This window comes from Gorilla gorilla, chromosome 9 (assembly GCF_029281585.2).
Source record: "Gorilla gorilla gorilla isolate KB3781 chromosome 9, NHGRI_mGorGor1-v2.1_pri, whole genome shotgun sequence".
Lineage (NCBI taxonomy): Eukaryota > Metazoa > Chordata > Mammalia > Primates > Hominidae > Gorilla > Gorilla gorilla.
Genome location: NC_073233.2, coordinates 113,306,274 through 113,450,452, shown reverse-complemented (window position 1 = coordinate 113,450,452; position 144,179 = coordinate 113,306,274). Strand labels below are relative to the sequence as shown.

Below are 144,179 nucleotides of genomic sequence, written 5' to 3'. Positions count from 1 at the left end.
CCATTTTAACTTTGCACCAGCAATATACATATAAACATTTCAATTTTGCCACATTTGCACCTATGATTGTCATTGTGTTTTTCAAATTATAGCCATCCTACTGTGTATAAAATAATATAAAACCATGTTGATTTGCATTTCCTAATGACTAACAATCTGTGTAATATTTCCTGTGTTTATCTGTCATTTATATTTGAAGAAATATACATTCTGACACTGTGCCCATTAAAAAATTGAATTTGTATTTTATTATTAAGACAGTTTTTATATATTCTAGATAAAAGCCACTTATAAGATATATATCTGCAAATATTTTCTCCTATTCTGTGGGTTGTCTTTTGAATTTTTTGTTGCTATTATTAGCAGCAATTTTTTTTTTTTTTTGAGACGGAGTCTTGCTCTGTCACCCACGCTGGAGTGCAGTGGCACAGTCTCGGCTCACTGCAGGCTCCGCCTCTCAGGTTCATGCCATTCTCCTGCCTCAGCCTCCCAAGTAGCTGGGACTACAGGCACCCGCCGCTACACCTGGCTAATTTTTTTTTTTTTTTTTTGGTATTTTTAATAGAGACGGGGTTTCACCATATTAGCCAGGATGGTCTTGATCTCCTGACCTCGTGGTCCACCTGCCTCAGCCTCCCAAAGTGCTGGGATTACAGGCGTGAGCCAACACACCCAGCTGCAAAATGTTTTAAATTTGATAAACTTACATTTATCTATTTCTTCCTGAGTTTTTAAATTATAACTAGGAAACCATTAACTAACATAAGGTCATGAAGATGAAATCCTGTGTTCTTCTAAGAGTTTTGTAATTTTAATGGCTACATTTAGACGTATTATCCATTTTGAGTTGATTCTTGTATATGGTTTGAGGTTGAAGTCCAACTTTATTCTTTTCATGTAGACATACAATTACCTTAATTCTTCATATATAGATTCTTTTTGTTCTTTGACTGTATTCATAATAACAGATTTAAAATATTTGTCCAATATGTATAGGAGCTGAGTTCCCTCAGGAACAGTTTTTATGGACTCTTTCGTTCCCCTATTAGGGATTATACTTTCCTCTTCACGTACCTTACAATTTTGCTAAAACCTGGAAATTTTAGATAAGTTAATGTGGCAACTCTTGAAATTAGAAATGAGATTGTCTCCTCATTTTGTTTTCTGTTTGTTTGGTGAATTTTCTGGGCTAATTCTGTAACATTAGAATTAATTATGTTCGGTTAGCTTAGTGGTCAACTAATGATTGGTCAGAGATTTCTTGAATGTCTTGAACCAGCGGGTCTTCCTTCTGTCCTTTGTCAGTCAGCTTGAAATTGTCTGAGAACACAGTATTAACACTCAGACAGTTTAAAACTCTGCCTTGGCCTTTTCTCTCACTTGCATAGGATTTCCAGGTCAGACAATGGAGAGAGGCTGGAGTGCATTTTGGATTTTTCCGGGCCTGCACAAAGCCCTGCACATGTGCACAATCTGCTAAGTCCCCAGAAATATGTCAGAACTTTGCAAAGCCCCCATGGTTACCACATTCCTCAAATCTTCCTTTTAGGGGCTCTCTTATTGCTCCGACTGGTATCATAGTCTCAGTCAGCTGCAATATTACATAGTTGCTGCTGATTTTTTTCAAATACATGCCTGGTGATAGGGCTTTTTTTTTTTTTTTTTTTTTTTTTTTTGGTGGTACAAAGTGAGTCAGGCCAGATAAAAACAACACCCTGTGAATGGGCCTTTCTCAGGGACCAGAAATTGGTATGAAATACTGACAACGCTCTGGGATGGGACTTTCTGAAGACCTCCTCATGCAGACTATTCCTTCCTTTAGCTGCAAGGCTGCAGTTGTTCACAACTACTGCAATTGTTAGACTACTGTCTTTCCAAGTTACCACAGGCCTGGAAGAGGAAGATAGGAGTACATCAAATTAATACTACTACCAAGGCCAGGCATGGTGGCTCATTCCTGTAATCCCAGCATTTTGGGATACCGAGGTGAAAGGGTCACTTGAACCCAGGAGCTTGAGACCAGCCCAGGCAACATAGTGAGACCCCATCCCAACAACAGCAACAACAAAAAGACCTAGGCATGGTGGCATGTGCCTATGGTCCCAGCTACTTGAGAGGCTGAGTTGGTGGGATTGCTTGAGCCGGGAGGTTGAGGTTGCAGTGAACCATGGTCACACCACTACACTACAATCAAGGTGACAGATGGAGACCCTGCCTCAAAAAGAAAAATAAATAAACTACTACCAATCCTGCTCTTTTCACTCAGGTTTAGCACAGTTTTTTGTTTTGTTTAGTTCAGTTTTGTTTTTGAATAAATGATCTTCAGAGGGCAGCCAGCCTTTGGTTAATTTCTATGGTTCTGAAAATGTTATTTCTAGCAATATTTGCCAAATGTTTTCCTTGCTTTTACAGAGGACGAGTTTAACAGAAGTCTTCACTTCACCATTCCAGAAGTGTCCTTCACTCTAGTTTCTTTTTACTTTTTACTTATTATCATATTGTGACTAATTAAATATTTTGTTGCATGCCATTTCCACATTCATTTGCTAATTTTAAATACTTTCTGGCTTTCATTTAGCAGACCTTCTTGCAATTACAATATATTTTAGACTAATGTAATTCGGTAATTTTACTTTTTCTCAGACAATTCAGTAATGTTACAATATTTTAGTGCCATTTCACCTTATGCGTTTTGTGTCATTTTTACTTTGTACTTAAATTTTCTATGTAGAACATTGTCTTTATAGTCATTTATCCTTTAAATTTACCCACATGTTACCATTGCTTTTGTATTATATTTCTTTTTGTGTTTCTATCCTTCCATTTGGGATTATTTTTCTTCTGCCCAGAGTATTACCCTGAGTATTTTTGTAGTTTCGGTCTATTGGTGGTAAATTTTCCCAGTTTTTAAAATGTGAACAAGGAAACCTCTACTTTTTAATTTCTATTTTGGGTATGTTCACTGGGCAGACAAGTCTAGATTCATAAGGGTTTATATTGTTGCTGTTTTCAGTTTTTTTTTTTTTTTTTTTTTTGAGACGGAGTCTTGCTTTGTCGCCCAGGCTGGAGTGCAGTGGCGCGATATCGGCTCACTGCAAGCTCCGCCTCCTGGGTTCATGCCATTCTCCTGCCTCAGCCTCCCGAGTAGCTGGGACTACAGGCGCCCACTACCACGCCCGGCTAACTTTTTGTATTTTTAGTAGAGACGGGGTTTCACCGTGTTAGCCAGGATGGTCTTGATCTCCTGACCTCGTGATCCACCCGCCTCGGCCTCCCAAAGTGCTGGGATTACAGGCGTGAGCCACCGCGCCCGGCCTGTTTTCAGTTTTTTAATGATGCCATTCAATCATCTTCTGGATTCTATCATTTCATTGAGAAATAAGTTTCATTCTTATTGTTTCTCCTTTGAAGATCACATGTCCATTTGTTCTAGATACTTTTCAGATTTTCTCTTTGTCTTTGGTTTTCAGAAGGTTGAAGATGTGTATAGGTGTGATTTTCTTTCTATTTATTCTCCTTTGAATTTGTAGAATCTTAATAACACTTGAAAATGATACTTCAATTTCATTCTCCTGCCCTTTGCTTGTGGGACTTCAATTAAATCTATGTCAGACTTTTCCTAAATCTCATATTTTTTACACTCTTTTCTATATTATCTATCTTCCCCCAACCTCTAGCCTTAAGTCTAGATATTTTCTGTTATTTGCCAACTTAATTACTTCATCTTGTGTTTATTGTTCTGTTAAAACTATCTACAGAAACATCAATTTCAGTTATTGAATTTCATAGTTCTATAATTTTGAATTGAGTATATTTAAGTAGATTCCATTTCTGAGTTTAAATTCTTCATTCTGTTATGCATTTCCTTGAATGAATTTATAAAAATTTGTTAAATATCTGTTCCTAGATACAGAAAAATCTTTCATTCCCCTGTGATATTGTTTGGATGTGAGTTCTCTCCAAATCTCATGTGGAATATAATTTCCAGTGTTAGAGTTGAGGCCTGGTGGGAGGTGTTTGGATTATGGGGGTTTATTTCTCATGAATGGCTTAGTCCATCCCCTTGGTGATGAGTGAGTTCATTCTTGGGAGATCTGGTTGTTGTAAAGTGTGGCATCCTGGCCCACCCCCATCTCTCTTGCCTCTGCTCTGCCATGGGAAATGCCTGGTCCCCTTTAGCCTTTCTCCATGATTGTAAGCTTCCTGAGGCCTCCCCAGAAGCAGATGCTGGTACTATGCTTCTGGTGCAGCCTGCAAAACCATGAGCCACTTTAAAGCTCTTTTCTTATAAATTACCCAGTCTCTGGCATTTCTTGGCAGCAATGCAAGAATTGCTTAATACACTCTGCATGTTAATTTATATTTTATAGCTTTTCTCTCAAATATTTTCAGTCATTTGGTCTTCTAGTAGGCTTGGTAATTTTTTAAAATTAAATTCCAGCCATTTGGTATGAAAATACAGAGTTATTTTACTTTTATTTTAGTCCCATTGATGTTATATTCATTTAAAGCATATTTATATTTTTATTTTACTTTATTTTTTGAAAGTCAATTAATGAAGGGCCAGATTACATTAATACGTACTTCTATTGAGGTTATTCATTTCAGTTTTTGTGAGAGTTGGTCTTTTTAAATTGTGTGTTTTCTGCTGTTTATAGACCTTCTTGGGTTCCAGTGGAAAGACTGGGGTTTTCCTAAGACCTTGGCTAGTTTGAACTGCACTTTTTCGCCTCAGCACCATGCAACTGCCTAATGCTCTGCACAACTTCTCGGTTTCTTAGAAACCCTCCTACTTTATTTTCTCCTCAGCTTTGGGCTTCTTGGCTAAGACTCAGCAGTGACAATTTCCTTGATGAAGTTTTGGCTCACCTCTTTATGTACTTTTCTCTTTGTGATACTTTTCTTTTTTTTCTTTTTTTTTTTTGAGATGTAGTCTTGCTCTGTCGCCCAGGCTGGAGTGCAGTGGCGCGATCTCGGCTCACTGCAAGCTCCGCCTCCCAGGTTCACACCATGGCCTCTGGAGTAGCTGGGACTACAGGCGCCCGCCACCACGCCCAGCTAATTGTTTTGTATTTTTAGTAGAGACGGGATTTCACCGCATTAGCCAGGATGGTCTGGATCTCCTGACCTCGTGATCCGCCCGCCTCGGCCTCCCAAAGTGCTGGGATTACAGGCGTGAGCCACCGCGCTGGCCCAACAAACTGTTCTATATAAAGTACAATTCTCTCCAGCGCAGGGAATAGAATTAGAGTGCCATGTTGAATCCATTTTAAGAATGTTATAAGAGGCTATGAAATTAGAAGAAAGCTAAACTCTAAATAGTCTTTGAAGAATATTTTAGGTTAATAAATAAATTGGATAGAGTAAATTTTCCATACAGGAAGACTGTCCTGTTTAAAAGGTGCAATTAAAAAATACAAAGTTTTTTGAGTGAAGAGGGCTAATGGGTAGCACTGTCTAGATGAAGAGTTTGTATTGGTCAGTCACAAAGCTAGTCTCTACTAGAAATAAACTTCTATCAAAGATCCTTTAAAAAGGCCAGGTGTGGTGGCTCATGTCTGTAATCCCAGCGCTTTGGGAGACCAAGGCGGGAGGATTGCTTTAGTCCATGAGTTCGACAACAGAGTAGGCAACATGAGGAAACCCCATTTACAAAAAAATACCCAGGTGTGGTAGCTTTTACTTGTAGTCCCAGCTACTTGGGAGGCTAAGGTGGGAGCCTGGGCGACAGAGTAAGACCCTGTCTCAAAAACAAACAATCCCAAAAAGAAAGACTTTTAAATAATGTATTGTACTGTAGAAACCAAGGGAGAACTTTCCCCTTGGCCCTCTGAAGATTCTGATTCTCTGAAAATGAAATTGAAAAAGACAGATTAATAAGAGAAAAGGCACATAAATTTATTTAATGTGTATACATGAAAGCCTTCAGGATGAAGACCCAAAGATACAGGGAAAATTGCCCACTTTTATAATTATATTCAACAAAGTATGGACAGTTGTGTTGAAATATGACTGGACAAAAAGAGTATGATTTAATGTTAATAGACTAATAAATTGAGTCTGTTTAGATTCTTCTCAGCTTCTCTGAGCATGCATTACTTTCATATATGGGGAAGAACCCTCTCTGGACTGAGGGTTTTATGACCTGCAGTCAAACAGGTAGGTCAGATAATTTCTTTATGGCCAGTTTTTACACAGAAAGGCAGGGGAAAAGTTATATTTTTAGGTTTTATGTTGGCTTTGGGAAAAGAGGTACTGGTTTCTACAACTCTCTCTGGGGAAGAGGGATTCTAGTTTGGAGGGCTAGCTTTGGGGGTCAATGGGACTGAGAGATGGGAGGACAGAAGATGAGAGAAAACTTTTATTTCTAAGGCTGCTTTGGAGGACTTCATTTTGGGGCATTGTTTTTGAACCCTAATAGTATTTATGTTTGGGGATTTTTTTATACTTTCCTACCAGACTGTAAGATCTTATAATAGAATAATGTTTTTCCTCCTATCCTTCTCTTCAGGTAGTAGAGATTCACAGAAAGTTTTGGGAAGGAAAGAAATATGTTAAAAATCAGTATTTTGAAAATATTGTATTGAGGGTGACCAGAGGTAGAACAGAAATCCATGCAGACTGAAAGTGGCAAGTCTCACTAGGAAGCTCTGTAGCACAGTGGGAAAAAAGATGAAGGCATGAAAGAACATGGTGGAATAACTGACATAACTCAGTAGACATACTGCAGAAAACTTTAAAAAGAGGGACATGATTCCCAGTCTATCAACCGGTAGAATACTGATTTCATTTGCAGAAACTGGCAAGGAGCATTCCCTCAGCATGTGATATTTCGCATCACAGTGTTATGAATTTTTCACCTTCATATCATTTATTATAACTTATAATCACATTTTCACTGTAATCTAATATCCACCCCCTACAGGATAATTTCAGAGACGTCTGCATCTTTCATTGAAACCCCTGTGTTCCCATAGTGAAACTGCCTTTGCAAAAATTATAACAGTGAGAAAATGTTAACAGTGAAAGAGATCTGACCAAACCAACTCCATCTAGCCTTTAATCTCCAAACTGCCCATGTTCATTCCCGGGCATAGGCCACGCTAACTCTATGAGGAGTTTACTTTACAGTTTAACTTTGAAACAAACAAGATAACTGCCTTTCCTGAAACAAACTCTTTCCTGGCATAGGAACAAGACCACCTTTGTAAAACTAACAAATTAGCAACCAGATTAGAAATCATGGTTTAGGAGTCATACAGCTAGATGCCTCAAGATTCCCAACCTCCTCAATTGCTCTATGGGTAATATTACTATTGCAAAACCTAAAATTGGTGTTTGGGATATTTTTAAGACCCCGTATTCTGATAATCTGGCTCAACTAGTTCTGCGATCCCACCCAGGAACAGCAAGAAGCAAGACAGCAAGAAGACCCGCTTCAACCCTCTATGATTTCATCTCAGACCTGACCAATCAGCACACTCCATTCCCTAGCCTGCTGTCCACCAACTAGTTATCTTTAAAAAACTCTAGCCTCTGAATTTTCAGGGAGGGTGATTTAAGTAGGAATAACTCTGGTCTCCTGTTTAGCCGTCTCTATATGGATTAGATACTCTCTGTATTGCAATTCCCTTGACTTGATCAATTGGCTTTATCTGAGCAGCAGACAAAGATGAACCTGCTGGGTGGTTACAATAGCATTGAAGTCATTGACACATCTTTGCATCATTATTACCTGATGGCATTTTGTTAATTGCTATGTTAAATGTTGGTATCTCCCCCAACTAGACTATAAGTTTGTAAATGCTTAGAGCTGATTGTCTAAATCCTATCTGAATGACAAATCTTTCCTTTAAAGATAAAAAATCTTATTTTATCTTTGATGTAATCTATTCTGCTAGAATTGGGCTAAAATGAACCTTATAAAGGACAGAAATAAATGAATAATTTATTATCATTCCCATACAAAAATATAGCTATTCCTGAAGCTTCTCAACTTTTAACTTAAAACCAAAATGACAAACACTTAGAAATGTTAGCTTTAGTAAATTTGCCAAGAGTGCCCTGAGATCCTAATTATAGCTAATATTCACTCCCATCATCCAATTTGTTTTCTGCTGCAGCTAACCTAAATGTAATCTCCTGAGTGTCTGCAATTTGGATCCCCTTTCCACTGAATTATAAAGGTCAAAGAACTGGATTTTTAAGATATGATAAAAGCCCATCTGAAACTGATTTAAGCAATGCAGAAATGCATTATCTTGTGAGGAAATGGGTAGAGGTCAGGCAGGTTCCCCTTCTACCATATCAGGGGTCAATCATCCTGTATGTGTGTTTAGGAAAAACAAACTATTTTATTCTTTATACACACAACACTTCTGACACCAAATGTGTGGGAGTTTTCCCCACACCAAACAATTCTCCAATTCTCTTTAAACAATAAGCAGTGTTACACAGTTCAATTAAATTCTGATACTATTTACTGAGAGCTATTTTAGACTTCACAGGTTAAGGGCTCAATTGTACAATACTGACACCCCCACCTCCCCATTTCAGATGCCAATCACAAGTCCAGGTTGTCACCTGTATTTCTATCCAATTAGCTATAAACTGGGGGTTTACATAACCCCCACCTTGCGTTTGATCATTTGTAAGAACTGCTCATAGATCTCAGGAAAACAATTTACTTCTTATATTACCAGTTTATTATAAAAGGATAGAACTCATAAACAGTCAAACAGAAGAGATGCATAGGGCAAGGTAGTTGGGAAGAGGCTGAGAGCTTCCATTCACTTTGAGTGCCCCCCATGCCCAGCACCTCTGTGCATTCACCAACCTGGAAGTTCTCAGAATCCTGTCCTTTTGTGTTATTATGGAGGCTTAATTACATGGACATGATTGACTATATCATTGGTTGTTGGTGATTAATCTGTAGCTCCTCTACATTCCCCAGAGGCTGGGGAGTCGGAAGGAAAATTCTAACCCTCTAGTCACATGGTTGGTTCCCTTGGTGATGAGCAGTCTCCATCCTGTGTTTATCTAGGGCTTTCCAAAACTCATCTCATTTACATAAACTCAGGTAAACATTTTATGAATAACAAAAGACACTCCTCTTACATTTATCACCCCCATAATTTAGGATATTCCGAGGAGTTTAGGAGCTTTGGCCAGGAAGGAGTAAAAGAATCAAATATATATTTCCCATTATAAATCACAGTATCACAACATACTGTGATACTTTAGTTGTTCTCAGCAATTGCAGATGTCACATCTGCATAGAATAATACCCAAAGTACAAGGCAGACTTGTCTCTTTAACTCTTTATTAGGAGTGAGGGATTCTTCTTAGCACTCCCCCTTTAGATTTGTCCTGATGTTTCATTGGTCCGAATCACATACCCAACCTTAAACAATTACTGCTGTAGGAGACTAAAAATACGCCACCCAATGTAGGGCTGTAGGAAACCCAAATATGCCACCCCAAAATATGTCACTTTGGCATAAAGATCATTTCGAGCTGATTATTTTGAGAAACTGCAGACATAGGAGAAACTGTAAGAGAGTAGAAGTTACCTCATTAGGAAAATGTACATCTATTAAAAAAAAATTTGTAAGGGTGTCTCAGGTCTCTGTACCAGGAAGAAAAGGATGACTCTAAACCACTAGAGACTTCTATCAATGAAGCAGGCACCAAACCTTGCTCTTGTTTACTTCTCCTGATCACTTTCCCATTAGTGTGCTTCCTCACACACTTCTTTCTGTTTCAGTTGAAGACTGTATTTCAGCCTGAACTATTTCTTCGAGATTTAGTCATTTCTCTGAGTATCTCCCAATTATATAGGAGGCATACATCTTATTAAGCTTCTGTTTGTTTTTCTCTTGTTAATTTATGTATTGCTACAAGGGTCAGTCCTACCAAGAAACTGTGAAAGGCAGAGGGAAGATTAGTTTTTCCTCTACTACACTGCAAAATGGAGTGGAATCTCTGTAACTGTCCTAGGCTCATCATGATCCACTGTCTGTTGTTCTCAATGGAATCCTTTCCTCCTTAATCATGTGGAAAAAAAATCAAATAACAGAATAAAATCTAGACACTTTTAGAAAGAAGGGAAAACATGGGTTTGTGGTAGCTATCTAACAGGGTGAACTTTAGAAATTCTCTGAAGTTTTTGCTCAAAAGAAACAATTTTATTTGGGGAATAAATCTTAACCTATTTTGTGGCAAGAAAATGCGTTTTTTTAAATGTTTTATTATTATTATTTTTTTGGAGACAGAGTCTTTCTCTGTTGCCCAGGCTGGAGTGCAGTGGCGTGATCTCGGCTCACTGCAAGCTCTTCCTCCCGGGTTCACACCATTCTCCTGCCTCAGCCTCCCGAGTCGCTGGGACTACAGGCGTCTGCCACCACACCTGGCTAATTTTTTGTAGGTATTTTTTAGTAGAGATGGGGTTTCACTGTGTTAGCCAGAATGGTCTCGATCTCTTGACCTCATGATCCGCTAGCCTTGGCCTCCCAAAGTGCTGGGATTACAGGCATGAGCCACCATGCCCAGCCAAATGAGGTTTATTTTTTATGTATATTAGGTGTATTAAGATTTTATATGATAAAATTAAGAAACAATAAAAATCATCAAAATTCCCTTAAGAATAACATTTATTCCAAATGCTAGTTACACATATAATAAACTCAGAATCATGTTAGAGTATCACATGGAATTCTGGGGTATCCTCTAAAAGAATGAATTTTGCACCCATGAATCATAATGTCATCTGCTGACAGTTGTACGAATGTTGCTGAAGGTTTGAAGAATTCAGGTTTATTATTGACTAAATGGTTTTCAGGTTTGTTTATCAATAGTATTGTAGGGAAGTTTAAGTTTTTCTCTGAAGGTTTGATAACTTGAGTTTATAACACAGACTGATAATAGAGAGATTAAAAGGAACATAAGGTAAACAAGTTTATTAACATGCACATGTGTGCCTGGGAGTCATACAAAATATAAAAACTCAAAAAAAGGGGGCCAGAGTGTTGATGCTTTCACACCATCTTAAGGTTAGTGTAAATAGTAGGGTTTGGAGCATGGCAAAAGAGGTTATCGGGACAAGACAGTGAGAAATAAAAATCAAAAACTAAGCCTCTCCAGCCAACTGAATGGACCCCTCACTTGTTCAAGGGGATCCCAGAAAAACTTTCGAAACTGGGTCCCTGGCCATGATGGGATGAGAGGTTTGACATGCCTCAATATGCCCCTTATTAACCTTTAACCAAATTTCTTTCTTAAGGAGTAAACAGAAGAAACCAGCTCTGGAAACAAGTAACAGATGACTCATTCCTTCGTTGCCTTGAGCCAATCATCTGAGGCCACAACTGGACTCCTCCTCTGGTTTGTTGTCCAGACATAGCAGCTGACCAACATTCCTTCCTGATAACAGACCATCAACCTGGGAGTGGTTCTGGCCAGTCTATGGAGGATGCGCAGTAAGGGTTTTCATGTCCTTTGTTCCACCTTTTGATATTAGAGACTCCATCCTCGAATCATGCTAACACCACCATTTTTTGAACATGCCACCCATGAAGGGGCATGAAGCGCCATTGTGCATACACATGTTTCGCCTTTAGTAAATATTCATGACTCCTATGGCTTATTAAATACATACCTTCAGCCACCTACCCTGCTAAGCATAAATTTCTGTTTCCTTCAACCATTCCTTAAGTGCTTGCTTTCAACAGCGCCAAAGGCGATGTACGCCTCCCAGCCTGTCAGAGTGGCCACCTTACAGACTTCAATGCTTTATGAAAAATAACGCTCTCCTTTCCAAATTTATGAACCTTGCAATTCTTCAATTGACAAAAGGTTAGTAGAAGTAGAGAAGAGGAAGAAAAGCATGGAGCAAAGGTGCTCTTTTTATGCAGATGAAATTTCACAGGTAGCCGCTTTCAGAAAGAAACCCTATCCTGTGGCAAACGTTTCTCTGTCAGAACTTTAAAGATGTCAAACCCTCTTTTAGTCTTTCCTAGATTCGGACAAGAGGGGAGAGCCTCAGAGAAAGCCTGGCTGTTTATTTATTTATTTTATTTTATTTTATTTTTTTGACAGAGTCTCGCTCTGTCACCCAGGCTGGAGTGCAGTGGTGCAATCTCGGCTTACTGCAAGCTCCGCCTCCCGGGTTCACGCCATTCTCCTGCCCCAGCCTCCCAAGTAGCTGGGACTACAGGCGCCCACCACCACGCCCGGCTAATTTTTTGTATTTTCAGTAGAGACGGGTTTTCATGGTGTTAGCCAGGATGGTCTTGATCTCCGGACCTTGTGATCCGCCCGCCTCAGCCGCCCAAGGTGCTGGGATTGCAGGCGTGAGCCACCGTGCCCAGCCTGTTTATTTCATTCATGCATATTTTCTCTACAGATGCAACTCTCCTCCATGTAAGGTAACTTTACAGGGCTATTCTTGTCTGTAGCCTCTCTGAGTAGCCATCTGAAAATATGGCAAAAAGTATATTTTAAGGTAAAATATTTTAAATTTCCTTTAATGTTATTTTTCCCTGGGAAAATGATAGAAATTACACTGAAATGCAAATATATGTTTTGAAAATTAAGATAATCCATTTAAAATCACACACAAAGGAAAAAGTTTCAAATGTTACAGACATAATTACCTATTATCTATCTATTATCTGTCTGCCATCTATCTATAATTGTATCTATATATCAATCTCATAACCATAGCCACCAGCTGCAGTGTTTTTAGAATCCAAGTCCAATATTTGTCTTTTCCACCCAATCTTTTCCCTCAATTCTTCTCTGGCATTGAGTTTTATAGAGAAAATAATGTTCTTAGATTTCGGAAGCTAAGTACAGAGAGGCTTGGTAAACACTAGTTGACAAAAAAAAAAAAAAAAATGCAATTATCCCTCAACAGCCCTTCCATTCAGCAAACCCTATCCCCTGAGTATTTAACAGGCACTTGTGAAACTAAGCTAACCCAACCAATGCCATCTTGCTTCTAACTTCCAAGCTGTCCTTGTCCATTCCTGGGCATAGGCTGAAATAACGTTGGGAGGAACTTAGTTAATAGTTTAACTTTGAAACAAAGATGATAACAGTCTTTTCCCAAAACAAACCCTCTCCTTGCCTGGAGGCTAGATTGCCTTTGCAGGACTAACAAATTAGCCACAAGATTCGAAATTACGGTTTAGGAGCCATGCAGCTAGATCAAGGTCACAAGATTCTAAAATCTCCCCAATTCCTTCTATGGATAACATCACTATTGTAAAATCTAAGATTGGTGCTTGAGATGGTTTTCATACCCTGCATTTGATGGATCAGCTGGCACCACCCAGATCAATAAAGTGACTCATCTGGTCTTGTGACCCCCACCCAGGAACTGACTCCGTGGAAGAGGAAAGTTTTGATTCTCTATAATTTAATCTCTCACCCAACCAATCAACAGTCCCTACTTCCTGAACCTCTGTTCACCAAATTATTATTTAAAATCCCAGTCCTCATCCAGGGGGGCTGATTTGAGTAATAATAGAACTCCAGTCTCCCATACAGCTGGCTCTGAGTCAATGAAACTCTTCATTGCAATTCCCTGTCTTGATAAATCACTTCTCTCTAGGCAGCAGGCAAAGATAACCTATTGCTTGGTTACACTTGGATCTTTGGGATCTACTTGCTATCTCCTTTCTTTTTATTAACATACAGTTTTTATCTTTATCGAAATCTCTTCCTATTTTTAGATAAGATAGGCTCAGTAAAAAACAGAAAGATCTTGGCATTAAGTGACACGATGAACATCTACTCTTTTTATTAGAATCAGGTAGCAAGTAGGTTCTTTGGTGGACATAGAAGATGATATTTCAGTCTTCCTAATTTCTTTAAAACTCAGCACCAGTTTTGGTGGTGGGAATGGTCCCAGGCTGATGAGATATGAAGGAAATTTTCTTGTACACTCCCTGAGAAATTTTGAATTAACTTGTGGTGTCTGGTCTTACTATATGGCTTAGATAGAATCTGTATCTGAAAACAATGTAAATTTTTTACCATTTATGGATAAGCAAATCTTCATTTTAGGGAACTTCAATTTCTGCATTTTATCTCTTGCCGTGGTGAGGGTGATAGCAGTGTGTGATAGTGGTGATGGCAGTGGGGCTGGGGGGTTCTTACAGACAGATATGGAAGATAGCTAAGATGGTAAATGTCTAAGTATTGAGTCCATGGTCACTAGAAGTTTCAAGGGGTAACACAGTCACCATAAATTCCAAGGGATAACATGGTCCCCACTGTTGACCAAGTCTGAACAGCTAGATGAGAAAGATGATGACTGGTATAAAGTCTGACAATTTTTTACGAGGTGATTAGCTAATCTGAACTTCTGGTAAGGGAAGAAGTATCAGTTTAGGCACTAACTGCTTGATTAGGCTGATAAAGTAGAATCAGAACATTTTGTGGCAGCTGATCATTCTTCATCATTAATGAGAAAAACTCATTTGCCACTGTATGAGAAAAGGGTGTGGACATTCTTATGTTTGAGAGCCCTGACCACCATCAGCCCAATCACATCCACAGAGGGCCTGCTGGGGCTCAAAAAATCATACCTGAAATTATGACTCTTGGGCATTCTTTGAACTGAAGGATATTGGAAGGGCCTCAGAAGCAACGTATCCTTCAAAACTTCTCCTGCTCTTCTTTCTTTTGCTCTTCCTCTTCCCTCAATGCAAACCATATAAACTGGAATACCTCTATCCCAAGGCAAGTCTTAATCCTAGAAATATTACTGTAACCTTCCCCCACCTTTCCGTGTAGGAGCTGGCCATAAAGGAATTCTCTGACCTTCCTCGTCTAGTGGTAGGACATAAGATCCTCAGTCCAGAAGATCTACTGCCCTATATCTAGGAAGAAGTGATGCCACAGAGACAGACCAAGAAAGAATCAACACAGACAGGTCTTGCTATATTTCCTCACTCAGTCTCTTACCATGAAATAATGCTTTTTTAATCCAGTCACATTTTTACATGGCTGCCCATTTTTCATCAAATTTAAGCATAAAAGTAGACAGTTTTTCCTGAGTCTTTGGGTCTTCATTTCTGAATACTCCCACATAACATAAAACTTTCATTCAATAAATGTCTTCTGCTTTTTTCTTCTTAACCCATCTTCTGTTATTGGAGTGTCAGCCATGACCTTTATGATGAGTGAAGAAAAGTATTATACCTTTTCTGCCCCTACGGACCAAACGGGAGTCAGTATGGAAGGGAGAAGAGAAAATTGCAAGTTACATCTGCTGAGGGAATAGAGGAATTCTGAAGCAAGGCACAAAATATGTGCATGTAAATTTAAAAATAAATATTTTTATTTCAAGCCAGCGTCCAAAATCTATTGAAATAAAATTTAACAGAAAGGAATTTAAACAATAATACTATTTATTGAGTCTATAATGTATAGCATTGAATTAAGAAACCTGTAACACTTTCTGTAATATGTCTTTGACTAAATAGTAGCTACAAGTCATTGAGAACTTACTGACAGACATTATGCCATGTGATTGACATATATGATTTAATTCAAGTTTAAACAATCATAAGATATAAAGGCTTTCATTATCTCCATTTTACATGTATAACAACTGAGGCTCAGATGGGTTAAGAACTTTGTCTGAGATCACCAAGAGTTGTAGCTAGAATTCTTATCAACATCTAACTCCAGAGCTGACACATGTAACTAGTTTGCTATACTGCTTAAGTAGTTTAAGGAAATAATAATGTTAAAATCGAGTTAGATTTGTTTCCCCCAAACACATGAACTATTTTCTCCTTCAATTTCCATGCAAATTCTCTAATAAGCTCCTAAATATCTACATTTACACGAATTTCAGATTCAAATGTAATGCAGTGGTCATGCTACTTGACAGCAATCTTGCCAATTAAGCAGCAGTCCTAATTGGAAGAATTTTGTACTGTGCATACACATTCGCTGTGTTCTCAGTGAGCTTGCAGCTGCTGGCATAGACATCATTAGAATCTAGGAAAACAACTATTTCCAAGTGAACATCAACATAATGCAAAACATGATAAGTCAGGAAGTGAATAAATTTGAATAAAAGCTAGCAAATGGGAAAACAGACTGTAATAAGACAAAGTGGAATGTTTTCTGAGGTCCAATGTCAAAGTTGCTCATGAAAAAGAGGAAGTTAGATATTTAACAGAAATGAATAACGAGAAATTTTGTTTCACATTTTATATAACAGAAATTACAAATATGTTGCCTATTTTACTTTGGTCTTATTTCATTTCAGGGGTGTTTGTGTGTGTATAGTTTAGTACTTAGATGACAGAATACTCTCTCGTATGTTTCATGGCTTTTTCTAACTTCTCTCAGATAATATATCACTTGATGGGCATTGTACATGAACTTTTATTTTTCTCAAAGCAACACTATCACAGTTCTTCCCTGGATGACAAGGTTGTTCGTTTTATAACCTGAGATGAGTAGAGAAGAAAATATATATTGAAAACTTTTTTTTTTATTTAGTGTGTCCATTTAAAGCTTAACTGTTTCCCCTTCTCCCTATTTCTTGATTTTTTTTTTTTTTTTTTTTGCTGTGGAAACTAGGCAGGCACTAAATGATATTTAATAGAGTTTTTATTCATAACTAATATCCATTTATAATACATTATTTTTGCTGATATTTATTCCAGCAAAGATAACAAGCTGCAGCACTCTTTTTCTCCCTATTCTGCTTCCTACATCCCTCCCTTAGAGTGATTAATCTAAGAAAATGCTGTCATGTTTCCTGTGATTGGTGGTGAAGATGCACTTCCTACTGCTTCATTTATTGCAGATTGTAAATATCCCCATTCATTTTTTCACTTCATTCCCTCTAAACATTTATTCCCAGCCCACACCACGGAGACCTGTTTTGATCTACACCTCTGTTTCCTCCTGGCTTTCTTCCAACTTTAACACAGCATTTTTTTTTCTAATTACCTTGCTTTCTCTCTCTTCTATTGTTAGTTAAAATATCTTGAAGAGCAGTGGGAATTCACTGCCTCCACTTCCTCAGCTCTAGTTCCTGTCTCCTGCGGTCTGATTTCTCCACTGAAACTTGCAGGTGAAGCTGCTCTTGTAAAGCTCAACAATGGCCTCCATCCAATAAAAATGTTTCAATAATTGCAGGTTTCCCTGACACATTACACTCTATTGAACACCCTTTATTTATTGACATTTTTCACTCCCTAGCCATCAACATTCCTACGCTCTACTGTTTGTTCTCACACATGGTCAGTGGTATACACTGGCCATGTGTTCTCTGTCTTGCTAGGATTCTCTAACTCTTTTCACTCTGCAATTATGTTTGCTCCTGTGTTTCTATCCTTAATATATTTTTCTGTCTACATATTCCCTTTGTGCAGTCTAATTTATTCTCATGTTTTATATACCTAACATGCTTGAAAAAATATAATGATGTCACATACCCATAGTATCATCATGCTGTCAGCCATACCACACAAATTAAGCTCTTATTATGTGAAGAAGTTATACATGGCACCAAGAAATTTCATATTTTGACTCTTATTATTTGTTGGACACAATATTAGTCTCTTTAAATCTTTACTGTAGCCCTCTGAGAAAGGGTTGATAATTCCTAATGTTATAAATAAAGAAACCCAATCTCAGAGAACACAAGTAAATTTTTAGATAGTATCACTGGTTATTGCAAAGACAAGATTGAGAATGAAATTGTTCTGACTGCAAAATTCATAATCTTTTCATTATACAATTTTTATCTTTCTAGGCTTTATGATCAGAGGGCATACATTCTTGCTGAGTAGCTATAGCATATAAGGACTTGGTATTCAAAGGCTTCTGTGAGGTATAAGCTACCCCTTCACTGATCTCTACACAATCATGTTCATGCCAACCTTCAAATCTTTCTTTGCCTGAGAAATGGTGAATAATTATTCAAAGGTTATCAAATTTTAAGTCAGCTCACGTGTTCATCTGCCATAAAGCCTTCTCTAGCTCTTTCTACTATTATTGAGTACTTGCTCCCAATTCTGAATTCTTATAAGCATCTTCTTTCAGCCCAAATTCTAGAATGTCTATTTTTGGTGCTCTTCCATTTCTTGCTTTTTTGGAGGGGAGAGTAGAATTTTCATAAAATTAGAAACCTGTAGAAGCTTGTGATGGTTAAAGACTTTGTCTTTGACACTATATCTAGAAAAGGGCAAGCAAAGAACTATCACTCAATAAATATATTGTTAATTTTATTAAATTTAAAATTGAACTAAATTGCTTTGTGACCTCTTTTAATTCTGGAAGATGAAAGAAAAGCTTAGTAATGTAAAACTAATGCTGATGTGCAAGGGAAAGCAACAAATGATTGATTATGCAAGTCTGTAAGAGGAAGTGTTTTTGCAGCTATTCCTAGCTCAGTAAATCAAAAATAGCTTGCCAGATGTGACTCTCAGTTTTCCATAAAATTTATGATTTTCTATATACATTTAAAAAGCAAAGAAAGAACTTTATAGATGGTAAAAACCTCCAAAAATTAGACCAGCCATTTTTCTTTATTTCCTTCTTTCTTTTCTTCCTTCTTTACTATCTATCTTTATATTTGTGTAAAACAAACTTGAGTTTGGACATTTAACTAAGTTGGGCAACTTTTCAATTGCTGAACAAACAGACTTCAATATTGCAAGGATTTGCAGTGCTGATTCAATAACAATAAAGAGTTGAACTTGGTGAATTTGGAGGTCCCTTTCAATTCCATGGTCCTATAATTTTGTTAATGCAGTTTTAGGGTGCAGAGAACAGCACCTGAGAGTGTTGGCATGCTGAATGCTTTGAATTAAAAGAAATCAGAAGGCCATAAATGCTGCCTCAGAAACAAAAACTTCCTAAACTTTTATTGTTTCCTTCCCACCCAAGAGCAGGAAGGAATGCTCTCTGGATATATATATCTCTGGATATATATATATATATATGTGTGTGTGTGTGTGTGTGTGTGTGTGTGTGTGTGTGTGTATGTATGTGTGTGTATATATATGTGTGTGTGTGTATGTATGTGTGTATATATATGTGTGTATATATATACACACACACATACATATATATACACACACATATATATATCTCCACATACACAGATATAATTTATATAATTTTTTTTTGAGACAAGGTCTTCCTCTGCCACTCAGGCTGGACTGCAATGGTGTAATCACAGCTCATTGCAGCCTTGACCTACCAGGCTCAAGTGATCCTCCTGCATCAGCCTCTTAAGTACCTGGAACTACAGGTGCGTGCCACCATGACTGGCTTTTTTCTTTTTTTTTGTAGAGACAGGATCTCACTATGTTGCCCAGGATGGTCTCAAACTCCGAGGCACAAGTGATCCTCCCTTCTCGGCCTTCCAAAGTGCTAGATTACAGGCATGAGCTACCATGCCCAGCCTGGATTTTTTTTTTTTATCTGACGAAAATGCCTCATTTGTAAAATAAATGTAATTGTCTGGAGACCCCCATCATAGGAATCTTATGAAATAAGTAGGAAAGATGAACTACTACAGAAAATAAACTAAAAGCTGTCAGCAATTGCAAACAGACTTTTCATCTGTTCTTCTAAGGGCAATTCTGATTATCTGGGAGTCTTTATTTGCATAAAAACACAAACTTTCTTCACAGTGAAGTCTACCCCTCACCTTCCCACCACCTGCCCTAGGGTGAAGAAGAAATTTGTTTCTGGCCATTCTTCTTTGGGCTTATTCATTTTATCTGAAAATTATTTACTACCCCTAAAATTACTGACAGACCCCCATTTCACTCTAAGATGGAAGAGGGGATTTAAGCCTCAACCATCTGGCCTTGGTTTGAGTCTCATATTTGCAGGACTCCATGTCCATATATATGTAAATACATTTATATGACTTTTTCTCCTATTCATCTGTCTATTGTAAGTCATTCTAGTGAAACTTCAGAAAGAGTCAATGGGGCTGGACCTGGTGGCTCACACCTATAATCCCAGCACTTTGGGAGGCTAAGGCAGGTGGGTCACTTGAGCACAGGAGTTTGAAAAAAATAGCCAGGCATGAAGATAAGTTATTATACTTCCAGCTACTCAGGAGGCTGAGGTGGGAGAATCACCTGAACCCAGGAGGTCAAAACTGCAGTGATCCATGACTGTGACAATCCATTCTAGCCTGGGCAATGGGGTGAGACCCTGTCTCAAAAAAACAAAAACAAACAAACAACAATCAAAAAAAGAGAGTGAATGGGAAGCTTTTCCTCTGCACCTACATTTTTAATCACCACATGCTAAATATTCCATAAAACCTAAATTCCAATTTGAACTTGATGGCTCTCAGTATTAGCAAGCTTTACTTTGCAGCTTATCTGTATTTTCAACATCCATATATTAATTAATTTTTATTTAGTCCCTCAGGTAATAGTTTCTTCTCCTCTACAGTGCCTTCTGCCCGGACGAAACTGTTTTGCTTCTGCCACAGGATTATGCACCTTCAAAATAATATTATAAGATGAGAATCACCCATAAAAGTATTTTAGTTCTTTACATTACCTTAAAATCTACTCACCTGAGTCATCATTTTAAGTACAGTCAATTTGCTTATGTTCTGATATATTCTCTTCAGCTATATTTTAGTACAATGAGTTTCAAAACTGTGATGTTTGCAGCATTCATCTAGGGCATTGGTAAAAAGACAGGTTCTTAGGCAATCCAAAATATTTCTAGCCAATAGCTCTTAGGAAGAGTTGAAATGCCTAAATTTTCATTAAGGACCCTGTGTAATTATGATGCTGGTGATAGTATTGTCTCTGGAGCAAACTTTGAAAAATTTTGATCCTCACCATTTATACAGCAGTATTGTGGTTTCCATTTCTAAATTCACGGTGACAATCTTTCCTACAGGTATCCAATGATTCATAAAACCTGAATCTCTCATTTCAGAAAAATAATCTATGGGCTGTTAATTTATACCAAACTATAAGCTATTTTAGGAAATGTTGCATTTTTAAAAGATCACCTGGAAAGCATTATTTTTAAGAATTGTCAGTATCAGTGAATTGTTGTGGTAATTTTCTTGGAAGAGGGATACCTGATATTCCTCAATCAATTCAAGTCACAATGTATGGTTAATACTGAGGTTTAGTTCAGGATTTCACTTGTTGAAGGAATATTTCAGGGCGAAGACTGCGGGGCAAAGCAATCTCTTTTTGATACATAATTGGTGCCAGTATATTTACATAAACATGTCCAGTTGGAACACACTTGGGAACAAATTAATTCCAACCAAAAAAAAAAAACAATTTGTCCCTAATTGTAAAAACAATTGACAGAAAGATTGTACAGCCTGCTGCTCTCATATAAACAGTGAAATTACCTTAGCTGTGACAAGTAAACAATGAGAAAACAGTAGCTCTAATTAGCATTTTGACATTATGCATTATGGAAAACTCTGAGAATAATATAATGCTTTAATAAGGTATATTTTGGATTACTCGTACTTGAAGTTATCAAGCAGTATTTTTGTGTCTAATAGCTTCATTGCCACAGTCACATTAATTTATTGGAAAGAGTCAAAATACATATACCAGATTAATAGCACATCACAGGATTTTGAAAATATCTTCTAACCAGCAACTAAGAAGCATACACATATACTTCTGATTTTTGCATGAACACCTACGCAGATAGAGATTCCACAGTGGCTCTTAGTAACCAATGCTGATGTTAGTAAATTTGAAGTTCAACCATCAGAAACCTCATGAATCTTATATCCTACTTTCCTTTCTTCTTGTCCCTGCAGGGTGGAAACAACTAACAAAATGTAAACGCAAAATAATCATTATTGGACAGAATATTAAAAACAAAATCTCAGGCTTTAACCTTCTATTATAAAATAAAAATGACTAATTCTTTTATTCAACACTTATGCAGTGAGGGCTAAAAGGGGTCAGGCACTATTCTAAGTGCTGGAGATACAGAGGTAAAGAGACAAAGTCCTTCAGCTTCTCTTAGTGACACATGTTCTAGTGAGAGACAAAGGCAATATAGAAAAAAAAAGTAAAAAAAAAAACCTTTAGGTAATAATGAGATCTCTGAAGAAAAATATTGTGAGGGAATGGAAAGGAAGGGAGTTGGGTTTGGGATGGCGAGTAATTGAGAGTTAGTATGGTCAGCAAAGTTCTCTGAGTAGGTATATGAATGATGTGATGTAACACACCACACGCAGTTCTATGCAAAGCATTTCCCAGAAGGAGGGAATATTAAATATAAAGTCTCTAAGGCAGAAAATGCTTAGGTCTTAGAAGATAAACAAGAAGTCCAGTGTATGGCTGGAGAAAAATAATTAAGAGGGAGAGTGTCAGGGGAGGAGATCAGAGACATGGACAGGGATCAGAGCATGTATCTCAGCCCCACTGGTATATTCAGCTTAATCATCATATTTAATTAACAACTAGAATAAGAGTATAATGTATGTAATACATGCTGCTATGGTTTGAATGTTTCCTCCAAAATTCGTGTTGAAACTTAATCCCTAAATGTAGAAAGATATGGAAAGGTGGCAGTATTGAAACGTGGGGCCTTTAAGAGGTGATTGGATCATCAGGGTTTTGCCCTCATGAATGGATTAATCCACTCGTAGATTAATGGTTTAAACGGTTAATAGGTTAAAGCGTTATTATGGGAGTGGAGCTGAAGGCTTTATAAAAAGAGAAAAAGAGACCTGAGCTGGCACATTAGCTCCCACAGCACATGATATTCTGTGTAGCCTCTGGACACTGTAGAGTCCCCTTCAGCAAGAAGGCTCCCATCAGAGGCAGCTTCTTGACCTTGGACGTCTCAGTCTCCATAATTGTACAAAATAAATTTCTTTTTACAATAAATTATTCAGTTTCAGATATTCTGTTATAAGCAATAAAAACGGATTAAGACATATGCTTATCAAATGTTAACATTGAAAAATATAGGAAAGATCTCTATTCTCTAAAGGACAGAATAACAAATCAATATGAGTTAATGGAAAATTTCCTATAGCATAAACTCGATGGAGCCACTAACTGTATACTGGTGGAAAGTAGCTCAGTTAATATACACAGGCCTCATTCTCTCTATCCCTTAAAAAAGGGGGGATTGGATTATATTATTGTACATTTTTTCAGCTTTGAGAATTGAGGAATTTAGATAATTTTCCTTTTGTAGGTTGAAGCAATAGCTTAAATTCAGTAAGATGAAATATAGTAGGAACAAATAGAACCATATTTGTCTTTAAAATTTTAAATTATATGTCAGAAGAAAGAGTCTAGAAATCCTTGAAAATCTCTAGGAAGTTGCAACTAATTTTAGGTTTCAGAAAATAACATGATCATAAAGGAAAAAATAATATCATAAAAATCTAGCACACTTTGATTTAAGGCTATAAGGCTCAATTTATATCTAATTTTAACATTCTCTAATGTAGTGATTTTTTATGACATTTCCGAATATTTTATTTATTATATTGCATCCTGGACCTATTCTGTTTTTTCTTTTGAGATAAAATTCACATACTATAAAATTTAACCTTTAAAGTACAAAATTCAGTGGCTTTGGTATATTTACAAGGTTGTTAAACATAACCACTATTTTATTCCAGAACATTTTTATCAATCCCAAAAGGAACATTGTGCCCATTAGCAGTCAGTCATCTTTTCCCTCACCATCCTCCCTAGGCAAACATTAATCTGTGTTCTATCTCTGTGAATACGCCTCTTCTGAATATTTTCTGTAATTTGAATCATATAATATGTGGCCTCTTTGACTTAGTGCAATGTTTTCGAGGTTAATCCATGTTGTAGTACATATCAGTGCTTCTTCCTATTCAGGCATGAATAATGTCCCACTTTATGGATATGCCACATTTTATTTACCATTTGCCAGTTGATAGACATTTAGGTTGTTTCCACTTTTTGGCTGTCATAGATAATTCTACGAACATTTATACACAAAGTTTTGTGTAAACATGTTTTTTAGGAGTAGAATTGCTGTACCTTACGGTAACTCTTGTTAAACTTTTTGAGGAACACCAAACTGTTTTCCAACACAGCTGTATCATTTTAAATTCCTTCCAACTAGCAAATGTGTGAGACTTCCCATGTCTCCGTGTTCTTGCTCCACCCTCTAACGTATTTTTGGATTAATCAATAGACATGCTTTGGAAGAGATGAAAGATTGAATTTTATTTTTAAGATCACAGGATAATGAAATTCAAATTTAGAGGAATTTAAGCTATTTTACAAACAAACACTTTACTGCAGCTGTTTACAAAATTAGTCTCCGTTAAGATAAATGCAAAATAGCAAGCCATGTGGATGCTATTATTGACTCTTAGCATATTTGCTTAATCTGCAATATGTTCAGAATTACTCTGTGTATCTCTTCATGATTCAGGGTCATCCTATGTGTCTAATAGTCTGTCCCAGAGAAAACAAAATGTATAGATAATGCCTATGACATCTCAAAGTGAATATTAGCAGGGCATGACTGCTGGGTGATAAAAAAGATGAAACAGATCAAGATTGGGGCATATTGCTAGATTAGTGTAGGACAGAATAAGTAAATTAGGCTTGGCTGACAATAGACAGCCAACCCAAGTTGGAGTATTCTAATCCCAAATTAATTTCTCAGGTATATGATCAATATCAGGAAGCCAAAAGGTATCAAGATGCTCCAAAAGGACTGTAATGATTTGTGAGAAGGCAATCAGAAGATATTCAGAATTTCAGAAAGATTGTTTTTTGGCAAAATTTGAAAAATAGGTAAATAGCTCCCTGCCCCAGGATGAGAATTTCTGGCAGTGTTTTATTTCCTAAGACCTGGCAAAATCGTCATTGTCTTAGGATAGGTGTGAAATACTAAGGAAGTTACAAGAAAAAGCATGTGTAAAAGGATCCCAAACCAAAGCTAAACAATAAGAATTATGGCATAATGTGTGAACATAAGCTAATCTTAGGCATAGAGACCTCATTATCTGAATAAGAGCATCAATATGAAAAGCGTGACCTAGCAGTCGTTGGTGAGCAATGGCTTTGCTCCAGGTTACAGGGAAGCAGATTAAAAGCCCTGAAACTCAGGGCTGAGTCCTGAGGCCTGGGGTATCACTGGTTGGTCTGATAGGGGGTAGGGGGTTGACCCAGGAAAAACCGTTTGTCTATAGTAGACTTGAAAGTGTCATTCTACTTGCATTCTATATATGTGGGAAAGTCAATTAAATCTAAGTCTTACTGAGTTTAAAGTTACTTTAGTTTTTTTTTTTTTTTTTTTTTTTGAGATGGAGTCTCGCTCTGTCGCCCAGGCTGGAGTGCAATGGCTTAATCTCGGCTCACTGCAACTTCCACCTCCCGGGTTCAAGTGATTCTCCCGCCTCAACCTCTCGAGTAGCTGGGATTGCAGGCACCTGCCATCATGTTCAGCTAATTTTTGTATTTTTGGAGAGATGGGATTTCACCATGTTGGCCAGGCTTTAGTTCTTTTCTCTAGTTTGCTGTATTCTGGAAATAGGAGAAACATTAAAACTCTGGCTGAGAGAGTAGGGTTTAATCCTTGATAGAAGAAAAGCAGAGGTAGGGGAAAATAAGGAAAGGGCTGCTAATATCTCCAGGGTATTACATTCAAAGTGAAAACAAGATTATGGGCATGTCATGGGAGATGCATTTTAGCTCATCCTTGTTTATTTCTATTTTTTCACCTCCTTATCACCACAACCAGACACCCACATCCATTTGTTAACCACGATGGTCTTATTATTTCATTCTTGTTAATGTCTTATACCTGTCTCCTCTATTTTCCACCTTCAGTGCTTCAGCACCTATTTTTTTTTTATTTATAGCAACTCCGCAGATTTCAAAGTCACCTCTCTGATACCAGATTTCCCAGTTCATCCCACTCTCTCTTCTCATCAATTTCTGCCACACTGCCTGAAAGATATTATAACACCCCAAACTATTCCCATTATTTCCATGATAAAAATCCTTCAGAAGGTCTACATCATTTGAAGGATAAATTCCAAAACTCATAAGCATTATGTCTAGATTTGACCCCAATCAGCTTTCAGCCTCATCACATGAGGAGCCTTTTTTCATTCCATATCCTTGCTACACCAAACTAATTAAAAGTTGCCTAAAATAAGAAATTTATTTTGCTAGATGCTGAGTATTTGCATTTGCTGTTTCTGTTTCTTAGAAAGATTTTGCCTCCTGATCCTTTATCACTGTTAACTTTTAAGAGCTTTCCACTGTTTTACAGAACATATCACAGCATATTATAATTTCCCTTTGTCTTTTTGGTTTAATTGCATCAATATCACTGTCACCTCTAGGATGTGAGCTCCATGGAAGAATAAATTGTATCTTATCTATATTTATTTAAATATATATGTGCTTGCCCCTTAGTGAGTGTTCAATAACTCTTTGAATGAGGTAAGCATGTATACTCCAATGTATAGACAATGAAGATTTAGATTTAGAGCTTTCTTTTAGGAATGTGGATCTTTAGAACCTGTACGATCGAATTGCATGACATCATTTAGCATGCCATGTTAGTAAGCCTTCTGTGCTTTAGTTTTCTCATATGTCAAATGGGTTTAATAAATATAACTGCCACATTAGATTAATTTAAGAATTAAATGAAATGAGATAAATCATGCAAAGGCCTGATAAAATGTCTGACACACAGTGAACAGGCAACAAATAATTCTGATGATAGTAATGATGGTGATGATGATTATGGCTATGTGTGTGATGGTGATGTTGAGGTGTGCCATTTGAATAAACTAGCCCTGCATTTTTGTGTCTTTTAGGGAGCTATGGAAAGGGGAAATGGATCTAATATGTATTGAATTCTATTACTTTCCTGATTTTATTTCACTTAATTCATACAACCCATTTCCATTAGTAAAGAAGTTAAGGCTTAAACAGGGAAAAACCATGTGTCTAGTTCACACAGCTTCAAAGTATATGCACATTAGTTGCCAGACATTTTGTTTATAGCACTCTATGATAAATTATCTTGGGTTATTCCTTTGATTATGATAACAGCTGCTTTGGGCAACTAAGGATGATAAATTTTTATACTTTATAATAAAAATTGTTAAAATATTGCCTCAGCCTAAGCTCTCACAAGGACCTGATCCAAACCCAAGCACATTTTAAACAAAAAAGGGTAATTCCTTTGCTTCTAGTTCTTGGAACTCTGTGGTGTAATGATAGGAACTTGAGGTTTGGAACAAGATAAATGAAGTGTTCCTGTTCTACTTTCCTTTTTAGAAAACACCTAAGTAAAACCATTCTTGAAAGGACACATGAACAAATTGAACCAGTCAGAGGGGAAAGATCAGGATGATGAAGTGACTCAGAAATCAGGTAATATTAAAAACAGTTGGAAGAAACAAGGAGAAAGTAGACTCAAAGAACAAAATAGTGGTTTACTTTAAATATTTGATATTCTGTTTTATGGAAATATGTTTCCCTATATGTCTAAAATAGGCAGAATTGGGACCATTGGTATAAAGCACAGTGTATTTTTATAATATTTGTACAAATTTATGTTCTGCACAAGCTTCCTTTTGTATATGTACTAATTTGTGATGTATTTGTACAGTGTTTGGCCTCAATACAAGAAAATATTTTCTAATAAAGAAAATTGTAATGAAAAGAGATAGTTTGTGAAAAACTGAGTTCCTAGTCTATGGAATTGATTTCAAAGGGAATGAATTTTAATTCATGACATTGAAGATGCCTTCTAAACGTGATAATCTATAAATATGGGCTAGTTTCTGGAGAATGTATGATATACCTAGCAGCATCAACCTCATTTGCCTCTTCTACCGTCTTATCCTGGATAGATTTAGTAATTATTTTGTGCATCTACTGGGAAAATACCAGTCTCTGCTTCTGTTATATGACCACATGATACTGTAGAAAGATCATGAACTTGGAGTTAGACAGACTTGAGTTTCCAATCTTGAATTTTTCCACTTACTATTCTGAGGACATTATACAGTTTCCCCAGGCCTCAGCACTTTTTGTCTCCAAAATAGGAATACCATTTATTTGGTAGCAGGATTTAGTAAAGTGGTATGTGAAATGCCTACCACATGGCAGTAATCAACAAATAAAAACATCAGTACCATCTGATGAACAATATTGACATGGATGATTGCCAAGGAAAAATATTTACTTAATTTTTCGGTAAAGTTTTCATTAAAGCATAGCATATACACAAACATGCACTCAAAATATAATAGGTTGACTGGATACATTTTCTTAAAGTAAGTAGTCTTTTTTCTTGAAACAAATACATTTTATCCTGCCTGCAGAGTATAATACCCAATTTAAGAGAGAAAATAAACACCCATTATTGAGCATGCAATATCAAAGCAGCTGAGTTTGATTGGAGTACACTATGTTTTTACATTATTCAGTATGATACAAATACAAAATGGGCAAATTATATGTGAATATATTTATGAATTTTGGTCAGAGTAAACTTGTAACTAGCATCCAAATAGAAAATTACACCAGAATCTCTCTTATACTTCCTCTTAGAATCTAACCACAAATTTATTCATGGTATGGCAGAGAGCAGATTTTTTTATATATATTCATTTTTTTGCATAGAAAGCAGTGCGTGTCCACCTAATTATGCATCAGAATTATCTGGAAGTTTTGCTAAACAGAGAAATCTAGAGGCCCCCCCCTCCAGAATCTCCAAACCAGTAGATCTGGAGTGGGCCCATCAATTTGCAATTCTAACAGGTTCTCAGGTAGTACTGATGCTGTTGGCCCAGGGACCACACTTTGAAGATCATTAGTCTGTAGCATTTCATTTCATGACTGCACAACAGTTATTTATCCATTATTCTCATGATGGAAATTTAAGGTATTGTGGATAATACAGACCTTATCATTTTTATACATGTGCTTGGATGGGTAGATACTTGAATAGATAAAGAAATAAAAATTACAGGGTTATGGTTTATGCATATATTTGTACATAATTCATATTGTGCAAAAGTTCAAGAGTGGTAATACTAACTTGTATTTTCACCTATAAAAGAGAGGCCTTGGTTATCTTCCAGAGTTTTTATAGTTTTAGGTTTTACATTTAAGTCTTTAATCCATCTTGAATAGGTGGTATAAGGAAGGGTTCCAGTTTGAATCTTCTGCATATGGCTTGCCAGTTATCCCAGTACCATTTATTGAATAGGGAGTCCTTTCCTCATTGCTTGTTTTGCCAACTTTGTCAAAGATCATACGGATATTTGCCAATGTCCATGATGAACACAGATGCAAAAATCCTCAACAAAATACTAGCAAATTGAATTCAGCAGCACATCAAAAAGCTAATTCACCATGATCAAGTAGGCTTTATCTCAGGGAGGCTAGGTTGCTTCAACATATTAAAACCAATAAATGTGATTCATCACATAAGGGGAACTAAAAACAAAACCACATGATTATTTCAATGGATGCAGAAAAATCTTTGGATAAAGTTAAACACGTCTTCATATTAAAAACCCTCAACGCACTAGGCATTGAAGAAACACACTTTAAAATAATAAGAGCCATCTATGAGGAACCCACAGCCAACATCATACTGAATGAGCAAAAGCATTAACCTTGAAAACTGGAATAATACAGGGATGCCCTCTCTCATCATTCTTGATCAACATAGTACTGGAAGTCCTAGCTAGAGTGATCAGGCAAGAGAAAGAAATAAAAGGCAGTCAAATAGGAAGACAGAAAGTCAAACTATCTATGTTTGTAGACCATATGATTCTATATGTAGAAAACACCATATTCTCTGCTCAAAAGTTCCTTGATCTGATAAACAACTTCAGCAAAGTTACAGGATACAAAATCAATGAACAAAAATCCACAGCATTCCTATTCACCAACAACATCCAAGCTGAGAGCCAAATCAGGAATGTGATCCCGTTCATAATTGCCACAAAAATAATAAAATACCTAGAAATACAGATAATCAAGGAAGTGAAAGATTTCTACAATAAGAATTAAAAACAACACTGTTCAGAGAAACCAGAGATGATGCAAACAAATGGAAAAACATTCCATGCTCGTGGAGAGGAAGATTCAATATCATTAAAATGGCCATACTGCCCAAAGCAATTTACAGATTTAATGCTATTCCTATCAAACTACAATGACATTCTCTTTATAATTTGAAAAAAAAACTATTCTAAAGTTTATACGAAACAAAAATAAGATAAAAGCTCAAATAACCAATGCAATCCTAAGCAAAAAGAACAAAGCTATAGGCATCACCTGGCTTCAGACTACACTACAAGACTACAGTAACCAGAACAGTATGGTACTAGTACAGAAACAGACACATACACCAGTGGAGCAGAATAGAGAGCCCAGAAATAATGCCACATACCTTCAACCATCTGATCTTCGACAAAGTTGACAAAAACAAGCAATGGGGAAAGAACTCCCTGTTCAATAAATAGTGCTGGGATAACTGGCTAGTCATTTGCAGAAGATTGAAACTTGGCCCCTTCCTTACACAGTATACAAAAATCAACACAAGGTGGATTAAAGACTGAAATGTAAAATCTAAAACTATAAAAACCCTGAAGATAACCTAGGAAATACCACTTTGGACATATGACTGGTCAAAGATTTTATGATGAAGATGTCAAAAGCAATTACCACAAAAAATTGACAAATGGGTCCTAATTAAACTAAAGAGCTTCTGTTAAGCAAAATATCGACCAAGTAAACAGACAACCTACGTAATGGGAGAAAATACTTACAAACTATGTATCCTACAGAGGTCTAATGTTCAGCATCTTTAAGCAACTTAAACAAATTTATAAGCAAAAAACAACCAATCCCCTTACAAAGTGGGTAAAGGACATGAACAGACACAGTTCAAAAAAAGACATTTAGGTGGCTAACAATCGTAGGGAAAAAAGGTCAACATCACTAATCATTAGAGAAATAAATGCAAATAAAATCCATGAGATACCATCTCACACCAGTCGGAATGGCTATTATTAAAAAGTAAAAAAATAACAGATGCTGGTGAGGCTGCAGAGAAAAGAAAACATAACACTACTGGTGGGAATATAAATTAGTTCAGCCATTGTGGAAAGCAGTTTGGAGATTTCTGAAAGAACTTAAGACACAATTACCATTCAATGTAGCAATCTCATTACTGGATATATATCCAATGGAATATAAGTCATTCTACCATAAAGACACTTGCACACATATGTTCATTGCAGCACTGTTCACAATAGTGAAGACATGGAATCAACCTAACTGCCTATCAGTGCTAGACTGCGTAAAGAAACATATGCACCATTGAATACTACACAGCCATAAAAAATGATGAGATCACATCCTTTGCAGCAACATGGAGAGACTTGGAGGCCATTATCCTAAGTGAACTAACACAGGAACAGAAAACCAAATACTGCATGTTCTCACTTATAAGTGGAAGCTAATTATCTAGTACATGTGGACAAAAAGAAGAGAATATAGACACCAGGGCCAACAAGAGGGGGAAATTGGGAGGAGGGTGAGGATCAAAAAACTACCTATTGGGTAATATGCTTATTAATACCTATTGGGTAATATGCTTATTACTACCTATTGGGTACTATGTTTACAACCGGGGTTACAAAATAATCTGTACACCACATCCCCACAACATGCAATTTACCCATATAACAAATCTGCACATGTGCCCTGAAGCTCAAAATAAAAGTAAAAAAAAAAAAAAGGCTAATGTTTAACAGCAACAACAAAAAATAAAAGGCTAGATGCTTTACATATGTAATAACTTTTTCATTTTTTAAAGAAATGGCACTAAATATGTAATGGTGTCTCATTGTGATTCTAACTTGCATTTTTCTGATAACTAAATATTGAACATATCTTCACATGCTTCATTTGAATATTCTCTTTTGAAGTACATTTTCAAGACATTTATTCAATTTTTTCCTGATTTACATTTTTTCTGCTAGATTGCCCCATATAGACAGTCCCTATTTCCAGAAAATAGACCAAAAACTCCTATAAATTATATTAATGATTATATGTATAATTATATATTATATTAATATTTATATATAATTATATATTATATTAATATTTATATATAATTATATATTATATTAATAACTTATGGAGCTTTAGTCTATTTTATATTATATACAATTATATAGATTATATTAATATATGGGAGTTTTTGGTCTATTTTCTGGATATAGGGACTGTCTGTATGGGGTATCTAGCAGATGAGGACAGCAAATGGTATCACAGATATGTTCATTGTCCGGAGAAAGAGAATAAGCACCAGAATTGGTCTCAAAACTCTAGGGTGAGGGAAAAATATATGAAGGTTCTCCAAAGTCTTAAGGACACTTATGGAATTGAGGGACATTGCAGCTACAATCTGTGAATGTCTAAGCCCAGACGGGAGGACAAACATTTCCACAGATACCGTGAGTGTAAATGACCTGAAGGTATAACACCCCCTTCTCCAACACCTCAGGCTGTGTAACACAATTTAACCACAGGCAGAGGAAAGTGAAGACAGAAGCTGACCACTGAATTGTCCACACACAACAAAATAAGCCCTCCAAATGTGCTTATTCCTGTTCTTGTCCTCTCACTTGAATTTATGGATAAAAGATGTAGAGATTGTGGATGATCTCATTCATGAAAGAAGATTTCATTTCCATAATTTTAATTATATTTAAAAATTGAAATGTTAACATTTATTAGAATTTATATCATTTTATTGCTTCTTTCCCAAATTGTAATCTGTATAATGGCTTAAATCAAATACCAGGGCTGGGACGGTTACAGTGCTAAGAAGCAAATATAGCTGCTAGTTTTGGGTGTCTTAGTCACCAACAGTCTTGTGACTACATATGAGTACATTGCACGGGATGGGGAAAAATAGGATTTCTCCAACTTGAAGCAAGACATGCCGTAAACATTTGACCATTAAGTGTTGCATATCTGTTAGGGAAATGCTAGAAGAAAGAAAATGATACCTACATCATCCTTTTTAAACCAGGGCCCTCAGGACTGTGCATGTCTGACACAAAACCATAACCTGTGTCCATAGTATTGATTTTAGATTGTGATAAATAAAGCATAGCAGTAAAGCCCAGAAAAGTAATTCATGAAATGACTAAATGCTTCCCCTAAAACTGGTGACATTTAGAAGTATTTTTGATTGAAAAGTTTTAAATCTCCATAAAACCAATGCTAGATTAAAATGCAAGCCATGCTCTATGACTAACCTTAAGTGACACCCTTGTCTTTTTTGTTTCCTACAGGGTTGTAATGTTCTTCAGCTCTCACAGTGATTAATGAATGAAAGAATTACAAAACAGAATAAAATCAGTTAATTACTAATGCTCTAAATTGAAATTCATATTTAAATTGCAGTTCAATTTTTATAATGAAGGAATACAAAGCATGCAATATTTTTTCATTGTATAAACCTTATAGAGATGCCATAGTATATTTAATGTAATTTTATAAAAAGAATTTTGAATCAAGAATTATTCAACCATATTTATGGAAGTAAAACAGTGCTATAGAGAAGCTGTTTCTATGTTTTCCGTTATTTTGATGATATAATTATATTTTAGCTGTTTCAAAAAGATAATCAATGAAACTGAAATACTAACAAATTATCCAAAGTAAAAATTTCTGCATGTAATATCACCTTAGATACAGATAAACATAAGACGGAAAAGACTTTTTCCATCTTTTGAATATATTTATACTTTTTTTCTGAAACATTAAATTCATCTTTAAAAAATTATAAAATGCTAAAGTATAGAAATGTATAGAGAGTAGTATCATAAAATATCCATGTATTCACAAGCTGGTCTGTTACATTTACTTCAGATACATCATTTTTTAAAAATGGAACAATACAGGTAGCCCGGGCATGGTCGCTCATACCTGTAATCCCAACACTTTAGGATGCCAAGACAGGAGGATCACTTGAGCCCAGGAGTTTGCGACCAGCCTGAACAACATGGAGAAGGTCTCTTCTTTATCTGTATCATTTCTGCTGGTTTCTATGCCAATTGCCTTATCTCCTTCAATCTTTATCTTTAAAACTGGATTGGAAATTATATTTGAAAAAGTGTTTGTAGTAACAGTTTGCATACTAGGATAAAGCTTTCCTTTTCCAGAAAGAATTTTATTTCTCTTATATTGTCACTTCATGGTACTGGCAATCTAGAACCACCTTAAGCTAAAATCAGAGGGAGAATTTCTGGGACAGTCAGAAACTTATTTTCCCATAGCTGGGAAATATCTGGCTTATATTTAGCGTCCGCTGTCTCCAGCATGCTGTCCTTCATAAGAGAAGTGGTTTGTGCTCTGTCCCTGCCAGTATCTAGACTGCAGCCATTGTTCCCAAGTCCTGAGAGCATGTCAAAAGTTCTGCTTAGTCTGTGCCAAATACCCCCAGGAGAAAGAATTTCTAAATGCAGGGTTTATTCTCAGAATTTCAGAACTTCTCCCTTGACCTAATTTACTATTTTACTAGTACTCTGCCTTTGAGATAATTTTTTAATGTGTTTTGTCCTGCTGTGTTAGCTTTCTTCAGTGGTACTCATTAATCCAAGTTATGCTAATCCATATTGCTGTAATCAGAAGCCATTCCAGGTATAGAATCTGACGACCACCAATGTCTTTCCAAGTATTTCTTTCCCTGTACTCTTTATCTCACTGAAACTCTCATTAGACACATGTTAGAACCTCTCATTCTTTCATCTGATGGATCTTTTAATCTCTTTTCTCTACCTTTTAGGCACTTTCCTGAGATGTGTCTTATAATTATCCAGGTTTCCTTTAGGTCGTTACTTACCAGCTGTTCAATTCATTAATGGAGAATCTGCTTTAAATTGTTGCATTTATTTTAATATTTAAACGGTTCTATTTGTAACTTATTCAAATTAGATGACCTTTTTTCTTCTAGGGTCGATTTTTTTTTTTTTTTTTGAGTCAGAGTCTTGCTCTGTTGTCCACGCTGGAGTGCAGTGGTGTGATCTTAGCTCACTGCAACCTCCACCTCCTGGGTTCAAGTGACTGTCCTGCTCCAGCCTCCCAAGTAGCTGGGACTACAGGTGCCCACCACCATGCCCAGCTAATTTTTTTTTTTTTTTTTGTATTTTTAGTAGAGACAGGATTTCATCATGTTGGCCAGGCTGGTCTTTAACTCCTGACCTCAAGTGATCCACCTGCCTTGGCCTCCCAAAGTGCTGAGGTTACAGGCGTGAGCCACCTCGCCTCGCCCTAGTGTTGATTTTTACTCACCATGTTTTGCCTTCCATCTCTGACAACATTTTTCACATATTTTTTCCATAGTTTCTTCCAGATAAGTCTGTTGTTTTTGCTTCTCGATATCACAGTTTTCTTGTTGGTTGTATTGTATGCCTTTCTCTCATACTGGTTTCCACATTGTTTAAGAATGTCTATAGACCGGGCGCGGTGGCTCACGCCTGTAATCCCAGCACTTTGGGAGGCCGAGGCGGGTGGATCACGAGGTCAGGAGATCAAGACCATCCTGGCTAACACGGTGAAACCCCGTCTCTACTAAAAACACAAAAAATTAGCTGGGCGTGGTGGCGGGCGCCTGTAATCCCAGCTACTGGGAGGCTGAGGCAGGAGAATGGTGTGAACCAGGAGGCGGAGCTTGCAGTGAGCCGAGATCGCGCCACTGCACTCCAGCCTGGGCGACAGAGCGAGACTCCGTCTCAAAAAAAAAAAAAAAAAAAAGAATGTCTATAGAAACCTCCTCTTTGGAGATAGTTGATTTTTATTATTCAGGGATTTTATGTATCTATGCTGTCGAAGTGGTCTAACACAATAATTGGAATTTTTTTCTGCTAGGGCTTTGCAGTGGTTCATTGGTCCTAGATCAATTTTTAGGTCAAATTCCTTACCTTGGGAGTCTGATATACATTGGTATACATGGGTTTGTTTGGAGTTATAATTCCTCACAGAAGATTGAATTTTCTGCACCAGAAGCCCCAGAAAAGTTACTTTTAAAAATACTCTTGGCTCTTTTCATGGCTACACAGCCTCTTGAGGCCCTAGCTTGATGCAGTTCTGATTCTGTACTTGACCAAGCCGAAAGTCACATGTGTTTTTTCCTGTGTGGCTGTTAAAACATCAGGCTCTATTCTTTGATCTTCAAGTCTGATACCAACCTTGACATTAGTCCATGTTTACTGAGATGGCTCTTATTTCTGCTTTATTCTGGCGCTTGGGATTTACCTTAACTTTGTATTATCTGAATCTGTATTATTATTTTTCCAGTGTCATATCTTCTCCAGCATCTTAATTTTTCTTTATGAGAGGCAGTTCTATGATAGCTTTATGAGCTATGTAGTAGCAAACAGAATACTGACAAGCGGGTTAACTTTTTCTCAATGTATTAATATTAAAAATAGGATAGAATATTAACTATTTTAATAAACTAGTTTCTGATTATGGTTGCAACATTAAGTAAATCGTTAATTCTTGGTAAATTCTTTTAACTTTTCATGCTTCTCATTAGGATCAAAGAATCATATGGTAACATATAAACCTGAGGACAGGATCCTAGCTCTGCTAAGTTGTTAGCTCTAAAGTCTTGGGAAAGTTTTCAAATTTTTCTGAGCTATAGCTTTTTCTAATATTAAATTTAAATATATGAAATGCATATAAAATGTGATATATGGAGAATACTGACATAAGTTATAGATATGTGAAAATTTAGAATATGCATATATATAGCATACAATTTATGACTATAGAAATGTGAAAATAAATAACATACTAATAATTATATCTCCTATAAAAGATATATGTCCAAATATAAGCAAAACACATTGCCAATTTGATATAATAAAGTAGCTACAGCTAAAGAATTTTAATGACTAATCTTTAGAGTTTAATTTCCTACAAAAATACAACTGTGAAAGATTAAGCAATTTATAAACTTGAAAGGTTTACTGCTTTCCAACATTTTCATTTTTGCCATTTATAGACGATTTTGATGTGAAAGAGTTAATTACACTGAATAGATCTGGATTAATACTTGAGAGTGATTTAAACACTAGCCAAGAACCTAACTTACATATAATAATAATAATAACATTTGGTTTTATAGAGACTAAGTTTTCAAATTTAATAAATATCTTTCTGACTATAGTTATATCCATTATATTCTTGCATTTATTTTTATATTTGCTCTTTTATTTTGTTCATATAGTTTAAGAATATTCTTTCATAAAAGGAAATACAATTTGAGTAATAAATGCATACATTTATATTTTAAAATAGTTTTCTAATGTGATCTTAACAGAGTATTAGAAAAGACTCTTGCAATTTGTAACAATAAATATCATGTTAGATTCATTAGCAGAAAATTTTAATATGATATGATAAGAAAGGCTTGAGAGCAGAGAGGATTATTGAGTGTATTCTTAAAATTTTCCAGGCTGCAGTATTATTTTGAAAATTATATATAAATTTTGTTTATGTGGTTGTATCCAAGATACACTGTAGTTTCTTGAGAACAGACATATTCTGTACCAAAGTTTTCAGGGTGCTTAGAATAGTGTGTGGCATAGAGTAGCTCAGTAAATGTGTCTTATTTGCAGAGGGAAGGCATTATGAGGAGGATATTATTGTACTGTTTTAATTCTGAATAGGAATTATTCAAGGCTGATGTGTATGTTTGTTGGAGTGGAGAGGGTAGTATTCATGGCAGAGTGGTCACATGCTTAGGGCATATTCTGGGATGTGCATTTCAGTTGGTGTGGCTGGAACACAAGGTGCAAGGTAGGAAGGGCTTATGATATGTGAGGCTGGAGATATAAAACAGAATTTTAATAGCATATTAAGGACCATGCTTTTAATCTTGCAAGGAAAAGAGAGCCACAGATAGGATTATTCTGGCAGCTCATAGAGGAAAACAGAACTAGGAACAAGAAAAGTAGGATGTGTGTGATGTTAACTAAAAAATAAAAATAAAAAAGGCATAGAGTAAGTACTATTTACTCCAGTAATCAGGAAAGACTGTGCAGATTCAATGAATATATTAGAATTTAAAGTGGAAGGACCTGTGACTGTCTAGTTGCAACATAACAGACAGATAAGAGAGCGTGCTTTAGAACTATCTGACTTGCATTTGGATTCTGACTCTGACATTCTCTAGCTCTACGAATGACACTGGACAAGTTTCTTAATTACTCTAAAATTTAATTTTCTCACCTGTGATTACAAAGCCACCTCAAGGGATTGTTGGGAGGAATTAAATGAAATGACGCAGGCAGAGCACTTAGCACAGTTGTCTGTGGTACTTGCTAAGCATTCTGGTTGGGCATTTTTGTGGTGGGGTAAAAATAGACATCTAAGTCTGTTCATTCCTGTTTCAGAGTGGCTCTCCTATTGCAGGTTTACCTGCTACCAGTGTCTTTCTCAAGGGATTGTAGCATTTGAAGAAACTAAGAGGTTTGTTTACACGATGGAGCTATTTTTCCAAAGGCAAATTAAGCAATGACCGAGGTACAAATGTGTTGAGCATACTTCAGCTTCTAGTATGGAATGCTGTCACAAATTTAATTTTAATTTTAATTTTTTGCTCCATCATTTAGGGAAGAATTCAGACAGAATTGCCTAGTAAGCACAGTTTATTTTTATTTGTTGACTTTCTTCAGTCTGGATACTTTCAGTGTCTTTTCCATGTATCCTAAGCATCCTCCTTCCAAATCTCCACATGCTGTCATGGATCATGTGTTTCTTCTACGTGAAAGGAAGTGATCTGGAAGGAAAATTTCTGGAAGCATATTATTGACTACTTAACTATATATACATATATTTAAATTAAATATTTTCACAGAAGAATGTTTATCCAAAGAGAAACCTATCAACACTTATTCTATGAGTTCATCCAATCTATGACTTAACAACAATTTACATACCACTGACATTCAAATCGATATTACCATCTCAGAACTGTCTCTTGAACCCATACTGCATATTCAACTCCTTACTCTAGAGTATCCACTCCAAATTGATCTCTTGAATTCCTCCACAATCCTGTTCCTCCCATAGTCTTTCACATCTGGAAATACTATCCTTTCAATTACTCAGGTCAAAAATCTCAGGCCCATCTTTAACATGTCCTTATGCTCTACGTCCAGTCTGCCAAGAATTGTGTTGGCTTTGCCTTCAGAAGATAGCCAGAATTGGGTCCTTTTTTGTATTCATGGCTGCTACGTTTATCCAAACGCTCATGCCTCACCTGATTACTGCAATGGCTTCCCAACTCTTCTTTTTGTTTCCCTCTTCCTCCTCACTTTCCATAACATTTTCTCTGCACAGTAACTGTATTATTAATAGTTTTCTGTTGCTGCTTTTACAAATCACCAGAGACTGAGTGGCTTAAAACAATGCACATTTATGATTGTATAGTTCTACAAATCGGAAGTCTGAAACGGGTCTTGCTGGACTAAAATTAAGGTGTTGGCAGTCTGTGTTATCTCCTGGAGACACTAGGGGAGCATTGGTTTCCTGTTCATTCCAATTGTTGACAATTCAGTTCTTTATGGCTCTAAAACCAAGGTCCCTGTTGTTTCGCTAGCTGTAAACTAAGTGTCATTCCCTGCTTCTAGAGGCCACCATATTCCTTTGCCACCATCTTCATAGCCAGCAATGGCAGAGAGGATCTTTCATATGTTACATCTCTCTGACTCAGTCTTGGGTCTCCCTCTTCCACTTTCCACCTTTGTCACTCAAGTGATCAGACTGGGTTCACTTAGATAATCCATCTCAAGGCCCTTAACCTTAATCACTTCTGTAAATTCCCTTTTGCCATGTAAGGTAATGTATTTACAGATTCCAGGGATTAGGAAGTAGACATGTTGGAGGGATCATTACTCTACCTACCACAGTAACTAAAGTGACTAATTTTAACTGTAAATCAGATCATGCTGCTCCTCTACTTGAAGACCCTCCAATAGCTTTGCATTCATTCATGGTGAAAGCCAAAGCCTTCAGTAGCCTACAGAGCCCTCCTTGAGATGACTCCCTCTCTACATTTGGACTTCATCTTCTATTATTCTTTACTTCTCATTCATTGCAATCTAGCCACATCAACCTTCTTCAAGTACTTGGATGACATCAGTCATGTTCTCTGCTTAAGACCTTTGCATTGGTTCCCATACCTGGAATATTCTTTCTTCTGCCGTATGTTCTTCAGATATTTGCATGGCAAATTCCTCCAAGTTTTGCTCAAATTTTATTTTCTGTATAAAGCTACCTTCACCTCCTTCGAATCCAGGTACTTCCATTTCTGTTCTCCAAAGCACTCATCATTTTCTAACATACTATATAGTTTACTTATTTATTATGTTTACTGTTGCTCTGCCTTCTCCTCCTATAATGTAAGCTCCATGAGGGCAGGGATGGTTGTTTTATTCACAGGACGATTACAGCTTCATGGAACCAACTTCATAGCAAATTTTCAGTAAATGTTTTAAAATGACCCAGTAAATGAAGAACAGTCTGATTGTGGCACTAGAGATACTGGTAGCTATAATGGAGAATTTTGTTATTTTTGTCTGCTCCATTACACACATAGTCACATACATGTGCTGCTGTCACACAGTGTTAAATTCAAATATGATTACTAACTAAACAGAAAATTATGATGCTATCATATCAATGCAAAATTTCAAAATGAGTTATGTTTATAAACTTTGTAAAATTACATATTTTTTTGCATTCTCCATTACCTTCGTAGGGAATAAATTTTCCTTGGCACTCCATAGGATGGGTTTTACAAAATCTTTCTTCTCCAGGACATTAAAAATGTTCTGAGGCCGGGTGTGGTGGCTCACGCCTGTAATCCCAGCACTTTGGGAGGCCGAGACGGGCGGATCACTAGGTTAGGAGATCGAGACAATCCTGGCCAACACGGTGAAACCCCGTTTCTACTAAAAATACAAAAAATTAGCCGGGCGTGGTGGCGGGTGCCTGTAGTCCCAGCTAGTGGGGAGGCTGAGGCAGGAGAATGGCGTGAACCGGAGAGGCGGAGCTTGCAGTGAGCCGAGATTGTGCCACTGCACTCTAGCCTGGGCAACAGAGCGAGACTCCGTCTCAAAAAAAAAAAAATGTTTTGAGTTTGATCTTTGTATGTAAATCAGGGCTTACAAAGTCTTAAATGATCTGGTCCTCACTAACCTCTCCAACATCTCTCACCTGCCTGTCCTATCAAAATGTGTAATTAAAAGAAAAAGTGCTCATCAGTTACTCCATATTTTACAACCTTGATTGCACTTAGTTCTGTCTTGACTCAAGGATTAACATGTGCCATTTTTCTTCCTGTATCCAGCCCTTGCTCCTTCCCCCTTCACCTGGCAAACCTATACTCTTTGTCAGTTTCAGCTTCATGACACTTTATCAAGGTAGTCTTCGCTGACTCTGGGTATCTGGGAAAGATACCTCTTTTATGTGTTCCCATAATCTCTACGTTTTCCCTAGAGTACTACTTTGGAGCTGTATTATTTTACTTTCTAGATTCCCTCCACTAGGCTAACAGCTCCATGAGAGCAGGGAACATGATATTCTCTTCTACCAATGGACTCCAGTGCCTAGCAAAGTATCCTGCACATAGATGATCAATACATGTTTGTTATGAAGTGAATTGTGTGCCCCCTCTTCATATATGGAAGCCCTAACCTGCAATGTGATAGTCTTAGGAGATGGGCCCTTTGGGAGACAATTAGATTTAGATGAGGTCATGAGGGTGGAGTCCTTATGATGGGATTAGTGACCTTATAAGAAGAGATATCACAGAGATTGTGCTCTCTCTCTCTCCCCCTCTCTCTCTCCCCCTCTCCCCCCTCCCCCCTCCCTCCTCCTCTCTCCCTCTCCCTCTCCCTCTCCCTTTTGCTCTGTCTCTGCCATGTGAAAACACACAGTGAGAAAGTGGCTGTCTGCAAGCCAGAAGAGAGCCTTTAACAGAATCCAATCATGCCGGCACCCTGATCTTGGATTTGCAGCTTCTAGAACTGTCAGAAAATAAATTGCTTTTGTTGAAGCCACCAAGTTTATGGCATTTTGTTATGGCAGCTCAAACTAACTAATGCACATGTTTGATGGATTAAATGAATAAGTAAAAAAATCAATGACTGAATGATTATTTAACAGTGATAATTACCTTATGATCCTAGGCCACTTTGGTGTCTCAGTTGGCCTGGTATTTTTGAGCCTGTAGATGTTATATTTTCTTGCTTTTTTTTTTTATGGACATTTTCTTGGTCAACATGATATAATGGTCCTAAACTCCAGATCTTCTAGTACATAACAAGACTTTGGGTTTTATGTTAGAAAGGTATTTTCCAAGCTCAATTTAAGAAGAACCATATATCTGGCTGTAGAAATATTGACACTATGAAATCCAAAATTGTTGACTATTTCATAACTACCGCTATGATCATATTAATTATATTGAAATAAATCTCCCAGATAGAAAACAACTGATATGGAGAAATAAGAGGTATTTCATATATATGAAACAAAGACATGGAGAAAGTAAAGCATTTATACTACATACCACAAGAGGTAAATATATTTGCAGAATAGTAAATGGAGAAATATTTTTCTCTTTTTTTTTTTTGAGACGGAGTCTCGCTCTGTTGCCCAGGCTGGAGTGCAGTGGCGGGATCTCGGCTCACTGCAAGCTCCGCCTCCCGGGTTCACGCCATTCTCATGCCTCAGCCTCCCGAGTAGCTGGGACTGCAGGCGCCCGCAACCACGCCCGGCTAATTTTTTTTGTATTTTTAGTAGAGACGGGGTTTCATCGTGTTAGCCAGGATTGTCTCGATCTCCTGACCTCGTGATCCGCCCGTCTCGGCCTCCCAAAGTGCTGGGATTACAGGCGTGAGCCACTGCGCCCTGCCGAGAAAGATTTTCTATTCCTGGTGGATCCGAGGAGACAGAAAGCTTTTCAAGGGCAAATGCCTGCCTTGTATAAATATGAATAACTTCTTAAAGAAGTTACCCTTCTTTAGTTAAGAACTCACTGCGATGTTATGTAAAAAGAATTTGTCTAACATTCAGAAGGTCTGAGTTTGGGTTACACAGTTAGTTAATGGTGGTCCACTAATTCTTTTTTTTCTTTCTTTCTGAGACGGAGTTTCGCTCTGTCTCCCAGCCTGCAGTGCGGTGGCGCAATCTCCGCTCACTGCAAACTCCGCCTCCCAGGTTCACGCCATTTTCCTGCCTCAGCCTCCTGAGTAGCTGGGACTACAGGCGCCCGCCACCACGCCCGGCTAATTTTTTGTATTTTTAGTAGAGACAGGGTTTTACCGTGTTCGCCAAGATGGTCTCGATCTCCTGACCTCTTCGTCCGCCCGCCTTGGCCTCCCAAAGTGCTGGGATTAGAGGCGTGAGCCACCGCGCCCGGCCGGTCCACTAATTCTTTTAAACTCTGTAAGGCATTTTTTTTTTTCCTGTTTAAATATATATCGACATTAGATAGCTTTGGCTGTGGCAAAGAGGACCTGCTATTGTAGGTCTGTGGGCTGGCAGTGACTGGGCTGGGCTCATCTGAGATTGGCGGGGCTCGGCTCTGTGCCATGTACTGTCTCATTCCGGAACATGAACGGAAGGCGGGGTCGCTGTTGGGCATGCTGTTCTCAGGAGGGCAAGCAAAGCTCTGGGGCACTGCTTCTGAAAGCCTCTGCTCACAATCGGCAGCTGACACCTGCACACAATCTCCACTGTTGCAAGTAAGTCATATCGTCAAACAGCAAGTCTGAGGTTGGTAATACACTGTGCTTTTCCTATTGGAAGGAAAGAAATTAATGGAAGCAATAATTCAATATACCACACTCCCTCATTGAGTTGTTGAGTGAATTAAATATGTTTATTGTATTTTTTTTCTTAACACTAAAGATTTAAGCATAGGTATCAGCATGAGAAATAAAAGGGAGCTACTTTAGCCAGTGGGGCATTATTGTAGACATTAGTAATCAGTTACAGAAGGCTAAGAAACAAGGGAATACTAGAAAGATATGATAATTAAACTCACTACATTTAAAATAAAAGATGGAAGAAATAACATAGCTTGCAGCAGTCTGGTGAAGAATTTCAGATACGAGGGAGAGATTTTATTATGAACATTTTCTAGTATGGCTTAGGCTTATTTTACTAAAGTAATACTTACTTGTAAATTATTTCTGTCCATTAAATATTTTGCAATATATTCTAACAGACAAAGTTTGTTCTACATATTCTAACAGCAAAAATTTTTTTGTTGTCAAAACTTTAGATGTGTTCTTATGTGTAATAATGTTTCTTTTTGAATAAGCAGGGAACAAGCATGTGTAAAATTGTGTGCTTAGTTGGTATTACGGTATAATCTTAGGTATTTATCTGATGCCAGCCTCTAGGAAAGTAGTAACTTTTACTAAACATATATGCTCTAGTGCAGGAGGCTCTGGAGCCTTGTACCATCAATTATCCACTTTCTCTTTATTCTAGTGGCTTCTTTATCAGGGAACATAGAAAGGGCCCTATTTCTAGTTTCTATTAATACTACTGATAAGGGAGGGGAAAACCCTCCTTCCAATCAGTGTTTCTTTCTACGTAGCACCATATTATTCTTCAATGATGTATCTGGGTCTTTGTCAGCTCAATTTTTTTACAATTTCCTCCATTCCTCCCTCAATCCATTGTAGTCTTTTTTTTTCCTCTGTCATTGATTTAAATTATTAGAATGTTGTTGATGATGTCCTAATATTAAACGCAATGGAAAATTTCCAATTCCTATATTACTTTGACTCCTCTGATACTTGACACACTATGAGACATTCTCCCGTGAATTCTCACTTTCTTTGGCCGATGTGACATCCAACCTTTGGTGCCCCATCCACCTGAAAGATCACTCCATCTTTTTCTTTACTGACAGTTCTCTGTCATCCTTCTATGATGTGGCATTCTTCAAAGATTCATCTTCAGGTCTTTGGAAATGTTACGCACTGTCATCCCTATCCTGGGTCTAACCATTATCTTTCAGCTTATATATCCAGTCTAAATCAGTTTCTGAGCTCCAGACTCATTTCACTGTACTTCTCATTTTTACTTAGCCAACATGAACTTCAAGCTTGATGAGTCCAAATGGAAAACGATATTCTCAACACTCTTCTCTCTTCCTTTTTTCCTTCTATGTTTTATATCTCAGTTAAGAAGGAGCTCAGACCTCTACATTAAATATAGTGTGTAATTTTGCTCTTAACATATAGTATGACTAAGATTAGTTTTATTCATCATATTTTAAAGCCAATGGAAGTAGAGTCAAATCAATATAGTTTTTGCTGAAAAAATGTGGCAAATTCTAGAGTATTAGTTTTTTATTTGGGACAATATACTTAAAACTTAAGAATTATTGGCTGGGCATGGTGGCTCACACCTGTAATCCCAGCACTTTGGGAGGGCCAAGGTGGGCGGATCATGGGTCAGGAGTTCGAGACCAGCCTGTCCAACATGGTGAAACCCAGTCTCTACTAAAATAAAAAATAAAAAAAATTAGTCTCTACCAAAAATGTAAAACTTAGCCAGGTGTGGCACCCATAATCCCAGTTTCTCTGCAAGCTGAGGTGGAAGAATCACTAGAAGCTGGAAGGCAGATGTTGCAGTGAGCCGAGATCGGGCCATTGGACTCCAGCCTGGGCAACAGAGTGAGACTCCATCCTAAAAAAAAAAAAAATGTCAGTGATATCAACATGAGAATGGAAACTTTTTTTAAAAATTTGTGTTTTAGCACCTAATGCATTGCCAATTACAATGCCAGTAAAGAAATTAAAAATATCATTAAGATGTATTTATAGTAGTTTACATGGTGTAAAATAACTTCAATCATGTGTGTTTTCTTAGACTTTAAACTATTTAACATATTTATACCTAAGAAATAAAAAGGACCACATAACATGATGAAAAAAGAAAAGTTCAGCTTTCACGGTATTAGTGTGGCAAAGCAGACTTTCATGAATTCAATCAGAAAGGTATGTTAGTCTTGGCTATAGCTTATGACACTGAAATTCATGGTTATGGAGGTGATGGATGAGGCTATTTGTCAATAAAATAATTTCATAAAATTAATGAGAATAAGAAGATAATTTTGATTAGAAATGGGCAAAGACAAGGAAAAGAAGGTTCACTAAAGTCTTTGAAAGACAGAAAAATATTATTTTAAAACTTCCTGGAGGCCAGGCTCAGTGGCTCACGCCTGTAATCCCAACACTTTGAGAGGCTGAGGCAGGCAGATCACCTGAGGTCAGGAGTTCGAGACCAGCCTGGCCAACATGGTGAAACCCCATCTCCACAGAAATACAGAAAAAATTAGTCGAGCATGGTCATATTTGCGTGTAATCCCAGCTACTCAGGAGGCTGAGGCAGGAGAATTGCTTGAACCCAGGAGGTGGAGGTTGAAGTGAGCTGAGATCGTGCCACACATTTCTAAATGATGTTTATGCTGGGCTTTTCCCAATACCCATAGTTCTATTGGTCTCCATGAAATATTTCATATGAGTAGCAAAGTGTTATAGAAAATAAAGGCATATATTTTTAATTCTGATTTTTTATTAAGATGAATTTTTGATAATTAATATTACTTTATTCATATGCTTTTGCTGTTGTGTTATGAACTTTTTTCTTCCTTTAAAAAATAATTCATGATTCACTTTTAAACTACTTTAAAAGTAATTCATGCTTCATAAAGATATTTTGGAAAAATAAAAAAAATGGTAACTCACCCTAATTATTGGGTGTTTCGGTAAATTTCATTTTAGTCTTTCTCTCTGCACACACACACACACACACACACACACAAACACACACACTAACACACACACGACACATATTTACATCTACATCTATATAGATCAATAATGATTGACATAAAAAAATTTTTTTTCTAAACATATATTATGTCCTGTATTTTTCACTTGATATTATAATACATTCTCTACATTTCATAAAGACATTCTGTACATTATATATAGAGAGAATGAAATGTCTAATATTCCTCTGAATGTAGATTCCTAACATTCCACTAAAGATTGAAAATCTAAATTATTTTCAGTTTTTCATAATCAGAGACTGTTCTCACAAATGAAAAATTCTATATCATAGTCTATAGATATTAAGACAACTAATAATATGTGATATTAAATTTTTACTCCTATCATCAATGTATGAGAGTAGCATTTTTGTTTTGCTGTTAGTACCATTTTAGTGTCTGCCCAAAAGTATTTGCTAATGAAAATGTTCAAAATAATATATTAATATTTCAAATTTATAATGCTGATATTACCAAAGAGAACACATACTTTCTACATTTTCAAATTTATTTATGAAGGTATTCCTGTTGTTCATTTACATATTGGAATCTTTGCATTTCTCTTAGTAGCTTGTATACTCTCTCTCTTCCTTCTTTTATAAAATATTAATCCTTTGAGCCAATGAATTGAACCCTTAAAAATTCTTTATGTGGTAATACTTTTTGATTTTCTCCAGTTACTGCAAATATATTCTTAATTGTCTTTACTCGTTTTAGCATAATTTGTATAATAAATAGCAAATAATTTTAGTTGTTTAAAACAGTGAAATATGTTAATCTAGTTATTTTTTTAAAATATTTTCCTTTGCTTGGAAACTTAGACTTTACCTTCTTCACTAATTTGATCATTTTTTATATATATATATATATAAAATTACATCTGTTACATTCATCATTCATTACATCTGTTTATGGTTTTATTTTCATGTTTATATGTATGTATATTTTTGGTCTTATTTTCATATATTTTTATATATGAGAAATATAGACTAGTAAATATATATAAATTGATGAACTATATATATAAATATATAAATACATATGTAAATACATATACATTTATGAATTGATTTTCATGTATTTAACTTTTTAATTCATCTGAGATTCCTTTTTGCCTTTAGAGTAAGAAATACTTTGAATTCTTTTTCATTTTTTGTCTAACTAATTGTCTCAACCTTTTGGTGCTGCATTTTAAATTTTATTTTATATATACTAGAATGAATTTTGTAAATTGTTCTTGAGATGAGCTATGATGAAAAATTGCCTGGGTTAAAATCTCTCCTTAATTTTCTGTTTGGAGACTAGTTTTTTAATAAGCTCTTTGTCTCAGCTTCCTCATCTGTAAAAAGGGGAGAACAGTAATAATAATGATAGCACCTATGGCAAATAGTTCTCTGAAGGATGGAGTTAATTTATATTTAACAATTATCCTATGACCAGGCCGTTTTTATTATTTTACTTTGTCTTGATGAAATGTTTTCCTTGTTTTTTTTTTGCTCAATAAAATATTGTAAGAATTTTCATGGTTGTATAATATCTTCTACGGGATCTATATTTGGTTATAGATAATTCTTTCAGTAAAATTAAAATGTTTAAATTTAATGTTTTTTTGTTAAATATTTTAGTTACATGGTGCTAAGCATGTAACAAATGATCAGCAAATATTTATTTAAACAGAATTAACTAAAAATGCAAAAGTTTTAAAGATTTATTGCACACAGTTCACAGTCAGTACAAAGTAGAAAATCAGTCCTGAAAGAGAATACTAGGGAACAGAATCATAGGTAATTACTTGCTTCAACCTCATCGCCTATCTACTCTAGTGACACAACTACTCTTTTTCCTAGAAATACTATCGCCAACAAGAAAGAGACCCTTACAGACTCATTCTTCCATCTATCTATTCTTCCCTGGGTCTATCCATCTGTCCATCCTTCCCATCCTTCTGTCCATCCATCCATCCATTCGTCCATCCACCTCTTTATCTATACTTCTTTGTAAACCTGCATCCCTGACCCCATCTGATTTAATAGGATTGTGTATTTTGCTCAAGCTGGGTCAAACATGCTTTCTGTTCTGGGACTTAGAATTTGGGCAGAACATTAGCCCTGGCTCTGAAGTGAGGGAAAGACAGAAAGGATTAATCAGTCCTGAAAGCTAATATGTATCAGTCGAGCACAGTAATGACAAAGAAAATAGCTCCCTGGTAATGACCCAACACAATTCTCTGAGCTGTCAAATTAAAGTACTGAAATGCTATCCTAGTTATGGACAGGGGAAAAGCACTCTAAACTTCAGGTAATTTCAATGCATGAAGAAAAGAGTGAGTTGTTTACATTTAATAATAAATTGTTTCATAACAAAACAATTTGGTTTTGTTGTAAAATAAATTTGGTTTATGTAAAATAAATAAAACTGAATATAATTGTGTTTCGATAAAACTAAAACTTCCAAGTTGTCACTTCTTTGCTCTCTTAACCCTCAAATAAATGGTCCAATTATTAATTAACACATAAGAAAGGCTTATAAATAAAAATTGCAACCCTCAATGCAACGCTTAGGAAGATAACTGCCGGTAATCATTGTGGTGTGTATATCTATGGGGAAATTATTCAAATATATTTTTAAAACAATTTAAGGACAACTAATTGTAACAAGGAAGCTTGTAGAACATGTTTAAGACATTTCCTGGATTGTCCTCCTGAAGGTAGACTGCATGACCACTGTACTCAACAAGCTTACAGAGGGGCCAAACGGTGGCCCTTAAGGAAAACTGATGAAACTGATGTGTTTTAGAATATCTACACATGTGGACTCGAAGTCCCTTGTGATGAAAGATAGAGCCAGGGTAGGAAAAGAAGGGTGGGGATATGCAGATCCAGGGCCCAGGGGCTGGTGTGGCTGATTCTCCCTGTCCCAACATGTGGCAGATCATTAAACAGTTATGCTTATCAGGGGAGGAGGTTAGAACATAGTTTGTTTAATGAGTTTTTCAGATGTTTCAGCAATTTGAAGAATTGATTTATAAATTTTACGTATTTTGACATATGGTATGAGGGCTTTATTTGTATTGTCACAATCTCTGCAAATATTAGGGGTGGGTCTGATGGAATGCAGTCAATTTTGTGGGCATATGTATGAATGCAATTTAGTGTAATTTTTTCTGACACAGGATTTCCAACAATGATCTCATAGAATGAAATGAATTTCACACCCAGGACTTGACTTTACTTACATGACTCTAACTATAGACCCCCTTACAAACGTATACTATGCCTTAAAATTAACAGTACTCTGGGGCTGTTATTTTTACAGGTTTAGAATATCAGATAGATTTGCACATTTAGCCTTAGTTTCTTGTTTTAGTATCTATCATAGATTTTAAAAAATCATCTCAAAATCACTTTTCCTTAATTAATAGAAAAATAAAATGTTCCCTCTCAAGAGGAAGAACTACCCTTTTGAAATACATTTTTCTGGAGCTTATAGGGTCAGAACTGTGGCTCTTTATTATATATCTCAAATAATATCTCAGCTATGTCAGCCTGGGTGCTTTAGAAAAAGAAGTAATTGCTTATCCTTTCAGATAACAATGGCCAACACTGAAACATAATCTTGCAGTTATTCATGCTTTAGTTAGACTTACTAAAGAACATTCCATCAAAAAAGTTTTAATATATGCATAATTATTTGTTTCTAAAACATATCATCTTTCCCGATGCACAAACTGGCAAGACTTCACCTAGCATCCCTATAGAACCAATTCTTCAAATACCATATCCCATGATTTAGATATAAAGAAAATGTAAAAATAAAAACAAAGGTTTATTGAAACATATACTTTTGGGTTAAACATATACTTCTCATCTTCATGAAAAGCCATCTCTTTTAAACTAACCTAGCTGATAAAATTCTTAAGGGGAAGAGATATCCTGAAATGATACAAATCCATTTGCAGAGCCCAGATGTACATGGAACAAGGTATTTTGGTGCTCACTTTATTTTTAGATTTTTCATACTTTTTTTTTTTTAACCCAGTCCAAGCCCTAAGAGGTACACTTCTGCTCCCTTCTCACCTCCTTGCAAGAAAATAATTAAGGTTACTATATTCCTTAATAGATATAGGAGTTTGAATAATTTCTAGTAGCTTGGAAATAAAGTAATGGTTTCCTTTTAGGCATCCCAGTACCTACATTTATAATTGTTCATGCAATCTCATTACTTTGGGATCAAAACTTATTAAGCAGCACTCTGTTAACTGAAACAACAATAGACAACCCTCTTTGGATTCCTTTTTGATGTCAGACTAATGATTGACTGCCAAGATGATTTATGGCTTTCTTTTTAAAATAAAACATAAGATAAATGACAGAAATACTTTCTGGCAATAAACCAAAGTCCTCCTGACTGAAGAAATAGTTATTATTTTTCTTTCTCAGAAAAAATAAAAATGTCAAATATTTAAATGTGGTATTTTATGTTGGGGATATTCAGAATAATGTATATTTCTAGGTAAATTCAAAAATCAATGAATATTGAGTGTCTTACCTCAGACTTTACTAAAATTTTGGTTGGATTAAAAGTTCATGACTGGGTGCAGTGGCTTACACCTATAATCCCAGTACTTTGGGAGGCCAAGTTGAGAAGATCACCTGAGGTCAGGAGTTCGAGACCAGTTTGACCAACATGGTGAAATCCTGTCTCCACAAAAATACAAAAAAATAGCCAGGCGTGGTGGTGCATGCCTGTAATCCTAGCTACACAGGAGGCTGAGGCAGGAGAATTGCTTGAATCCTGGAGGTGGAAGTTCCAGTGAGCCAAGATTGTGGCACTGCACTTCATCCAGGGCAACAAAGCGAGACTCCACAGCAAAAAACAAAAAAAAAAGTTCAATACAGAAAAAAAAATTGAAAAATAAAGAAAATATAAATTAATATTTATTAAACCCTTTGATACAGGAAGGTTTTCTAGTTTAAAATTAGTCAAAGTGATCAGCAACATATCAATAAAGTAACTACGTAAAACACAATTTTACATAACAGAAAAAGAAATTGAACCGAAATTTTGAGTTAGTAAAATACATTTGGGAAAACAGCATTATTTATGCATCAGAAATGCAAATAACCTAAATTTCTGGATTATTCAATAAATAGAAGTTCCTTTAAGCACCACCTCAATGTTGCACCTGGAAACTTTGTTGTGGTATTTACAAAGCTAGTAGAGTAATATTAAATGGCAAAAGCAAAATGAAATTTCTAAAGGATAATTATAGCTATAAAGTACAGTTGGCCACTTGTATTTGTGGGTTGCACAACAATGGATTCCACATCCATGGATTCAACCAACAGTGAATTGAAAATATTTGGGAAAAAATAAATGGATGGTTGTTAGTACTGAACATATGCAGACTATTTTTCCCCCATCATTTTCCCCTAAACAGTACAGTATAACAACTATTTACATATCACATTGTGTTAGGTATTATAAGTAACCTGAAGATGATTTAACTTATACGGGAGAATGTGTGTAGTTTATATACAAATACAATACCATTTTATAGAAGGGATCTAAGTATCCACGGATTTTGGTATCTGCAGGGGATTCTGCAAACAAAACCTGCCTCCACCCCCTTGGATACTGAAAGACAACTGTTTTATGATTTTTTTTTTAAAAGAAAACAATTTACACCTACTTTTGTGCACCCAAGGTTATAAGAATCAGTGATTTTCTTTTCCATATTTTTCTATATGTTCTCAAATCAGAGTATTTATTATTTTTGTAATTGAAAATGAACTGTTTTAACAGAAGAGAGAAAACCAGTAAGAGCTCTAGTTAATATGATGGAGTGAAAGTATTTGTATTTTCACTCCAAAAAAACCTATTAAAATTATTGTGGAGGTTTTATAAATGTGTACAAATTATTTATTACTCCTCCCAATTGAGACATGGAGATCGATGTCTCCTCTCCTGAATCTGGGCTGATGTTAGTGATTCTCTTGTAACTAATGGAATGCACCAGGAGTCATGCTTAGTAATTCCTAGGCTAGGTCATAAAATCACAATGCAGATGCCTTTCTATGATCCACCTCACCTTCACATAACCCAGGTTTTTAATCGTTGAGTTGCTTCCAGTCACTGAGTCTTCCAGCTTAGCTCCCAGATATTTTAGAGCAGAGAAAAGCTAACCTTGCTGTCTTGTATGAATTTCAATCAAGGGACACAGAAAAAAATTACTTCTCTAAGATAATAAATTTTGAGTTTTTTTTCATGCAACAATAGCAAAATGAAATAGAAAATCATTGGTATCTATGAGTCAGGTACTGCCATGGCAAAACTTCAAAAGTATGGCATTGGCTTTGGAACAAGGCGTGAGTAGAATTTGGAAGTCCCTTGAGGAAGGGCCTTGAGAATGCCCGTGCAAATTCCCTGTGTTTTGGTTTCCCCTCAACAAATGCTAATTAATATCTGAAAGCAAAGGCATCCAATCAGTCCTACTATGAGCATTTTTTCTAAGAATGCATCTAATAGAACTAAGACATTCATTGTCTAGACATCAACCCCTGAATAACAAGAGCAAGGAGAATTACATTTGCAGTAAATTATGTCATTGTTTCTTTCTCAGATTTTAAACATTTTTGCTAAATTGTGAATTATGGAGACATTTTATAGATGAAAGTTTCAGAAAGATGAGCAAAAACATATCCATAATATATCAACTATTATTATGAAAATTGGTAAATGAACAGAAAGACACTCTGTCGCTTTCTTTTACTTTCTTCTAGAAAGAGTTGACATCACACAGGTCTTATATCAGTAAGTTGGTTATTTGTCACCTCCCATTTATATTTTGACATTCATAGTATGAGATGCCTTCTCACCTGGTTTTGTTTTAAACTTCGAGGGATTCTGCTTTTGTTTTCTATTTTCTCTATCTGTATGTGAGGATTCACAGAAATTAAAAACCCACACTCAACTATGGAACCACTGCCATCTTTTCTGTAAGTAAATATTTATTTTATTGAACCATGTATCAGGCAGAAAAGTGTAAAATAATAACTGAGCATACTCAGATAACCACGAACTGACCAAAAGAAATCATATTGCAAATCATTCAGAAACATCCACTATCCCTCCCAGTCATTTTGCCGCCTTATGTTATCAATGTTCTGACTTCTTTCACTACAGTGTATTTTTCACTTGTTTTTGTTCTATAGATAAGTGAAGTAATTTGGTGTGTACTCTTTTGTGTTTTGTTTCTTAGTTTTTTTAATATGTATATGATTTTGTAAAGAGCAGTAATTTTTCAGTTGTCTTTGTTGTATGCTACTTCATTGTATGAGTATAGCAAAATATAATTTGTCTATTCTACATTGAATACATTAAATAACATTTTGGTTGTTTCCAATTTTTAACTATTACAAATAGTGCTTATATAAATATTCTTGTGCATGTCTTAAACATATATATGTATATATATATATTTATTTTAGCTGCAGCTTTAAATTAGAATTATTGAGTCACAGGCTATGTGTACAATTACCTTTAGTTACAACCTCCATAACTTTATAAATTTATTCTGCAAATATTATTGTCTGCTTCATTGCTTGCCTTTGTACTCTTTTAATGACATTTTTTAATGAACAGAAATTCTGAATTTAAATGAAGTCTTTTATTTAACTGTTATTCTGTTAGTGGCTTTTATATTCATTTAAGACATTTTTACATTATAAGTCAAGAAGATGTTTTCTTATGTCATCTTCTGGAAACATTTTTAGATATACTATTCATGTGGATTTGGCTTTTGAGTGTAGTGTGAGGTAGAGATCAAGATTCATTTATTTTTGTCAGGTTTGAGATATTCAAATAACTCATTATACTATTCTCTCTTCTATTGTTAGTCTTTGAATAATTTATGATCGAATGTTTAAGATATGTGATTAACAATGCTATGTAGAGAGAGGAAAGAAAAAATTGAATGTGAAAAAAATAAACACATTAATTCAGTGTTATCTATGATATCTCCCCACTTCTGAAACATTGAATCAGTTCATCAAATTCTGTTAGGTAGTATTTCCAGGTCTATCGGGCCCACTTTTTGTTACTTCAGTTGCCCATGTTTGCTTATTTAATCTTTTATCTGTATGATTCACTGCTTTTCAATCTTCTAAATATAATGATTGATTCATAAAATAATAAAACAATATTTCTTTCTAGCTACTCAATTATAACAGCTAGACACTAATATGCATTCAGGATTCTTGTTATGGTTCCAATCTATCTAACAAGAACTATTTGCCAAGGCTTTGTTGCTGGAATAAACATGTACTTATTGCTACTTTCCTTAAATAACTTCTTGTAAGTGTTAAAAGCCTATCTTAGGTACAAGCTACAGTCCACTTCGTTTAGTTAGAGTCACTAACTAGTTATGAATAACAGTGGAACCCACAGTTTGATGAGGAAAGTGCAGGGCAATTTGATTTACAATTATACAAATTTTGCAAATAATATCTACTATTAAACAATTTAATACAAAGAAAACATCAATACTCTTAACAAAACACAACAATAAATGGTGAGCAGCCTAAATAAAATAAATATTTCATATATATCCACATTATTCAAGATTAACTGATCTACTATTTTCATCCCTTAAACACAGTTGTCACTTCCCTGACTAAATATTAATCCATCATCTGAATCCAATGGAGTGAGGCTGCCCCAGAGACCCCAGAATCTTGTGCTGCAAGCACAAGACTTCAACATATGAGAGCTGCTGTGGGTGAGAGCTCACAGGTGTGATTGATGCCATTATAAAAGGTCAAGGCCAGTCCCCTCTTGCTCTCTCTTGCTCTTTCACCTTCTGTCATGAGGTGATGTAGCAAAAAGGCCCTAACCAGACACTGGACCCTTGATGTTGTACTTCCCGGTCTCCAGAACTGTCAGCTAATACATTGTTATTCTTTGTAAGTTACCCAGTCTCAGCTATTCTTTCATAGTAGCACAGAAGGGACTAAGGCACTAGGGAGACTTTCTTTTTAGAATATTGGTAAAATTAAGGCATGCTTAATGATAATTAGAATAAGTAGAAGAACAGTGAGGAAAAGATAGCTTTTGGAGAGTCTTAAGGTTATCAATGCAAAAGTAAAACTGGGAGAGAAAAAGATGCTTGATATAGGGAGAAAATGTGCTTTCTAAGAAATTGGATGCAAGGATGATAGGTGGGGAGGAATATAATGCAGTTCTAACTTGTTTATAGGTGATTTTGTTTATAATTAGAACTACTTGAAACTGATAGAATTTCAGCAAACTTCTTTCCATAGATGAAATACATTAGTACTTGCTGAAGGGTCAGGATGATCTGATTTTATATCCAAGTTCTACCATTTATAGGCAGCAATTTTTTTATTCAACAAATATTTGCTAAACACCTGCTATAGGGTACTAGAGATACATATTGTACAAGACAGACAATGCTCCTGCCTTCTCAGGGTTTATTATTATAAGCCCTGAAATGCACAACATATAGCATCAAAGTATTAACATATGTGATACTTCAGGTAGTGAAAGCACTACGAAAAATTGAAAAATGCAATCAAAGTCAGTACCAGTGTTTGTGTATAATATAATCATGGGAAACCTTCCTGAAGAATGACATTTTAGCACACACCTATACGAAGTACAAGGACAAGCCATACCAAAAATTTTGGAGAAGAGCAGTCCACACAAAGAAGCCAGTACATGTAAATACTCAAAATCAGAATAGTCTGTCGTGTGTAGAAGAACTGAAGAAGTATGCAGGCGACAGTAGGTCATGCCACAATGTTGATTTCTAAGTTGATGTGAAACCAATGGGTTGTTTCAAATGATGTGTTCTGATTCATACTTGAGGTAGGTCACTCTATTTGGTGTGCAGAGAATAGACTTCAGTAAGCAAATTTGAAATCTCAGAGAAAAGGTAATATTCTATCACAGTAGTCAAGGCAAGAGGTGATTACAGCTTGTTCTAAAAAAAAAGCTATTGAGATAATGAGAAATGATCACACTTGGGACATATTCTGAAGGCAGAGGTGGACATACTTTCAGATGGATTGGGTGTAGAACACAAGCAAAGGATAAAAATTAAGGAAAGTCCTTTGATTCTGTGCAAATTTCTGAACAATAGTACCACCTTTTAAAAAGACTGGGAAAAGAGCGAAACTGGATGAATAACAAAGAAGGGCGTCTGAAGTTCCCTTTTGCACTTGTTCAGTTCAAGGTACTTTGGGGGCTGTCAAGTAGAAATGTTGAGTATGATTATTGACGTTACATATGAGACTGAATCTGAGAGAACAGACTGAAGTTACAAATACAAATTTGGGAGTCATTAGCCATATTAAGCCATGGGGTATGATGAACTAGAACATGAAATGAATATAGATGTAGAAAATGTAAAAGGGGAAAAAGAATTTATTTAACTTTTGTGGGTCTCATATTTTATCAATAAAATGGGAAATACAGATATGTTGGAAATATTAAATGTAGTATAAACTACATTGAACAGTTTGGCACATAATAAGAGGTCAACAGATGTGAAATATCATCAAAGTCAATCTAATTTGATTTTGAAATGACATAAGCCTTACAGTAGAAAAATATGACTTAAAATTATTGCTCTCTCTCTATATATATGGATTTAAAAAGCATTTCACAAAATCCAACACTCAACGCATAATAAAAACTTTAGCAAACTTGAAACAGATGGAAACTTCTGCAATTTGATAAAGAACATTGACAAAATCCTACAAATAGCATCATACTTTATGATGAGATAATGGACACTTTCTCAATAAAATTATCAATAAGACAAGGATGTCCCCTCTCATGCCATTATGTTTAACATCATATTAAAAGTCCTAGATAGTCAATAATACAAAAAGGAAAATAAGAGGTACACAATTTAAAGTATACACATTGTAAGGAAGAAATACAGCTCTTTAGTTGTAGATGATATGACTGTCTATGTAAATGTCTATGTAAATGTCTATGTCTATGTAAAAAAAAAAAATCCCAAAGAATTGACAGAAAAAAATCTAGAAACTGGTGACTATAGCAAAGTAGCAGGCCACAAAGTTAACAACACATCGAAGTCAACTGATTTCCTATATATCAGCACCAAACAATTGAAATTTGAAATTAAAAAAATTAAATAGCACCAAAGATGATATACTAATGTATAAATTGAGCAAAATATGAACAGATTATTTACAAAAAAGTATAGAACTCTGATGAAAGAAATTAAAGAAGATTGAAATAAATGGAGAGAGATTCTGTGTTCATGGATTGGAAGAATCCCTATCATTAAAATCGCAATTCGTCTTAACTTGATCTATAGTTTCAGTGCAACTTTTATGAAAACCCCAGCAAACCATTTTATAGGTATCAAAATACTGATTCTAAATTTATATAGGAAGGCAAAGTCCTAGAATAGCCAATAAAATACTGAAGATAAACAAAGTAGAATGTATCGCTTATCTGTTTTCAAGAATCACTGTCAAGTTACAATAATAAAGACAGTATGATAGTGGAACAGAATGAAGAGCCCCAAAATAGATACATACAAAATAGGTAACTGATTCTTGCCAAAGAAGAAACTACAATTCAATGGATAAAGGACAGTCTTTATATTTTGTTGGTATTGTATCAATAAAAGGGGAAATACAGATATGTTGGAAATATTAAATGTAATATAAACAATTAATGAAACAATTATTTGTCCATATTAAAAAAATGAACTTACACTCAGACCTTACACATCTCACAAAACTTAACTCAAAATGGAACATGGACCTAACGATAGACCTAAATATAAGATGTTAAACAATAAAACTTCTAGAAGAAAACATAGTGGAAAACCCATTTGGCCTTGTGTTTGGTGACAAGTTTGTACAAAGCCAAAAGCACAATCCATGAGAAAAACTGATAAGGTGGACTTTATTGAAATTAAAAACTTCTGTGAGGAAAACTGTTAAAAGAATAAAAATATAAGCTACATACTGGGAGAAAATATTTGCAAAGCACATATCTGATATAGATTTTATATTAAAAAGATAGAAAAAATTGTTTAAAACTTATCCATAAGAAAACAAAGAACACAAGTAAAAAGTGGGGAAAATATTTGAACAGACATCTCACCAAAGAAGACAGAGCAGTGTCAAAAACAAAACCTTACAAAAATATACTCAGTATTAATTTGTTATTGGGTAATTGCAAGTTAAAACAACAATGACATACCACTATATGCCCATTAATGTAGATAAAACCCCAAAAATGAACAATACAAATTGGTGGCAAGGATATGGAGCAACAGGAATTCTCATTCATTGCTGGTGGGAATGCAAAATGGTACAGTCACTTTGAAAACAGATTTCCAGTTTCTTACAAAGCTAAGTATAGTCTTATCATAGACCCCAGCAATCATGTTCCTTGGTATTTGCTCAACTAATTTGAAAATATATATGTTCACACAAAAACCTGCACATGAATATTTATAGCAGTTTTATTCATAATTGCCAATAGCTGGAAGCAACCAATTTGTCCTCCATAGGTGAAGGGACAAACTGTACAGTGGAATACCCATAAAATATTAGGCTATTAAATGTAATATAAACTGGATAGAACATTTTGGCACATAATAAGAGGTCAATAAATGTGAAATATCATCAAAACCAATATAATTTAATTTTGAAATAATATAAACTTTATGGTGCGAAACAGAAAACTTAAAATTATTGCTCAAAATATGTATGGATTGAAAAAGCATTTCACAAAATACAACACTCATGCATGATAAAAACTTCAGCAAACTTGATTTACTGATATCAAAACATGAAAGTCATGAAGGAAAACTTAAAGGCATATTGGTAAGTGAAAAAAGCCAGTCTAAAGACTATGTAATGTGTGATTCCTATTTTATCACCTTCTTAAAAAGGCAAAACTATAGAGATAGTGGAAAGATCTGTGGCTGCCAGGAACTTGGGAAGTGATTGAGAGAATTAAATAGTTAAAATACAAGATAATTTTTTTTTTACAGTGATCAAACTTCTGTATCATACTATAATGACAGATGTGACATTATGCATTTGAAAAACCCACTGTGATGATTAATATTGAGTGTCCACTTGATTGGATTAAAGGATGCAAAGTATTGTTCCTGGGTGTGTCTGTGAGGGTGTTGCCAAAGGAGATTAACATTTGAGTCACTGGAATGGGAGAGAGAAACAGACCCTCAATCTGGGTGAGCACCATCTAATCAGCTGTCAGTGCCGCTAGAATAAAGCAGTCAGGAGAAGATGGAAGAGCAGACTTGCTGAGTGTTCCAGCCTTCATCTTTCTCCTGTGCTGGATGCTTCCTTCCCTTGAACATTGGGCTCCCAAGTTCTTCAGCTTTTGGACTCTTAGACTTACACCAGTGGTTTGCCAGGGGCTCTCGGGACTTTGGCCCCTGACTGAAGCTGCACTGTCGGCTTCCCTACTTTTGAGGTTTTGGAACTCGGACTGATCCACCACTAGCTTCTTTGTTCCTCAACTCGAAGATAGCCTATCATGGGACTTTATCTTGTGATCATGTGGCTCCATTCTCATTAAACATCCTTTCATATATACATATACCCTATTAGTTCTGTCCCTCTAAGGACCCTAATACAGATTTTAGTACCAAGACAAGTTACTCTATTAGTTCATTGTTATGCTGTTATAAAGAACTGCCCAACACTGGGTAGTTATAAAGGAAAGAGGTTTAATTGACTCACATCTCCACATGGTTAGGGAGGCCCCCAAAAACTTACAATCATGGCAGAAGGGGAAGCAAATATGTCCTTCTTCATATGGCAGCAGGAAGGAAAAGAATGAGAGCCGAGCAAAAGGGAAAGCCCCTTATAAAACCATCAGGTCTTGAGAACTTACTATCACAAGAATAGCATGAGGGAAACTGCCCCTAGGATTCAATTACCTCCCCCACAGTCCCTCCCACCACACATGGGGTTTATGGGAACTACAGTTCAAGATCCAATTTTGGTGGGGGCACAGCCAAAACATATACCCACAGAACTGTATAACAAAAAGAGTAATCCTAAACATATATAAATTTATAAAATTCATTTGAAGGTTAGGGATGCCAGGATGGAATACAGAGTCTACAAGAGAATCTAACTATACTACAAATGTATGAAACAACATTTGTAGTATGTTGGGATGAAAAATTGCTGACCTCAATAACTTTGGAAATATCAGGACTTTTTAAGACTAAAGGCAGAGAAATTATACATAAACATTATACTGTAGTTGATAAACCTATTTTCTATAGGGGTGCAGGTTAAAAATTCTGAGATTGCTATATATGTATACTAGAATTAAACAACTAAGTAAATGGTTGGAAGATGGTGGGAGCTCAATTTTACACTGTTGGGTTGGAAGGTTACACAAAAGCATTACGAAGAGGTTAAATGATCCATATGATACTAGATTGGAGTGGAAGATGTCGGTATGAACCCATGTTTAGTTTAATTTTGATACAAAAGATAAAGAAATTTACATATAGAAATTTATGTGTGTGCGTGTGTGTATTAATGGGTTATTGTGCCCACATACCATCCCGTTTTTTGTTAGCTGAGAGGGCCTAGAAGCAACAACACTCCAATAGTAGTGAGCATACCTAGTGCCAAACCTTCGTTTCCAATATCATTCCCCAGTGAAAGAAACCCAGCTTCTTGGAAAAATGGCTCATTCTATAACTAGGGCTGGAAATATTCAAGATTATTCTGGAGCATGCCAGAGAGTAAGGAAGTGATAATAAAAGCAGAAAAAAAACAAAAACAAAAACAGAATAATATCCCATACAGAGGAGGGTATGTCAAAGGGACTCAGGAGCCAATGTAAGTCCTCAGCGGCCTAAGCTGGAACATCTTGAGCTGTAATGTAACATAATGAATAAGGTATCATTAGATTATAATTTGAACTACAAATTAAATATCCATGAATTTGTACTTATAAAAATAAATAGAGAAGGAAAGTTAAATCTCGCATGCAAAAAATTTCCAAATTACTGTGTAGATACTCTGTCCTCAAAAAGATGGAGAATAACTCCTGCTTTTTAAGCGCAGCCTGTGCATAGCATCTTTCTTCCAAAGAGCATGGGGCAGCATTGGTGCGGAAGTAACTTTATAGTGGAGAAACCTGGAAAACACTGTCTCAGTTAGTTGACTTCAGCAAGGTCAACATCAACAGTGGTAAGTCATGTTGGTAGTATGTACTCCTGATATGATGTAATGAAAACAACACTTTACCTCTATTATCTTCCTTTCTGAAACCCATAAACCAGTCTAATTATAAGAGAAATAGCAGATTGAGAGACACAATGGAAGGATATTATACAAAATACTTGTTCAGTACTCCTTAAAACTGTCTAGGTCCTTAAAGACAAGATAAGTCTGAGGGAAAGCCACAGCCAAGACAACCCCAGGGGGATATGACAACAAAGTATAATGTAGTCTTCTGGAACAGAAAAAGGATTTAGGTAAAAACAAAGGAAATCTGAATAACTTAACGGCCTTTAGTTAATACTGTATTAAACTCTTTCATTAATTATAATGACCGTAGCATATGTAAGATGTTATTTATAGGGGAAAGTGGGTGTGGGCATATGAAAGCTCTGCAATTTTTCAGAAATTCAAAAGTGTTCTAAAATTTTTAAAAAGTTTATTTAAAATTATCTATGTACTTTCTGATTATGGCAAATCCTACAATACTAAAAATTAATATAAAACTCAATTACTATTTGCTTTCTGAAGGCTTGTATGAAGTTGCTGATATCCTGTACTCAGAGCCCACTTCACGTCAATGGAAACTAGAATAATTTTTAAAAACAACTTAAATGAAAGAACTGTAAGTTTTGATGTTATAAGTGTTTCTCTCAAGATGTTTTCAAGTATTCTCTAAGGACAAGTAACAATACACTTCATCTACAAGAGTTTCCAATATTTTTAGTGTAACCAGTAACAGTGACAGCAACATAATGAAAACAATCATCTTGAAAAGAAGAACAGAAATTTGTAAAGAATATGTGTTTTCTTCTATTTAATTTTCCAGATTATTCTCTGAAGGACATACTTAAAACTAAAAGATGTTGGATCTCCAATATGAATTTGTATAAGTTTGTCTTCTGAACATTTTTATTATCCTCACATAAACAATTTTTATAGCTCACGGAGCCTGACATATGTTAGTTCTCCTTTGCCTAAAAACACCAAGATCTGGAAAAATCAAAAATAGAGCTTTTTTTAAGTTATAGAATTCTATAAATTTCATAAGTAAAGTTTAATATAACTATTAGTATGAAGTGAACAACCACTAATTTTCTATCATAGAGAATTAGTAAGAATTACTGGAATCTAAGAAAGTCCCAGAGTAAAATAAATGACTTTATTTTCACCCCTAGGAAACAAGAGATATCAGATAATAAACTGTTTTTTTTTTTCTGGAAAATAATTGACAATAAATTTAAAGATAATTTTATTAAAGAAAAGGTAAATAAACTATTTGCAAAACAAGATTCTAGGCAGAATAGCAATAGCAAAATCAGAGAAATCAAAAAAGGCAATGCAAAATCAGAGAAATAGGAAAACTTAGGCTAAAAAAACACTTGATATTGATCTTAGCGTACCAGTATGAAAATAGGGAGGAGAATTGAAAGACTTTTTTATTCTGGGGTAATGTGTTTTTATTGCCTATTTAATAATGAATATCCATAAAGTTTGTGATCAAGGATAATTTTTGAAATAATAATATTTTGAAGAAGTATGAGAAAAACTGGAGTGAGAAAAAGATAGTGGGGAAATATTAGAAATATAGACAAGCCTGTTTTTTTTTTGTTGTTGTTGTTGTTAAAACTTTGCACTATTTTCCTATTGGTTTAAAGTCCAAAATTTATTCATCCATCCACCTATCCATACATCAACCCATTCATTCATCCATTCAGTTATTCAACAAATATTTATGTAAGGACAAGTGATATGGAGAAACAGACAAAACAATCAAAAACATGTGGTCAGATAAATAAGGAAAAAGGCAGGAGATTGACTGTCTTAGAATCCTGAAGCAGAGATAGTCTAAAGAAGGCATTAAACAGAATCCTTTCAGAGTCAGAGGACACTAAGAATAGGACATTGAGAATAGGAATTTCAATTTGGAGATTTTAAAGTCATATATAAAGGCAATCTTGTAGAGATCACTGTTGTGAGAAAGCTAATTATAAAGCCAAAAAAAAAAAAAAAAAGAGTAAGAGTCAGGAGGCAGCATGAAGATGGAAATAGTGGTACTATAAAACTGAAATAAAGTACAATTTTTCATGAAATGAAACTTTAAGTGGTTATAACAAAATTATCATCACATTTACTGTTTTAATACAGGTTAATCAATGTCCTCCACTCTATTTTACAATCAGCTCTTTGAGTGGGTGGGTCTAAAATAAGATTCATGCACAAGGTTTGTGTGCAAACCATGTGATCAGAAGTATTGTTATGGGATGAATTGTGTTCCCCCAGATTTATATGTTGAATTCCTAATTCTCAGAACTTCAGAATGTGACCTTATTTGGAAATAGGATCATTGCAGAGGTATTTCGTTAAGATCAGTTCATACTGGAGTGAGGTAGACCCGTAATCCAGTTGAATTTGTATCCTTATAAAAAGGGGATGTCTGGACACAGACAGATACACAGGAAGAACATCACATAAACAAGAAGACAGAGATTGGGGTAATGTTTCTACAAGTCAAGGATTAACAAAGATTGCCTGCAAACCACAGAAACCAGGAAAGAGGCCTCAAAGAGATTCTCACTCACACCCTCAGGAGGAACCAACCCTGCTGACCTTAATCTCGGACTTCTAGTCTCCTGAATTGTGATAAAATAAATTTCTGTTGTTTCAGCAATTCAGTGTATGGTACTTTGTTACAGGAGCCCTAACACAGCATGAACGACTGAATCTGTAGAAATTTAATTCTGTTTTCGGATCTAAACACTGGAAAATTGAACAAAGGTAGAAGATTCAGAGGCCACAAAGGCAGTGGAACACTTTGAGTAAAGGAACGTGGGCATCAAAATTGAATATTCCTTCTATTTTCTGGAAAAACAAAACAAAACAGGAACTGTAGGTCACACTTGTGTCCGTATGTTGGTAGTTTTAAGAAAAAGGGCTTGGGTGAAGAGTTTCTCTGAGATTTCTGACTTTTCCATTGATTATAACCATTTCCCATAGCTACTTATAAGTCATGGGCTCCTATGCCTGATAAAATGTATTAAAATATTCAAAGTAAAAATAATCTAGATCTGGAGTCAGCCACACTTGGGATTTCGATTTGCTTGGGAATTTTATATCTGCTGAAACCTGCCTGCCTTGACCTGTTTTTTCCTTCCCATGCTAAATTCCTACATTCTCTATCTTTCATTTCACCCACTTAGGCAGAACTGAAATTGCGTAAGCTCCATTTCAAGGCCCTAAGGTCAAGACCCCTGGCTGTTCTTGACCTGCAGCAGCCCTTAACCCTTAGCTCCTGCATCTCCAGCCTGACCATCCGCCAGCTGCTCTTGAGCAGCTTTGTTCATCTGCTCTTCATGCATTCAGTATTAAAGTGAGATATTATATTTATGCTTGTATCAAAACACTAGAAATGATTCACTATTTTTTTATTTGGGGTGAAAAATCTTCAAGGCTCCTTTCAGTGTACAACTTTATATTATCATGCAGCATAACTGCAGTAGCACAGTTTGTTCGTTGTCTGATGGCTGAGTCCTCAAAGGCATGTATGTTACATGGTTAGTAATCACATTTATTTTTCATAAAAACAGTAGATAAAGGAGCATAGATTTTAATGACTATGTAAACTCATCTTTTATCAGAAACATGGAAGGGATGCGATGCTATTTTAAAGTAGTATACATTTTTTGACATTTTAAGATTTCTTTGCTGTCTTAAGGCTACTTAAATGATTTCTTATTATTTGCAACTTTTGCTAATAAAATGTTACAAAGCTACAGCTTTTCTGTGTCTGAAGTTTTGCACTAGTTGCAGGTGCTCTGCCTTAATAGTGAAGCACTACATTTTCTGAAATATTCCATTACGGTTAACATGAAAAACCCTCATTATTTTTGATACACATTTTTTATATTTTTGGCTGTTGTACCCAAGACAGGTGGTTGGGGGCAGGATCTTTCTCTCAGTGTTTATGCAGCTTTTGTTTTCAAGTAATCTCCCTGTGGCTCTTCTTACACTTCTACCCTCCATGACAATTCAGTTCACATTAATATGTAATGGAATCCCTTTGCTTTCAGTAAACTATAGGTGATTTTGCTTTCTCCTAATTTTGTTTGAATTGAGGCATATTTCATGGGGATTTCCTTCTCTCTTAAGTACCTTAGCATCTTTTCTTACAGAACAGATTTATCTTTGAATAGTTAATTAGTAATGAAATTTATATTGTAAATGTAGTAGAACATGAATGAGAGAGAAGGGAATATAAGAAGAGTAAGAAAAAAGCAAAGGAGATAAAATGGAATTCTTCTATACCCATTCGGGAGAGAAAACTAGCAAGGGAGGTGGAAGGAATAATGACGTTGGGGGATAACTCTTCCTCCCACTCCTTAGTGTCCCATGGGGAAGGACTTTCTAGGGTGATCCTGACTTCTTCCCTGTTCCCTTTTGGTGCCCAGCCTATTAGATAAAATCATATGTGATAGGTGAATATGAGAAAAGGAATTGATTGTTCTTGCCCATTCCCATTGGGTTTTCTTTGCCTCTCTATGTCATAAGTGTTAGAGGCACAGCCTTTTTGGAGAAACCCTAGAATTTTCAGCATAGTCGGTGGCAAGATGGATAAATTTAATTCTGAGTACACCATTAAGAAGCCCACTGTTGCCATAGATCTAACCATGCTTCCCAAACAGTCTGACCTGTTATTTTGATCTCCATTTGTGTGATTCTTGGCCCTCACCCTGTGATTTCTGTATTTGTCAAGAAAATAGGGAAGTTATTTATTGACCTCCTACAATGCCAAAAGTAAACAGTGGAATGTTTTATGGGGAGTAGTTGGGTTCCCTCCAAATTTTCCTTGGTTAGATAGTAGAGCTATCAATGGGGACTGTCCACTCTCCACCCCCATTAAGTGAACGGATCCATTCAGCCTTATTCAAGAGACATTGATTTCTGTTGCCATGTGTTGTATCAAATAATCTAACTCCTTGACAACAAACAACTAGACTAGGTTAATTTACATTTTGTCAGGTTTGGGAATTTTCCCTGGCATGGGTAGCAGTATCTGTCTTAGGATATCTATAAAAGGATTTCACTACTTTACACCATGCTATTATAGAACAAAAAATAAAGGCAAATACTCTCCTATGTTTGTAATATCTGTTGTTTTCTCGTTACACAACGAAGTTGTCAAAAGATATAATCCTCTAGCAATTCCAAAGATTATATAAACTAAAGACATCAGTCTTCATGATTCATAGATTTTTTGGGGAATTATATTAGCAACTAATAAATATTGTTAATAGTATGTGTTAATGGTGCTTTATGATAGAAATATTTCTTTCCAAAATATTGTTTGCTTGTTTTTGTAAAGATACATTGGGAATTTACACTTCTTTCCTCTTTAATGCAATTATACCATATGTCACTTTTTCAACTTTATAAGCTCCTAGAATTCTGGATGTGTTTCCAACAGAGAAATGGTATTTGGCAGTAATCACTGTTGCTGCTGAACAGTGCTAATCTATCTATAGGAGAGATGTTCAGTTTTCATATGTAGTAAAACAGAAACTGAAACTGTAGTGTTAGGAAACATAATTTATAATTTCAAGAGTGAAGGAAAACTCCAAAAGAAAGATAGCTAATAATGAATCCAATCACCAAATACTTGTACAACAATTGATACAGGTCAGTCTTATGCCACCAGCTGGAGACAGACTTATGAACATGATAGAAGAGGATACTACTATTTTTCATTCTAGTGGTGGAATGCAGAAAATAAATACCTAAATTATTTTTTAAAGCATCATCATTTACATATACATATATATACATATACATATACATATATATATAGAGAGAGAGAGAGAGAGAGAGAGAGAGAGGAGAGAGAGAGAGAGAGAGAGAGACTAGGCATAGAAATTAACTTGCTTGACCAGGCGCGGTGGCTCCCGCTTGTAATCCCAGCACTTTGGGAGGCCGAGGTGGGCGGATCACGAAGTCAGGAGATCGAGACCATCCTGGCTAACACGGTGAAACCCCGTCTCTACTAAAAATACAAAAAATTAGCCGGGCGTGGTAGCGGGCGCCTGTAGTCCCAGCCACTTGGGAGGCTGAGGCAGGAGAATGGCATGAACCCGGGAAGCGAGCTTGCAGTGAGCCGAGATAGCGCCACTGCAGTCCAGCCTGGGCAAAAGAGTGAGACTCCGTCTCAACAAAAAAAAAAAAAAAAAAAAAAAAAAAAAAAAAAAGGAAAGAAAGAAATTAACTTGCTTACTACCGAGTTCTTCAGGATAATTAATTCAAAAGAATGTTTAGTTAGGTCTCAAAATCTCAACTATTTGTCTTCATGTTCAAAACTCAGTGTTTAGATGGTAGCTCTGCCAGAGAGAGAGCAGTGTCTATTAAAATGGACGTGTACTGTCTGACTTTCCTTCTTAAGGGCCTCACCTTCTGTCATCCCATTTACCTTTCTTATCACTGATTTAGTTAGTTACCCAGGACTCTCTTGCCATCCTACTCACTAGACTTTCTGTTCTCTCTTTGATGTCTAATGTTTAACTCTGGTTCTGCACCTCTCTTCTGCTATGGCCATATCTATATCTATTTGTTGCTGATTTAGTGCTGATCTCATGTACCCTTGACTTCTGGCCTGCTGTGTGCACCTAGAAGCTTTTAAATGATAATTACTGTGGAAAAGATTTTGATATAATCAATATGTTACCTTTGTTTCAACCCACTTCTCAGATTCCTCACCCCTTTATTAAGAAAGTAAAAACCTTACTTGTTTGGAGCAACATAATATGAAAGCTATTTAATCGTTTAATGATACTTTATTGATATTGTAGTCTTATGTAAATTTTAGGAAAATTATTCATATATTCGAGCTGCAAGATCCTTCTGCTAACATAAAGCCCTCTTGTCAAACTGAAGTTAGAGTATAAAACAGTGTATATATTGAATTTTTGTTTGTTTGTTTGTTTGAAGAATGGCTTCAGTGGGAATGGAATCCAATTCACTAAGCATCTATAGACTGTACAAGGTTTACTGTAGAAAATTGAATTTGGGAACTAAATGTTGTTGAATTCATTTGAGTGATTTGCTGCTTTAGCTATACCTCTGCCCCAATTTGGATCATTTAGAGTTTTTATTTCTCCTATTAATTTTTTTCAGTTAAATTCCTCAGCTATTCTTTCCAAAAAGAAATGTTGTCAATGCAATAGCTAGTTGGACTAAAGAGAAAACAGTATGTCTTTTCCAAAAAAACAAAGGTTGTCACAAAACTTGACATCCTGAAAAATCGAGCCTTTTGTAAGTGCTGCTTATGAGATTTTGTACTTTGGGCCAAAAAGTCAGATGTTAGTAAATGAGCCAGCTTGTCCCCAGTGCCCAAGTCACTGTGAAAGCTCCGTGCAGCCAGCTGGGTTCAGCCAGCCTTGATGAGTGCTGGAGTCTCCCATGGTAACACGGAGCAGCGAATTCAGAACAAAGTGAAAGGTTGGCTTCAGGCTTACAAGACAAATCTCCTCCCTTCATACACTGTCACTGAAGAGGAAAAGTATGAATACTCTTATTGCTCTTGACCAGCTATATTTATAATTCCACATAAACCAAACCACAAAAAGGCTGCTTAAATTAGACAACTAAATGCATTTTTAAAAAGAATTTAAAATTTGAAAGGAGGGAAAAAAAGCTAAAGGTTATCAAAATCTAAAAAAAGGGTAAGATTAAAGTTCTCCAGTCTCCATATTAAAAATCTGAAAGGCAAAAGTTAGCACATCTAAATTGAATAAAGAAACATAAAATATATTTTTTCAGACCAAGTATAAACTAGAACTACTTTAACCTTTTCATTGACTTTCTTTTCTATAAGAATGTAAGTTAAATATTTTTTATTTTGGTGAAGAATTCTGGTGAGATAATTGATTAAACAAGTGTTTGTGAACACGTGTCCATTGAAGTATATCAAATGCATAATTTGGCACCCCCAAAGTATCCTAAATACCATTCATTTCATATAATTTATTCTCTGGCAAGATGAAATTCACATAGAAGAACTGTTTTCTTCCTGTTTAAAAAAAAAAAAGGAATGTATGCTCTTAGCAGCCAATCTGAGAAGGAGAGAAGTGGTGAGTAGCAGAATGAAATTGGAAATCTTTAGACGTTTCAAAGTGAAGCTAATACAACACAATTCTGAGCTAAGCACATAGACATGCTTGAAGTTTCTGCTTTGCACAACCAGTAATTCTTTAAGAAGAGGCAAGCAACAACAGTCTTGCATCTTTTTCTCAAGTTGTTCACAAAGTGCTGACTGTAGCTGTTTGCTTGATAAAACCGAACGATGCCTTTTGATTTCACAGTTTACCTGAAGGCTTGCAGCCAGTAGCTCTTCTTTCTTGGACCCTGCTCTGATGGTAACACAGCACTTTTAAATTTTAAATGTATTGCTCTCTGGTGATGGAGAGATAGCACTACATTATCTTAAGTCTATTTCTAGCCTGACATTCTCCCTTTCCTCCACACCACAGGCCACCTCAGGGAAATTCTGCAAAATTAAATTTCATACATTAAAGCTATGTAGATGTAGCATAAATATTTAATAGAAAATAAAGTGACCAAACGTCTAGCAGACTGTACTTTTAAATGTTGTTTCCTAGTTTTAATCAACAGCCTTTATTAGATACCAACTGACTTAGAAGACTTTGTAAAACAGAAGACCTCTTTAGAGATTAAACTTTGATAATAAAATTAAAGACATTTTCCACCATAAAAGAGTTTACTTTCTAACATGGCAATGGAATAAAAAGCATTAAAAGGTAAACACAGAAACATTTTTGTCTTTGGGGTTATTTAGTGTCTGTTAAGTTCCTTCCCAGCCAACATTTTAATTACTCTTCTTCAAGAGGGGACAAAAAGAGAATGAGTAAATAAAAATAATGTGAGCCACATTAATGAAATATTTCAGAGTAGCTGTGGCCAAGAGTAGCTATTTTTCTCTTATCTTGAAATAATATGACAGAAAAATGACATTGATAACTACTGAAAAAAAGTCAGCTGAATATTACATTGTCTTATTATACAGTAACAAAGTCATGAGGCTTTCTATTTATCTCTCTCACCTCATAAAAATAATAACCTTTTCTTCAGTGAAATTTTCAAGCATCCTTTTAATCTGTGGTAATTACAAATGATGAGTGTGAAATATATTTTAAAAGATTAGCAACAATTCTGGCTTGTAATAATTTGTACATTTATTTTTTTAAGGAGAGTTAATCTTTGAAAATGTAACAAGGTAGTTCTAAGGTCACAGAGTTGATAATACAGGAATTTTGTTTTTTTTAAAACTGTTATATACCAGATATTTTACCTATTTTTTGAAAAATACAATTATCTACAATGCTCTTTAATTCAGTTTTTAAATTTTTTTGTATATTTTTAAAACTTTTGCAGTTACATAGTTAAGTGTATATATTTATGGAGTACATGAGATGTTTTGATACAGGCATGCAATGTGAAATAAGTAGATCGCAAGGAATAGGGTATCCATCTCCCAAGCATTTATCCTTTGAGTTACAAACAATGCAATTACACACTTTAAGTTATTTAAAAATGTACAATTAAGTTATTAATGACTATAGTTACCCTATTGTGCTATCAAATAGTAGGTCTTATTCATTCTTTCTATTTTTTTTTTTTTTTTTTTTGAGATGGTGTCTCACTCTGTCGCCCAGGCTGGAGTGCAATGGTGGGCTCACTGCAACCTCCGCCTCCTGGGTTCAAGGGATTCTCCGGACTCAACCTTCCTAGTAGCTGGGACTACAGAAGAGCACCACCACTCCTGGCTAACTTTTGTATTTTTAGCAGAGACGCTGTTTCCGCATGTTGGCCAGGCTGATCTCGAGCTCCTGACTTCAGGTGATCCACCCGCCTCGGCCTTCAAAGTGCTGGGATTACGGCCGTGAGCCATGGCGCCTGGCTGTTTCTATTTTTCATACCTATTAACCATCCCCACCTCCTCCTGAGCCTGCCACTACCCTTCCCAGCCTCTGGTAACCATCCTTCTACACTCTGTGTCCAAGAATTCTATTGTTTGTTGTTGTTGTTGTTGTCATTGTTGTTGTTTTGATGGAATCTCGCTCTGTTGCCCAGGCTGAAGTGCAGTGGCCCAATCTGGGCTTACTGCAAGCTCCGCCTGCCAGGTTCACACCATTCTCCTGCCTGAGCCTCCAGAGTAGCTGGGGCTACAGGCGACTGCCACCACACCCGGCTAATTTTTGTATTTTCAGTAGAGACGGGGTTTCACCATGTTAGCCAGGGTGGTCTCAATCTCTTGACCTTGTGATCTGCCTGCCTCGGCCTCCCAAAGTGCTGGGATTACAAGCATGAGCCACCATGCCCGGCCATGAAATTCTTGTAGTGTGTTTTTCAGCTCTATCAGGTAGTTTACATTCATCTCTATACTGGCTATTTTGTCTGTCAACTCCCGCATTGTTTCCTCTTGTTTTTATTTTCATAGTCTCTTCTCAGGCTAATTTAATTCCCAAGCCTCAGTCATTATTATTATACTAATTATTGGTAAGTGAAATGTCTGGCATAGACATCTGTAATGAATTCAATACACTAGATTTTTCCAAGAGACTTCAAACACATGGTATCCAATACGTCCAATTTCAAGCTATTCTTCTATACCTGATTTTCTAGCTGTTTACTTAGCAAATTACACCATCCTCCAAGTAGATATTGTATGTAAAAATTCCACCCCCCTTACCATCCTCTCTCACTATTTACAATGCACACCATGTTCAATTAGCATTACCTTTTAAATATTTCTCATATTGTTCCACTATGCTAAATCTCCTTTGTCACAAGTCTAGTACCAGCTATCACCATCTTTCAACTTGATTGCTATAAAACCTAATTTACTGCCCATTATTTATTCTGATCCACTTCCAATCTAATCAACACACCGAAACTAGAAAGGCATTCTTGATGCATGCATCAGATCACATGCCATGTAAGCTAAAACCTTTCAGTGGCTGGCCACTGCTTATAAGGTAAGGATTAAACTCTTTGATATAGCCTACAAATTCCTCGATTGCCTGTCCATCAGGAGTACACATTACTCCCCTATCTAAGTGAGGTGTGTAGCTTGAGGTACAGGAGAGATTTGTGGGTGGTGTACAGTTCTTTTCATCAGGTATGACATCCTACTCTGACAACTAATAGACAAAAGACAATGATCTACTCTCCAGTGATCAGTTATGGGAGAGCTGCAAACTGCACTGAAAGTCTTATTGGGAAAAGGATGTATTGCAGAGTCCATAGCAATAAGAAAATCCTATGAAATTGGCTTTGTAAAATTCTCTAACCTGGTAGTAGAGAAACTTACCTGAGTAGACCCTGACTCTTCTATCAGGGAACAAATCTTTTCTCCAATTTTTTTTCTCCTGAGGTCCATTGCCTCATTTGAAATGAACATTAGGGAATATGTCCTCCTTGGAGAATGTCCTCCTCCTGACATTCTATAGCCACATTCTGCAAGTGGAAGATTGAGAGTATTTTTAGGCCAGGATGTGGTTTAGTTTGCTTCACATTTCTTGCACAAATCAATCTAAGCAACTCATTCAGTACCACATATCTGTAACTATACTAAAATTCTTTGCTAACGGTAAATATCTAGCATGATTTATTTGTTACGATCTTGCCTCCTTGTCTTTTTGTTTCTCCCTCTGAAATTAACAACAGCCATCTTGAGGCTCAGGGATTTTAACTCTGTCAATGTGTCTCCTTGCTCTTCAACCCCTCTCTGCTCAGGGCTAAGTCCTTATTCAACTATAAGATCTTAGTGGGCCTTTTTGAGTTTGGGATTTAAAAGCAGTTGGCTTTTCTAACCCTGCAAGACCCAGGTTTTTGAATTCTCCAGATATAAATTCACTATGCTCTCAAAATAGCTAATGCTTCCGAGTTCATCTCTTTCTTGTAACACCTTGCTATAAGCTTGACTTTATGAACAGCATACATCACTAATATTCTGCTATTTAGCTTTTTTCTTCTGTGATTATCCGGATTTTCAAAGAAAATAATTTCACAAAATATATACAATACTGTAAAATATTGAACAATATGCATTTCCATCTTTCCAGCCTTGACTTCCACCTGATAACTAACCCAACTGAGGATGTTAACTTGTTTTTATTTTTATAAGGTATAATTTACATGTAGAGAAATAAACAGATCTTCTTCCATAGTTTAATATATTTTAACAAATATGTAAACTCATGTAACTAACACCTTAATCAAGATTTAGAATTGTTTTGTCATCCCAGAAACTTCTCATACCTCTTTCCAGTCAATGTCCCCACACCAAGAGGCATCTGGTGTTTTGACTTTTATTGCCACAGATTTGTCTTGTCCTTTGTTGAAATTCATATAAAGCAAATCATGTGGATGTTCTCGTTCGCATATGCTATTTTTGTTCTATGTAATATTTTTGAAATTCATTTATTTTGTTGTATATATCAGTTGTCAATTTTAATTGTTGAGTAGTATTGCATTTACAAATATACCAAAACGGCCAGGTGCGGTGGTTCATGCCTGTAATCCCAGCACTTTGGGAGGCTGAGGTGGGTGAATGACCTGAGGTCAGGAGTCTGAGACCAGCTTGGCCAACAGGATGAAATGCCATCTCTACTATAAATAGAAAAATTAGCCAGGGATGGTGGCATGTGCCTGTAGTCCCAGCTGCTCAGGAGGCTGAGGCAGGAGAATTGCTCGAACCCAGGAGGTAGAGGTTGCAGTGAGCCAAGATCATGCCACTGCACTCCAGCCTGAGCAACAGAGCAAGACTCAAAAAAAATACGTATATATACACACACATATATATTTGGTATTTGGCATTTATACACATACATATACATATATATGTGTGTAGATATATATATATAAACAAAAAATTTTAAATCATCTATTGATAGACACTTGGGATATTTCCAGTTAGAGCTAATGTAAATAAATCTACTATGAACATTCTTGTACTAGTCTTTTTGTGAATATATGTTTTTATTTCTTTTTAATAAGTAAATGGAAACAGAATTGATGGGTCATAGAAAAGTGATGTGGAACTTTATAAGAAACTGCCAAGTAGGTTTCCAAATTGGTACAATTTATTATTTCTACTGTCAGTGAGCCACAGTTCTGCTTGCTTCACATCCTCACCTATATTCATGTTTTCAGTTATCATTATTATTTTTTAACTTTAATTATGTTAGTTGGTATGTAGTGGTTTCAAATAGCTTATTCATTTCCTCTGATGACAAATAGTTTGAACACAGTTTTATTTACTTACTATTAATTTGTATGCCTTTATTAATAAAATATCCAAATCAGGCTGGGTGTGGTGGCTCATGCCTGTAATCCCAGCACATTGGGAGGCTGAGGCAAGAAGATTGCTTGAGTCCAGGAGTTCAAGACCAGCCTCAACAACATAGTGAGAGCCCATCTCTCAAAAAGTTCAAACAATTCACTGGAAGAAAAATATTAGCAGGGAGTCATGGCACACGCCTGTAGTCCCAGCTACTCTGGGGCTGAGGTGGGAGGATTGGTTGAGCCTGGGAGGTCGAGGCTGCAGTGAGCTATGATAATGCCACTGCCCTCCAGCTTGGGCGACAAAGTGAGACCCTGTCTCAACCACATAGTTAAAAATAATTTTAAAAAATCTAAATCTTTTTCTGATTGCTTAATTGGGTGATTTAATTTTTAATGTTGAGTTTTGGTTCTTAACATGTATGTATGTCTTTTGTCCAACATGTATTGTAAATATTTTATGTAATCTGTAGCTTATGTGTTTTGCAATAGTGACTTTTTTGGTTTACTCTTATTTTTAGCTTTTTAAAAAATAATTCCTACTTTTAATTTAGATTCAGTGCATGTGCAGGTTTTTTACATGGTCATATGGAATGAGGTTTGAGATAGTAATGATCCCATTGCTAAGGTAGTAAGCATAGTGGCTTTTGATGAAGATAAATCTTTTCATTTTGAAAAAAGCAGTTCAACAATTTGTAATGACTATATGTGTGCGTGTCTGTGTGTGTGTGTGCGCGTGTGTATGTGTGCTGTCAAAGGTATTTTTGCAAACCACAGGATCACAAAGATTTTCATATATATATATTTATGAAACGCCTTCATTGAGATATGCTACATACCATAAAATTTACCTTTTTGAATTGTAAAATGTGTTAGACTTTAGTATAATTACAGGCATGTACAATCACTGTAATGTAATTTTAGAAGGTTTTATTACTCTCAAAGAACCGTGCACCCATTAGTGCTCACTTCCCACTCTGCCTTCCTCAATTCCCAGCTGTTGCTATTAGGAATCAGCCAGTAGAAGGGAAGAAACTGATTCATAGACATAACAAGCGAGGACTCCTGGGGAAGTTTTACAATCTAACAGGTAGGCAGGAAGATATGGTACTGGATTCAGGCACTTGGTTGGCTCTCTTCTCAGTGGAGTGGGAAGCATAAGCATCCTCGTAAGAATGAGAATAGATGAAGAGGAAGGAAGTGTTGGAGTTCTAATGGTAGAGATGAAAGTATAAAAACATTGTCCAGACAAGTAGATGTGACTGAACTGAAGAAGCATAGCTGATTGTTGGGTAGCATGAAGAGCCCATTTAAGGTTTGTGGTCGTATATTGCAATTTTGGCCAGATAGTATGATTGGGCATAATTTTGAGTAAAGGGAAGTATGGAATAGGCAGAGAGTTGGGATTAACTGTGGTTGGGATTTTATCAGCGGAGAATGGCAAAGCCAAAAATGGCAAGGACATTAGAGACTTATGTGAAAAAGTGTTGCTTTTGATGGGTCAAGGAATTTAAGCTGAATAGGGTAGAAATTTTTGACAAGATTAGTACATTGGGCAGTGAAAATATGGTAGAGACAACAGATTATAACTCTGAATGTGGTTGAATAATTAATTATTGCAGTCAAGATATCAGAAGGTATTTCTTTACATTTTGTTTTGATCCTGCAAGTACCATGCTGTAGCAAGTGCGGCTGTTTTTGGAGTCCATTATTTTTTCAATTAAACTACATTCAGACTCATTTTGGTCCCAATTTTAAAATTCTTTCTTTCTCCTTTTTACCACCAGCAAACACACTAAGTAAACATTGAGTTAGCAAATGATTGAAAATAGATAGTACTGATATTTCCAAGTCAATTTCCTCATGCTACTTGGTTTTACTCCTGAATCCAAGAACTGAAACTTATTCAATGTGAGTTAAACACATTTAGAAAATGGGAATATTTATAATAATAAAGCTTAAAGAAAGTAAATGTAGTAAAGTCGGGTATCATGAAATCAGTGTCTAGAAATGTATTAGTTCATTCTCACACTGCTAATAAAGACATACCCAAGACTGGGTAATTTATTAAGGAAAGAGGTTTAATGGACTCACAGTTCAGCATGGCTGAGGAGGTCTCACAATCATGGTGGAAGACAAAGAAGCAGCAAAGGCACATCTTACATGGTGGTAGGCAAAAGAGAGCTTGTGCAGGAGAACTCCCATTTGTGAAACCATCAAATCTTGTGAGACTTATTCACTACCACAAGAACAGTATGAGAAATACTGCCCCCATGACTCAACAATCTCCACCTGGCCCCACCTTTGACACCTGGGGATTATTACAATTCAAGGTGAGATTTGGGTAGGAAGACAGCCAAACCATATCATTCCAGCCCTGTCTTCTCCCAAATGTCATGTCTTCACATTTCAAATCCAGTCATGCCTTTGCCACAGTCCCCAAAGTCTTAACTCATGTCAGCATTAATTCGAAAGCCCACAATCCAGAGTCTCATCTAAGACAAGGAAAGTCCCTTCCACCTATGAGCCTATAAAATCAAAAGCAAGTTAATATACTTCCTAGATACAATAAGGGGTACAAGCATTGGATAAATACACCAATTCCAAATGGGAGAAACTGGACAAAACAAAAGGTCTACAGGTCTCATGCAAGTCTAAAATCCAGCAGGGCAGTCAAATCTTAAAGCTTCAAAATGATCTCCTTTGACTCAATGTCTCACATCCAGATCATGCTGATCAAGAGGTGGATTCTCATGGTCTTGTTCAGCTCTGCCCTGTGGCTTTGCAGGATACAGTCTCCCTCCCAGCTGCTTTCACAGGCTGGATTGTCTGTCCTGCTTTTCCAGGCACACAGTGCAAACTATCAGTGGTTCTACCATTCTAGGATCTGAAGGACAGTGGTCCTTATCTCACAGCTCCACTAGGCAGTGCTCCAGGACTCTGTGTGGGGCTCCAACCACAGATTTCCCTTTCATATTGCCCTAGCAGAGGTTCTCCATGAGAGCTCCACCCCTGCCACAGACCTCTGCCTGGACATCCAGGCATTTCCATACATCTTCTGAAATCTAGGTGGAGATTCCCAAACCTCAATTCTTGACTTCTGTGGACCCGCAGGTTCAACACCAAGTGGAAGCTGCCAAAGCTTGGGGCTTGCACCCTCTGAAGCCATGGCCTGAACTGTACCTTGGCCCCTTTTAGCCATGGCTAGGACACAGGGCACCAAGTCTTGAGATTGCACAAAGTACAAAGGCCCTCGGCCTGGCCCAGGAAACAATTTTTTCCTCCTAGGCCTCCAGGCCTGTGATGAGAGGAGCTTCCATGAAGACTTCTGACATGCCCTGAAGATATTTTCTCTATTGTCTTGGCAATTAACGTTTGACTTCTCATTACTTATGCAAATTTCCTCAGTTGGCTTGAATTTTTCCTGAGAAAATGTGTTTTTCTTTTCTACCTTATCATTAGGCTGCAAATTTTCTTTTCTTTTCTTTTTTTTTTTTTGAGATGGAGTCTTACTCTGTCTCCCAGGCTGGAGTGCAGTGGCCCATTCTCAACTCACTGCAAGCTCCGCCTCCCAGATTCATGCCATTCTCCTGCCTCAGCCTCCCAAGTAGCTGGGACTACAGGCGCCCGCCACCTCTCCCGGCTAATTTTTTGTATTTTCTAGTAGTGATGGGGTTTCACCATGGTCTCGGTCTCCTGACCTTGTGATTCGCCTGCCTCGGCCTCCCAAAATGCTGGGATTACAGGCATGAGCCACCGCGCCTGGCTAAATTTTCTTAACTTTTATGTTCTGCTTCCCTTTTAAACTTAAGTTCCAATTCCAAACCATATCTTTGTGAATACATAAGATTGAATGTTTTTAACAGCATCCAAGTCAACCCTTGAACACTTCACTGCTTAGAAATTTCTTCCACCAGATACCCTAAATCATCCCTCAAGTTCAAATTTCCACAAACCTCTAGGGCAGGAGCAAAATGCAGCCAGTCTCTTTGCCAAAACATAGCAAGAGTCACTTTTATTCCAGTTCTGAACAAGTTCCTTATCTCTATCTGTAATGAGCTGCATTTTGTCAAAGCCATTCAAAAAGCCTCTAGGAAGTTCTAAACTTTCCCACATCTCCCTGTATTCTTCTGAGCCTTCCAAACTGTTCCAACCTCGGCCTGTCACCTAGTTCTGAAGTCACTTCCACATTTTCGGGTATCTTTAGAGCAGTGCCCCAGTATTCGGTACCAATTTACAGTATTAGTTCATTCTCATGCTGCTAATAAAGACCTACTGGAGACTGAGTAATTTATAAAGGAAAGAGGTTTAGTGGATTCACAGTTCAGCATGGCTGAGAAGGCCTCACAATCATGGCAGAAGGCAAAGGCACATCTTATGTGGTGGCAGGCAAAAGAGAACTTGTGCTGGGGAACTCCCACCTGTAAAATTATCAGATCTTGTGATACTTATTGACTACCTTGAGAACAGTATGGGGGAAACTGCCCTCATGATTCAATTATTTCCACCTGGCCCCACCCTTGACATGTGGGGATTATTACAATTCAAGGTGAGATTTGAGTGGGGACACAGCCAAGCTATATGAAGAAGGATAGGGATTAAAATTATGTTCTCCACCTTTAAGGCTAGAGTTATCTAGCCTATCTCATCTAAGTTAAGATTCTCTTCTCTCTGGGCTGGACTATACAACATACAGTTGCACTTTCAAGGCTGCCACTTCCAGGACTCCAAGTTTCTATAGTTGTAGGACCCCTGACCATTTGACTAGCTTGTGTGTGTGGTTATTTAAGTGTGATAAGAACCTGATTGGCTAAATTTACTCTTCAGATTTGGTCAGATATACACTACCAGCCCAATCAGCTGTGTCCAGAGCTGGGCAGTGGAGGTTGTATGTCCATCCCTTCAGCAGTTCAATTAAGATATTTTGATTGGGCAAAATACCTCCAATAATTTGGTTATTTAACTCACATTCATTAGCATCTAAAACTGAACTAGTTAACGTCTTCTCCAAATAAGCTACTTATTGTTTTTTTACATGTACACCACTTTCGCAGTTACCAAAGTAAACCTTTCACATTATTCTTCAGCACTTTGTTACCTTTGCCTGTTTTATCTAGTTATTTGTTTGTTCATAATTGATCCCTTTTATTCCCTTCCAGTTATCACCAATTTAATGTAGGCTCTGTGATTATCATTTTTCAATTAGGCTAAGCTATAGCACCTAGCTACTCAAATGCTAATGTAAGGGGGTGTTGTGCAGTTATTTTGTGAAGTGATTAATATCTACAGTTAGTTGACATTAAGTAAATGAGATCATCCAATTAGTTGAAAGGCTGATCTTTAAGAGCAAAATTGAGGTTTTCCCAAGGAAAAAAGAAACTCCACTGGTAGATTGCAGAGTCACCTTCTGCCCTAGAATTTCCAGCCTGCCAAATCTCTCTCTTGATGTATACTGTGACAATACTGGAGATACACACACACAGAGACACACACACATATACAGACACGCACATATCCTACAGGTTCTGATACAATCCCTTATAGCAGAGTCAAATGGAGAAATCGTTTTAAAAAAAGGTGCTCTTTTTTTTTGTTTATATTTCTGTATATATGACTGTACCTGTTACCTGCATGAAAGAGTAGGGACAGGCAGCCAGGCGCGGTGGCTCATGCTTGTAATTCCAGCACTTTGGGAGGCCAAGGTGAGCGGATCATCTGAGGTCGGGAGTTCGAGACCAGCCTGACCAACATGGAGAAACCCCGTGTCTACTAAAAATACAAAAATTAGCTCAGTGTGGTGGTTCATGCCTGTAATCCCAGGTACTCGGGAGGCTGGGTCAGGAGAATCATTTGAACCTGGGAGGCGGACTTTGCAGTGAGTCGAGATCACACCATTGCACTCTATCCTGGGAAATAAGAGTGAAACTCGGTCTCAAAGAAAAAAAAAAAGTAGGGACAGGCATATATTTATTAGAATAATCAAGTAATAAAAATATGTATAGCTAATATTAAACATCCAACAACCAAAATAAGATTGTACATCAAAATACCAGGCTTTATTATTAGATTTGGACAGCAAACAAACTTTGCAAATTTCTCTAAAATAATATGAACCAAGTCTAAAGACCTAGATTATAGAATTTCTTCTGTAGTTCTAGAGAAGATGTCCCTTTTACCAATGACAGTTACAAGGTTTTCTGTTTAAGAGTAGTAAGAATATATGATAGAAGAAGAAAAAGATTTAAATTTGCCTTTTTAGGCACGAACTTCAAAAGCACTGCTACTTGGTAATTGATCAGTTTTGGGGAAATATGCCCTGAGAGATGGAGTAGCTCAGAACATTGGACTTGTGTCATGCTTCTCTTGGGATACTAGCAAGGGGCTGTAAGCTTGTAGGGAGGTCTGAAAGGAACCACTTCTAAAATGGTATAGACTCATTGGTAGGAGGGATCCAAACACGTGGGCCTGGAATAGAGGTCCTGGCTATCAACTATTATGTAGTGTGCAGGAACCCCAAAAGATTCTATCTGCCCTGAGGGCATAGGTATGACCAGTATGATAGGTACTAGTATGTCATCTCTAACCACCCACAATCTTAATCCAAAGAGTCAGGGAGAACAAATTGCAGCCTATCAATCACTGATTCAGTTTTTAGACAAGACAAACACCTCACATATCATAATTTGTGTGGTTCCCGAAGATCCTCGCACTATGAGTTCCCGTTTTTGTATTAAATCTCCAAAGTCATTTAAACATTGCTTCCTCTACTACACAGTCAGATGCCATTTTACAGAGGAGCAGGATGAGGGAGGGGAAATCTGAAGGAACTTTCACAAAGGGTCTGAATGTTTACATTGGTAGATCTTTTATATTATTACATTGGGCCATATTTATTAGATTGGGTTAAAGTCAGTTCACAACAGCTTTATTTCTACCTTTATTAAGGCTCTCATCATACTCTACTTGGTTTGGATTGTTTATACCTATGTGTTTATCCCACAAGACATGAGAATATAAATGACAACCATGACATCTTCATTTTTATATCCCCTAAAGTACCCACTAACATTATTGGTACATAGCCATCTTTTAATTTGAAGTCTCAAGAGGAAAAGTAGGTCAAAAAATCAACACAGCAGCTTATCCTGGGTATGGATACTGATGTCAGTACAGGAGTTGTCTGTGCTCTGTTCAGGTATTAGGTAACCTGGAATGGTCAGTTAAAGGCAAGTTGAGATGAGATGTCCCCAGGAGGAAATCAAGTTTTATGGTAGTCTGCTATTGAAGCAAAGGAGTGGGCTACAAAATACTCAAAATTTTAATTCTATCCTCCAATGCCTAGCTAAAATGCTGTGAAGTATAAATGGATAACAGAAATATTATCTGCACTATCCATTGGACAGTTTTATAATATCTAATAACCTTTGAACTCACATTACATTCCAATTTAACTCACTGTTATTAACTGATTTTTCATTTGACTGAGCATTTTCTTCTCATCTAAATTATGAGTTCTTTGAGAACAAAATAATAGCATCTTTTTGTATTCCCTGAAGGCCTTCTTATAGTAGACATTTAACAATATTGGTTGGTTAATGAATAGCTTAATTTATGTCCTGGTGGCAGGAAGATAACTAACTATGCAACTGTCTTGAAACAATGCCCTAGAAAAAGCATATCTAGATTTTGTCTTGAAATTTTCATAAGCAACAACCAGGAATTGCCTCTTGCAATTTATCATATTACAAGAGGAAAAAGAGAAAAATCAAATAGGAAGACACAGCACAAACGTGGTTTTGATATATGAAAACATATGAATATTATACTTCCAGTGTTCTGAAGAATATGATTTTATGATTAATCCACATACTTAGAATTTCAATGAAGGAACGCCAACACAATACCCTATTACAGATTTTAAAAAATCAATGTTAATGGCATATTCTGTCTTTGGAAGTTCAGCCAAACTCATCATATGCTGACTAGAAAAGACAAATAGACAGAAGCTGAGTTGATTAGGAGATACAGTTCAATGCTAACACAACTCATGATTCTAGTCATGAAGAGAGGCAGTGGAGACACACAGAGAAATGGAAAGATTATGAGTTAGATAAAAGAGAATAAAAAATTAGAGCTTTGCACCTGTATGTTACTGGTTCACAATGTCACTGAGCAAATCTGAAGACCATGGACTCTACTTTGAATTACACTTGAGATCTAAACTTGACAACATATTATTAACTGTAAATGACTTAGGAAACTATTACCTGGTGTGATTTTTATAGGCACTTCCTGGATTAATTCACTAATTGTTGAGGTAGCATGGTGAAATTACTAATTGGATATGACATTTATATGAAATGCTATTAAAAATACTGCAGTGCCTATTGCCAGGTGAATTGGGTATGTACTTCCTACTATGTCAAGTGACAAATTTAAAGGTGACTAAAAAAACTGTCAATGACTTCAAAATTCCCTGAGCAGGACTATTTCTCTGACAAAGTAAGATAGGTAAGGCATTGGAACTTATTCAAGTACTCTATAATCATAAACTTGCATCAGCACTTATACCTGTATTCTAATAAAAAAAGAATGCTTCTTAAGAGTGAATATGCAGGAAAATGTGTTTAACCTGAGAGAGAGAAAAATGGCTGCTTTTCCAAAAGGATGTTTTTTACTACGTATTAACTTGCCTGAAATTATATTATTATTAGAGCCATTCATTTGCATTAGGAAATTGGTTCCAGAAGGCAGCTCTGAAAACACGCTATGTTATCTTAAATTATGAGTCCTATGCTCTCATATAAGCAAGCAAATTTTGGATTTGGAAGAAAGAAAATCAACTTCCAATAAGTTCCTTTGTAGGTCAGCCCCTATACATGGCATTCTAAAGCATAAGAAAGAATGTTATGGGCCGAGCGCAGTGGCTCACGCCTGTAATCCCAGCACTTTGGGAGGCCGAGGCGGGCGGATCACGAGGTCAGGAGATCGAGACCATCCTGGCAAACACGGTGAAACCCCGTCTCCACTAAAAATACAAAAATTAGCTGGGTGTGGTGGCGGGCGCCTGTAGTCCCAGCTACTCAGGAGGCTGAAGCAGGAGAATGGCATGAACCCGGGGGGCGGAGCTTGCAGTGAGCGGACATCGCGCCACTGCACTCCAGCCTGGGCGACAGAGCGAGACTGTCTCAAAAAAAAAAAAAAATGTTATGAAGAGCATAGCTGTGCCTTCCTCATCCTCAATACCTTGACACCAATGTGCTGATCCATGTAGGTAGGCAATGAGCAGGAAATAGTTACTGAATGAGAAATTTTATTTAGTCTCACCACAACCATAAAAGGGAAGTATTTTTATCTTTTTGAGCATCCCCCGATTTAGTAGAAATAATATAAGCTGTTCAAGGTCATACATCTCATAATTGGCTAGAGCCAGGGTGACAAAAGACCAATGCATACCACCATAGTGCTGCTGCATGAGAAAGGTGGAAATGTCTTACTTCTCTCACTTTGGCAATATAAAAGTTAATGACCACAAGTGTTAAGTGACCTGTGCAATGGCCCAAGAACACAGTGGTTTACAAAGTGGGCTGATTCTAGTAAAATCCCTCTTTACCATAAGCAGTCAACTAAGGTGCAGATTGTTCATGTTATGGGCTCATAGATTTCTATTTCTGGAATATGCCTTATAGATTATTTACCCAGAGGTTTTCAATTTCTCTCATCTATCCCCACCTAATTCATTAGGAATCCAACTCCAAAAGAGCATATCACATATTCACTTGTTTATCATTACATACTATGCTACTGCACTAATTCAGGCTATCCAGGTTAGAATACTGCTTCTAGACTCCTAATTAGTCTCCATGTTTCTTCGTCCTTGACTTCACCTCTTTCCCATGTCTTTTTAGCTAGCAGCAGGAATAATAATTTTAAAATGCAAACCAGATTATATTACTATCTCACCCAAACTCCCCCAGTGGCATCTCATGGTCTACAGTGGACCTGCATGATCTGGCTTTGGTTACTTATCACACCTCAGGTGTCCTACAGTGTTCCCCTTGGTCACTCTTCTCTAGTCATACCAGCTTTCTTGCATTTAAAAAACATGCCAAGCATGTTCCTGTCTCAAGGAATGTTCTATTATTTCCCCTGTCTGAGGACTGCTCTTTCCACAGACCTTCATTTTCTGTTCATTCAGGTCTTTGCTTAAAGGTTAACTCTTCAGAGCAGCCTTCCCTGACCACCTTATCCAAGTCACTCCACCCACCCAACCTTATGCCCATTTACAACTCCTTACTTTGCTTTATTTCTCTTCAGAGCTCATCTCCACCTAAAATTAAGATACATACATATTCATTTATTTGTTATACTATTTTTATGTTGCCCATGGAAATAATGACTTCATCTATCTTGTGTACTCTTGTACCCTCACGGCCAAGAACAGTGCATGCACAATGATGAAATATTTGGTGAATGAATGAGCAGCCTTTGTGGTGAATGAATCTCACTAACCCTTCAAAGCCTTAGTGAGAATTCTAGAAAAGGGGGGCTTCTTCAGTTGTCACTCCCACAAAATGAAAAATATAATTAACATAAGCGACATGGCCAAATAAACTGAGACGGAAATGAGGTCCGATTTCATTTTCAAATCGTACAACTAGGCCCCAGAGATGTGCATTAGTTATTTTTAGTTATTTCCTTCCTTCCTTCCTTCCTTCCTTCCTTCCTTCCTTCCTTCCTTCCTTCCTTCCTTCCTTCCCCTCCTCTTCTTTCTTTCTTCCTTCATCTTTCTTTCTTTCTCTTTCTTTTTCTTTCTTTCTTTCTTTCTTTCTTTCTTTCTTTCTTTCTTTCTTTCTTTCTTCTTTCTTTTCTTTCTTTCTTTCTTTCTCCTCCTCCTTCCCCTCCTCCTCCTCCCCTTCTTCTTCTTCCTCTTCCTCCTCCTCCTCCCCTTCCCCTTCCCCTTCCCCTTCCCCTTCTCCTTCTCCTTCTCCTTCTTGTTTCTTCTTCCTTCTCCTCTCTCTCTCTCTCTTCCCCCCACCACTTTTCTTTCTTTTTTTGACACAGGGTCTCACTGTTGCCCAGATTTAGTGCAGTGGCATGATCATGGCTCATGGCAGCCTTGACTTCCTGGGCTCAAGCAATCCTCCCACCTCAGCCTCTTAGAGTACTTGGCAGGACAGGCATATGCCACCACACTTGGCTAATTTCTTTTCTTATTTTTTATAGTGACAGGGTCTCCACTATGTTGCCCAGGCTTGTCTTGAACTCCTGGATTCAAGTGATCCTCCTTCCTTAGCATCCCAAAGTGCTGGAATTACAGACGTGAACCATCTTGCCCAGATCACTAATTTTCTTAGTATAATACAACTGATCAATGGTAGGGCCAAGAGCAGAGCTCAGATATTCAGTGTTCTTCCCTCTACCCTATATAGAGTTTAAATAGTCTCAGATTTTAGAATAAAGATTAAATATTTCTGGGATAATCTCTTATTAGAAGAAAATGCTACTTTTTAACATTTTATTAATGTAGAATTTGGAATTGATTATAAATATTAGTGGAGAGGAGGGAAATATCTGTAGCTAGAAAGAGTTGGCTGGTGTCAGTCTACACCTTCCACATTTAAAGCAACTCATTGTTAGGGCATTCATTCCTCTCATCCTCAGTAGGCTTGGTTTCACACTATCCTTGAAATGTCCTTACAAAGCCAGGAATTTTCTATAAAATCAAACATGATGTTTAATATAAATCAGTCTTCTGGATCCTCTTTCTGATTGGCCCAGGGCTGATTATGCAAGGTTATTGCTTGAATACTGGAGTGACTGAGTCCTCAGTGCCACACACTCCAGTTGCCAGAAACAGACTTTTATTTAGCCTCACCACATAATAAAAGGGAAGTTTATTATTATTATTATTAGTATTATACTTTAAGTTCTGAGATACTTGTGCAGAACGTGCAGGTTTGTCACATAGGTATATATGTGCCATCGTGGTTTGCTGCACCCATCAACCCATCATCTCTTTTAAGCCCTGCATGCATTAGGTATTTGTCCTAATGCTCCCCCTCCCCGTGCCCTCCACCCGCTGACAGGCCCTGGTGTGTGATGTTCCCCTCCCTGTGTCCATGTGTTCTCATTGTTAAACTCAAAAGGGAAGTATTTTTATCTCTACAAAAGTATTTTGTAATGTAGAATTTGGAATTGATTATGAGCATTAGTGGTGAGGAGGGAATTGTCTGTAGCTAGGAAGGGTTAGCCAGTGGCTAACCCTTGATTTGCTCTTGCAAGTTCCTTTCCAAGGCCAGGTGGCTTGCTCATCCCAGTGTCTGAGACTCTAGGCACAGGCCACCAAGATGACAGCCAATTCTCTGACACTGTTCTCTGTCTACTCTACCTATAGTGACAAACTACCACAATTTATAAGATAAACCTAAATTATAGGCTCCAGTCCACTGAACTGTTTGCGTGTACAGATTCTAAATGTTTCCCAGCACCTGTTCAGCCCTATTCAGGGGGATAGAGAGCTAGCACTTAACTGGTTCCTTCCTTCCTTCCCTGAGCCACATTTTTCCCAGTTCATCTCGGTTGCCTTACTGAGTTCTCTGCCATATGCCTGCGAATTGAGAAAAAAATACCCTGAATTATATATGTAGCAATACCAACCCCAATCATTTAAAATGATAAAAGTTAGTGTTTATTGAATGCTAAGTATATGGCAAAGTGCTTAGCTTTTCACTTGCATTATCTCATTTTGTCCAGATAAGATTTTATGTTATTGTTAAAATAATCATCCCTTATTTTCAGATGAATAATAGGCATAGAAAGATCTAGTGTATGAATAAAGGCTTATTTGAAATAAATTGTCTCTTTAAATGTCAGAACTAGGAAATGAAAGCTGATTTGTAATGTTATAGAAAAGAGTTACGAAGGCATTAGAAATATGCTGATAATAAAAGTGATATGATGATTACAGTTGGAACAGAATAGAAATAAAGAGGTTACTAGACCTCTTTATTTATGACAAAATTAGTTTTGAGGAGATCATGGAATGAGAAAGAGTTTAACTCCACAACCACTCCCATCTCCCAGTCTAGCATTCTGCCTATATATACATATATATATATAATTTTTTTTTTTTTGAGATGGAGTCTTGCTCTGTCCCCAGGCTGGAGTGCAGTGGTGCAATCTTGGCTCACTGCAACCTCTGCCTCCAAGTTCAAGTGATTCTCTTGCCTTGGCCTCCCAAGTAGCTGGGATTGCAGGTGCCCGCCACCACACCCGGCTAATTTTTGTATTTTTAGTAGAGACAGGGTTTCACCCTATTGGCCAGGCTGGTCTCCAAACTCCTGACCTCAGGTGATCCACCTGCTATGGCCTCGGAAAGTGCTGGGATTACAGGTGTGAGCCACAGCACCTAGCTACTGTTATATATTATACTGCTTTGTAATCAACCTATTCTAGTCAGTTAGTATTTTTTAGAATTGTGAATAAATAGATTTTTTTATCTCCCATTTCCTCCGGTGAATCCAGATGCTGTCTCAGGAATCCTCCCAGGCTTCTTCCAGCCAACACTTCTAACACTCCCACCTGCCCTCTACTGGTTCCAAGAGCTAGGATGGACCCACCCAGGCTACAGAGTTATCTTGCAGAAGATTTTTTAAAATTAATATCTGCATCATGAAACACTTCTAAACTGTACAGCATTGGTACATTCTATGATTTCCTTGGGAAACCAATTTCCCCACATACCATCTATGCATGCAAAACAGTTATGTGGCCTAAAGCCACAGTCACTGGCCAAGACTTACCTTTTACATTGTGGTAGTTTGTCACTACAGGTAAACAGAGAGCAGTGCTAGAGAATCAGCTGCTATCTGGGAGGCCTGTCTTAGAGAGTTTTTGAGAAAGAATATTGCACCCAGTTCACTGTTATATGAAGAGCACACTTTTAACATTGTGAAACCAGTTACTAGATGTTACGGGTTGGATTGTGTCCCCTCACGCTTCAAATTCATGTCTTCATTACATAGTATTCTGTTTGTATGGATATTTCAGAATAAATGATTCTGCTCAACTTAGTAAACAATTTTTTCAATATAGGTGTTAATTCTTGGCTTCATTCTATTGGCCATCTTATTTCATAGGACAACAGAATAGTTAACAGTTTATAATTTGGAGTCATACGGACCTGAGTACAAACCTTTCCTCTTCCATTTACTAACTTTGTGAACCTGAAAAAAAATTATTCAACTTTTTAAGACATATTTTTGGTCACCTGTATACAAGTTATTTATTTATTTATTTCACAAATATCTATTAAATGCCTATGATTTTACTAGATTTCTATGAAGATTAATAATAGAATGAAAGTCAAGTGATTAGTTGGTACTTAGCCCTTGATAAACATTTCCTATTATTGTTATTGCTTTCAACTCTCTATCTTAGAACAAAAACAAAATTGAACATGAGACAATTTTGTGCTGTCAGTCTTTCTTCACTTTGTGGTGTATTGCTGCTGAAAAGCAAACTGTAAATGTTTAAAAATTTTTCAAAGTTGTGATATTTATATTCAGAATGTAACTGTATTTGAGGATAGGCCCTTTATAGAAGTAATTAAAGCTACATGAGGTCAACCTTGCTGACATCCTGATCTGAATCTTCGAGCCTCCAGAACTAGGAGGAAATAAATTTCTGTTGTTTAAGCTGCAGTCTGTGGTACTTTGTTTTGGCAGTCCTAGTAACATACCAGGTAATTTTGGTGGGGCTGATCTCTGTGTCATGCTACCTTGTAGGCATTTAAAGAGGGAATTCCTGAAGTACTGGTGGGCAAAGGGCCATAGGGTTCCCTCTCTTAGTCAGTACATTTTGGAATGTGAGAGGTCATTTGGGGACTTGGGGGGAAGAGTGGAAGGGGAGTGAGGGATAAAAGACAGCAAATATGGTGCAGTGCATACTGTTCAGGTGATGGGTGCACCAGGCTCTCACAAATCTCCACCAAAGAACTTACTCATATAACCAAATATCACCTGTACCCCAACAAGTTATGGAAAAATAAAATAAAATAATTAAAATTAAAATTAAAGGATTTAATTGCAGAGAGCACCACAGTGAGCAAACGCATTATAAAAGGTGAGCCAGTATTATTAAAAAAAATTCTATGTTTTCCCCAGCTCTTCAGGCAAATGTTTTTGTTTGCATTGGAAATATAACTTTATTCCTTATTGCCAAGTGAATATTGACAGTATTTATCTGGAAAAGAAGGATCAGAGCCCCCTCTGTGAAGATGTGCACGCAGCATGTCAGTCAGGAGACCAGCAGGAAAAAGGCAGCCTGAGGCCATAAGCCAGATGAACCTGGAGTTCCAGCTCACAGAACACAGAGTCCCAAGATAAAAACACAAAGCCCAATTGCATAATCCTGCCCTTCCTTTTTGGTTAATATAGAAAGCTATGCATGGCTGTTGTGTATTAATTTCAGGAAAGTGGCCTTGAGAGACACAGTAGAAGATTTTTTAGGGATTAAATCATTTCATGCATTTTTAAGGATTCAATTTAAATATTTGCCCTGAAAGGATTTTTAAAGGACATGGAAGAGTTCATGCACAATTTTCCTGCATGGTGTCCACATTTATTCTTAGTTGATATTGCTGTAATATCAATATGTTTTCTGACCAATATGAATGTCAGAACTGAAATTATTTTAAACATTAATAGTTTGCTTTTCAGCAGCAATGCACCACATAGTGAAGAATGATTGACAGCACAAAATTGTCTCATGTTCGGTTATTTTTTGTTCTGAAATAAAGATAGTTGAAAACAATAATAGTAACAGGAAATGTTTATCAATGGCTAAGTACCAACTTGACTTTTATTCTTTTATAAATCTTCATAGAAATCTAATAAAGTCATAGGCATTTAATAGATATTTGTGAAATAAATAAATAAATGAACTGTATACAGGTGACCAAAAATATGTCTTAAAAAGTTAAATAATATTTTTCTAGTTCACAAAGTTAGTAAATAGCAGAGGAAAGATTTGAACCCAGGTCTTTTATGACTCCAAAGTATAAACTGTTAACTACTCTGCTGTGCCATGAAATAAGATGATCAATAGAATGAAGCTAAGAACTAACACTTATACCAAAACAATTATTTACTAATTTGAGCAGAATCATTTATTTGAAGAGATCCATACAAACAGAAAACTTACCATGTAATGAACTATGTTTTTCATTCAGCAATCTCAAAGATTTTCTGTCAACATAATTTTGGATTGATGTTGCATGGTGGCCTTATTGCTTCACATAAGAGGTGAAAATTTAAGCGTTATAAATTATTATTTTAAACCTAATATAGGCTGTTGGACTGAATCTATATATTTAACTCTTTTACCTCCACAAAGCTCTTTAGAGAGTAAAAAAGCATGCATAATAAAATATTTATAAAAGGACTAGCACTGGTGAACTGAGATAAAGGTGGGAGATGACCAACAGTACACCTTAGATTTTCATAAATTGTTAGAATATGCAAGGCAATGAAATTATATGAATTCCAAAGCCTGATTGGGGCACAGAACATACACAGAAAAGAAGTGGCAAACAAGTTGTAAATCTTCCTAAGAATAAAATATCAGGAAGCTTCTGGGCTCTGATTATGCAGGTACAGAGCCAAGATCTGGGGTGGAGCATTTGATTGAAACAGTATCTGTTGAAGAGTAGCATGAATAAGGCTTCTTCCTTTTCATTATATCATCCAGGTGCAGTGTAGTTGCCTTCTGGAGGAAGTCAGGAAAATATTTTCCAAGAAATTAAACATCCACTTGGGATGGTTTAAGGCTCCAAGAGCGAGGACTGGTATTACAAATCTGATCTTTACTAAAATTTTCACTCCCCACTCACACATACAAAATAAACACTACTAGCTAACTTGACTAGCCTAGATGCAGAGATCTGGCAATCAGCCACATCATTCAGGAGGGGAGCTTGCTAATGAAAGAAAAATGCAAGTAATCCAGAAAGTCCATGAAATCTACTCATGTCGATCTGCTTTGATCTTCACTCAAAAATAAATTAACAACCAAACTTACCAGATAGTTAGGGTAGTTCAGCAACATAAAGAGAAGTTCTAATATTAAAACATATAGTGATTAATTCTAGAAGAATCAAAGTTAATTTAGAGATAAGAAATAAGTTTAAAAATTATTTTTAGTGTCCTTAGAGAGCTTGAGAGGATATATTGCATCCATGAAAACAAAAAGTAATATTCCCTAAGTATCTATTAAATGTGCCATGCCATGTTGAGGATTATATAGAGTATTTCACTTTAACTTTACAACCATTATTACTTTCAGTTACAGATGGGACAACTGATACATAGAGAAATTAAATGATTTGCCCAAATTTGTGCCTAATTAGCTATATAGACGACAAAAGAAAAAAGTATTTAGAATATTTCAACAAAATTAACTAATGAAAAATGTAACAAAAACTAAGATAAAGAGGAGGAGTCAGAAAATTATGACCTCTGCTTCATTTTTTATGGCTTAAGCTAAATTTTTTTTCTTCCATTTTTAGAGAATTGTCAGAAGAAGAAGAAAAGAAGGAATAGGAGAAAGAGAAAAATGAAGTGAAGGAGGAGGAGAGGGAGTGAAAGGGAAAGAGAGGAAGAGAAGAGCTAGAAACTTTACATGACACCTCCTCAAGCCTAAAATATTTACTTTCTCATCCTTAATGAAAAAAATTGCTGACACTTCATATAGAAGATCAATGCAGGAGGGATGTTATCCAGCTAATAGAGATTATGATAATAGGAAACAGAAAAATAGAGATGAGGAATAATCAATAAAATCATAAAAGACAAATTTCCATAACTTGAAAGGATTCACTGAAGAACTAGCAGGAAGAATAAACAATACACACACACACACCCCACACACGTGTACACCCCTTACAATTAAATGTACTGTAATAAACTATTTGAATGTCAAGGATAAGAGAACATGCCAAAAATTTCTATAAAGAAAAGAGAGAGAGAGAGAGCTCACTAAAACAAACAAACAAAAAATAATATTGGCATCAGAATTCTCATTTGCATCGCTTGCTGCTAGATGTTTTGAGGTCAGCACTGTATCATCATTATATAAAACACTTGCCACATAGTAAGTCTAAAATAAAAAATTGTCAAATGAATTAAATAAAAACTATCAGGCTCAGCAAGAAATGAGTGACAGGTAGTGATACACCTATTCTGAGTCTTAGGTGCCTGAATGCCTGCTGAATCTGTGTTGACCCTGTGCGGTGACTGCCTGCTTAGAACAAAGGGATTGAGTTATGACTCTTTTCTGTTTTTTCCACTGTTCCTTTTTTACAATTGTAAGGTTTTTTTTTTTTTGAATGAATACTTTCAAGAAATCTTCTAATTATAGGCACTTTTGATCGGATTTATTTTATCAATGAGATGTGGACAAATGAAGAGTAAAACATGGTAAGATTTAGACAATTGTTTTTAAATTTAATTTTATTAAACAATGATTCTGAGTGATTAAATAAGATCAAATTTAAATAGCCATTGAATTCATTGAATTCAATGTATTCACCTGAAGCTCTGTAGTTGTTCATTTATTTCTTTTATTTTTTTAATAATTAATTTTTGGGGTACATAGTGGGTGAATATATTTATGGGGTGTATGAGATATTTTGATACAGGTAAAAAATACATAATGATCACTTCAAGGTAAATGGGGTATGCATCATCTTAAGCATTTATCATTTCTTTGTGTTATAAACATTTCAATAATAATCTTTTAGTTACTTTAAAATGTGCAATAAATTATTGACTGTAGTCACTTTGTTGTGTTATCAAAAACACGATCTTATTCATTCTAACTATATTTTTCTAATGATTAACCAACTCTATTTCCCCACCACCCACTACCCTTCTCAGTCTCTGGTAACCATCATTCTACTGTATCTTCATGAATTCAATTGTTTTAATTTTTAGATCCCACAAATGAGTGAGAACACGTGAAGTTTCCCCTTCTGTGCCTGACTTATTTCTTTTAACACCCCCAGTTCAATCCGTGCTGTTGCAAATGACAGGATCTCATTCTTTTTTATGTCTGATTAGTACCCCATTATGTATATGTACCACATTTTCTTTATTTCTTAGTCTATTGATGAATACTTAGGTTGATTCCAAACCTTGGCTATTGTGAATAGTGCTACAATAAACATGAGGATGCAGATATCACTTCAACATACTGATTTCATTTTCTTTTATAAAAACCCAGTAATGGAATTGCTGGATCATATGGTAGCTCTGTGTTTAGTTTTTTGAGGAACCTCCAAACTGTTTTCTTTAGTGATTGTACTAATTTACATTCTTACCAATAGTGAATGAGGGTTCCCTTTTCCTCACATCCTCAACAGCATTCACTATTGCCTGTCTTTTAGATAGAAGCCGTTTTTACTGGGTAAAGTGATATCTCATTGTAGTTTTTGATTTGCATTTCTCTGATGATCAGTGGGTGCAGAGCACCTTTTTATACACCTGTTACCATTTGTTTATCTTCTTTTGAGAAATGTCTATTCAAATATTTTGGCCATTTTTAAATTGGATTATTTTATTTCTTCCTAATGAGTTGTTTGACCTCCTCATGTATTCTGGTTATTTATCCTTCATCAAATGAATACTTTGCAAATATTTTCTCCCATTCTATGGGTTGTCTCTTCACTTTGTTGATTGTTTCCTTTGCTGTGTGCAGAAGCTTTTTAACTTGATTTGTTACCATTTGTCCATTTTTGCTTTGTTTGCCTGTGCCTGGCAGGTATATTACTCAAGAAATCTTTGCCCACACCAATGCCGTGGAGAGTTTCCCGATGTTTTCTTGTGGTAGTTGCATAGGCTGAAGTTTTAGATTTAGGTCTTTACTCAATTTTGATTTGATTTTTGTATTTAGCAAGAGACAGAGGTCTAGTTTCACTCATCTACATATAGATACCCAATTTTCCCAGGAGCATTTATTGAAAAGAGTGTCATTTCCTTATTGTATGTTCTTGGTACATTTGTTGAAAATGAATTTACTGTAGGTGTATGGTTTTGTATCTGGGTGCTATTCTGTTTCATTGTTCTAAGTGTTTTTATGCCAGTACCATTAAAAATTTTTTTCCAAGTTACTATAGCTCTGTAGTATATTTTGAAGTCAGGTAATGTGATTCCTCCAGTTTTGTTATATTTGCTCAGGATGGCTTAGGCTACTCTGGATCTTTTGTTGTTCCATATACATTTTAGGATCATTTTTTCTATTTCTGTGAAGAATGTCATTGCTTTTGGATAGGGATTGCATTGAATCTGTAGATTCCTTTGGATAGTATGAACATTTTGACAATATTGATTCTTCCAATCCATGAACATAAAATATCTTTCCATCTTTTATGTCCTTTTCTATTTCTTTTATAAATATTTTAAAGTTTTCATTGTAGAGCTCTTTTACTTCTTTGGTTCGGCTTATTCCTAGGTATCTAACATTATTTGTACCTAATATAAATTGGATTACTTTCCTGATTGTATTTCAGATTGTTTGCTGTTGGAATATAGAAATACTACTGACTTGTATGTTGATTTTGTATCCTTCAACTTTTTTTTTATTATTATTATACTTTAAGTTTTAGGGTACATATGCACAATGTGCAGGTTAGTTACATATGTATACATGTGCCATGCTGGTGTGCTGCACCCATTAACTTGTCCTTTAGCATTAGATATATCTCCTAATGCTATCCCTCCCCCCTCCCCCCACCCCACAACAGTCCCCTTCCTGTGTCCATGTGTTCTCATTGTTCAATTCCCATCTATGAGTGAGAACGTGCGGTGTTTGGTTTTTGTCCTTGTGATAGTTTGCTGAGAATGATGATTTCCAATTTCATCCATGTCCCTACAAAGGACATGAACTCATCATTTTTTATGGCTGCATAGTATTCCATGGTGTATATGTGCCACATTTTCTTAATCCAGTCTATCATTGTTGGACATTTGGGTTGGTTCCAAGTCTTTGCTGTTGTGAATAGTGCCGCAATAAACATACACGTGCATGTGTCTTTATAGCAGCATGATTTATAGTCCTTTGGGTATATACCCAGTAATGGGATGGCTGGGTCAAATGGTATTTCTAGTTCTAGATCCCTGAGGAATCGCCACACTGACTTCCACAATGGTTGAACTAGTTTACAGTCCCACCAACAGTGGAAAAGTGTTCCTATTTCTCCACATCCTCTCCAGCACCTGTTGTTTCCTGACTTTTTAATGATTGCCATTCTAACTGGTGTGAGATGGTATCTCATTGTGGTTTTGATTTGCATTTCTCTGATGGCCAGTGATGATGAGCATTTTTTCATGTGTCTTTTGGCTGCATAAATGTCTTTTGAGAAGTGTCTGTTCATATCCTTTGCCCAGTTTTTGATGGGGTTGTTTGTTTTATTCTTGTAAATTTGTTGGAGTTCATTGTAGATTCTGAATATTAGCCCTTTGTCAGATGAGTAGGTTGCAAAAATTTTCTCCCATTTTGTAGGTTGCCTGTTCACTCCGATGGTAGTTTCTTTTGCTGTGCAGGAGCTCTTTAGTGAACTCCTTCAACTTTACTGAATTTTTTTTTCAGTTCTAATAATTTTTTTTGGTGGAGTCTTTAGGTTTTTCCAAGTAAAAGATCATGTCATCTTCAAATACGGGTAATTTGACTTCTTCCTTACCAACTTGGATGCCCATTATTTCTTTCTTGTGTCTGATTGCTGTGGGTAGGAGTTCCAGCACTGTTTCATAACGATGAAAATGGACAGCCTTGTTGTGTTCCTGATCTTAGAGGAAAGACCTTTAGTTTTCCCCTATTTAGTATGATACTAGCTCTTTATCTGTCATATATGGCTTTCATTGTGTTGAGGTATGTTTCTTAAACACCCAGATTTTTTTAGGGTTTTTATCTTGAAGGGATATTTAATATTATTAAGTGCATTTTCTGTATCAAATGAAATAATCATATGTTTTTATCCTTCATTCTGTTGATATGATATGTCACATTGATTGATTTACATATGATGAAACATCCTTGCACCCCAGAGGTAAATCCCACTTGATCAAGCTGAATGAACTTTTTAAATGCGTTACTGAATTTGGTTTGTTAATAATTTTTGCATCAGTATTTATTAAGGTCATTGGCCTGTAGTTTTCTTTTTATTATGTGTCTTGGTGTGGGTTTGTTATCAGTGTAATACTTGCTTCATAGAATGAGTTTGGAATTATTCCCTCCTACTCTATTTTTCAGAATAATTTAAGTAGGATTGGTATTATTTCTTCTTTAAAAGTTTGGTAAAATTCAGCAATGAAGCGATTGGGTACCTGACTTTTCTTTGCCAGTAGACTTTTTGTTACTTTTTCAAGCTCTTTATTTGTTATTGTTCTATTCAGATTTTGGATTTCTTTATGGTTCCTTCTTGGCAGGTTTTATTTGTTTAGAAATTTATCCACTTCCAGGTTTTCTGGTTTATTGACATATAGATGCTCTTACTAACCACTAGTGATCCTTTGAATTTCTGTGGTACCGGTTGTAATGCCTCGTTTTTTATTTCTTTTGACTGAATAGTTTAGTCCATTTACATTCAATGTTATTATGAAGAAGGCAAGACTTACTTTTGCCATTTTGTTATTAGTTTTCTGGTTGTTTTGTAACCTTTTCTTCCTTCCCTCTTTCTTTCCTGTCTTCTTTTTTGTGAAGGTAGTTTTTCTGGTGATATGTTTTAATTTCTTTCTTTTTCATTTTTTGTGTATCCGTTGTAGGTTTATTTATTTCAGTCTTCTCTCTTTTTCTATAGTCTTGTTACAACTTTCTTGGTTTTGTTTACCTTTTCAAAAAACCAACTTCTGATTTTTTAGTTTCTTTGTTTCAATTTTATTTACTTCTGTTCTGATCTTCTTATTTTGTGTTTGATTTTCTCTTGCATTTCTAATTCTTTCAGATGCATCATTTGGTTGTTTATTTGAAGTTTTTCTACTTTGTTGATATAGGTGCTTATTGTTATAAACTTTCCTCTTAGTACTGCTTTCACTGTATTCCATAGGATTTGGTATGTTGTGTTTCTATAGTCATTTGTTTCAAAAAGTTTTAAACTTTATTCTTAATTGCTTCATTGACTCACTTGTCAATTGGTAGCATATTGTTTAATTTCTCTGTGTTTGTACAGTTTCCAAAGTTTCTCTTCTTATAGATTTCTAATTTTATTTCCTTTCAGTTAGAAAAGATACTTGATATAATTTCATTTTTAAAAATTTCTTGAGACTTTTTTGTAGCTAACATACAGTCTACTCTTGATAATGACCCATGTTCTGATGAGAAGAATGTATATTTTACAGCTATGGGATGAAATGTTCTGTAAATGTCTGTTAGGTTCATTTGGTTTGTAGTACAGATTAAGTCTGATGTTTCTTGGCTGATTTTCTGTTTGGATGATGTCTAATGCTGAAATAAGGGGTTGAAGTCTCAAGCTATTAGTATATTAGGGTCTATCTCTCTCTTTAGCTCTAGTAATATTTGTTTTATATATCTGTGTGCTCTAGTGTTGGGTGCATATATACTTACAATTGTTATATCCTCTTGCTGAGTTGACCCCTTTATCATTATTTAATTACCTTCCTTGTTTCTTTTTATATGTTTTTGTCTTGAAAGCTATTTTGTCTGAAATAAGTATATCTACTTCTGCTAATTTTTAGTTTGCATTGGCATGAACTATCTTTTTCCATTTCTTTATTCTCAATCTATGTGTGTCTTTATAGGTGAAGTGTGTTTCTTATAGGTAATAGATCATTAGGTCTTGTTTTTATTCATTCAGCCACTCTATATCTTTTGTTTGGAGTGTTTAGTCCATTTGTATTCAATGTTATAATGGATAAGTAAAGACTTACTTTTGCCATTTTGCCATTTTGTTACCAGTTTTCTGGTTGTTTTGTAATCTTTTCTTCCTTCCTCCTTTTTTTCCTGTCCTCCTTTTTGTGAAGGTACTTTTCTCTGGTGGTATGTTTTAATTTCTTTCTTTTAAATTTTTTTGTGTATCCACTATAAGTTTTTTGATTTGAGGTTACCATGAGGCTTGCCTGTAACATCTTATAACCAATTATTTTAAACTGATGATAACACTGATTGCAAAATCAAACAAATTAACAAATAAGGAAGAGAGAACTAATAAAATCTCTACACTTTGCATCTTTCACTTCTAAACTTTTTGTTGTTTCTATTTATATCTCATATGCCTATGTCTTTAAAAATTGTTGTTATTATTTTTGAAAGGTTCATCTTTTAGTATTTCTACTCAAGATATGAGTAGTTTTCACACCACACTTACAATGTTATAATAGTCTGTGTTTATCTGTGTACTTACTATTACTAGTGAGTTTTGTACCTTTAGATGTTTCTTATTGCTTGTTAACATCCTTTTCTTTCAGACTGAAGAACTCCCTTTAGAATTTCATGAAGGACCAGTTTGTTGTTGTTGAAATCCCTCAACTTTTGTTTGTCTAGTAAAATTTTTATTTCTCCTTCATGTTTGAAGGATATTTTCACTGGACATACTATTCTAGGATAAAAACTTATTTCCCTCAACACATTAAATATGTCATGTCACTCTCTCTTAGCCTGTAAATTTTCCACTGGGAAGTCTGGTGCAAGACATATTGGAGCTCCTTTGTATGTTATTTATTTCTTCTCTCTTGCTTCTTTTATCCTTGACACTTGGGAGTTTAATTATTAAATGCCTTGAGGAAATCTTCTTTGAGTTAAATCTGCTTTGTGTTCTATAACCCTCCTGTACTTGAATATTGATATCTTTCTCTAGGGTTGGAACATTTTCTGTTGTATTCCCTCTGAATAAACTTTCCCCAGATCTCTCTCACGCCCTCCTCTTCAAGGCCAATAATGTGTAAATTTGCCCTTTTGAGACTATTTTCTAGATCTTGTAGGCTGCTTCATTTTTTTGTATATACTTTTTTTTTTTTTAGTTTCCTTTGGCTGTTTATTTTCAAATAGTCTGTTTTCATGTTCACTAGTTTTTTTTTCCTCTGCTTGATCAATTCTGCTGTTGAGAAACCGTGATGCATTCTTCATTGTGTCAGTTGGATTTCTGTGACTCTTGTAGGTTCATAAGGGTACTATCTTGGTGATCTTGGGTAAGATCTGGGGAATTTCTTAGATTACTAAGCAGAGACTTTTGTTCCTTTCTTTTACTTTCCCCCAAATAAACAGGATGTCCCTCTTCATGGAGAGCTGCCTGAAGCTGAGAGGGGTGCGATGGACCTGAAGGCTGCACAGCGCCGGGTCTTACCCAAGGCTCAAGGTGACCGCTGCCTGGTTTCTGCTGGTGTTTATTCAAAGCCTAAGGGCTCTCCAGTCAGCAGGTGGTGAATCTAGTCAGACATGTGTCCTACGCTTCAGGGCAATGAGCTTCCCCTCAGCCTAAGGTGAGTCTATGATTGCCCTCTGGGAGTCAGGGCTGAAGTCAGAAAACTCTGGAATGTATTTGGTGCTCTGTTATACTGTGGCCGAGTTGTTACCCAAGCTGCAAACCAACGTTCTTTCCACTCTTCCCTCTCCTTTCCTCATGCAAAGGAAGTCTTCTCTTGTGGCCACCACTGCTCCAGACCTGTGACAATTACTGCTTGGCTATTGCCGATGTTCACTCAAGGCCCAAGGGCTCTTCAGCCAGCTGGGTTGAATGTTGCCAGGCCTAGCTCTCTCCCTTCAGGACAATAGGCTTCTCTCTGGCCCCAGGCAGGTCCAGAAATGCTGTTCAAAAGCTAATGCTTAGAACTGGGGACCCCGGGAGGCTGCTTGGTGCTTTACCCCTCTGTGGTCGAGCTGGTACCTAAGATGCAAGACAAAGTCACCTTTACTCTTTCATCTCCTTTTAAAAGCAGGAGTATCTTCTCATGTCCACCAGAGCTGGGAATGGAGTGGTAACATTTAAAGCCAGCACAACCCTGGGTCTCACCCAAGGCCCACAGTGGAAACTTCCTGGGTACCATTAATTGTTATTCACAGCCCAAGTTCTCTTAGTTATTAGGTGATGAATCTTGCCATGACTGGGTTATTCCATTCAAGGCAGCATGTTCCATTCTGGCCCAGTGTGTGTCTAGAAATGTCAACTGGGAGCTGGGGCCTGGAACAGGGGCCCCAGGACTCTGCCTGGTGCCCTATTACACTATGGCTGAATTGGTATCCTACTTGCAAAACGAAGTTCTCTTTTTTCCCTTCTCCTTCTGAGCTGTGAGCTGTGCTGTCTGGGGTAAGGGGCATGGGAGAAACAAGCACTCCCTAGGCGTCTCCAGCTGGTACCTCACTAGGTCATGTGCACTCAAAATCCACTGGTTCAAGCCCAGCACAACAAAAAAAACTTGCTCAGGAATTGCAGTTGTTGTGGCATAGTCTCTGCCTTTCAACTTTATTTATGACCCTAGAACACTTTATCCTGCAGTGGTGGTGCTAACCAGAACTCAGGTTCTGACCGTGGGGTTAGGTGACTCCCTTCTGGCTGGGGCTAGTCTAAATTCTACCTCTGGGGGCGCTGGCTGAATTCTCTCTCACGTTGCTTTCCATTTGACAGGGCAGCACTGAGTTCCAACATAAAAAGTTCCGCAATCACTGCTCTATCTATCCTGCATACACACAAATTCTCTTTCTGTACCACATGGCCACCTCCAGGGGAATAGGGGACAGGTTGTGTCATCCATTCAAGACTATCTTTCCTACACTGTCTTCAGTGCTTCTTTCTTTGCTATGATGTTAAAACCAGATAATATGATTGCTCACTTCATGTTTGGTTCTTATCAAGGTTCTTTCTTGTGTGGAGAGTTGTTCAATTTGGTGTTCCTGCAGGGTGGATGATCACTGGAGGCTTGTAGTAGGCCGTCTTGCTTTGCCTCCTCCTGTTTATTTAGTTCTGGAAAGAACTCCTCCATCATATCTCTTTCACCTCATGCATAATAAAATAGTTTTAGGATTACAATAAATTATTATATAAATATTCAGTAGGCTCTAAAAAATACAGATGGAGTCTCACTATGGTACTCAAGCTGGTTTTGAACTCCTGGCCTCAAGCAATTCTATTGTCTTAGCTGCCTGAGTAACTAGACTTACAAGCACGAGCCACCGTGCCAGGCTATTTTTCATTATTGCTTAAAATTCTTTATTGTATTCTTTGACTAAAGTATAATTTTGAACACACACAAAATTTATATATTTGACGATACATCCAGGTGAATTTGATATAATTTTAAATGACTTTTAGAAGCATTACAACAAAAATGTTAATTTACATAATATGGTTACTTCTCACAAAATTCCACTTTTCAGCCTTTGAGATGAGACATAGCTTACCCAAGCTCACACAGGTAGTAAGTGGTAGCTGAGGTCCAAACTACGTTGAGTGATGCATAGCATAAGCTGTAGTGATTCAACATTCAAACACCAGATGTTACCCTGGGGTATATAGACAATATTCCTTTAAAAAAATTGGGAAAGAAATAAGGGACCAACATAATATATGTTATTGGAGAGTATGATAACTTTTGGACTTTGAGATTTGCAATTTTCAGTAAAACCTGAATAGCTGTGTGATGGGGCTGGGGCTTTCAGTAAACAGTAGATCAGAAGAAAAAGGGAAAAGTTAGTGCATTTTATTATTTAAAATATGTATGGAACCAAACTGCACTAGTAAAGGGACAATTTCAGAAACATGGCAAGTCAGCAGTCAGCAGTGAAACTTAGATTAGAAATGGAAAGTTCATACTTGGGCCTTACTTGTGATTTATTTGCAGACTGAGACTCAGGAAGTGGGATTGATATTTGAAGCATTTCCCTTCCTCCTTTATAACACTATTTACAAAGCTGCAATGGCAAAATGTTCTTCAAAACCCAGTGAAATGTGAAGTTTGGCCAGTTTGCTTTTTATGGGCTAAGGATTTTACTTTGGTCTATATGTCATTGTGCTTTATTTATGAATCCATTTTTATAAGCTAAGCTCTATTTTCATATCTTGTTAATATTTTAGTTCTTTGAACTAAAATATCCTTTGTTAAAGTTTCAAAAGTAAATAGACTATATTTATTCCATGATTACAACATTCTGGATTAAGTTTTACAATAAATAAATCCTTTCTTGAAGTGTCTGACAATGGTAGAGGCTAGATGAATTTGTTTTTGCAGGCATAATGCTTCGTCAGTATAGGCCTATTGTTTCCATGGACTTTAAGAAATAGTGTCTATTTAAATACCTATGATATTGTGGAACAATTGCCAATATTTTGGAAATAGGGAGATTCAAAACAGTGTAGTGTGTCTACAATAAATTTAATGAAAACCATTCAATAGCTCTCCCCACTACATGGAAGTTCAATTGTAACTTAGATACTAATTTTGATCATTATAAATGTATTCACAGCTTTTACCAGTATCAATCCTTCCAAATAATTTGTTAACATAATTAGCATACAGCTTTTGAAACTATTCATTTGCTTTGAGTTTCATCACCGTCCTAAAGAGCAAACTAACCATTAACTGCTGATATCGGCTACATCTTTAGTGACTTAGATGCAGGATATAAATGACTCTTGAAATTAGCATTATTAATTAGGAAAGAGAAAACTTGTGTTTTTATTCTTTGGTTGAAAGGTAGTATTGGCCTATCTGGAGTTTAACTGATAACACTGTAATTTTAAATTTTGTATTAATAAGCTATTTTATGTGTGTTAAAATAAAACTCCCTTTTTATTGTTATCAAAATTGCTAGAAGCTTAAAATCCAGAAATGAGGCATAGTCCACTAGCAATGAATTTTCATACAGACAAAAAACAACCAAGCAATATATCATAAAAACTTTTTTCTTTATCAGTGCATGTGGTTTCTTATAAAATAAATACATTCGAATTTTGCATAATTTGTTTTTTCATTTTCCACAAGATGTTCTCTGATTTTCATAATTTACTTATATTTATGCTGGTAGGAAGTGTGCTTCCTGCAATTTTGTGGGAATTTGCGTTACTCAAATTTCAGGCATGGTTGTTTACATTATTAGCTTTTCTGAGAATATATTACTTAAAGTTGGATTTTAAGATACCCAAATCTTCTAAATCATATTATTAAGACTTATCATTTATTGAAATTATACACAGTAGGATGCTTCAGCATATTTTTCACATATAAAAATAATTATATTTTTGCCTGAGTTCTTAGGCATTTATCTCCTTAATCCTTTTTCCCTCCTATTTTCATACAACAAAATAATTATTTTGAAATGTTTTAATAACTGTTCTGACATGTATCTTAACCTGTTTTATATTAAAATAACCTATTCAAGGACAGAATACAGATACAGGTATTCATCATGTATCCACATTTTCTGTATATTCAAATACTTGTTGGCTGACCGAATGAACAAATTAATTCCTGACTGGACGGATTTATTATATTCAGGTTTAAAATTAGTATATTTCGCCTTTTGAAATTTAAATAACAAATTTATTAAATATAAAAAAATTCAGAAGAGATTGGATATTCATGGGAAAAATGAATGTGTACTGAGTGAAAATATTTATATTTATTGAAAACTGTGCACCCATCTTAAAGTTACCATATTCATTTGATTTTTCCTAAAATGTTTATTGAGATTTGTATAAGAGAGAGAATGTTAGTACCATGCAGTCAGTTTCTCTTGCCAGAACCTGAGATGCATCTTAGCACCCTGTATTTATTTTATTACATAAGCTCAGCTTTCACTTCTAGAGAATAGGTTTAACAATACCATTTATTGACCTCCACATTCCCTAGCCCTAGTTTAAATTTCATTATTTCTCACTGAGAATATTAAAAGTCTCTGTACTGTTCCCTCTTTCTTTGGTCTTATCTTTCAATAAACCTGAATTCCATATCAGCATGACTTTTCAAAATATATCTAACCTTTATTCACTTGCTTGAAATTCTTCATTCACACTTTAATACCCACAGAATGATATCTTACTTCCTTAACATTATATGCAAGACCTTTATATACTTGCTCAGCCTTATCTTCCAGTATTCTCTGCTTTCAGTAAATAATTTGTAGTTACTTGAACCCACTGTGTAATTTCATGTATCTATTCACTTTTTCCCACTATCCAGGACTGTTTGTCTCTTAATATCTACCTGGAAACTTGTCACTCATGGTTTAAAATTCAGTGCAAGTAAGGTGTAACTTCTGGAATGGTAAAGGGGTACCTTAGCAAATTCTTCTCCAAGAGCAATAATATAAAGCCCCCAATTCCCCATACCAATCATTTCAGATCTCTGAAAATTAACCAAAGGCATAAAACAAATTGAAAAACATTTATGGGAAAGTAACTACTGAATCTTGGTAAGAACAATGGGATGCATGTTGCTTTAACGTGCACCTCGACAACTCCATCAGGGCTCATCTGCTCAGAAGTCCCATGGAGAGTATCCTCACCCAGTGAGTAGCAGTTGGTGGCAAATAATTGGAGAAAGTTGATGTCTCAGTTGATTCAGTCTCTGATGCTGGGGCAAGCAAGAGACCAGGCAAAAACTTAATAGAGGGATTTAGGGAATGAGATAGTCACAGAGGAACTTGAAAAGTTTCTGGTAGTCTGGAAGGCTAAGTTCACATGCACGGCGGCACACACGATCAAGTCTGCAGGTATATTTAGGGAAGAATGGAGAGGCTCCCAGTTAGTTATTTATACCTGCTGGACCATGAGACACTTTATTAAAAAAAAAATGAAAATCTGAGTAGACGTGTGAATTGCCTAAATTTTGAATGTGTGTCACAACCCACACAGATTTCCTCAGCCAATGGTGGAAGCCTTACTGGCTCATGATGTTTAAAGAAAAGTTTTGCCCATTCTCTGGGTGGTCATTAAGCTCTACTTAAGAAATTGAGTTTTAAAATATTGATAATAAATTTAAAAAAATGTAAGTAGCAACTTCACTGTTTACACACTGTAGAAAGGACAGTTTCTAAAGAACTAATCCAGGCCAGCTACTAAAAAGCAAACAAGCAAACAAAAGAAACAATAAGTCTGAGTTGGGGAGGATATCTAGAATCCAGAATTACTACAATAATTGAGTTAAGATAGCCAGTTGGCAGGGCACGGTGGCTAACGCCCGTAATCCCAGAACTTTGGGAGGCCGAGGTGGGTGGATCACCTGAGATCAAGAGTTCAAGACCAGCCTGGCCAATATGGTGAAACCCCGCCTCTACCAAAAATACAAAAAATTAGCCAGGCGTGGTGGTGGCACCTGTAATCCCAGCTACTCAGGAGGCTGGGGCAGGAAAATCCCTTGAACCTGGGAAGCAGAGGTTGTAGTGAGCCAAGATCTTACTGTACTCTGTCCTGGGCAAGAGAGAGAGACTCCATCTCAAAAACAAACAAACAAACAAACAACAACAACAACAACAAATCTTCACCTAAAGTTATGAGACAGAGAAAAATCAAACTGTTGCCCATTTAAAGTAATCAATAGAAGCAGAAGCTGTCCCTGACTGTAAGTAAGCTATTATATTCAAAAGCAAAAGGAAATATGTTTAAAGAATTAAATGTACTTATAAAACCAATGACTCAACAAATAGAGAATATTAATAAAAAGTTATCAATCATAAAGTAAATACCAGGTTAAAAAGAAAACATTTTAGTTACTGAAAATATTTCAGGTTACTGAAAATATTTTAGAAAGTTCCAGAAGTGCTCAACTGCAGATTTGAGTGGGAAGAAGATTCAGTGAATATGAAGACAGGTCATTCAAGATTATGCCAACTGAAGAACATAATAAATGATGAATAAATAAAAATGAACAGATCCTGAGAGGCCTGTGGAACACCATTAAATATATCAGTATATGCATAAGAAAAATCTCAGAAAAAGAGAAGAGAAAGAAAGGGACAGAAAAAAATATTTGATGAATTAATGACCAAAAGATTCACAAATTTGACAAAATTTTTTAACATACATGTCTATGAGGCTCAACCTAATCCAAGTAGGTTAAACTCAAAGAAGTCCACAGCTAGACAAATCACATTTATCAAAAGCTAAACACAAAGGTAAAATTTTGAATAAAGCACGAGAAATATGACCCATCGTGTACAAGGGAACCTCAGTAAGATTTACAGCTGAATTCTCAGCAGGAAAAATGGAGTGACATAAGGTGATGGCATACCATATCAAAATTATGGAAAATCACTGCCAGCCAACTAAAATAAAAGATATTCCTAGATAAAGACTGAGCAAGTTAGTTTCTGATAGAATTGGCTTACAAGATATACTAACGGGAGTTCCTCTCAAGAATAAGAAGTAGCTCAAAAGCACATGAAGAAATAAAGTATAGATAAAGGTAACTCGATAAATATGAAAAATGTTATATAAATATATATATAGTCTACTCTTAATGATTTAAAAGACAGATTCACATGTAATATTTATAGCATTACATTGTTGGGTTTATAATATATAAAAATGTATTTGAATCACAATAGTAACAGAAAAGAGAGGCAGAGAAGTGAGTGTATCGGAGCCAAGTGTCTATATACAATCAAAATTATGCTAGTATTAATCATAAGTAGATTGCTTTAAGATGTATTTTGTAATTTCCGGAACAACCCTAAGAAATGCTAAGAAAATAACTAAAAAGATAACTCAAAAAGTAGAGTAAAATAACAAAGCAAGTAAAATATACACTAAAAAATATCTATGTTACAGAAAAGGAGATCATAAAGAACAGAGGAACAAAAAAGATATAAGACGTATAGAAAACCAATAGAAGACTGGAAATAGAAATCTAGCCATCTCACTAATTATATTAGATATAAAATGATTAACTATTGCAATGAAAATGCAGAGATTGACAAACTTGATTAAAAAGAAACTGAATCCAATATATGTTTTCTATGAGACACATGTTAGAATCAAACAAATATGTTAAAGAACAAATACAATAATACAAAACAAAAACAACTAATTAAGAAACAAATATATTAAAATTAAAAGAATGAAAAGAATATGTCGTGTAAATGATAACCACAACAGAGCTGCAGTGGCTTTACTAATATCACAAAAAATAGACTTTAAGATAAAGAGGTGTTATTAGAAACAAAGAGAGACATTTTATAATAATAAATGTGTCAGTTCATCAGGAAAGTTCAATATTTATAAAAACATTCACCTAACAAGAGAGCCTGAAAGAACATGAAGGAAAGATTGACAGAATTAAAGGGAGAAATAGACAATTCCTCAATAGTAGTTACAGACATCAATACACCATTCTCAATAATTAAGAGAACAACCAGTCAGAAGATGAGCCTGAATATGGAAGATTTGAAGAGCACTCACTGTCCCACAGCTAGACCAAGTTAACATCTATTAAACAATTTACTCAATAATAACAGAATATACTGTTCTCAAGTGCACATGAAATATTGTCAAGAGACCATAAAATACGTCAAGAAGTTTTACAGAACTTAAATAATCCATGCATATTCTTTGACTAAAATAGAATTAATTAAATGTAAATTAAACAGCAGAATGAAATTGAAAATGAATACCAGAAGGAAATTTGGAAAATCTACAAATATTTGGAAATTAAACAACACCTGCCATGTAACATCATTTTGAAAGTTAAATAAATATGTACATAAAATATCTTGCAGATTTTAGGTGCCCCAGTTATTTTCTCATTAATTAGTTCATTCTACAAATATTTATTTAGTGTCCACTTTTTGCCAGATATTGTGCTAAGAATTGGAAATACAATGAAATAAAAATAGATACAGTGCCTAATGTAATAAATCTTACATTATAATGGAAAAATAGTACAATTATATCAAAATTGAATTCTTAGAGGTAGTATTGTATTAATCTGTTTTCACACTGCTGATAAAGATATACATGAGACTGGGTAACTTATAAAGAAAAAGAGGTTTAATGAACTCACAGTTCCATGTGGCTGAGGAGGCCTCACAATTATGCCAAAATGTGAAAGGGAAATTGTACATAGCGGCAGGAAAGACAGAAATGACAACCAAGTGAAAGGGGTCTTGCCCAAGGCCTGCCCTAGCCACTGGCTATGGCTCATGATCACTCAGGGCCCTGGGCTGTACAATCAGCAGGTGGTGAAGCCAGCCAAGCCATTGTCCTGTTCAGGGTAGCAGGTACCCCAGGGCCCAGCCATGTCCAGAGGTGCCTTCCAGGAACCAAGGACTAGAAAAAATCACCACAGGCACCTCCCTTGGACTCTTGTGCTACAGCAGAGCTTGCATTCAAACCACAGCATGCAGTCTTTCCTATTCCTTCTCCTCCTTTCCAAAGGCAGAGGAGGCTCACCCCATGACCACTGCCACCACAGGCCCACGGGGAGTACTGCCAGACTACTGCTGATGTTCCCTTAATGCCCAAGGGCTCTGTCACCTTGTGGTGAATGCTGCCTGGACTGAGACTTACCCTTTAGGGCAGTGGGCTCCAGTTTGGTGCAGGGCAGGTCCAGAAATGTCATCAAAGAGTCAGATCCTGGAATTGGGGACCCCAAGAGTCTGCTTGTTGCTCTGTCCCACTGGCGCAGGGCTGGTACCTAAGGTGGCAACACAAAGTTCCCTTTATTTTTTCACTTTTTCTCAAGTGGAGGGAATCTCTTCCTGTAGCCACCACAGCTAGGAGTGTGCTGAGTCTAACTTGAAGATAGCAAGCCTCAGAGTCTCACCCAAGGCCGTTGACACATTACCTGGGTATCACTGCTGGTTATTCAGGGCCCAAGGGTTCTTCAGATAGCATGTAATGAATCATTCCAGGAATGGCACCTTCTCCTCAAGGCAGCGGGTTCCTTTCTGGAGTGTGGTATGTCTAGAAATGTCATCCGAAGGAGCTAGGGCCTGCATAGGAGGTCTCATGATTCTGACCAGTGCCCTATCGTTCTGTGGCTGAGCTGCCATCGAAGATTTAGGACAAAATGCTTCTCACTCTTCCCTATCTTCTCAAGTAGACAGAAAGTGTCTCTTTTGGAGTTGTGAGCTGTGCAGCCTGGGATTAGGAGAGGGGTGATGCCAGCACTCACTTAGCCAACCCTGTTGTCTCAGTAGGTTGCACATCCCCACTGATGCACTGTATCTGGGCCCATGTCAACACTAGAACTCACCTAGAAGTTGCCATCTTTGTGGCCTAGACTTCCTTTCAAGTTTAATTATAGCTGCAGAGCTCCTTAGCTGGCACGGGGGAGGCTTGCAGGAACTGAAATTCAGACTCCTGGGATCAGTGATTTTCATCTGTCTAAAGCTGGTTTAAATGCTCCCTCTGTGGGTGGGTGTCTGCTGAGTTTGTTTTGGTTTGTTTTCTGTTATAATAGAGCATCACTGAGTTTAATGGCTCAAAATTGCTGCAATCTCCCTCTCCCAGTATCACAGAAATGCTCTCCGCATCATGCCACTGCTGCCAGGGTGTGGGGGAGGGGTAGGATCAGTGAGTCAAGACTGTTTTTCCTACCTCTTCAGTGCTTCTTTCAGTGATAGGAAGTTAAAACCAGGTACTGTGATTGCTCATCTGACTTTTGTTTTTTGTAAAGGTGCTTTTTTGTGTGTAGATCATGGTTAAATTGGTGTCTTTGTGGTGGGAACAATTGGTAAAGCCTTCTATTCCACCATCTTGCTCCACCCCAAGTCTATATGTTCATCTTCTATTTTGAAGAATCACTGAATTTGCTTATTAGTTATCCTGACAGTTTCTTGGTAGCATTTTTAGTGATTTTTATATATGAGACCATGATATCTGCAAACAGAAACAATTTATTTCTTCCTTTCCAATCTTGATGTCTTTTATTTCTTTCTAATGCCTAATTTTTCTGACTAGGACTTTAAGTACTATGCTTGAAGTTGCAAGATTGAGAATCCTTGTTGTGTTCCAGAGCCTATAGAAAAAGCTTTCTACTTTTCATTATTGAATGCAATAATAGCTGTGGGTTTGTCATATAAGACCTTCATTGTGTTGAGATAAAATTCTTCTATACCTAATTTGTTGAGAGTTTTTGTCATGAAAGAATGTTGAACTTTGTTCAATGCTTTTTTGGCACCTATTGATATTACTGTGCAATTTTTGTGCTTCATTCTGTTAATGTGGTTTATCACATTTATCAATTTGCATTTGTTAAACTATGCTTGCATGCCTGGGACAAATCCCACTCAATCATGTTGAATAATCTATTTAATGGAATGTTGGATTCCATTTGAGTTTTATTTTTGTGGTATCCTTCTCTGTCCTAGATGTCACAGTAAAGCCGATCTTATAAAATGAGTTCATCAGTATTTCAAAAGGGCCTGAGAAGTATTAATATTAGTTATTCTATAAAGTTTGGTAAAATTTTGCAGTATGCCATCAGGTCCTGGGCTCTCCTCTGAGGGAACAATTTTTATTGATTCACTCTCCTTACTTGTTATTGACGTGTTTAGCTTTTCTGTTGCTTTTTGGTTCAAACATGACAGATAGTATGTGTCTAGAAATGTACCATTTCCTCTAGGTTATCAAATTTGTTGGTATATAACTGTTCATAATAGTATTTTTTGATAATTTACATTATTGGGGTACTAGCTGTCATGTATTCTCTTTATTTCTGATTATATTTATTTGAGTTTTTTGTCTGTATTTTTAAGTTAGTGTAGCTAAAGGTTTGTCAGTTTTATATTTTCAAAAAAACAACTGGGTTATATTAATCTTTCGTATTGATTTTCTAGTATTCATTTCACCTATTTTTGCTATGATCTTTATTTTGTCTTTCTTCTCCTGACTTTAAGCTTAGATTTTTCATTTACTAGTTCTCTGAGGTGTAATGTTAAGTTGTATATTTGGGAACTTTCTTCTTTTTTGTTGTAGACATTTATTGCTATAAACTTTCCTCTTAAAACTGCTTTTATTACATCCCGTAAGTTCTTTGTGTATGTTGTGTTTCCATTTTTATTTGTCTCAAGATGCTTTTTAATTCCCTTTTAGTTTCTTCTTTGATCAATTTGTTGTTCAGGGGCATATTGTTTCATTTCCATGAATTTGTAAATTTTCCAAAATTAATTCTATTATAGATTTGTAGCTTCATACCACTGTGGCCAGAAAACATACTTGTCATAATTTCATTTGTCTTGAATTTGTTAAGGCTTGTTTTGTGACCTAAAATATGATCTATCTTGATGAATGTTCTGTGTACAGAGGAAATAATGTGTATTTTGCTGCTGTTGGATGGGATGTTCTGTACATAGCTCTTAGATAAATTTGGTCTAAAGTGTAGTTGTCTCTCTTTTCAGGTTGCTTTATATATTTAGGTGCTCTGATGTTGGGTGCACATATATTTATAATTGTTATATCCTCTTGGTAAGTTGAATACTTTATCATTATATACAGATATTTTCTGTATTATTTTATAGTTTTTGACCTAAAAATGTCAGTCAATCTTATCTAGAGTATCTATAGTTGTAGCTTCTTCTGCTCTCTTTTGGTTTCAATTTGCATAGAATATCTTCTGCTATCCCTTCACTTTCAAGATATGTATATCCTTTCAAATCAAGTGACTCTTTTACAGGCATCATATTGTTGGGTCTTCTTTATGTTTTAATCCATTCAGCCACTTTATTTGCTTTGATTAGAGAACTTAATCCACTTACATTTAAGGTAATTGTTGACTTGTAAGAACTTGCTACTGATACTGATATTTTGTTAATTGCTTTGTGATTATTTCATAGATTCATTTTTTTTCTTTCTCTATTGCTGTCTTCATTTGTAAATACATGGGTTTTTTTTCTAGTGGTGTGTATTGGTTCCTTACTTCTTATCTTTTGTGTATCTACTATACATTTTTGCACTGTGGTTACTATGAGTCTTATCACAAACACCTTATAGTTATAACAGGGTATTTAAAGCTGATAACATTTTAACATTGAATACATAAAAAACTGACTTTTACTCCACCTTACCCACATTTAGCATTTTTGATGTCACACGATCTTTCTTTTTATATTGCACAGTCCTTAACAAGTTATTATAGCTATAATTACTTTTATGGTTTTGTATTTTAATTTTCATAGTAAAGATATAAGTGTAATAGAGTATTTTGAATTTGACAGCATACTTTTACCACTGAGTTTTATACTTTCATATGTTTTTTGTGTTACTATTTAGCATCCTTTTCTTCAGTTTAAAACACTCCCTTTAGCATTTCTTGTAAGACAGGTCTGGTAGTGATTAACTCTCAGCTTTTGTTTATCTGGAAGTTTTTTTTTTTTCTCTTTTATTTCTTCGCCGGGTGCAGTATTCTTGGTTGAAAGTTGTTTTTCTTCAGCACTTTGAATGTATCTCCCACTCTCTCTTGGCCTGTGAGGTCTTTGCTGAGCAATCTGCTGTTGGCTTTATGGTGACTCCCTCAGATGTTACTTTGCTTCCTTGCTCTTTATGGCTTCAGGATTATCTCCTTATGATTGATTTTTACAGTTTGTTTAAATTATTTCTTGGTGTAGTCTTGTTTTGATTGAATCTGATTGGATACTTTTGCCCTTCCTGTATCTAGACATTAATATCTTTCTCCAAATTTAAAAAATTTTCTGCCATTATTTATTTAAATAAACTTTCTACCCTTTCATCTTTTGCTTATCCTTCATGAGTTACTATTTCTTGAAAATTTGTTCTTTTGATGCTGACCTTTAAATCCTGTGAGATGTCTTTTTTTAATTATTTTTTTCCTTCTGAGTATATATTTTTAAATAACCTGTTTTCAAGTTCTCATCCTTTCTTCACTTTGATCATTTCTACTGTTGATGCTCTCTATTTCCTTTTCTATTTTGTTCATTGTATTTTTCAGCTCCAGAATTTCTATTTGGTTTTTTAAAAAAATAATTTTAATTTCTTATTAAATGTTTTATGTTGGTCATTTATTATTTTTCTGATTTCATTGAATTATTTCTCTGTATTTTCTTAATGTTTGTTGGGCTTTCTTGAAGCAATTATTTTGAATTTTTTATCTAGCAGTTTGTGTATCTCCATTTCTACTGGGAGATTATTCTATTCTTTTGGTGGTATTAGTATCCTTGGTTTGTCATGTATCATGTTGCCTTATACTGATCTTGGCACATTTGAAGATACAGGGACTTATTCTACTCTTTGCAGACTGTTCTTTTGTGAAAAAGACTTTTACCAGTCTTCTACTTGTCTAGAAATTCTTAGCAAGTTATTGGTGTGATTCAGGGCTGGCTTGCTGATGGAGTCCTTAACCAAACTGGCTTTGGCACATAGGTAATCAGATATAAAGGCCTGGTGTCTAGGTCCTGAAGTCTGGATTCACTGGAGTGAACTTTTTAATTGGGTTTGTGGGAATTGGCCTAAATATTGGGTCCACAAGGCAGGCTTGGACCCTGTGTCCATGGATACCAGCCTGAAGCCTGGTTTCACAGGTCCTGAACGTGCCCTGGCAATGGACTTTGTTCTTAGGGCCACTTGGATAAGCCTAAATCCTGAGTCCACAGGACGTAGCCTGGACCCTGGTTTGCCAGGGTGGTCTAGGAGCCTCAGTCTATGGGTTCCAACATGGCACTGGTGTCTATTTGGTGGGTCTGGACTTTAGGTATGATAGAACAGGCTTGGGCCCTGGGGTCCTCTGGAGCCTGGACCCGTGGGCACTGGCCTCATGCCTGGGGTCAAGTTGGTGCTGGAACTGGTTCAAAGACTGGGTATGTGGGTCTTGGTCTGGAGCCTATGATTGCAGGTGTAGACCTGATGCCTGGAGCCGTTGGGACTGGCCTGGAGCCTAGAGACTTGGGGACCAGCCTGGAGCCTATGTCAGCTAGAACCCTATTGGATGCTGGGTGTGCATGTCTAGGCCTAGAGGTTAGGTCTGGGAAGGCTGACCTGAATCCCGAGGCCTTGGAGACAATCATGGGACCAGCATACACAGGAGCAGTCCTGAACCCTAGGTCTACTTGTCAAGTGCTGATGTGTACAGTTACAGGCCTGAACCCTGAGTCTGCTGGAGCACAGATTTCCAGGGGCCAGCCTAGAGTGTGAGATTGCATGTATCAACCTAGCAGTTGGCAGGCCTGGAGCCTGTGTCTTCGTGTGCCTGTCTGGTTTTTGAAAACAGAATAACCATTTGTGTCTGAGCTGGGCCTTAAGACTGAGGCATAGGGCTGGCCTTGTATTGAGTGGGTTTTGAGTATATATCCACAGGGGCTGGACTGGAGGATGGGTGTACAGGTGCTGGTCTGATGACTAGGGCTGCAAGAGTTGGTTTTTTGCTAGGACAGGCTTAAAGGCTGGGGCCACTTCTGGTTCTGGGGTGATTTACAGTCAGTGGCCACCTGGCAATAAAGACAGTACAGATTTCAGGGTTTCTGGGGCCAGCTGAGTGCTGAGGGTAGTCTGGAGCCTGGGGCCACTGAGGTCAGAACTGTAGTGGACCACCTAAAGACTGAATCTGCAACACAGTCCTGGAGCTGGGGCAGGCCTGGGTTCATAGCTCATTGGTACTGGTCAGGAGTCTGGGGCTATGGAGACCTGCCTCACACTGAGTTTTAATAGGGAAGGCCAGTGTTGGGATCCATGGCAATGCCCGTTAATCTCTTCTTTCTCCTTTGCTCACTCAGAGGCTATTTCTGTTCATGCTCTGTTGCCTGTGATTGGATGAGGGATAATAGACGTAACAGGCAATATATGCTCTTATTCTTACCCTCTTCAATCTTATTTATTATATCTGTGCTTCACTCAGGTGCTGTAATCTATCACCTTGTTTCCTTTGTGCTTGTGAAGGTATTTTTGTGCATGAATAGTTGTTCAAATTGATGTTTCTGAGGGAGGACATGGGCTGAAGAGTCCTATTCCACCATCTTGCTGATGAAATTCATTGATATTATTTGAATTTTTAATTTTCAAAAAAAGTTTAATTAATTTTTTTTAACTACCACAGCTAACTTAATATTGGTTAAATACAAAAAGTCTCAGCATTTTTTATGGTATCAGGGTCACCCTATTTTATCAAGTTAGGAAAGATATATAGAAATAGTATTAATGGTTTATACTTTTATGAATTCCAGAGGAACCACTGTCATTGTGTACAAATAATGCTAGTGTTCCTAGACTCAGGTAATCTAGATAAATCCTGTCAGATCTCTCCCAATGCCCTCTCTCAGGTATGTATCAGATTTTTTATTATTATGCTTGAGTCTAGGAAGTAGTGATTTCTTTGGCTTTGTGATTCTCCTTAATACATTTGGAAATAGTTGTTAAACAATATTTTACCTTGTTTATCTTTTGTAGACTCTCATAGGCTTTCTAATAAACTACCTTCTGCTTTGTGTTATAGGCAGGATTTGGGAAATAAAGAAGTCTGACAAATATGAGATTGTTTCTCTTTGCAATATTTTCTACTATGTTTATACTGCAAATTATGTAGCTTTCCATAAGGCAGCGAAAAATACTACAGGCTGTGCATTCCTAATCTGAAAATTAAAAATGCAAATTGCACCTAAATCTAAAACATTTTGAGTGCCAACCTAACATCATTGCTTTCTGATGTTTCAATATACACAAACTTTGTTTCATACACAAAACTATTTAAAAATATTTTATAAAATTACCTTCAGGCTATGTGTATGAGATGGATATGAAACACAAGTGAATTTTATATTTACACTTGGATCCCATCCACAGATATATCATAATGTAAACAAAAACATTATAAAATTAAAAAATTAGAAATTTGAAACAGTTCTGGTCTCGAGCATTTCAGACAAGGGAATCTCAACCTTCTTTTGAATTTAACTATGGTTTTCCTCACTTTTAAGTTTCTAAAGTAATCACTATGCCTTCATAACATTCAATGTATGTTATCACACATTTTCTACCTCCAATTTCTTGACAATACTGGGGGAAAACAGAGATCACTGTAGTCTTTTCACAGATTAGGTAGAGTTTCAAAGAGATTAAATAATATAGCTAGACAGTTTGGAAACAATATCATAGTAGTTCCAAGTATTTGGCTTTTCATTTAGACACATATAGACTTGAATTGTAGCTTCATCTCTTATAGGCTATGTGGTCTACCAGCAAATTATCTAAGATCTAAGTGCCCTTTGTTGTTTCAATAGAGAAATGGAGATAATCAACTTTATGAGTTTGTAGTCAGGATTAAGGGAGATAAAACATACTCAATTCATGTTCATTATTATTATTATCACTATCAAACTTTTCTTTTGACACTCATTAATTCTGATGTGTCAGTTCTTACAGACCTGATTTTTCAAAGGGTTTGCAGTTAGACTCTTTAGAGGAAAATATACATGAATGCACATTTTCTCTATCTTCTTTTTCCACATTAATGATGTACTGTTTTTGGATTTTCTTTGAAATTAAATAAAATATGGCTTAAGATTTATGTAATACTAATATATAATATAATTTTTGGTGCTGATCAGGTTATTTTAAAAAGCATACGTCCAGGAGTGCAGTTTTGGTTGTATTGCTTCAAATATGTAACTGATGAAATGCAGTGACACAAAGTATTTGACTTTTCAGTGATGCCATTATGACCTATAGATAACCTTTGCTTGAAATAAAGCTTATGAAGAAACGAAATCTCTTCTGAGAGCTTATGAATATTACAAAAGTAGGATGTATGTGTTATAGTTTATTCATATCAATTGACAAGGAAAATTAAGAAAGTATTTTTAAATGAATGGGGAGAGTCTCAACATAAAATCCTCAAAAATAGAAAAAGATAAAATCCTCTGCTTAGATGTAATGTTCAAAGTACTTTCAAAGGGTCCCTCATTAATTAATATATAAACAAAAAAAGCTATTTGCATTATTATCAACTGAGAAATGCATTATAAAATGTCCAACTAATTTTATTTCCCATTTATAATAATGAAACTACACACTTTTATTCTTTATTTAAATATGTTGTTTTAACATTAGATTATTTTAGGTAGACTCAGACTCAATGTTTAGCTGTAATAGAAGCTAATAGAGATTCTAAAAATGACACCCAGCCTGCTGTTTTCCCCACAGAGTGAGTATTTACAAATAAGATTCTTCCTTGTTTTGTATTGCAACTCTAAATTGATGAGACATTTCCTTTTGGAGTCACTCACTATTTGAAGTATTCTTAATTCCAAGCAAGTGTAGAAAATGTTTATAAAATTAACAAAACAGTGTTAATCATTTTCTTTGGGCACATATGTATGTTTGTAAACAGAAAAAATCTGGAGGTATACACAATTAACCTAATAGTGGGAGTTACCTTTTGGGAGTTTGGGTACAGGGAAAGGAGAATCTGATTAGCAAAGTAGGATTCAAGGGAGACTTTAGGTGTACTTATATTTTAAATTTGAAGATGAAAATGAATTTATGTATTATTTCTATAATTATCATTAAGTAAATTTAATATGGGGCTAATGGTGTAATTGAAGTGTCAAGACCTTATAGGTACAACTGTTTCTAGCTCATTATGATAGAAAATGGACTAAGGCAAGGGTCCTTTATTTTACTTCCATTAAGCCACACACTACCTTTGCAGTTGAATTCCTTTTCATAAGACATTTTAACCTTCACTATTTGTTGTTCTTCATAACAGCCTTAGATAGCTAGGCTTAATATTTTAGCTATTTTATATAGGTGGAAGTTTAGAGAAAGGTATGGAGGTTAATGCAACTCCATCTTGGATGCTAATCCACCATATTGGTTTCTGATTAACCCCAGTTTCAGGATGGCCTCTCAGATGTCCAGTTTATCTATTTTTCCTTGTGTAAGAGCATGTATGTACCATAATTCCAGACCTTAGTTCAAAGCAAACATGATGTTATCATACTACAATTGTACCACACATCCCTTCTGCACCATCTTTACCTATAGTGTATAAACCCTGGGTCTTGGGGGGTGATGCCACAGGGATCCACCATCTTGTCTCACTGCCACCCAAGACACAGGCATAGCTTCTGTTCATAAATCCTTATTAAACTTTCTTTCTAAGAAACTGGATTTGTCAACCTCTTTCTTCTGACTCTCTACTTACTTGGACTTTCTCCTTAGGTTTCATAGACCTGCCCACCACAAAACAAAATGTTATGTGATTTACTGGCAAAAGTTAGTCTATGTATTATTTTAATTTCTGTTAAGTAAGAATGTCCTTAAAAGCAGGAACTTTATTACCCAAATAAATTTATGAGTGGATGATCACACCTAGTAAAGTGCTTTGGAGAGAGTAAGCACTGAATGAATTCTTGCAACTGAATATATGTTAAATATTAAATAATTGGTTCCAGGCACAGTGGCTTGCACCTGTAATCCTAGCTATGAAGGCAGAGTTGAAAGGATTGCTTGAGACCAGGAGTCTGAGACTGGTCTGGCAACATGGATATATCTCATCTTGAAAAAAATGCAAAAAAAAAATGCCTGGCATGGTTTTGTGTGCCTGTAATCCCAACTACATGGGAGGCTGATGCAGGAGGATTCATTGATCTCAGTTGTTCAAGGCTCTAGTGAGCTTTGATTGCACCACTGCACTCCAGCTTAGATGACAGAGTGATACCAGAAGGAAGGAAAAAGAAAAAGAAACAAGAAAGAATGAAAGAACTAAAGCAAAGGAAAGGAAGGAAGGTTAAATAATTGTATAAATGTGTCATTGAAGTTTTTTTCCCTAGTCGTTAATCTATGAGAATAAAGACAAAAAAATCTTGTGTTGTCATCATGCTTTAAATGTGGTACATGTAGTTCAAGTTTGTTTGCACTAAAATGAAATTCAGAATGAATCACTTTCTTGACTGATTTTATTTTAGAGATGAAGAGCTGAGACCAAAAGTAAAAAAAATTAATTTTAACAATAAAGTTAAAAATTTGTCTTATTTAGTGAACATTCAGATCCTTTATTTGAGTTGCATTTGAACCTTCCAATAATCAAGCAAGGTAGTTACTTTTATTTTCTTCCTGGATATGTGGATAGTAAGACTGCATACGGGGATAATAAGAGTAAGAGTAGTTTAATAAATTACCCAATGCTTTGACCTTTAGATCTGGGCAAAATCTCACTTCTTCAAAAGATTCTGCCCTTTCCTGACATCCTTGAAGACTTTCCCCTCCTCAGTCTGTCCTATGACATTGCCTCAATTTATTTTTATTTTAACATTTTTTACTAGCTATTCTCCTATTGCTTATTCAATATCTGTCTCTATCTAGAAAATGTGTAAACTATATAAGAGAAGTGAACTTTGCCTGCTTTGTTCACCTAAAGGAGTATTCTGCATGGAGTTTACACTGAATAACTGTTTAATGAATGAATAAATATAAAAAAAATATTGTTCGGGGGTTTACTCATGCCGTTTCAAAGAAGGAACTCTTTGCAGGTGTGAAATTGTTTTCTCCAATGTCAAATTGCTTACCTTTAAACATAGCAGATCACTCTTATCTTACTCAGATGCTGCACCATTTCAAGTGCATCCATGAAAAATAACAATGAGAAAATATGCTCGATGTGAGCAACATTAGGTTTTTGATTAATGTTTATCAAAATGGAGGTTATATTTGGAAATAAAATCAAAATATTATTTTACTCCTCAGTGAGCAATCAGCATCTGTCAAAATGGATGCTTTAACAGCCCATCTATAAAAATTTTACCAATATTTATAAATGGCGTTTGTCTTGAAGATATCACTGTATTTGTAACTGTGAGATGAACAAAGTATCAATGTATTAAAATTTCCTCTCCTCATATTGTTTTGTCTTGACATTTCTTGCTTTGAAATTTGGGTTGCTGTTGTGCATATATAAATAATGTGAGAGAAGTATTTTTATTTATATCTTGAAAATAACAACTAACTTGTTCATACTTTTAGAGTTTATATAATTTTTTATAGCAAAATACAGTATCTCATAGCAAAATATGACTCTTCTCCAAAGTTACTGGGAAAGAGCCTCTAACAGAGAGATAGTCCTCACTTTTTTTTTTTTAAATGTGAACTATCTGCTCTGCTATAGTTGGAATGCTGCAAAACCAATAAATTTTAATTCAGATGTGTAGGTTTTATGAGTCCTGGCAAGGTCTTAAATCATTTCTGAAATTAAAGAAAAAAACTGAATAAAAATGAATGGGGCTAAGTGTTTTCTAACATAATAGCTTTAATATATAGGATAAAAAAAGAAATTATACCAAGAATCAGGAAAATCATAACTTAAGTGAGAAAAGACAATCAATTGATACTGACATAAAGATATTGAAAGAATGTGAAAAATATTTTCAAGTAACTGCCATAAAAATAGTCCAATAAATAGTTAAAAATTACTATAATATAAAAAATAGAGGATCTCAGCAAACAAAATGAAACTAAAATAAAGAACAATGGAAATTATAAAATTGAAAGATACAATAGAAATTAATAAAAACTTGCTGAATGGGCTCAATAATTGAGTGACAGAGGGAGAATAAGCAAACTTAAGGATCGATCAAATAGATGTACCTAATTTGAACCAAAATATAAATGAACAGATTCTTAGACACTTGTGAGACAATAACAAAAGAGGCAATATTCATATCATTTTAGTTGAAAAAGATGATAAAAAGCTTGAGACTAAAGAATATTTTAATGAACAATGTTGGAAAACTTACCATAATTGGCAAAATATATAAAACCATAGATTCAAGAAGAAGTTAAAACCCTAGTAGGATAATTTTCCCCCAAAAATTAACCTCTAGACACATCATAATTAAACTTCTGAAAACCAAAGTCAAAGAAAAAAAGTCTTGAAAGTTGCCAGGGAGAAATAATGCATTAGCTCTAGGGGAACACCAATTCAAATGACTGCAGATTTCTTATCTGAAATCATGGAGGCCAGAAGGAAGTGGCACAATGTTTTCCAATTGCTGAAAAAAGAATTGCCAAAAAAAGAATTGCCCATCATAACCTCTATGTGGAGTAAATGAAATAAAGGGGAAATAGACACATATATTAATATTTTCTGTGATTAAAAATGATTTAAATGTACCACATAAAAGAGAGGATTGGAAGATAAAATACACATAACAAAATTATATACTTCTAATAAACTTGATTCAAATTCAATGGCATAGATAGTTTGAAAGTAAATGAATGGAAAATATACCATAACAAAATTAATTTTAAAAATATCAGTAGTGTGTATATTAATATCAGATCAAATAGACTTCTACGCAAAGAAAATTACTAGAAACCAAGGAATATTGCATAACGATGAAAGACTCAATCCACTCAGAAAACAAAGTAATCCTAAACATGTATAAAGCAAACAGACAATCATCAAGGATATAAATGATCTGAATAACCAATCAATCAACAGGATCTAACTGACCTAAACACTCAAACACTCAACCAATGAGAGCAGAATACACTGTTTTCAAGTGCTTATGAAACATTTCCTCAGACCATATCCTCAGCCATAAAAAAAATTTGAAAAAAAAATTTTTAAGTTGACCTAACTCAGCATATTCTGTCACCATAATGGAATGAAATGAGAATAGCATAAAGACAAATGAAAATCTCAACACATGTAGAAATTAAACAATACACTTCCAAATAATTCACGTATCAAATAATTTTTTAAAAAACATAGAACTAAATGAAATATATGACCACATATCAAAATATTTGGTCTCCAACTAAACAGTGTGAGAGGCATCTATTTATTGCTTACAAATTACTAGCTTACACTAGGAAAAAAAAAAAGACCTCAAATTAACAATCTGTGTTCCTACTTCATAGAATAGTAAAGAAGATCAAAGTAAACCTGGAGAAATCACAAGGGAGGAAAAAATAAAGTTAAAAACATAAGTCAATAAGATTGAAAACAGAAAAACCACCAATAAAATTCATAAAACTAAAGGCTGGTTATTTAAAAAATTCGATAAAATGGATAGACCTCTGGCAAGACTGCAAAAAAATAAAGATAAATAACACAAATTATTATCCCTTCAATTACACAGATTTATCACTATAAATTCCAGTGCAATTGAAAGAGGCTAATAAGGGAATATTATGAACGAATTGAAGCTTTTTTTTTTTTTTTTTTTTTTTTTGAGACGGAGTCTCGCTCTGTCGCCCAGGCTGGAGTGCAGTGGTGCAATCTCGGCTCACTGCAAGCTCCGCCTCCCGGGTTCACGCCATTCTCCTGCCTCAGCCTCCCGAGTAGCTGGGACTACAGGCGGAGGCCGAGGTGGGCGGATCACGAGGTCAGGAGATCGAGACCACGGTGAATCGAAGCTTATAAATTCAACAACTTAGGATAAATGAACTGATTCCTTAAAATTACAAATGCCCAAAATTTGAACCAAGATAAAATAGATTATAGATATTCCTATAGACGTTAAATAAATTGAATGTATAGTCAGAAAACTTCGCTCATGTAAAAAACAAAAACAAAAATAAAACAAACAGAACTAAAAATCTTTAGGCCCAGGTTATTTCACTAAATATTTCTACCAATTTTTGAAGAATTTATGCTGTTATTACACAAACTCTTCCACAAAATAAAAGAAAGACAAAATATTGAGGCCAGTATAGTTTTCCCTAGGGGACTGGTTCTTGGACCGTGATAAAATTTGCAGATGTCCAAGACCTTTGTATAAAATGGTGTAGTATGTGCATATAATCTATGCACATCCTCTCACATACTGGGCTTTACATCATTTTTAGATTACTGAAATAGCTAATACAATGTACATGCTATGTAAATAGTTGTTATGCTGTATTTTTAAGTTTGTCTTATGTTTTACTGTTGTACTGTTATTTTTTATTCTTTTTTGGACATTTTTGATCTGTGGTTGGTTGACTCCACAGATGTGAAACCTGCAGATATGGAATGTCCACTGTATAAAGATGTGCACTCAAAATTTCTTGTTAAGGTTATTCATAGACATTTTAATCTGTTTGTTTCCAATGTGAATCAGATCTTTTCTCATAATCCTCCAATTTATTATTGGTGTACAAGAAAGCTCTTGATGTGGGTTGTTCATTTTACATCTAGACCTTCTCCTTTCAATTATAACAAAATTTCGGTTATCTTTGGCTTTATAGGGAGAAATTTGTCTGCAAATAAGGATGATTTTGTCTCTGTCCATATTTTATTGTATTAGCAATAAAGTTTAGTATTTAAGGAACGGAATCTGTATCTACATTGATTTGCCATGTCTTTTTTTTTAACTTTCTTGTTCTAATATTTTGTTTTGTTATTTTTTAACTTTTTATTTTGGAATAATTAGACTTGCAGAAAAATTGCAAATATTATACAGAGAATTCCCTTATGCCCTTCATCCAGCTTTCTCTAATTGTATGTAACATTTTATATAACCACAGTGCCAATATCAAAACCAGGAAATGAACAGTAATGCAATACTATTAACTAAAGACTCCAGTCAAATGTTGCTAGCTAATGTGCTCAATTTTTAGTTTTCTGAGTTGAGGTGCTAATAGATGAACTTTGAGACTGAAGGAAATAACATACATAACAATTCAGATATATTGCCAAATTGCATCACCAAAAGCTTGAACCAATTTGAACCAACTCTGCAGGAAGATTCCCATCACAATGAGTTCACAGAGTTCATGGTCATCTCTTATTTTACTGCTGTTTATTCATAGTTTATTGGTTACTAATGAACACAAACCTTGCTTTATCCTCCAAAGTTGTTTATTGCCTAATCTTATAAAGTATTTTTTTCTGGTCAATTGTTCACAGTTGTTGTACATACACTATTGATATCTTTATGTGAACATGTAGTCACACATTTCTGTTGGAAATGTATTTTTAAGTCTATTGTCTGTATTTTCAATTTGTTAATTATAAACAATTTCAAAAGATATGTATTATGTTGATATGGTTAGCCTTTGTGTCCTCACCCAAATCTCATCTTGAATTGTAATCCCCATAATCCCCATAATCCCCACATGTCAAGGGAGAGACCAGGTAGAAGTAATTAAATCATAGGAGTGGTTTCCTCCATGCTGTTCTCTTGATAGTGAGTGAGTTCTCACGAGATCTGATGGTTTTATAAAGGGTTCCTCCCCCTTCACTCAGCGCTTCCTGCCACCTGTGAAGAAAGTGCCTTGCTTCTGCTTCGCCTTCTGCCATGATTATAAGCTTCCTGAGGCCTCCTGAGCCTTGCTGAATTGTGTCAATTAAACATCCTTCCTTTATAAATTACCCAGTCTCGGGCTGTTCTTTATAGCAGCATGAAGACAGACTAATATGTATATAAATATAATTTTTGAGCTAGAGTATTTAAAAAAAAAGATGTCTTCAACCAAGAGAGTTTATTCCCTATCAGTAACTCTATTTCTAGTTTTATATAAAGATTTACGACCTCTGCTGACATGTCTTTTGTACTTTATGCCAAAGGAATATGTCCTTTTTTAATCCTATATTTTCTTAGGTTAGGCTTGGGAGACATAAGCTAGTCTATTTCTCATTTCCAGTAGATAAATTTTTTCCAGTGGTTGATCTAAAGTGGGGAAGATTTGGATTCACCACATTCAGATTCTTTAGTTTGCATAATTTCTTGGAAACCACAAATCTTTAATTGCATTGCCATCTCTCAAAGTTTCTAATACGTACACATCATAACAGTTTTTTTCTTCTTCTTTGATATGTTATGGAGTAATAGTTTTCTAGTATGTAAGGGGAATTTTCCCTTTGGAGAGATGAAACATTTTTGCAAGACATGCCAAGTGGTTTAAGATGTCCTTCTGTTAGGAAAATAAAAGGCAAGGCTGAATAAGTGGGGAAAAAGTGGAGGTCCTCTGTCACATCTGTCTATAGTGTGTCTATGTACAAGCTTGGTCTGATTTAAGCCTCCTCTGTATGGTAGATTCTTCTTGGTCATTAGGTTGATTGCTTCCTATCTATGGACTTGAAAACATGAATTTTGGCTGATACTCAACCAGCACTCCCTAGTACAGTAATACAGATATAGCCTGTCTAGCTCCTGACCGTCATGATTTTGAATTATCAGAACCTAAAATACATTTGTTATTAAAAGTTTTCTGAGGAATGCTTCCTGAAACCATCTCTAATTTTTACTCTTCACATTCAGTATTATTTGTACAGGTTTCTGGCTTTCTCCCAAAACAAATGTTGGTAGGAAAAAAATCAAGAGTTCATTATGCAGATCCTCAACCCATAAATTAAATGACCTTTTAAACATTAATTTACACTTTAGCTTCTATTAGCTGAATAATTTTTGCTGTTGTGTTAGCTTGTTCTTGCATTGCTGTAAAGAAATATCTGAAATATCTTAAACTGCGTAATTTATAAAGAAAAAGGTTTAATTATTTCATAGTTCAGCAGTCTATACAGGAAGCATGGCATCAGAATCCTCTCAGCTTCTGGTGAGGCATTAGGAAGCTTTTACTCATGGCAAAAGGGGAGCAGGCATCTCACATGGCAAGAACAAAAGCATAAGGGGAAGGGCAGGTACACATTTTTACACAACCAGATCCTATGTGAACTCAGAGCAAGAGCTCACTTATCATCAAGGTGATAGCTCAAGCAAGTCATGAGGGATTCACTGCCATGATCCAAATCCCTCCCAGCAGGCCCCACCTCCAACACTGCGGATTACATTTCAGCATGAGATTTAGGTGGAGACAAATATATCAGTCCAAACTATATCAGTCCTAGCTAGAGATATCATTAAAACAATTTGAGAAATGGCTTCTTAATTATTTAGGTAGATAGCATTGTTACATATACTATTTATGTGTGTGTGTGTGTGTGTGTGTGTGTGTGTGTGTATGTTTTTCCCCCAATGATAACACTTTGCAAAATTATAATCCAATTCCATGGCCTATATTTTGACATTGATATAATCTACTAATTTTATTCAGATTTTCCTAATTTTACTTGTATTCATTTGTGTATGTATTTGTGTGTTTAGTTCTATGTAAATTTTAATCACACATGGGTTCTTGTGTCTTCTACACAGTCAAGATACTGACAGTTCCATCACCACAAGGACCCTTTGTGTTGCGCTTTTATACACATATCATCTCCTTCTGTCTGCCACCTCATCCTTATCCTTGACATCTGGCAACCACTAATCTGTTCTCCACTCCTAAAATTTTGTCATTTCAAACCTGTAATATAAATGCTGTCATACGGTATATAACTTCTGGAAACTGGGTGTTTTCAATTAGCACAATTCTCTGGAGACACATCCAAGTCTTTGTGGGTATCAATAGTTCATTCTTTCTTATTTCTGAGTACTATTCCATAGCTTGTATGTATCACTCTTTGTTCAGTCATTCATGTTGAAGTACATCTGGGCTGTGCCTAGCTTTTGACTAATAAAAAAAACTGCTATGTAAATTTATGTACAGGTTTTTGTGTGACCATATGGTTTCATTTCTTTGGAATAAACTCCTGAGAGTGCAATTGTTGGGTAGTACAGCAATTTGAATGTTTAGTTTTTATAAAACTAAAACTGTTTTATAGTTTTATAGAAACTAAAACTGTTTTTCTTGGTAGTTCCATCATTTTACATTCCCATCAGCAATGTGTAATTGAGCCAAATTAATTTTTAATTGTTCCCAAATTTATATTTGTATTTTAGAAAATATTTTTCTTTCTATTGTTCTTATCACTTTTATTACTGTTATAATTTTATGTTTTTTTTCAGGATCCAATAGTAGAAAAAACTAGAACAAGGTTTTTTCTGAAGGCAGCTGAATGAGAAATGATTAGTAGAAAAGACCGGAGATTTACAAAGTGGCAGGTGCTGGAGGCTGCCTGGACTCACATGCTTCCAGGGGTTTCCTTCACTAGATGGTGGCCTCTACATGAATAGCAATTGTCCACCACATGGTCAATTCAAATCCTGTCTCAAAACAAAACAAAAATCAAAACAAAACTACAAATTACTGCATGTCATGGTTGTTTTCAAAGGATCAAAAGAGAAAATATTAAATATGCGAATGCCAAAGGTATATTAAAAAAGAAGACAGGAAAGGACAAAGGAGCTGAAATTAACTGAACTAGAATTCTGGAGTCTTAGGTTCTCATTATCCCCTGCCACTGACTGCTGTGTGAGTGCACTCAGCTCACTCACTCTGTTTTGTCTCTCAGCCGACTCTATACTCCTCCACAGAGGCTTACGTTTTTTCCCTGGCAATTAAAATGAATTGAGTGATTTTGTCATTTACATTAACATTATAGAAAATACATCAAATAAGAAACTAAAATAATTTTTAGGCTTTCATTGGGTTTATAAAATTAATTTTCCCTCTGTGAGAGTTTGTTGTAACATGTTCCACAACCTACAAATAGGAGTAGTTTATACAATGCTATTCAGATTCTCGGAGGCTGACAGATTTTGGGGGGATGGAGAGGATGGGGGAAGTATAGATTATCAACAAGTTACTGATAAATACTCTGGTAACCTATGGAAACCTAATCTTATCTGTGTCCTAAAAAATAAAAAATTAATTAGCAGCAAGGACATATATACTGCTTTCAGTATTCATAATTCTGGTGATTGAAAATTAATTAAAATCAATTAATAGAAAATAATAGAAATAGAATATTGTATAACCTTAAAAATAAAATTAATATGGTTAGTGAAACCCAAGTGATTTTATGTATTAAACATGTCAGTGTTGTGAAATATGTGGTAGGAATTTAATTTATGCAAGTTCATTAAATTGCATTTGGTTGCTACATCAAACATTCAAAAAATATTGAGAGTATATGATGATTCATTGTATAAAAATGAACATTGATTGCATTTACAAAATAATTAGAGTTATTTTATCATTCCGGAAAATTATTTTCAATGGGCCAGTGGGATTTTCATTTTCAATATGAAAGAAGAATAAGCGCACAAAACTTTCCTTGGAATTCTAACCTCAGACACTGCTAATACTTCCAGGTTATCGTTTTTCTTGCCAACAACTGGTTATTGACCTCTGATGCAAAGACAAGGAAAACTCGGAAATCACATTTAGGTCAACTAATTTATTTTTTTTTAACTGTGAAATCAGGAGCCTTAATCACATTAGTGATGCCTGACCATTCTGTTTCAATTCCAGGGCTGTCTAGTGAAACTAATGAACTGTCTTGGTGGCTTCAAAGCAGAGCCAGGGTCTCACAGGCCAGTTGTGAATTACGAGCACATTTCCTTTTATTGCCCATAAATCTTTTTCAGTTTTATATTCACAGTAGCTTAAAACACCTAAATTCACATTGATGACTGTGCAGCAGTGCTCTGGATGTTTGGGATGAATAGTGGAGTTAAGTATATCTCCTATTTTTAAAAAATACATTTTCAGTACAGCCTAACCTTAATTACAGTAAATCAGACCTTATCTAGTGACAAGGTTGATAAATGTCAGTGCCTATTTTTCCAGTGTGTGTCATAATAACTCTGCACACTGCATCATACAATAATGTTGGGAGAGCAATGGACCTACAGTTAAATACAATAACATCAGGTTTGAAAGGTAATATTAGTTTTGACATGAAACCAATGCATGACTGGAGCTGAATGACTGAAGTCAGCGCCAAAGAATAGGTGTGGAGAAGTTGATTTGGCCATTATATGCATGGAGTTTATGGGTAAGATTTTGATTACAAATGGAATTCCTCAGGGAGATGGCACAAAAAGAAATTAGTTTTAACATTGAAATTGGAGAAATGTCTAAAAAGACGCAAAAGAAGGAGAAACAATTAAGTTGAAGGCCACTGGAGCTTATATCCTATACTGAAAGAAAGGTAATGGACAGAGATGTAAATGTCAATGAAGGAGGCAGAAGTAGTGAGGGTTTTTCATCAGACAGCCATTTAAATGTGAGACAGAAATAAGATGCATAATCCAGGAGGAGGCAAGTACTAAATTAAATGAAAGCAGGTGAGGAAAGAGAAGTGGCTGGAAGGCAGTTCTAAAGGTTTAAAATAAACCTGAGGGAAGTGCTGCAGAGAGTGGTAGCCAGCTTATGTTTAACACTGCTCACTGAGTGAAGAAGGGGCAGATGGAATGAAAATAAACTGTAATGGCAAACGTGCATCAACAATGTGACTACACAATAGAATTAGCCATGACTCATTTTTCTCTAAGGTGGATGTTGGTTAGCTGGGGAATCTCTGCCTCAATAATTTTTTTTTTGTTTTGTTTTGAGATAGAGTCTCACTCTGTCACCGAGGCTGGAGTGCAATGGTGCATGTGATCTTGGTCAATGCAACCTGTGCCTCCCAGGTTCAAGCAGTTCTCTTGCCTCAGCCTGCTGAGTAGCTGGGATTACAGGTACCTGTCACCATGCCCAGCTAATTTTTGCATTTTTAGTAGAGACGGGAGTTCACCATGTTGGCTAGGCTGGTCTCAAACTCCTGACCTCAAGTGATCCTTGGCCTCCCAAAGTGCTGAGATTACAGGCATGGGCCACCACACACTCGGCTTGCCTAAACAATTTTTAATTTGTTTTTCTCCACACCCCTCTTCCCTACAACCTAGTTTTTGGCTGGAAGAGCTGTTCTAATAAAAATCTACTTGGTCTATTAAATCAATTTTTCCCTAGCTCTCGCATTTTTAGATGCTTTTTGCTAAGTTAATTGTCTTTAATAAATCCTTGATAGTGGGGTTATAGCTGTCACAGGGGTTCCTGGTGTGACCATTAACCATTCTGATGTGGATTTAACCTGTGCAATCTCAGGAAGGAGAGGACTAGGCCAGAACAATGCATAGATGGTTTAAAACTTGTAGCTCAAATGGAACCCCAGACGTAAGATTTCCCTAAAAACACAATTATAGCAATGATCATTACTTAATACATCAATAATAATAATAATAACAGTAAAAGCCCCTATTTTGTGTTGAATATTTGTTATATGCCAAGGATTCTAATATGTGCTTTGCTATCTTTATCCATTTTAATCTTCCCACCAACCTTATGATTTAGATATTTTTTCTCCAACTCACAGTTGAGCACTCTGGAGTGGAGAGATTAAGAAACATCCCCAAGGTCACTCTCAGTAATTAAAAGAATTGTGATGCTTATCAGGTCTGCCTAGTGCCACAGCCCAGGTTTGTAATGTGATAATATGGATTCATTTCACTGGATTAAGAATTGGATTAAGGATTGTCTCTTATATAAAAATACTGTAAGGTGTGGGATAATAATAAAATTATTCCATAACTCTGTATAAGCGAATGCCTCATTTATTTTCAATTCAGAAGCCATGGGCTCAATAGAGTGGGAAACACAGGGCATTTATGAAGGATCAATATGCACCAGTGTTTAGTGAGAAAGTAGAAAGGAGACAGGGTCGTGCAAGCAAGTTTTCCCCATATCACATTTTTGTTTAACTACGTACTTGATGGGAGGTTTTTAAAAATATATTTATTTTTTAAATTGCTGTATAATAGTTGTACACATTTTTGGGGTACATATGATATTTGGATACAGGTATACAACATGTAATAATCAAATCAGAGGCTCAGTGCAGCCTCTGGTAACCACCATTCAACTCTCTACCTTCATGAGACCCACTTTATTAGCTCCTATATTATGAGTGAAAACATGAAATATTTGTCTTTCTATGCTTAACATAGTGACCTCCTGTTCCATCCATGTTGCCAAAAATGACATGATTTCATTCTTTTTTTCATATCTGAATACTATTCCATTGTGCATATATACCACATTTTCTGTATTCATTCATGAACTGATGGACATTTAGGTTGATTCCATATTTTGGATATTGTGAATAGTGCTGCAATAAACACGTGAATACAGATCTCTTTGATACAAAGATTTTTTTTTTGTTTGAGTATATATCCAGTGGGATTGCTGGATCATATGGTAGTTCTATTTTTAGTTATTTACTTTTTTTTTTTGCAGAATCTCCATCCTTTTTTCCATAGTGGCTATACTAACTTACATTCCCACCAACAGTGTATTAACATTCTCCTGTCTCAGCATCCTTACAGCAATTTTGTTATTTTCTGTCTTTTTGACAATAACCATTTTAACTGGGGTGAGATTGTATCTCATAGTGGTTTTGATTTGCATTTCCCTGATGATTAGTGATGTTAAACATTTTTTTTCATATATCTGTTGGCCATTTGTAAGTCTTCTTTTGAGAAATGTTTATTCAGGTCTTTTGCTTATTTTTAAGTTGCATTATTTCATTTTTTTGCTTCTGAGCTTTTTGAGTTTTTTATATATTCTGTTATTAAATCCCTTGCCAGAGGAATTGTTTAAAAATATTTTCTCCCATTTTGAAGATTATCTCTTCAATTTGTTGATTCTTTTATGCAGAAGTTTGGGGTTTTTTTGTTTTTGTTTTTGTGGTTTGTTTGTTTGTTTTTAACTTCATGTGATCCCATTTGTCAATTTTTGCTTTGGTTGCCCGTGGTTTTGAGGTCTTACTCAATAAGTCTTTGACCAGACACATTCAGACCACTGTCCTGAAGCATTTTACCAATGTTTTCTTCTAGTAGTTTCATAGTTTCATGTCTTCAGTCTAAGTCTTTAGTCCATTTTGATTTTTTTTTTGTGTATGGTGAAAGATACAAGTCTAATTTCATTCTTCTGTATATAAACATTCAGTTTCCCCAGAATCTTTTATTGAAGTGACTGCCTTTTCCCCAATATATGCTCTTGGCACCTTTGCTGAAAATGAGTTAATTGTAAATGTATGGAATTTTTCTGGGTTATCTATTGTGTTTCATGGTCTTTGTGTTTGTTTTTAATGACAATATTATGCTGTTTTAGTTACTATAGCTTTGTAGTATAATTTGAAGATTTGAAGTGAGGTTGTGTGATGCCTCTCTGACTGGACTTTTTTTTTTTTTTTTTTTTTGAGATGGAATCTCACTCTGTCTCACAGGCTGGAGTGCAGCAGTGTGGTCTCAGCTCATTGCAATCTCTGCCTCCTGGGTTCAAGCAATTCTCCTACCTCAGCTTCCTGAGTAGCTGGGATTACAAGCACGTGCCACCACACCCAGCTAATTTTTGTATTTTTAGTAGAGATGGGGTTTCACCATGCTGGCCAGGCTGGTCTCGAACTCCTGACCTCAGGTGATCTGCCTCCCCTTAGCCTCCCACAGTGCTGGAATTACAGGTGTTAGCCACTGCACCCAGCCTCTGACTGGAGTTTTTTAAGATTAATTTATTTCTATGAGATAATAACAGCTATGCTGTTTTGTGGGGGAATTTAAAACTTTCCACTAGAGCCTCAATCCTGTGATCTTTTAATAATATAATAAAAGTTATATTAATCATAATTTATTTGTTTAATATGTCCTTAATAGTAGCAATTATTATAGTAGTCCTATTTGGTGTTGAACATTCATTATATGTCAGAAATTCTCATTTGTGTTTTTATCATTTTATTCATTCTAATCCTCACACCCATCCTATAATAAAAACTGGCAAATATTTCAGGAAACATGAGTACCTAATGCATTAGTGCAATAAGGAATAGTATTAATGCCATCTCTGAATTAAGTTTGGGTCTATTAGAGACTAAAAAAATAAGGAGTAATGAGTGGCAATAAGGACCTTGACTAAAAATAAGAATTGGCTCAAGACCATATGTTACACCTAGATGAATATAAAGCCTTGTCCAGATGTGAGACATCAATGGGCTTTTATGTTTCTAAATAGACTTGTGCAATTTCAAGTTAAGATAACCACATAGAAATATTTCAGGTTAAAAACTAAAGGCACTAGAATCTGGGACTAAAACAGCTGTACAAAGGTAGTCTTGAAGGGGAGAAAGAGTCAAGACTTTGCAGATCTGTGAATGAGGGGATTTTAAAAGCTGTTAAGTTTGGAAAGATTAATGAGCCCCTAACATAATCTGTGATGCCATTGATGACCATATCTATGTCATGGTTCCTTTTCAAGGGGACCAACAACCTAATGGTGCTCAAGGCTCCAAAAGGAATTAATTTAAGTATAAAATGGCAGACTTTACTATGGAGTCCAGTAACTGTTCTCAATCTGTACAGAGAGGAAAGATTTCTGGAAGGAAGCATGATGACTTCACTGACCTTTGATATATGAGAGAGCTAACTTGTGAAGAAAACTAGGATTTCATTTATGGCAATATGGCAGACTAGATATTGTTCATCCAAATGAAACAACTACAATGTTTGATAAGGTATTTAAAACATCCTTATAAATGCATTGCTGATCTGACATGAAAGCAAGAATCCTGCAGGGCTTATAAACAGGATGGAAGAAAATACTGCCAGAAGTGCATACTAAAGCCATTGTTTCCAGTCCTTTTCAGTAAGGGGTTTCTGCCTCACTCTGGAGTGCAGGCCTAGTGAAATGACATATAAATCTCTATATCTAGAATATTTTAAGTGTATATATATATATAATAAATTTAATAGAACATTAAGACGATGCATAGAATAAGCAGCAGAGTTTAATAGAGAGCTTGAAGACAGGAAAATACATTTAAAAAATTATTTAGGTTGCAAAGATGTGAAAATATAAAAGAGTATTTAAAAATCAGAGAAGAGAGAGTTAAAAGTTGCAACACATGTCTTTTCAGAGTTTCAGAATGATTTAAGAGTGAGAATGGGGAGATGGAATATTTGAGGTGAAACAGCAATCAGAAACCTAGGATGCCCCCTAAATCTCAATGATTAATAAAAGAGAATCCAGCTTAGACATCAACATTGATACTGTATTGCACAAAGTAAAAAAGAGATTGTTATTTTATTTATTTATTTATTTATTTATTTAGAGACATAGTCTTGCTCCATCACCAGGCTGGAGTGCAGTGGCCCAATCTCGGCTCACTGCAACCTCCACTTCCTGGGTTCGAGCAATTCTCCTGCCTCAACCCCCCGAGTAGCTGGGACTACAGGCGTGCGCCACCAAGCCCAGCTAATTTTTGTGTTTTTAGTAGAGACGGGATTTCACCATGTTGGCTAGGATGGTCTCGATCTCTTGACCTCATGATCCGCCCGCCTCGGCCTCCCAAAGTGCTGGGATTACAGGCGTAAGCCACTGTGCCCTGCTGAGATAGTTATCTTAAAAGTATCCAGAGAGAAAACAGAAATCACCTCCAATCTCATCACAATTAGTTTCATAATTGCTCCTTAATAATACCAGTAGTAACTGGAAGAGTGAAATATCTTAGAAATTCTGAGAGAAAATAATTATAGTTAATAATACTGTGCTGTGTACTTAAAATTTCCTAGCAGAATAGATCCTAAATGTACTCATTACACACACACACACACACACAGAGGTAATTGTGTGAGTGATGGATATGTTAATTAGCTTGGTTGTGGCAATCATTTCACAATGTATACACATATGAAAACATTATGTTGTACATTTTAAATATATGCAATATCTGTTTGTCAAGTATACCTAAATAAAGTTGGAAAAAGAGAGTTCAATATCCAGAAACGTTATCTTTTAAGAATTAGGGAACAAGCAGATACAGAATGACATTCTAAGGTAGGAATTAGTCTCAGAGAGATTTGTGGTCAATACCAGAATGAAGGTTGGACAAAGATACTGGCAAATACGTGGGTAACTTTGAAACAACATTGTGTAAAACAATAATTCCTACGTTTGTAAGGAGGAAAAGAATAAAAACAAAATGCTGAACTAGAAAAGCTTATACATTGATAGAAGAGTGATCATAGTTAATGCATTTTATGACTCTTGTTTCGTTGGAGAGGACAGTAAAATATATTGACTGTCCTTTGAATTTAAGTTAAGAATGCATTTTAAATAGGAATTCAGCCACGTTGGAGGATTATTGACATTTTCTTAAAAGGTTAAATATACATCTACCCTATGACCCAATAACTTTATTACTAGATATTTATCTAAAAGAAATAAAAATCTTGGATTTGAAAGAAAGAGCATTTAACCTGTTTATAGCAGTTTTGTTCGTAATAGCCCCAAACTGGAAATAATCCTGATGGCCATGAATAGGAAAATGTCTTTTAATAAAACAAAAACAAAAATCAAGCACTAAAGTACATTCCTACAATGGAATACTACCCATGAATTTAAGTAACAAATAACTGATATACACAACATGAGTGAATTTTGAAAACATTATGTTGAGTGAAAGAAGACCAATATAAAAGAGAATATACTGTAGACTTGACCTATATAAAGCTCTTTTATGATAAAACTAACTTGTTCTGATAGCAATCAGATGAGAGATGTTTCATTAAATGGTGATTGGCACTGACTGAAAAGGGCACAAGGGATCTTTCTGGAAATGTTCTATTTATTGATGGATTATAGATTATGCAGGTATATTTTCAAAATAATCAAATTATACACTTAAAATCTGTGCTATTCAATGTATGTAAATATGCCTCAATAAAATGATACATAAAGCATGTCATTTATCAACAAGTAGAGGGAAAAAGAATGAGAAAATAAAATTACAAATGCAATACTTGCCAAAGAAGGCAAGAAAGTAAGAAAAGAAAGAGAATCAAATTGGAAAAAGGGGAAAAGTGGAAAGCACAAAATAAGAAGAGAGACATAAACTCACACTTAATGTACATACAGTCTCTAAAAAAAGACAGATTTTCACCTCTTACATATTGAGAAAATGTAGTCATATGGTATTTTCATATATATATGAATATATAAAGAAAAAGAAGGATTGAAAGTCAAAGGGTAGGAAAAATATATTAGGTAAAATGCAGCTTAAAGAAAGATGATATGAATGGGTTAATATCAGAAAGATGGACAATAAGGCAAAAAGCACTACTATAAATAAAATGATAAAAAGCTAAACTGAGCAAATATATGTATAAAAATTCTGAACTGTATTCTACTAATTATAATTACATATCCTCCATACATATAAAACAAGGAAAAATGTTCATATGCTATGAACATAAATATAATAATATAATATTAAACCCAGCCATTGGAAAATAGCCATGGCACACTAATCTAGATCAAAATTGTTCACATTCTGATGTAAAAATTACCCTAAAATATTTCAAAAATTTGAATAATGCAAACTTCATTCTCCGAATAAAGTGCAATTAAGTTAAAATCCACAGTTAGATATAAGGATAAGGATATATAACATATATGCCTATATGTGTGCATATAATTGCATATATATGCATGCAAATAATTACACATTAAATACAATTAAGTTAAATCCAGTTATAAGCAACTAAAAAGTTACAAAATATCTAGAAGTTACTAAAAGATACTTTTTCAACGACTCATGGCGTTTGAAGAAAAATTGAAAACGGAAATTAGATAACGTTTGTGAGTCAGCTGTAATGCTGTATTTTTATGTGGTATATTTCCAAGGAATATGAACCTCCTCCTGACCCACTGAAGATTTTGGCGAGTGGCAGTTCATGTGGATCAATCTAGCGGCAGAGTGCAGACTGTGGTTAAGGTTGTTTTGAGAGAACACAATTAGAAATAAAATATGATTAAGGCCTGAGAATAGTAAAACGGAAACGGGGAAAAATTCAGAAAATTTTACAGAATACAATGAATACCAAATACATCATGTGATCATTTGGTACTCAGATGAAGAGTATCATGAAAAGAAGCCCAGGACTGCTGTGATGTTTCTAACTTTGATGTTTGCAGGATGGAATGGTGGTATCTTTTATGGTGCTGTGAAATACAGGAGATAGGACAGGTTTGAGGAAAGGTGATAGGTTCAGATTTGAAAGTGTTGATTTTGAGATGGCTGCAAATAAATTTACATTGTGAAATGTCTGAGACGCTCAAATGTCAATGTGATGAAGAGGAAGAGTCATAATATCAGATGCCCCAGAGAGAACACAAGATGAAGTTTCCTGGTACCAACACATTGGGTTTGGCTACACTGAGACCACTGGTCACCCTCTTGGAAACAAGTTCAGCAAGGCAGGTGGGGTTTAGAACCTGTCTGTTTTGCACTGAAATATGAAAGAGAAATGAGAAACCAGAGACGCTGATTATAGTCCTTTCTTTAAAGAAGTTTGACTAGATGGGAAGAAAAAAAGGAGAGAACTGGAGCTTTAACAACATGAATTCCTTTTAAGAATGGGACAGAACTGAGCATATATATAGTCTGGGAGAAAGGAGTCAATACAGAGGAAGATATTAAAGATGAAAGAGAGAAGAGGATTTTTATTGGAAAAAGATTCTAGAAGAAGGCAGATGAAATCAAAGGCATTAATGAAGGAGTTGGCCTCAAACAGGATAGGTTTTCTCAACCTCCGTGGCTAGAAACAGGAAGTGATTAAGGATGTGGAGATAAATAATTTTTTCTGGAGGGAGCTGAAAGTTGAATGTGCTTCATACATAAATGCTATTAAAAAATATGGGTGGGGATCTTTTCTTACAATTCTTTTTTAAGTAGTCTGCTGCCCCAACTTTTAAGATTTAGTGGGGGAATCAGGGAAAATGTGAAACATATTAACCTCACTCAAAGCTTTTCAATTGCCTCATCGTCCTCAAAATAATTTACTTATCTGTTTATATTGCGGCTGGTGATGTACCTCATTACACTCCAGGAAATGTGTGTTAATTTGCTCTAGGCACATGTAACATTTTACATTAAAAGCAGTTTTTGTTAGAAGAAGGTCTTTCTCTTTGAACAGTGGTATTGAGGAAGAGAGGCAAAATATATTTTCCTTACACATACTACGGACAAAATGAAAATCACTCTTTGTTCTAGTAACAGATACCTCTTTTAACTGGCATCTTTGTTGCTAGCTTTGGATGCTTGTTTTCACTAATATAGGGATTTGGAAGGACAGGAGGCTTTGTGTCACTTCAATCTGTAGTTTACTCAGAATTTCTATGAAACTTCTTTAAATTGCTCAGGGTTAGCTCTTAGTGTACATAAGTACAGCAATGTATACATCTTTATGGGGGGAATTGGGGGTTGGTTTCAAGTAATTGTGTCAACATTTCAAAAAGATGAGTTGTCAACAAAAGTTGAATATTCTCCTTTATCCGCTTGTCTCTGGAAATGATAAACACCTTCTCAAAGTTTAATTTAAAAATGAATACATCCCAGCACCTCCTGCTGCACCAAGATAAGTTTCAGAATTCTTTTTAATCAATTAGGTAATTGTATTTAAAGAAATTTTATCAGGCATTTATATTAAGAAGCCAAATGGAAACTCAGTGTACAATCCATAAACACACAACCATGAACGTCATCTTAAAGATACACAGGATATTTTGTTAGTTAGAAGCAGCAGAAGGTGAGCACGAGGAAGTTAGATGTAGCTGAGTTATAGAAGATGCACAGTTTGTTTTTAAGTGTGTCAGGCAAATTGCTTTATGTTGCCAGTGGTGTGTAGGCCACCTTATATACTTGATCTAATTTAATCTTTGGAATAATTTGATGAGGTAAGAACTATTCTGATTCTGCATATAAGGATACAGAGACTCAGAATTTAAACAACTTGCCAAAATTCTCATGTCAAAGCAGGGATTTGAGACAAACATAATATGCGTCATATGCCTTAAATTTATACACTTATTTCCCCACCCACACCTGCTTCTGAATCTTAGCCATAATGAGAATTGTGCATTTTCAGTGTGAAGTAAATTACATGAAAAGTAGAGGGAATGGATAGAGCAAGATCTTTATCTGTGTGAGGGAATAGTGTGGACTCTGGAAAGGATTTAAAAGGGATAGTCAGAATCAGCTTTTTGTAACTATGTTGTCTGTGACTTTAGACTCTACCTCCTTAACAAAAGCCAGCCTGGCCCACAGGGGTAATTTCAGAAGTTTAGGATGATGAGGATTTCAAAAGTTTAGAATGATGAATATAGTTTCTACCTCATGTAGTTTCATCAGCAATCTTCATCATCTTAAACTTCTGAAATTTAGGATTTCAGAAAGCTTAGTGCTCAGAATTTACCTCAACCAACATGCATCTTTAGTAAGTAGTATTCAGAGAGTATTAGAAAAATCACAAATTGGTGCTTTCTGCTTGGGGCTACAGGAAATTGTAGTGGAAAAGGCCTATTTCCTACCAATAGAACCAATTCATGCATCTGTAGATCATCTTCTAGGCTAATAGCAGAATTCGTGATAAATAATAGGCAATTTAGGTTGTTTTGGAGCGTTTGCTCTTTATAATAAATATTTAGGGAATGGAGTAAAATATTTATTTAAATATTAAACACTGTGTGATTCAAATGTTTCAATTCCTTTGCTATCTCCCCTGATGGACTACCAATAGCGCAAGTGTCTGTGACATGAACATAAGAGGGAGAATGTAAGTACAACACCATCAGTCTGGTAGAATGACTCTTTTACCCCAGCACTTTCTGGGGCAGAGGTGGGAGAATTACTTGAGCCTAGAACTTCCAGGTCAGCCTCGGCAACATACCAAGGCCTGGACCCTACAAAAACCAAAGAAACAAACAAAAACCCCCAAACCAAAACCAAACAAAACATTTAGCAGGGCATGATAGTGTGTGTCTGTAGTGCCAGCTACTGTGGGGGTGAGAGGATTGCTTGAGCCTAGAGTTTGTGGTTGTAGTGAGCTATGAGCATGCCAGTCACTGCACTCCAGCCTGGGCAAAAGAGACCTCGTCTAAAAAAAAAAGTACAACACTGTTATGATTTATTTTTAACTGCTTAGCAGTTCCTAAAGCCCACATCTTAGAGGCCTCCCTATTACCTTGGATGTATATACTGTATTTTTAGCAGCTTTCATGACATAAGCATAATACAGTTCAATGTGTCTAAAGTGCATTTCTCCTCAGACTTGCTTACCCCATAGTACTTATTATTTTTCCCATTAACCTGATATGATATCACTAACTCTAGCAAAGTCATAGTCAAATAAATATATTGACCTAAAAATGAATTTTTATAGAATATGCCATTTAAAATTGTCAGTGCAGAGATGCTTCTTTTAAAAAGACTTTTTATAGGAATTAACATTAAATTACAGGATATATACATTTTGGAAGTAATTAACTACATGAGTTAAGTTTCATGCAAGAGATATTAGCATACATTTAGCTTTAATGTTTAGTATGTTTGGAATATTTATTATGTTCTACAAACTCATGAACAAGTTAAGCATGCAGCAACTGGTTAATGAGCACTTACTGAGTTTTTGGTGATGGGCTAACAATGTCACAGCATTATCTCATTTTATCGTTATAACAGTCTTAGGAGATTGTGCTATGTTATCCTCATGTTACAAATGATGAAACTTGTGTTTAGAAAGTTTTGAGTAACTCTCTGAAAGTTAAATAGTTAAAAAATGGAAGAAGTGTCTGAATGCTATGTATTCAATGATATTATTTTAGTTAAAATGAAATCTGAGTGAATCATAGACCTAACATAAGAAAAAATTGCTTGTGACTTTGGGATAGGTGAATATTTTTCAAACACAAAAAGCATTATACATACAAGAAAAAATATTCTTAAATAAATAAAAAATATGTATTTAATAAAAGTAAAAACTTATACTCTGAAAGATACTGTTAAGGAAATAAAAAGATAAGCCACAGACTGGAAGAAGATATTTGTGAAACATAAATCTGAGAAAAGACTTATACACAGAATATATAAAGAACACTCACAACTCCATAAAGTAAACAAATGCTTTATGAATTCAGAAAATGACAAATGAATATGTTGAATTCAATTTTTCCCCTAAATATTAGAAACCAAAATTTAGAAATTAATTTATATGATATATAATCTATAAAAATGAATGATTAAAAATAAAATAACCTGAGTAACTAGATCTAAATGTAGCAAAAGATGTGCATGATCATTATGGAGATATTCATAAAAATTATTGAAAATCATCTAATAAAATCTAAATAAATAGAGATACATCAGATTCCTGGATAGAAATACTTTATATCTCTTTTTTTAGCTATTTCCTACAGGAAGGAAGAAATATCTTATATCCTGAATACTGACTCTTCTTGTATTTGTTACACATTCAGGCAATTCCAAGCAAATCCCAAATCCCATTAAAGATATGTTCACACATGCATGTGTGTGTGTGTATGTGTGTGATTGTGTTTGTATGATTTGACCAGCTGGTCTAAACTTTACATAGAAGAGAAAAGGATTAAGATTAGTTAAGAAAATTTTGAAGAAAAGAAGTTGAGAGAATCTTCTATCAAATAAAGATTATGTTTAAAGGTACGGTAATTAAGAATATGGATCGACAAATAGAAATAAAGCATTGAAGAGCACCCATACATACATAAAACTTGATAGATATATGATGGTAGTATCACTGATATTATTGGAAAGAGAAAAGATTTTTTTTTTTTTTTTTTTTTTTTTTTTGAGACAGAGTGTTGCTCTGTCGCCCAGGCTGGCGTGTAGTGGCGCCATCTCGGCTCACTGCAAGCTCCGCCTCCTGGGTTCATGCCATTCTCCTGCCTCAGCCTCCCGAGTAGCTGGGACTAACAGGCGCCCGCCACCACGCCCCGCTAATTTTTTTGTATTTTTAGTAGAGACAGGGTTTCACCACATTAGCCAGGATGGTCTCAATCTCCTGACCTCGTGATCCACCCACCTCGGCCTCCCAAAGTGCTGGGATTACAGGCGTGAGCCACCACGCCTGGCCTGGAAAGAGAAAAGATATTTTAAAGAAATGTTGGAAGAATTGGCTATCCATGCGGAATAGATGATTTTAATTCCTTTTTTATACCACAGGCAATTATCAAATCCAGATGAAATAAAAATGGAGTGCCCACTCTTCACTTTACTCAGGTCAATCCCATTTACAGCGGTTACCCTAAGTAATTATTATAGCACTCCCTTGTGCTATGAAAGGTGCCAAGATTTAGATGGTAAGTTATGTATTAAAAAACTAAATATGTCAAAACATACCTGCAAAGATGCAAAAGGAAAATCCAGAGAAATATTTATATTATAGGGGTTGGCAAAGGATTTCATAAATGATAACCAAAAAACCCACACCATTTACATTGCAAAAATGATGGCACATTGCTATTTAGGATTTCCAGACAACATAGTTATAATTTATTTTTCTAATTAGAGTAATTTAGGAGTTAGGAATAAAGATAATACTCAGAGAAGCAGCAAGAAGAATAGGACAATTTCAACTTAGGAAAACTAGAGAAGATGGAAAATGAGAATTGTGGGAGCTCAGTTCAAGCTATTGAGAAGTCCTCATTCTTTCTAATTTTCTTTCTTTTTTCCTCCAAAAGCTAAAGGTTTTTTTTCCAGTTTTACTGATGTATACTTAGTATATAAAATTGCACATAATAAGGTATACAATTGTATATACATATATGTGTTCAAAATATATGTATATAGTCATGTCACCATCTCTACAATTCAGCTAATAAACATATCTAGCACCTCCAAAAGTTTTCCTGTGTTCTTTTGTTGTTCTTTTATGGTAAGAACACAACATAAAATCCACCCTCTTAAATGTTTAACTACACAATACCTTATCACTAACTGTAAGCACTATGTTGTTCAACAGATTTCTGGACCTTACTTATTTCGTATAAGTTCATCTTATGTTCTCTCTGGGGCATCT

The 144,179-nt window shown here is 35.8% G+C and overlaps 1 protein-coding gene across 1 annotated transcript; it reads left to right on the top strand.

The window, feature by feature from the left end:
• Positions 1-43,339: 43,339 nt before the first annotated feature.
• On the top strand, positions 43,340-101,092 carry LOC101140577 (uncharacterized). The gene is made up of 2 exons (XM_031016160.3): positions 43,340-43,849; positions 100,878-101,092. Exons 1-2 carry the CDS (start codon positions 43,697-43,699, stop codon positions 101,034-101,036), a joined length of 312 nt encoding a protein of 103 aa, XP_030872020.3. The 5' UTR covers positions 43,340-43,696; the 3' UTR covers positions 101,037-101,092.
• The last annotated feature ends 43,087 nt before the right edge of the window (positions 101,093-144,179 follow it).

Bases quoted from the DNA above. Each gene is read 5' to 3' on its own strand.
- LOC101140577 (XM_031016160.3), top strand. From the start codon at position 43,697: ATGTACTGTCTCATTCCGGAACATGAACGGAAGGCGGGGTCGCTGTTG. The intron at 43,850-100,877 runs GTAAGTCATATC...CCAAATAAACAG, and splicing joins CACAATCTCCACTGTTGCAA to GATGTCCCTCTTCATGGAGA.